This window comes from Mytilus galloprovincialis, chromosome 9 (genome assembly GCF_965363235.1).
Source record: "Mytilus galloprovincialis chromosome 9, xbMytGall1.hap1.1, whole genome shotgun sequence".
Taxonomy (NCBI): Eukaryota; Metazoa; Mollusca; class Bivalvia; order Mytilida; family Mytilidae; genus Mytilus; species Mytilus galloprovincialis.
This window is the reverse complement of record NC_134846.1, coordinates 73,706,703-73,850,881: the sequence shown is the minus strand read 5'-3', so window position 1 is coordinate 73,850,881 and position 144,179 is coordinate 73,706,703. Positions and strand designations below refer to the sequence as shown.

Sequence of the window (144,179 nt, the reverse complement as noted above, 5' to 3'; positions counted from 1 at the left end):
AATTCTTATACAAAGCTTTTCTTTTTTTGGCGTTTTCGAAATTTAATTATAAAATCCTACGACAAGAGAATACTCGTCGCTTTTCCTAGGTGTGTAGAATATCCTTTCAATCTGTTAAATTGAATTTTGTCGATGGATGTAAGTTAAGACATTCCAAAGTGATGCAGAATCAAAATTAAGTTTTAAGACTTCGTTTGGGTATGATATGTGTGTTCAATTGCAAATTTTTATTTAAACTACTTTATGAAAGATTGTATATGTTCTGAAATGCTTTTTGTATATTCTTTAAAAGTCCCTTTTGATAATATCCCATCCCTGGCTTGTAGTTATTCATTCCTGACTTTCACTTATTTTATTTGAGCGCACCTGGTGAAGATATATCAGGAAAGCTCTAAACGTACCCAATTAGTCAAAGATTGTTATATTTTAGATGAGTTTTGGTTTTTTGTGTCGTTGTGTTGTTGGGTTATTGAAGTTCCCTTCTTTTAAAATATTAAACCAATTTTGTTTCCGACAATTATGAATTATTTATTCAATAATTTAATTATGTCTAGATTATTACTTTGGAACTAGTAAACTATATCTTTTTTTTTATTCTGTCAATATAAATTGATGGTAACGATTTCAGTTTGACTGAATTTTTGTTCTTAGTACGTGATATCAATTTGATATAACGAATGTTCGTTGCATTGTTCTGTTTTCTTTTTTTGGTTTTATTTCAATCATCTGTTTATTGTATTGAAATCATTGACGTCTTTATTCCATGACTTCTTATTCTGTTCAAGTTTTCTAACTCTGAGTAAAAATATAAAAAAAAGAGCCATCAACGATACTTAGTAGACGTTGTTCTTCCGAATTCACGTGATGCTTTTGTCTTATGACATTCATACTTTAATTTATCATATCGATGAGGACCTTCGCCATGGTTTAATTTTAGTTCCTTCTTTAAGGTTTACTGGTGTTTGTCACCTCTAATAATAAATTACATGTACATTGTTATTTAACAAGGATATGACAGTTTGCAACATGAACATGTAAAATAGGTCAAAGGTGAATGGAAACAACAATTATGACGACAGAGGTGCAGCTTACTTCTCTCTTCATGATCATATCTGTTTCATAACTGAATAACTTTTTATGTGAAATACGAGCTTGTTATCATTCCTATGACTCGTTTTAGAATTGAAATCAGATTGCATCGCTGATAAAAAAAAAATCAGCTTATCTTAATCATAGATTCAATTTTAGTTTTTTTCTCAAAACTGAACAAAAATTTAGTCTTTATACTGTTCAAGTTTTATTGATAGTTTAATACTATTTTATAACTATTATCAGCGTAATGCTAATAAGAATTACTGCAAGACACCCTACATAAACTGTTTATTTATGTAATCTAATGATTGGGTGGAAAATCATTTTCCGGTAAAATAAAACCCAGTAGTCAGGTCAAAATAATGTTGATCGAAACTTCTTCGTACTTTCTTCTGTAATTACAAATTCATTTTTTGTATCATAATAATTAGCTGATAATTAATATGGATAGCCAAAATTGATTAATTACCCTTTTCATATGTTTTGTATGTAGTAAGAACAGGTATATTTACAAGAAAAAATAATTAAACACCTTGATGGAGAATTTTGATGCTTGATTTCATTTTGTTCAATATAATATGAATTTAGAGAATATGATTTTAATTCATCTAACCTTGTAGACATGGGATATAAAATCTAAATTTGAAACCACATGAAATTTTACTTTGGCTCGACAAAGGCATCAATATTCTGAACAATAAACTAGACGCATTCCTACAAGAAACAACGACACGTACTTATTTCTTAAATTATTGTGGCAACTACTAAAGTTGGGTGTAAATATATTTTTCATGACGGTTTTTTTCCGAGGTTATTTGTAACTTCAACCAAATCCGGGTTACAACCTAAAAAAGAGGACACAACAGAAACACTGAAGTGTAATAAAAACAAACGACAATGCAACATACATAGAAACGAACTATTAGATAACAACTGCCATATTCCTTACTTTGTACAGGACATTTTAAGAAAAAAAATGAGGGTTGAACCTGATTTTGTTGCTAGCCAAACCTCACACTTTATGGCAATGTTATATATACCACTAAACGACAACATTTATTTTCATGACTGGAATACAGTACAAAAAAACCAAGCCACCCAGGACAGTAATACATATGCTGAATAATAAAGTATATAAATAGTTATCAAAGGTACCAGGATTATTATTCTATGCGCCAGACGCGCGTTTCATCTACATAAGACTCATCAAAGACTCTCAGAGCAAAATAGTTATAAAGCCAAACAAGTATAAAGTTGACGATCATTGAAGACCCAAAATTCTAAAAAGTTGTGCTAAATACAGCTAAGGTAATCTATTCCTGGGATAAGAAAATCCTTATTTTTTCGAAATATTTAAAAAAAATATCTATTGAAGAAGGAAAAAAAAGAACTCTCGGTTAAAACAAAAATGGGGAAGTCCATAAAAAACTTTAAAAATCGAACTCCGCTAAACACTAAATATAATACCCCAATAGTTTTTATTAAAATAAAAGTGTCAATTTTACGAACACTGATCCTGACATTGATGGTCCTTAATCTATTCATTTATCCTGATGGCTTTACGTACACTTTTAATCTTAATTTTGCCTTTGTTTTTCTAAACTGTAATTAAACACTGTTTGTCATTCTTGTAGCGCTGTAACAAAGATATCTCTGCAGATGCACATAAATATTACAAAATTACCTTCTATTTGAAGGCTGACTTCGTGATTTCCAAAAAATGAAATGTAAAAAATCGGTATATTTAACTATTATTTAGTGTTATTATCATGTGAAGATGTTAGACGAAATGTTAATTAATGTATGTAATAACAATGATAATTGTAATGATTGTATGGTTCTGGTCCTGCCTGGAATTAAATGTATGTGATCTTTATAGAAGGAAGATAATAACATCTGTCTGAACTTTTTAAATGTTTCATTTTAATATATAAAAATGTTTTTCTGTTACAAATCATGATGTAATGTTTTATGTGTACATGTCATGCTACCCACCAAGGACCCTTAATTGGAATACTAAATATTCTCAATCTTAAATAGTCTTATTCTTATCTTTCAAGACAGTTTGTTTTGTAGAAAAGAGGGACGAAAGATCCCAGAGGGATAGTCAAACTAATAGATTAAAAATAAACTGACAATGCCTTGACTAAAAATAAAAAGACAAACATACAAATAATAGTACAGAAGACATAACATAGAAATCATAATAGGAAAGACCTAATAACGGAATACATTTGAATTTGAAAATTTAAAATTTACAGGTTAAAAAGAAAATAACTATTGACCCTGTTCAAAAATTCAGAAATTTTTCTCTTGCATGAACAAAGTTTCTTAAATGTTGAAAAGTTTCTCGTAGTTGTGGTTGACATGAAATGATATATGCCAATCAGACAGCTAAAGAATACACATCAATTCTTTAAAAAAAAACACAGTTTTCAACCCTAAACAAGTTTCTATGCTATCGGTCATGCGTCAAATCATTAAAGATCTAGAAGGGTCCGAATTGGGTGTTCAGAACAGAAAGTAAAGGACTAAAACTAAAGAATAATGGACAAAAATACCACACATTCGTATATCTATTAAGAATAAAGAATAGAGCAAAATAGGGGGATAATGGGCAGATAAAAAGTATAAAGAATAGAGATTAATATGCGAAATTCATAACAAAAAGAAAAGAAAAAGCTTGAAAAGTTTAAACATATTGAATGGAGACTCTCATCTAGACAAGCTATGAATATATAAAAGCAGAGAATAATTACATTCATAAAAAAAATGTCATCAACTAGGAATACTTAAATAAAACCAACAAATCAAATATTTCAAATGACAACCACAGGAGTTGTTAGTCAAACAAGAAATTTTGATAGCTCAACTTTGATTTTTGTTTTATCTCAATCAGAACAATAAAACAATGAATATAAAAAGATCCATGCTATAAATCAGCCTGGGAACAGCTTTTAATATCAAACATGAAAACAAAATAGATGCAACCGAAGTAGCAACAACAAACAGCCTGTGTTGAAAGCCGTACCTTGACCTATAATGGTTTACTTTTATAAATTGTTATTTGGATGGACAGTTGTCTCATTGGCACTCATATCACATCTTCCTATATCTATGTATGAAAGTACTTTACCATTTTGAAACTCAATATGTCGAACGCAAAACTGTGAACTCTTCACGATAATTTCAATCTCTGCATTTCCGAGAGGACCCTGTACATAACCGAAACGGAGATTGTAGAAATGTTTACCAATTACTTTACACAATATGAACAGGGAAAAATGTAGAGAAATACGAAAGCATGCTACAAACTGATAATAAGTTAACTATTATTCACTTATACAGTACCAACATATCTCACTCTCTAATAAACAAATGTTAAAATACACAACCTACCCGTTATCCTAAACTTCCTATGGTAAGCATCAGAAGTCGGCCAAAATTCTACACGTCTTTGTTGAAAAAAGAAACGGGATGGGTTGAATATAAACATTACTAAATAAAACCCACGCAACATTTTTTGTTGCGAAATGTGTTAGGATCCTTTGGGATTTCCTAACACTTAACAAATTAAAAACATATACTAGAGTATACCAAGATAATGATAATAATAGAAATAATAGAAATAATGATGACAATAATTTATAATTATAGTACAATTGTGGTGTCAAATATATATAACTTTTTTTCTCTAGTATAATTATGTACTCATGTGTTAGGTTCAGGCACTAGAAACGGAAAAATTATATTTTGGCAATTGCCTCCACACACATTTCTAACTATTCCCTAAACGAGAATTTTCCGTATAGCGGTTGTCGGTTTGCTTGTTTAAATTATAATCGTGTCGTTTATCCTGTTTCCTGGCTGATCTATGTATTTCTTCGTGAAAGTTATGTTTTATATACATTTTTTTTACTTGTATGGTTTGTCATGAATTTCAACAAGAAGGGTATACTTATCTAGAAATATATTTTATAGTAAAAATTGTGATTCAGTATGATCTATAATCTTCAAAATACAAATAAATATGAAAATTCCCGTAGTAAAAGGGACTTCTTTAAGAAAAAAACCTGTACAATTTGTACTAATAAAATCATAATTAATTATTATAACTTATTCTAAAATATGCCATAAAATTTTTCGACTTTGTCCTTCTTTACACAGTGAGTGTAACAGGGATGGGGTAATTGAAAATGTAATGGAAATTAAGTGTAATGCTTTACAATTTTCCATGCAATGAATGTAATGTGTAATTGAGCATTTTTTTTTTAATTACATGTAATGGTAATTCAATTAATTACATTGAAAGAAGCATGTAATGCTCAATTACTTTTGAATTACATTTCAATTACATATACTTTTATGGTGTTAAAGATAAGGATTTGTGTTTAATAATATAAATTGAAAAATTATATTTATTTTTCAAATATTGATATCACATACTTTTTTAATAAATGAAGTCTGTAACTTTATTCTGAAGTTTTTTTATATTATTAATCTGATCTACAGATTTTTTTCTGAATAGTCTTATAACTTTTTTTTTTAAATGTGAGAATCATGTATATGTGTTGTTCAGTTTTTATGAAAGATCTTTAACTAAATAGATTGATAAGTAATTCACAAAACAAAACAATATGTGAAAAAAAAAATCTATCTTAAACAGTTCATTTAGAATCACTGCACACAGTCATTTTGTCAAATTAGTATACACAAAAGGATTATACAAATAAAAATTAACAGCTGTAAAAACAAACAGCAATTAATCAGATTAAAATGTCCAGGAACATTGCCACTATTACTTGTCTTTTTTCTGATTAGCAAAATATTGCTAATATTTAGAAATTATATACATTGTTTGTAATAAAAATTATAATTCATTATTGTGACAAACACACTTTTTAATATTTTCAAATTAAAAAATTTTTTTTTTTTAATTTATTTATAATTTCTTTATTTATATTATGTTTACTTTAAATGAATTAATTTCGGAGATGTCAAAATACCCCTTAATGCATTGGCAAGTTAATAGGAACTGATTCCCTCTTCTATCAAAACATCTTCTGATTATGGAGTTTCCATGTTCTGATCAAGCAATATTTGCCACATTAGATCCTGTCGAAAGACTATGTAGAATTGCTGTCAAAGTGTTCAAGCCAGAGAGATGCAGACTAAATGATAACACATTAAAATTACTAATCATTATCAAATGCAACGCTTAAACTATGCTTACATGAATATTTTACACATGAATTCTATATGCATGTATAATATTGTTAAAAAATATTATGATGAAATGTAATGTGTAATTTAATTAATTACATTACAAAAACTGTGTAATGTGTAATTAGTGTAATTGATCATTTTTGCAATGTAATGTGTAATTTAATTAATTACATTCCAATGTAATTGACCCCAAGTCTGGAGTGTAAGCGCATATCAATAAGCTGTTAAAACAATTGAAGGTATTTCATAAGAAATAGTCATATTACTAACAACAACACAAAGTCTGTTTTGTTTACGTCTGGAACTCTGCAGGAAAATGAAATACTCTGGGTTGTTATTGATTATTCACAGAACTATTTGCTTAAAAAAAGAAATCAATTAGAAAAATCAACAATTAAGAAAAAATGCAAAAAAATGTGTTAGATTTAGAAATGTAAATTACCCTATTTAATTTGTGAAAATTAAAATTACAAAAATACTGAACTTCGAGGAAAATTCAAATTGCAAAGTCACTAATCAAATGGCAAAATCAAAAGCTCAAACACATCAAACGAATGGATAACAACTGTCATATTCCCGATTCCGTACAGGCATTTTCTTATGTAGAAAATGGTGGATTCAAACCAGGTTTTATAGCTAGCTTTACTTCTCATTTGTATGACAGTTGCAGCCAATTACATTATATTGACAACGATGTGTGAACAAAACAAACAGACATAATCGGTCGAAATATCAAAAATGCGGGTACGGCAGTCAAAATTGTGTTATAATCTTAATCACTATAAAAACAAACAAATATGTACAAAACTAAGAAAAACAAAAGACATATAGACTTAATCCTGCAGCACAAATGAAAGACAAGAATACAAAAATGTACCCTAGCACAATAACACAATGACGGGAAGTAAAGAGTCACGAATCGATTTTTTTTATTTAGTTACTAGCTTTTGATTTTGCTTTTTGGTTAGGGACTATTCATTTTGAATTTTCCACTGAGTTCAGTATTTTCGTGATTTTACTTTTTACGTTTCAGACAACATATCAATATTATTGCATTTTATTTCCATTTATATTTTTACCTATGAAGCTGCTTAAATTCGCATGGTGGTTGATTCGTGCATAACATGAAACGCTAACCCTGTTTTCGCAGCCAGTCTCTTTTCTTGGGGACTTAATACGATTCCCTAAGTTTTGATATGTTACTTTGTTTTTCTCTTTTTAATCGTTAATCAAGATTTGAACAACGGTAAACTACAATATTCTTAATCTACTTTACATGTAATTTACACGTAAGACAAAACACCACGTATATACAACAACTTATTGATAACTTATTGATAACTTATAATATTAAAAGTGAGAAAGGCTTGAATGAATTCAATATCGAAAATTTGAAATATCCTTCGCATCCTTATCGCACATGAAAATTACATTACTAGACAGAAAATTTCGATTTTACCTGCGTATGCTTACCATTTCTTTGTATCAATATTCGCAAAAACACCGACAAAGGAGTAGGGCAATAGTATAAGTGCAAATTGAAAAGACACCATGCATTATTCATTATGTGTCCATCTACACTACGGTACAAGGTGTTCAGAAAATTAAAAACAAATCACATTGAACAAAGTTACCATGGTCACAAACCATGAAACATTTCTTGATTTTCCTAATCTAACCTCAACTTTTAAGTTTGATCAAAATTAGCAAAGTATCCGAGAAACAATTTTATGCTTGGTGAGAATATGTCAATAGTTCTGATAAAGCTTCTCTTACATTATTGGTTGTTTTAGACTGTGCAGGATGCTTCCCAAATCTGCAGTTTTCTTTGTTTTCATTTACGACGGGTACATGCTTTGTGACGTCATAATATCAAAATTAGTATGTTATTTATTTTTGTGTCTTCAATATAACTATTTACACCACTGGATCGATGCCACTGCTGGTGGACGTTTCGTCCCCGAGGGTATCACCAGACCAGTAGTCAATACTTCGGTTTTGACATGAATATCAATAATGTGGTCATTTTGATAAATTTCCTCTTTACAACACTTTGGATTTATCGAAAAACTAAGGATTTTCTTATCCCAGACATAGATTAACTTAGCCGTATTTGGATAATTGTTTTGGAATTTTTGATCCTCAATGCTCTTCAACTTTGTACTTGTTTGGCTTTATAAATATATTTTGATATGAGCGTCACTGATGAGTCTTATGTAGACGAAACGCGAGTCTGGCGTTCTAAATTATAATCCTGGTACCTTTGATAAATAATTACGCATTTGCAAACATTATTCTATAATTAGAAATTTTTATTTGGCCAAATCAAATGCGCGGCATCACATTGAGTAACATTAAGTACCATTAATGGGGTCTTGTGTAGATATTCTTTAATTTGATCAAACCAATAACAGTAAAGTTCGTTGTTATCGCATCACTCGCACAGACATAACGAGGTTTTGCGCTGTATATATTTCATTTTTCCTAATTAAAGAGATTCAGGGTCTCTAGCGTTTTTCTATTGCACGAGTTGTTGTTTGCATCGTTCAGTTCAGTTCTGTGTAGACATGAATTATCATTTATATGGTCATGATAATAATTCAATTGGAAGTTATCAAAGGTACCAGGATTATAATTTAGTACGCCAGACGCGCGTTTCGTCTACATAAGACTCATCAGTGACACTTCAATTTTTCAAAATATTAAGGATTGTCTATCACAGAAATAGATGACATTAGCTGTTCGTTTTGGAATTTGGGATATCTAATGCTCTTCTTTATTTTTTATTTTTTTCAACCATGATTTTTTCACAATATCAGATTGTTAATAAGTCATATTTGAGTAATACACGCTTTTTGTTAACTGCTGTTTTATTGTACGTAAATTAAAGAATATTATGTAATAATAGACATATTAAATTTATGGGATGGTCGTACAAGTACAATGATAAGCAGATATTGAATTATAATGATATTAATACTAGAACGATAGTCCACCTACAAAAGTTCAATAACGTCATGTTGTATACGACATCTTGTAATCATATCCCATATGTTAGGATTTTTTACATTTAATTATATGTAAAGTTAGCTATAGATAAAATAAATAACTCCTTAATTACATCGAAGACGACGTGGTTAGTCACGAGGTGATGCAGGGAGGTTTTAGGAATATTAGTGGCAGCAACAGTTTATCGATGTTCAATTTTGAAAAATTAAAACAGTTTAACACCGTTTTCTTTACATCATTGAAATGGTCCTTCCCTAAACCAGTAGCTTCGTTAATGATCGTAAACGCAATATAAATGGGTTAAAATTGAGAACGTCCATTTTCGAAATGTTGTGCCAAAATGCAGATCTCGACTCTGAATTAATAGAAGTGTTTTAATACTTATTATACGCTTTTATCACTATTGATGTTTTGTTTTACCTGTCGTGTCTCCCTTGTATAGGTATACAATTAAATATTATCCAAAAATAACACGAGAACTGTTTTATCCAGAGAAAGTACATTTTGTCTAAAAACCTAACTATAAAACATTGAACCAAACTGGAGAGTCACGTTGCACGTTTGATATAATAAAAATTACTACAGGACCCATTCTTGGTATGATGATAACTGTGAAATACATAAGCAGGAAACAAACTCATCATAGAAACCAAGATTAAAACTTTGTACGCAAGTCGAGTGTTTCGTCTACAAGAGACTAACAAGTAACACTTGAATAAAAATGTATAATAAAAACAAATAAAGAACAAAGTTGAAAACTTGAAGGACCAGAAAATCTAAAAGGGATCTGCAATAAAGCTGAGCTCATATATTCGTAATCTATTTAAAAAAGTCAAAAAAGACAGGATCTCTAAGATTATCAAACTCACATCTAAAATTCAAATTATTCATGTTAATTAAATTTAAAGGAATTATTATAGCACTGAATTAAGCGTTTATTTACCAAGCTAGCACATGTCTTTCTTTTTAGCTTAAAATTCATGATCTGGTTATTTTTTCTCATAAAATTAAAGCTTTCTTGTGAAATAAATATATGGTTGTTTGTGACAAAAAATAAAAACTTAACATAGCTAAGAAACAACAGTTCAATTAATCTGCCCTCATATAATGGAATGTGATTTACGTAGAAATACGTATACAAAGTACATTTTTATATCAATTAATTTTCCACTATAAACACATACCTGTACATGACATTGGCAGTGGTGTTGAATTGTAGAACATGAGAGGTAAATTGCATATTATCTCAAAAGATTATATCAAGAATATAAGTATTACGATTCATATCCAGTAACAAGGTTGCAAATTTAGGTAACAATAGTCTACCGATGATTAAATAGTTATCAAAGGTACCAGGCTTATAATTTGATACGCCAGGCGCACGTTTCGTCTACATAAGACTCATCAGAAACGCGCAATCCAAAATAGTAAGAAAGCCAAACAAGTATAAAGGTGAAGAGCATTGAGGATAAAAAATTCCAAAAAGATTTGCCAAATATGGCTATGGTATTATTTGCCTGTGATAAGAAAATACTTAATATTTCGAATAATTCATATTTTTCAAACAGCTTAAAATTATTAAAACCATACAATTGATATTCATGTCAACACCGAAGTGGCGACTACTGGGCTGTCTACCAGCAGTGGCGTCGACCCAATGATGTAAATAGGTACCAGCGTTAAATTTTGATACGCCAGACGGTCGTTTCGTCTAGATTAAACTCATCAGTGACGCTCAGATCAAATGAGTTAGAAAGTTAAACAAACTTCCAAACCTATTGCAACTAAAATTTTCAATTACAAACAGGTTTTGCAGGATCTCAATACTGACGACTTAAAGTCTAAACCTCCTGATTGCACTTGTGCTAGTTCCCAATTCATATATAATCCGGCTGGCCACGTTATTACCGGTGACTTTAACATTGTTAATAACACTTCCCTACGAAATGTGTTACCTAAAGGTCCGAAATATCGTGAGCCTAAATCCATCAATTGATGGATTCAGTAGAATAATATGGCCGCCAATGGGCTAAGCGGTAGAAGGAAGACATAGACACTCTTTTGGAATGGATTAAGGCAGTGAGGTCGTTAATACAAATCAGAATTAAGAAACTCAATGCCCATGCCACGTCAATCTTTAAAGACTCAAATGTTGCGAAACACTATCCTACCTCAATGACAAATATGTTGTTGTCCCCACAGATAAAGCCCCAAACAACATCGTTTTTGTGTTTAAAACTCATTACATTAACTGCTTGATAAACGAATTAGATATTGACAATTCACTTGGAAACTCAACATATACTCTGACGACACTTACCAAAGAGGAAATCCTGGATAATCATAGGTCTGTTCTATGTTCCTTTGGAATTTCAACCAAAGATGAAGAACTGGATCTTCCATCACTGTATTGGATACCTAAACTACATAAGCTTAATACAAACATTTATGATAAAAGAGATGATTTTTCATTTCCTATAGTTAATTATCCATTGTTTAGATGGTGACATTCCCTTGAAAATGCCTGTACCAAGTCAGGAATATGACAGTTCTTGTCCATTCGTTTTTGATGTGTTTTGTTATTTGATTTTGCCATGTGATTATGGACTTCCCAAATAGATTTTCCTTTAAGTTTTCCTTGATGGGTGCATTTTACATAGACAAATAAAATCGTATAATATAATCAAAATGAGGATGTTAATTTGATGTATGCCTTTTTGTGCTTCTTCGTTACATTTGTTGTGTTTATAGTGATTAAGATGATAACACAATGTTGACTGCTGTACCCCTATTTTTGACATTTTTACCTATTGTGTCTGTTTGTTTTGTTCACGCATCGGTGACAATATAATGGAATTTGATGCGACTGTCATAAAAGTGAGAGGTTTAGCTAGCTATAAAACCAGGTTCAATCCACCATTTTCTACATTTGAAAATGCCTGTACCAAGTCAGGAATATGACAGTTCTTGTCCATTCGTTTTTGATGCGTTTTGTTATTTGATTTTGCCATGTGATTATGGACTTTCCGAATTGATTTTCCTCTGAGTTCAATATTTTTGTGATGTTACTTTTTTCAGTATTTTTGTGATTTTACTTTTTCTTTATTATTATGAGGCTGACTTCATACAGGAACTTCTTAGGAAGAAAGATAAGAAGTAAGCAGTATTCTTGGACTTTACTTTCCGCTATATAGATGATGTTCTTTCACTTATTAATTCAAAATTTGGTGACCTATCCCATTGAACTAGAGATAAATGATACTACAGTCAAGTCGGCCTTATATCTTGACTTAGATCTAGTTATTGACAAAGAGGATCGGTTGAAAGCAAAACTTTACGACAAAAGAGATAATTTCAGTTTTCCAATTGTGAACTTTCCATTTCTAAGTAGTAGCAAAATTCCAGCAGCACCTGCATACGGGGTATATATCTCCCAATTGATACGATATTCCCGTGCTTGCATTTCCTATCATGATTTTTCTTGATTGAGGGTTCTGCACACAAGGAAGCTATTAAACCAAGAGTTCCAAATGGTGAAGTTGAAATCATCACTTCGTAAATTTTACGAACGCCATCAGGACTTGGTTGACTCTTATGGAATCGTCGTAACTGCAATCCTCTTCCCTCTCATGAATGTGACCTACCGAATTAGGCTATTAACCGGACTTGTTATCACATAAGCAACACGACGGGTACCACATGTGGAGCAGGATCTGCCCACCCTTCCGGAGCACCTGAGATCACCCCTAGTTTTTGGTGGGGTTCGTGTTGCTTATTCTTTAGTTTTCTATGTTGTGTTATGTGTACTATTGTTCGTCTGTTTGTCGTTTTCATTTTCAACCAAGGTGTTGTCAGTTTATTTTCGATTTATGGGTTTGACTGTCCCTCTGGTATCTTTCGTCCCTCTTTCATTAATCGACTAAGAAGAAAGGCAACTTACAAAAACTGTCGGAATTGCACGAACTCTAAACGGAGCTATCCATGATGTATTGCCAGGATAAACACCAGCTTCTATGCATGAGTTACTGCGAAATACGTCCACACTCAGCAAATCACTGTCACAGTCGGAATAGGACACAGTTCGTAAAGTAAAATATTAGAAACTTATCTGGTACATAAATATTTAAGACTACGAAAACAGGTCACTTGCAAACTTAAGAGACAGACATATCGTATCGTTTAACCTATTCGCGAAACCATGGAAGATGATCCCTATCTTGACATAACATTAACCGGAAATAATGTCAGAATATCTAAATTAAGAATGTGAATCTTTGACTTTTTTAAAATGTAACAACTATTGTATCGGAACGTAAAGAAAGTGATTATTATGTTAAATGATACTGTAGAATTTGTCAAGTGAGCAAACTTCCGCACATCATTTCTTGGAAATTTAAGTTAAGTGTTTATAAACCTATCATACCGGCAAAAAATAAATCATAAATCTTTATAAAAATTTACGATTAAATTTTAGAATTTACGATTAAATTTTAGAATAATATGATGAATAAGATTTATGTCAGGAAAGTATTGTTCGGCATTTTATATGGTTATCTTTTTGTTTTTGTTATGATTTTCGATCATAACGCTACGTTTATGGAAAACATTGTTTTCATTATTTTGAGATCTCCAATATTCACTTTCTCCCAATTTTCATTCTGTTTATTGACAATTTCTTATATCTGATTATTGACTTAATAATATTATGAAATACCCAAACAAAACACAGTCAAACTAATAATAAAAGTGTTTAGAAGAAGTTTAGTTTATATATCATCTTAAATGTACACTAGCTGTCAAATTCTTATATTTGATTTATTACAATGTAAAACATTTATCCAAATGATAAAAAAAATAACCAATATACCGGACAAAGGTCGGTTATGTAGGTTCGTTTCGTGTGTATTTTAGTATATTCGCAATCTAGTTAACTGTCCAGTTGACCCCCGAAGACCTCCGATTGCATTATAATCGATATGAACATAAATATAGATATAAATAGATATCAGACTCGTGCATTTGGATTTTTCTATGTCTGCTTATTTTATATTGTAAATTAAAAAAATCTGTTAAATCGTCGTTTTTACCTGTATCAGAATGATTTTTTGTGGATCAAATCATTCAATTGAATGATTTACATTTGTTTCCCTTTCAATGATGACATTCTTTTCCTTTAAATTATTAAACACGCATAATGCATGCGATATCTATCTCTAGCTAAAGGGGTTAAATTAAAGTTCAAATGAATACGGATTTAATGAGGTCGAATTATTCACTTGCAAGTGAATAATTCGTCATCAATGTTTCTTAGTTAATTTTGACAAAATAGGACCATACTGGCTGCTAAAAGCTATATATCATTTCACCTTTTTCACTTTCATAAATGATCGAACAAAAATGAATAACAAATAAATCAAATTTTATATTTGTAATATATCTCGTAGCTAGTGCTCCTTTAAAATACCTGCAGGTATTTATATTGTTTTGTTTATTTGTTGTTTGTTTATTAACTGTCCGAGCTACCTCGTAGTGGCAAATTTTGTTGAACAGAGAACCACCAAACTTCAGCAGGAAATTAGGAATCCTTGTCAATTAAAATCGATATGGAATACAACTTGCAACGATTGTGTTTTAAAATCACATAACTCTGAATTGCCTTGATAGTAATAACTGTAGATAAACTACTTATAAAAAAGAAGATGTGGTATGATTGCCAATGAGACAACTGTCCACAAGAGACCAACATGATACAGGAATTAGCAACTATAGGTTACCGTACGGCCTTCAACAATGAGCAAAGCCCATACCGCACAGTCAGCTATCAAAGGTGTCGAAATGACAATGTAAAACAATTCAAACGAGAAAACTAACGGCCTTATTTATGTACAAAAAATGAACGAAAAACAAATATGTAACACATAAACAAACGACAACCACTGAATTACAAACTCCTGACTTGGGACCTCGCTTGGGACAGGCATATACATACATAATGTGGCGGGGTTAAACATGTTAGCGGGATCCCTACCCTTACCCTAACCCGGGACAGTGGTATAACAGTACAACATAAGAACGAACTATAAAAATCAGTTGAAAAAGGGTTGACTCATCAGATGGACAAAAATACAAGTGGACGTGGCCGGGTACTTGTACATCCCAACAACAAAAAGACATTAGACCATTCAGTGACTGTGTATTAGTCTTTGTTTAACATTAGTTAAAGAGTCACCTCGGATAAAAAAAGACACATGCTGATAAATAGTTGACGAAGGTACATGCAATAGTAATTCAGTGAACAATGTTCGATATTTTTAAAAGATTCCACCAACGTAAAGATGACTTCTAAAGACAAACCTCTAGACCAATACAAACAATGACAGACGCAAATAATTTGTTTAATAACATACTATATTTAATGATTGATACAGATAATAAAAAAGAGATGTGGTATATAGGTCAATGAGAAAGCTACCAAAAACAAATAAAAAAACAAAGATATGAACAGCCTTCTTGAAATAATGATAATCATTTTGAGCTTTATGACTACTTGCATTAAATAGTTATATAGGGTTAAATATTAAGATGCAATGGAGAATAACACGGCCTTTAGCAATTGCAATTATTTACTGAAAGAAAATTAAATACAAATATTTCGTCCATCAAAATGTCGAAAATAGTTTTATTCAAGTATACAAACAAAAGTATGGAACAATAAATATTTAAGTACAGACAAATTTTCATTAGTAAATAACCAAATAGATTTTGCCTCATTTGATATTAACATGATTAAGTATATCACAGATTTCCCGTGAAGGGACTGCACCAATTGCCGCAACTATTATTTGTTTATAAATTTTTCCATCAAATTCAAATGCTATGTTTTTGCCTTTGTGTTTTTAACTGTTATTTGAGACAAAATTATACTGTTTTCAACCCACTGGCTGTTATCTGTTCTGTTAAAATTTGAAATGTTGTTTACTGTTTTTATGAAAATGGGATTGATGTTATCTGTTACTAGACACTTTTTAGTGTTTTTGGACATTATTTGTCTCTGAGAACTGATCTTACATGTACCTGGTGTTTACAAGAATTTTAAGATTCACACTAATCACATTAAATTTGCTGTCCATTTGTTTCTTTATGGTGCTTGCTCAAAGGAGTAACATAAACAGCATGTATGTAACTGTCTTTGAGTATAGTAAATCCTTCATAAAATTTAGAATGGAAATGGGGAATGTGTCAAAGAAACAACACCCGACCAGAGAGTAGAATAGCCCAAAAGGGCTTATAAAATAAACGTGACAACAAACTCCGAAAGAAACATATAAATGAACCAAAATTAAACAAAAAAAAAACAAGACTAGAGCAGAAGTTCCAGACTTGGTACAGGTGCAACAAATGTGGCAGTGTTAAGCATGCTTTTTGAGATCTCAACCCTCGCTCTATACCTCTAACCAATATAGTTCATTTCTATCTATTTATAGTTTATCTCAAAGTTAACAGGAGTGGCCACTCCTCAACCAGCTAAATCCCTGGTCAGTCCCAAGATAAAAACAATTAACTGATGATATAGAAAGTTTGATAAGTTACATTGACCCAGAGCACCTGAATGGAGTTGTGAAAAATAAAATACCGTTTCAATTTGTAATTCGAAAAATAATTGAACAGTGTGGCCTGGTAGAAGAGGCCGAAAAATGAGGACTTAGTTCTCAATATGATGCCAAATTTGCTAGTTTAAAACTTCAGAAATGTAAAAAGTCAGCTATGAGTTCTAGGGACTTGGAGATGGAAGAGGCGTTAGCAGCTTCATCTTGTAACACCTTACAGGGTTCTGTGTGATTTATACCTTGGATTTAACTGACTCAGCTTTTAAATGATTGTGGGCAATTCTTTTCTAAACTAATTGTTTTTTGATTGAACCAATGAATATTTTGTTTACATTGTTTTTCAACAAAAATTCTTGTTCCTGATTCTCAATGAAAAAAAAAGTTTGTTTTGGAATAGGTCAAACTAGATGCGTCAAAGCGACACGAATGGCCCCGTCCCAAAAAGTTAAAAAATCTGCAATTTCAATATAAACACATATGGACACAAACATGATGGTAGTCTCACATATCAAAAATCAGTTCAAAATCTGGAGGGGAATAGATAACAAATCCGTATAACTGTGATTTTCAATAGAGTCCAAAGCCCGTTATTTCAGCGAAAATTAGAGGAGCGGAACAAAACTTAAGCTTGACCTATAACTCATCATGGTTAACTCACATACCAAAAATTAGCCCAATATCTGAAGGCTTTTAGAAAAAAGTCCGTATAACTGTGATTTTCAACAATTTGTCAAAGTCCAAAGCCCGTAGTTTCGGCAAAAACTAGTGGATCGGAACGAAACTTAACGTTGATCTGTGACTCATCATGGTTAACTTACATACCAAAAATCAGCCCAATATCTGAAGGCATTTAGACAAAAACTCCGTATGATGGTTTGTTGCAGAATGACGGCATTACGGAATTACGGAATTTCGGAAAGACAGAATTTCGGAATGACGGACAAGGGTAAAACTATATGGCACCAACAACTTCGTTGTGGGGCCATAAACAGAAAGAAAAGAAAACAGATAACTAATAAAAATCCTGTTTAAGAATAGGTTTATTAACTTTTCAAAATTTCCTCTTTTGAAAAATCATACCATGGTATATTAATTTGTACCATGGTATAGTAATTTGTACCATACCATCATACCATACCATGGTACTATTCATGCATACCATGGTATGATGGTATTCGTACCATACCATATCATACAATAACACATACCATACCATCGTACCATACCATGTTTTACAGTCTGCCATAAATAAAGCAATCCTATCCATAATATATCAAAACTGCAAAATAATCATACACGGCATCTAATCCCCACTCTGAAGGTGGAAAAACTTTCAGTTGCTGAATCTTCATATATAAATTTTCCCTGTCTTTTATCTAAAAACCTTTTTATTATTTTATTGAGGTGTCAACAGGTTAGTACCAAGAAATAGTTAATGAGTAATCGGATGTCTTTCGGGGGAAAACCCAACGAAACTTTGTGAAAATAAAATGTGCACTGCCTAAGGTCATTACAAGCATCCTGTTATGATTGTGAATTTGAGGTTGTTTTGTGTTGCACTAGACGCGATATTAAACAAGATGCATTTGATAAATTCAATGTCAAGAAAAAAATGGAGGGTTCAAGATTTTCGATTAATCTACAAGTAGTTTTTTTGAAACGTACCCTCTATCACCATTTCTCGGAAATTGTTTGTCGAGCATTTGGTTTGTGGTTTTAGATGACCTAGATATTATATATGAAAATGTTCGATCCGGTTTGTGTGAATCACGTTTTCAATGTTAATCCTGAAGCAAACAAAAGGAAAACAATAAAGAAATAACCAGTAGTTCTACTTATTTCTAGTATCAGAAAATTTTTAAAATTCTTATCAAAATCAAACCATTGTTGGTGCTGTAATGAAGTAAATTTTAAAGCTAGTCAGACATCGATTGCTTCGAGGATTGCTTATTTCATTTACAACAGTTTGTTTTTTATACCATCGTTTGTAAGACGTTTCAAAAATAAACATATGGATACGTTTAACTAGTAGTGAGATATATGGACCAATCATAAATCTAATAAATAAACCAACAATAGTATACCGCTGTTCAATAGTCAATATTAAATCGATTATTAAGCGAAAACAAATCTGGGTCACAAACCAAGTCTGAGGGGAACACAAAAACCCGACATATAGATTGAAATGCAGAACGTCGTTTATTTTCCATTATTTTGATTGATTGGTGATTGCTTAACGTCGCAAAAAATGAAATGTTCCAAGATAGATATCGTAGATTGGCATTTCGGTGGACGTAAATTCAAACAATACTTACATTTGTTTGTAAATCATGACAGTTGTCAAGCTTTCTGGCACTGTATCAATATTCCTACTTGCCTTATGAAAGAATTGGAATATAGTATTTAAAAACGTGTGGGAACTTTCTGCGATATCAATACACATCATTTTCTAAATTTCATATATTTACTTACACGAGCAAAAGATACCGAAAAATATAATCATAATTCTTGCTATCTGCTAAAAATGGATTTATTACCTTTTAACATAAGTTCACAAGTAAGACAGAGCCTGTAATTCAGGGTTATCGTTGATTGCTGTATACCATATTTGTTTTCGTTCTTTTTTTTTTGTTCATACATCGGGCTATTTGTTTTCTCGTTTGACTTGTTTAACCTTTGTAATTTCGGGGCCTGTTATTGCTGACTATATCGTTTTACTCATTTTTGAAAGCCGTACGATAAGTGTTTATTCCTTGTTATTTGGTGTCTTGTGGAGAGTTGTGTCATTGACAACCATACTGCATCTTTTTATTTAAAATAAATAGTAGTATTATCATAAATCTTATCAAACTTCAAACTGTATGCTAGTGTCTAAAATTAAGTGGCTATTCTACCTTTCTTTTTAATTAAAGGGCAAATAACATGTGACATGTTGGCAGTAGATGATTAAAATGATGTATAAACTCTTTGCAAGTCATACATTTTATCATCAGTTTAATTATTATATGTCTGGAACCCATAATTCTGCGATTTGGAGTGAGCACATGGATCCATGCAGCAAATCTGTGTCACATAATTAAGCCAGGTCATTTATTTCATATTGCGTGCATATCAATATCATCATGTGTGTACTTTAATTTTACGTAATGGTCAAAATAAAATATTTTTACCCCTGTGTATGTAAATAAATAAAAAATAACCGTGACAATAGAGTCATTTCAATTTCCGATAAAAAAAAATGATCAGTGAATGTAGTCATTTGAGATCATGCTATAATATAGTGACAACCTGTAAGTCATTATGAATCACAGTCCGGTTAACATGACCATTTCTATACATGGATTTAACACCTTTTAGATACAGACAATGACTCATGAATAGTAGCTATACATCGCATAGTCATTTCATATATCATTTCGATCGATCAAAAAGCTAATGCATGAAACTTGATCTTATATAACAAGTTCCGACAATATCACAGTTCAAAGTTCAAAGTCAGTTTGGATTTCACTTACACCGAAATGACCATGACTTCTATAATCATATCACATTACTTGCAGGTCAAAATAACTACGTCTATACTGTAAAACATTTTGTAAAATCACAAAAATACCGAATTCTTATGGAAATTCGAAACAGAAAGATTCTTTATAAACTGACAAAATCAAATGCTTAAACATATCAACGAATGGAAAACAACTGTCATATTCCTGACTTAGTAAAGGCATTTCTGTATGTTTAAACCATTGTGGTGACGTCAGTCTATTCATTTGCCGTGGATTCTTTTTCTAGAATCAACTCTTCCTAAATCCGCCGCTGAAATGAACTCACCATTGTATATTCTTTTGTTTCATTTGTTTGCCTAATTACATTAAGTTTGAATTGACCGATTTATTGATTTCTGTTCACTAATGGAATTGTTTTAAAAACTTACCTTTAATTTTTGTAATTTCTATATGCCTTCAATTGGAATCGAACTCGTCCATGAATTTTTTAATGTGATACTGACATCAACATATCGACGAAACCTCTGGGCCACTTGCTCTGGGCTACCAATCGGTTACCATTTAAATGTCTAATTTATACATATAAATGAATATATGATATACATCGGTACAACAGACACACAGAGCTTGTACCTTTATATATACATAATAGGCAAACGTGTAGTATCAATTGGTAGCCACGAGGTTTCATTGTTAAGATAAATGGTTTAAGGTACGGACTTATCTGTTTAGGCTCGAATCCCTGAATTCTCTTTGCTGTCCCTTTTCTCTAGTTTTCCAGTTTTTGTTCTTGTTTTGTATTTTATTGTGGATATTTTGTGTAATAAAAGAGAGCCTGGTTGTTTATTATCGAATTATTGTTGGCTATTCCACATGTTTGTAACAAAAATGACTACATTCTATTTGTCCATTTTTGTTTGTGAATTGATATAATATGACTTTATCTGTTTAACTACATTACTTTACAACTGTTAATTCGTAAATTTCTATGCTAGAAATTCGCGATGTTCCTAGAATTAGGCTTTTTGTTAGAAATCTCGGAAACATACTTATATGCACTATATATATGTTCTTTGTACGGTTGTTTTCCCTTTGACACATTCTCCATTTGCATTTTGAATTTTAATAGAAATAAGTTCGAATTTATCTTATTTTGTAATAACAGATAACTTTCATATGCCTTATAGTATGAAGATCTTTAAGGGTAGAAGTGTTGTGTTATAATATATTTGTATTTTTTAACCATTTGATTGTGATATTTAATTCATTGTAATGGATCGTTGGACACGATTACATGGTTATTTAAACTCACTTACAATACCTTCTAATTAAGAATAGGCGTTAATTTTTAAAAGGCATTAACACAATAGTTTAAGTTGTAGATACAATGGATAAGCGTTGATTCATGAAAAACAAACCATTCGCCCTCCGGGCTCATGGTTTCTTTTACAAGAATCAACGCTTATCCATTGTATCTATATCACAGAATATGGTGTTTATAGCTAGATAAACCTCTAACTTGTATGACAGTCGCATATAATTCCATTATATTGACAACAATTAGACATTATGTTACAGCAGTCATCATTATATTATAGTTTTAATCACTATAAAACAACAACTGTGTACAAATCACACCTTAACAACTACTTTTTACCTTCAAAATCAAAATGATAATATCACTTTTCATTTTTAGCCATGGCGTTGTCAGTTTATTTTCGATTTATGAGTTTGGCTGTCCCTCTGGTATCTTTTTTCCTTCTTTTTCAAGGGCATACGATTTTTACACAATTTAAATTATGACAAAAATGACCGTAATGTATGTCAATCCATTTTACTATTTATTCCATCTGTAAGATATCTTATAAAGTTTATATGATATTTTATAATTCTTTTTATATCTTATATATAAGATATCTTACATAGTTTGTGAGACATCTTATATAGTTTATGAGATATCTGATACACATTTCTATCCTTTATTAAATTGTTACCCATTTTCAATTCAAAGAGCAAATCCTCGTCTATGTTTTTAATGTTATGATTACTCACCGAAGATGAACTTTGGATACTCGGTAAGTCGTTGACAAACTGTGTCCTATGCCCTATTCCCATCGTGAAATAAGAGTGTGGACTCGCTTGAAAGGTACTGGATGCATAACACGATGCACGTAATATGTTGTTATTTTTCAGTACAAGAGTGCACACACTGAAATGTCTCGCCTTCTTTACTAATCATTGATATTATGTTGATAGTCCTAAGTATAAAGCTTTATTACAACTGTCACATAAACTTAACATTAACCAAGATAGCTTAACAAAGACCAATGAACCATGAAAATGAGGTCAAGGTCAGATGAACCATGCCAGGCAGAAATGTACAGCTAACAAAGCTTCCATACAACAAATATAGTTGACCTACTACTTATAGTTTAAGAAAAATAGACCAAAACACAAAAACTTAACACTGTGCAATGAACCGTGCAATTGAGGTCATGGTCAAATAAAACCTGCGGGACTGACATATAAATCATAATATATTCCTATACACCAAATATAGTTGACCGTTGGCATATAATATTAGATAAAAAGACCAAAACTTAAAAACTTAACTTTCATCACTGAACCATGAAAATGAGGTCAAGGTCAGATGACATCTGCCCGCTAGACATGTACACCTTACAATCATTCCATACAACAAATATAGTAAACCTATTGCATAAAGTATGAGAAAAACAGACCAAAACACAAAAACTTAACTATAACCACTGAACCATGAAAATGAGGTCAAGGTCAGATGACACCTGCCAGTTGGACATGTACACCTTCCAGTCCTTCCATACACCAAATATACTAGCCCTATTGCTTATAGTATCTGAGATATGGACTTGACCACCAAAACTTAACCTTGTTCACTGATCCATGAAATGAGGTCGAGGTCAAGTGAAAACTGTCTGACGGGCATGAGGACCTTGCAAGGTACGCACATACCAAATATAGTTATCCTATTACTTATAATAAGAGAGAATTCAACATTACAAAAATTCTGAACTTTTTTTTCAAGTGGTCACTGAACCATGAAAATGAGGTCAAGGACATTGGACATGTGACTGACGGAAACTTCGTAACATGAGGCATCTATATACAAAGTATGAAGCATCCAGGTCTTTCACCTTCTTAAATATAAACCTTTTAAGAAGTTAGCTAACGCCGCCGCCGTAGCCGCCGGATCACTATCCCTATGTCGAGCTTTCTGCAACAAAAGTTGCAGGCTCGACAATAAAACTGGTTTGATACAATTTTTAGTGGACAATTCGTCCCGAGTGAGTCATCAGCTTAGAATTGATCATTGTTTCGGTACTGACATGTACGAAATGTGTTAATTGTTATTTTTCAGTATAAAACTGGTTTGATACAAGTTTTAGTATGGGCCAGGTGAGCTAAAAATAAGATACAAAACTGACCAACAAAAAGTTTGAAGAAAGTCAGTCAAAACAACGAAAAACAAAACTCAATAAAACACACACCATTCAACAAAACACTACAGAGAAAAATAATGATTGAAAAAAATACCCCCAAAAAGTTGAGGATAAGCTAAGCATTCCAGAAGAGTAGGCAGTGAAACCAGTCGTATTGAAAATATTAATGGCGATTCAAAATGCGATGATAAGGTACAATTGGTGTTATATCCCGTGTATTATAAAAAAGAAGATGTGGTATGATTGCCAATGAGACAACTATCCATAAAAGACCAAAATAACACAGACATTAACAACTATAGGTCACCGTACGGCCTTCAACAATGAGCAAAGCCCATACCGCATAGTGAGCTATAAAAGGCCACGATAAGACAATGTAAAACAATTCAAACAAGAAAACAAATGACCTTATTTACGTAAAAAAATGAACGAAAAACAAATATGTAACACATAAACAAACAACAACCACTGAATTACAGGCTCCTGACTTGGGACAGGCACATACATAAATAATGTGGCGAGGTTAACATGTTAGCGGGATCCCAACCCTCCCCTCACCTGGGACAGTGGTATAACAGTACAACATAAGAACGAACTATAAAAATCAGTTGAAAAAAGGCTTAACTCATCAGATGGACAAAAATACAGTGGACGTGGCCCGGTAAGACGGAAGCTAAAGTAAGAAATGTTTTTAAATAAAATATCAAGAGGGAAATATTGTTGCTGACAGAGATTTTTCATACAAATGGACAGTTCACAATGGAAAAACTTTTAAAAATTAAATTTTCAACGGACCCTTTTGGTAAAGGTTTAGCTTCGATTGTTACTCCTACAGGTACTTTGTTTAGTGGTTTTATCATTACTTTTCAACTTCATACTTTATTCAGGCTGTTTAACTGTTCGGGTTTGGGTAGACGAAACGCGCGTTTATGATTTTATTATTTTCCATTTATTTAGAAAATAATTCCAATTCTGTTGTTGGCGTTTGCTTTTGTTGCACTTCAGTGGTCCTGTTGTTTCTTTGTTTACCTATTATAGTTGTTGTTTCCCTCGTTTTTGGTATATCGCCCGGATTTGTTTTCCTCTCAATCGATTTGACTTTTGAATACCGGTATACTACTGTTGCATTTACTTAAAAAATAAGATACAAAAAGAGCAAACCGTGTTAAAATTAGAAGAAAATCATATAAAACAACAAAAAAATCAAAAAAGGCATATACAAGGCATATATGTACCGATTATCAGGTTGTCTGCATGTTGATATCGTAAAATATCAGCTGCGAGACATAATATGAAGCTTTTTGTCGAGTAAGCGCAGCGAACGAGATCAAAAAGCCTTCATATTATGTCGAGCAGCTGATATTTTACAATATTAATATTCCGATAACCTGATAATCGATTTATCGGGCTGTTTTTGCGTCTTTTGGAAGTATTGTCTTAGTTTCACCAGCAACCGGAAGTTGACTTGATAAGTTCGGGTCAAACTTATCAACGTCGGTTCAAACATTATGACGTCGCTGATATGTCCGGGTCAAAGTTATTAAGGCCAGGTCAACGTATTTGACGTCACAAAGCCGTGATATGGAGTTTTATTAAGAGCTGAGCAGATTGATATAGACAGTTGGACGACCGATAAATATATATATAAGACTAAATTCATCTATATATATAAAAATTGGTTTGGAAGTTTGGTTGTTCCTGAGGGACGGACAAAAATTTGTCAAACAGAAAAATATAATCTTCACACTGTTGGGTGTTATTTTCAGAATTATATATATATATAAAGTATATATATTTATCTTACCTCCTATACATTTCTATGAATGTGATTGGTTAAAAGCGCAGCGCCCTCGTGGAGACCGTGTATATTTCATATTAGGTTAGTAGGGAGGCGGGGCTTATCTCATACACAGTTAGTAGTGGCGTTACGTTCCTTTATATACCATATAAGTTAGTAGGGAGGCGGGGTTTATTTCATACACGGTTAGTAGTGGTGTTACGTCCCATTATAAAAACAAAACGGTACTGAGAAAAAAATCCTAACACATTTAAACCTAACAAGTTGTTATTGTTGGTATCTGTTTTTGTATGATCAATGAAAGTATATGGTTTCTTAATGCTAATAGTATTGAAGACTTGCTCATTTTGATAGGTCACTAGTCTAAATTTCACAAATAATATTTATGATGTGGTATAAGTACCAATGAGAGAACTCTCCATCCCAGTCACAATGTTTAAAAAGTTAACAATTTTAAGTCAAAGTACGGCCTCCGACACGGAGTATTGGCTCACAACGAACAGCACGCTATAAAGGGCATCAAGACGACAAGTGTAAAACAATTCAAAAATTTGATGAGAATTTAACCATTAATCGTAACACATCTGGTATACATTAAATTCTTATATTTGAACTAACATCGGTAACTACTTTTATACTATTAATTGTTGACTTTTATAGCATATACTTTTTAATTTGAATGAAGTATTATTTTAAAATCATTATTTTTCGGCAGAGTCAACTACTAGTATATATCGCCCTTTGAAAAGAGTATCTGTAAATTCTCTATGTTGAAAGGTTAAATGCAGTCAACATCATATTAAAGATCATTTAGAAGCTTTTTGTTAAAGGGATAATTTAAAATGTCGAAAAGGTTAATCTTTTTACACTATAAGTTGTCATTTGTAAAGATTAAAAAAAAAGAACATTAATAAAGTTCTAACGCTCAAAATTACATAAACAGCAGGTCTTAAGAAGGAAAAGTGTTTTTCTAGTATGAAGATAAAATGAGCTCAAATTAAATAACATGGGTCTCAAAAAATTGCAAATCTAAAATTCTACTAGTAAAATTCACCATCAATTCTTTTAAGACATAAGACCAACAGATGAACTTAAAGCTAAGAACTTTAAAGTGTCAATAAAAATAATCTAAAAATGTTGTTTTGGGGCATTTTGTAAGTTAAAACATAGGTTATATGACATTGAAGATTAAAAGTTGTAGAGTGCCTTTTGATCAATTTATAAAGTATTTTCCAGCACAGAGCATTGAAAATGTACTTTTCAACATAAACAAATTCAAAAGACTTATTTTATTGAAATGTGGATTTTTTCTTCTGCGGTTGCAAAAATATATATTCACTTACTGACTAAAATTGTTAATAGACATTTGAAGGGGAATAAAATTTAAAAAATAAAAAAAAATGTTTTGTTATACATGTATAGATTAAAACTTTTCAAACTTTACTAACTGTTTCAAGCCAATTACTGATAAAAAAAAAATAAGTGAACTAACCTAAATTGTTGATTAACTACAGATAATTATTGGAAATTTGTCAAGTAAATTATATCCCTTACTTCAATACCTTTAGATATTCATATTTATATTTACATTTTTTTAAAGATCTTGTTAATTCTTAATTAATCATTTATCTTTCAGACATAATTTATAGAATCACTTTATGTAGTGTATATAAAAATAATGGGCAATACATAAATCTATCATCCTTATATATCAAACACCTAATATATATACATGTATTTGTGTATTCAATTATGAGGTCAAATATTTGTATATTGAGATATATATTGGTCTGTATAATTATGTAAGACTGAGTTTGATAAGTAATGTGGTCAATTTGATTGGCAGTTAAGGAGGTGGGGCATTGTAATTAAAGGACCTTGTCTCTGATTGTTTGGTGATAATAATAGTTGACAATCATACTAGTATTGTATCAATACTCAATTACTTAATCAAACTCATTAAAAAAAGTCTGCACATGCACATACCTTAATGACATACATTCTTGAATGAACTGCTCCAAAAATATACCCATTTTCTCAGTTGTATTATGTGCACATACATGAGAACTATATGGAACTATATTTCAGTGCAGTGAATACATTTAGTAGCTAACCTGTCGTGTTGTTAGGGAGGCCAGTGCCTTAAGAAAGATTTAGATCAAGTTCCAATCTTTCCAAAAAAAGGCACAGTAGCCTATATGTTTATTAATTAATTGAGAGACACTTTGTATCCAGGTACTGAAAAAGGCAAGGTTGGACCAGTTTTTTTTTTTTTTTTTGGGGGGGGGGGGGGTAGAAATTATACTCCCATAGAAATAATAATAAAAAATAATAATCAAAGATACCATCTTTACAATTTTCAATTTTTACTACGGACCCGCGTTTTCATCAGTGACACTAAAAAACACAAAAGTGCACACACTTAAATGTCTCGCCTTCTTTACTAATCATTGATATTATGTTGATAGTCCTAAGTATAAAGCTTTATTACAACTGCCACATACACTAAACATTAACCAAGATAGCTAAACAAAGACCAATGAACCATGAAAATGAGGTCAAGGTCAGATGAACCATGCCAGGCAGACATGTACAGCTAACAATGCTTCCATACAACAAATATAGTTGACCTATTACTTATAGTTTAAGAAAAACAGACCAAAACACAAAAATTTAACACTGTGCAATGAACCATGAAATTGAGGTCATGATCAAACAAAACCTGCAGGACTTTCATATAGATCATAAAATATTTCCATACACCAAATATAGTTGACCTTTGGCATATAATATTAGATAAAAAGACCAAAACTCAAAAACTTATCTTTGACCACTGAACCATGAAAATGAGGTCAAGGTCAGATGTCATCTGCCCGTTAGACATGTACACCTTACAATCATTCCATACAACAAATATAGTAGACTTTTTGCATAAAGTATGAGAAAAACAGACCAAAACACAAAAACTTAACTATAACCACTGAACCATGAAAATGAGGTCAAGGTCAGATGACACCTGCCAGTTGGACATGTACACCTTATAGTCCTTCCATACACCGAATATACTAGCCCTATTGCTTATAGTATCTGAGATATGGACTTGACCACCAAAACTTAACCTTGTTCACTGATACATGGAATGAGGTCGAGGTCAAGTGAAAACTGTCTGACGGGCATGAGGACCTTGCAAGGTACGCACATACCAAATATAGTTATCCTATTACTTGTAATAAGAGAGAATTCAACATTACAAAAATTCTGAACTTTTTTTTCAAGTGGTCACTGAACCATGAAAATAAGGTCAAGGACATTGTACATGTGACTGACAGAAAATTCGTAATATGAGGCATCTATATACAAAGTATGAAGCATCCAGGTCTTCCACCTTCTAAAATATAAAGCTTTTAACATCAATTCTCTGTAATATTAGACCAAATATGAAAAATTTTGGCCAGATAATTTTTTTTCGATTTCTTTTTTTAAAGTTGAAATGGTCCAAACTAACAGTCAAATTAAAAAACAAGAGTGCACACACTGAAATGTCTCGCCTTCTATACTAATCATTGATATTATGTTGATAGTCCTAAGTATAAAGCTAAGCTTTATTACAACTGTCACATAAACTTAACATTAACCAAGATAACTAAACAAAGACCAATGAACCTTGAAAATGAGGTCAAGGTCAGATGAACCAAGTCAGGCAGACATGTACAGCTAACAATGCTTCTATACAGCATATATAGTTGACCCATTACTTATAGTTTAAGAAAAATAGACCAAAACACAAAAACTTAACACTGTGCAATGAACCGTGAAAATGAGGTCACGGTCAAATAAAACCTGCACAACTGACATAAAGATCATAAATAAAGGCAACAGTAGTATACCGCTGTTCAAACTCATAAATACATGGACAAAAAACAAAATCGGGGTAACAAACTAAAACTGACGGAAACGCATAAATATAAGAGGAGAACAACGACACAACACTACAATGTAACTAACACACACAGAAACGGACCAAGCATCAGACAAAATCCCACGAGAATAACAAATATAACATCAAAACCAAATACATGAATTTGGGATAGACAAGTACCGTGACACGTCTTATCGCAATGTCAATTTACACTAAAAAAATAAGAGAAAAAAAAAACGACGCAACGTTAAATTTTAACACACACAGAAACGAACTATAATATAACAATGGCCATATTCCTGACTTGATACAGGACATTTTTAAAGGAAAATATTTCCATACACCAAATATAGTTGACCTATGGCATACAGTATTAGATAAAAAGACCGAAACTCAAAAACTTAACTTTGACCATTGAACCATGAAAATGATGTCAAGGTCACATGACATCTGCCCGCTAGACATGTACACCTTACAATCATTCCATACAACACATATAGTAGACCTATTGCATATAGTATGAGAAAAATAGACCAAAACACAAAAATTTAACTATAACCACTGAACCATGAAAATGAGGTCAAGGTCAGATGACACCTGCCAGTTGGACATGTACACCTTACAGTCCTTCCATACACCGAATATACTAGCCCTATTGCTTATAGTAGCTGAGATATGGACTTGACCACCAAAACTTAACCTTGTTCACTGATCCATGAAATGAGGTCGAGGTCATGTGAAAACTGTCTGACAGACATGAGGACCATGCAAGGTACGCACATATTAAATATAATTATCCTATTACTTATAATAAGAGAGAATTCAACATTACAAAAAAATTTGAACTTTTTTTCAAGTGGTCACTGAACCATGAAAATGAGGTCAAGGCCATTGGACATGTAACTGACGGAAACTTCGTAACATGAAGCATCTATATACAAAGTATGAAGCATCCAGGTCTTTCACCTTCTAAAATATAAAGCTTTTAAGAAGTGCCGGTTCACTATCCCTATGTCGAGCTTTCTGCAACAAAAGTTGCAGGCTCGACAAAAGTCAATAAAAAAAATCTGTATAGTCTGGTTGCCATGGAAACAACATGACATCATATGTAAATATTAGTATAGCAAGGAAAAATGGCTAACATCGTATTTTATGGTAAAAATGAGATAAAGCATAACATTTTTTGTTATTTTCATGGGTATAAGAGAAGAATTCAATCATTTAAACTGCTAACTGACAAATTTTTCGAATAAAAACAGTTTTTTGGTTCAAGAGGGGGTCCCCCTAACACACAAATCGGCATGATTTCCCCCAATTTTTGTCATTTTTTACATCTGATTTCACTGAAAACGCAGAAATCCTCACATAAAGGACTATAAAATATAAAATTATGGATGTTTTGTCAACAAAATGCTGCAAAAAAATTCTTGGGTAAATGTTGCAGAAAGTTGCCAAAAGATGAATACTTATCATTGTAATTTACCCTGAAATTCCCCTTTTTTTACGTTCTATTTGTAAATGTAAATAAATATTTTTCATATGAATATTTTCATGATAAAATAGTCTTTTCTTATGCCCGTGTCACACTGTCCCGATTTTTATATACGATGGACACCCGAATGCGAAAATTGTAAGTTCGTACGAAGTAGGGCCCGATCTCGTTAAAATACCCAAAAGGGACCGAAGCAAGTACGATGAATAACGAAGTCTATACGAGGGTGCCGAAAGTATATACGATAGCAAAAGATGGACATACGAAGGTTAACCGAAGACGGTATTTGAGCTTCATATCTCAGCCGAAGCCTACAAGATGGATCACGAAGGCTACACGATGGATTACGATGATGGCGCGATGGCCATACGATGTCTAAAAGACGTCGTGTTCAGCTTACGATGCATTTAAATTATATGCCGAAGGCATCACGCGTTTTAAATTGTTTGATCAATATTGAATATATATTATATTGTACATTTAATTTTTGGTTTAATCATAAGACGGAAGACCGTGGGTATTTCCAGTTACTGAATAATTTGGTTGATTTCTAAAAAAATAGTTTATGTATCAAATATACGTATTCAATTTACCATTTTCTGCATGTGTCATATACAAATATAGTGTCCTTATTTGTCCCCAATATGTTACATACGAGGGGATGCCACGCTCGGCATTGCCTTGTTTAAACTGTAAAATGTGTGCACTAGTCTGAATAATCACCCATAATTATGCCTATGTTTACTGATCTATCTTAAAGGTAAGGTATTGGGTTCGTTGATCCCTTTTATTCAAAAAGAGCTCTTTCCAGGAGAATATCATAATAATATAGACTAAAGGAAGGATGTGGGGAAAGCAACAAATGCGGCAAAATATGACGTATAGAAAACAAAATGTTTATGGAGTAAACATTCGTGGGACAACAACTCAGACGGTACATAAAAAATCAGAATGATGAAGAAAAAGTTGTGGTTTCCCTATAATATACGTGTACCTGCAGTGTTGGTATACGAGGCGCGTTTATGATTTTTATTATGTTATTTGATATGAAAAATTGACAAAAAATAATATTTTATTTGTAAAAGTAACTCCTGAGCCTGTAATACCTGCTCTTCTTGTTCCATTTGAATTAATAGAAACAACGCTGTCGCCTTTCTTGTTCTCATAGAATCATATGATATGAGGTCCATGTTTTGTGAACGTCTTTCTTAACTGTCGTATTAGACTGACCAGTGCATATCGCGCATGGCACTTTAAATGAATTTAAGCGCGAAAATTAACTTACATTTAGCTGGATTTATTGCCGTCGTAGTTCCATCTTGTCACCTTCGTACTTTTATTCGATGGCATCACGACGGGATTACGAGGTCTTCACGAAGTCGTGTTGCCATCGTAAGACCTTCGGTTAGCTTCGTGATTCATTCGTGTAGACATCGTAATGTCAAAACTGCCCGATGGAAACGATGGAAACACGAATGCAATACGATGTTCAAAGATGCATTCCCGGTGACATTACGATGGTGAGGATGGTGATACGAACTCAATACGAACCATAAACATCGGACGCACCTTCGGGGATTTTTTAACATGTTAACAAATTTAGAACCCTTCCCGAAGTTGTCCCCGAAGGCTAGAAAAAGTGGCCGATGGTTCTACGATGGTTAAAGATGACACTACGAATAGCCCGATCTGGATACGATCAGTCCCGATTTTGAAAATTTCCATAATCGTGTTGCCATCGGCGTAAAAATCGGGACAGTGTGACGCGGGCATTATGAAAAAAAACTATTTTTAGATGTATTGAGGGTAAATATATCAAATAACATATTCCAGCAATTGAAAATTTCATGCTCAAACTAATTTGGATGCAATTTCGAAAAATGAGTTATTTCCCCTTTTTGAAAATCTTCGTCCGTCGTCGTTAACTTTTACAAAAATCTTCTCCTCTGAAACTACCTGGCCAAACTAAACCAAACTTGGCAACAATCATTATTGGGGTATCTACTTTAAAAAAATGTGTCCGGTAACCCGGCCAACCAACCAAGATGGCCGCCAAAATAGAACATTGGGGTAAAATGCAGTTTTTGGCTCATAACACAAAAACCAAAGCAGAGCAAATTTGAAAAGGGGTAAAATTGTTTATCAGGTCAAGATCTATCTGCTCTGAAATTTTCAGATGAATCTGACAACCCGTTGTTGGGTTGATGCCCCTGAATTGGTAATTTTAAGGAAATTTGCTGTTTTTGGTTATTCTCTTGAATATTATTATAGATCGAGATAAACTGTAAACAGCAATAATGTTCAGCAAAGTAAGATTTACAAATAAGTCAACATGACCGAAATGGTCAGTTGACCTCTTTAGGAGTTATTGCCCTTTATAGTCAATTTTTAACATATTTTCGTAAATCTTAGTAATCTTTTACAAAAATCTCCTCCTCTGAAACTACTAGCCAAAATTAATCTAAACTTGGACACAATCATCTTTGGGGTATTTAGTTTAAAAATGTGTCCGGTGACACGGCCATTTAACTAAGATGACCGCCACGGCTAAAAATAGAACATAAAATGCAGATTTTGGCGTATAACTCAAAAACCAAAGCCTTTAGAGCAAATCTGGCATGGGATAACTTGTTTATCAGGTCAAGATCTATCTGTCTTGAAATTTTCAGATGAATCGGACAACCTGTTGTTGGGTTGATGCCCCTGAATTGGTAATTTTAAGGAAATTTTGCTGTTTTTGGTTATTATCTTGAATATTATTATAGATAGAGATAAACTGTAAACAGCAATAATGTTCAGCAAAGTAAGATTTACAAATAAGTCAAATGACCGAAATGGTCAGTTGACCCCTTTAGGAGTTATTGCCCTTTATAGTCAATTTTTAACATATTTTCGTAAATCTTAGTAATCTTTTACAAAAAGCTCTTCCTCTGAAACTACTAGCCAAAATTAATCTAAACTTGGACACAATCATCTTTCGGGTATTTAGTTTAAAAATGTGTCCGGTGACACGGCCATCTAACTAAGATGACCGCCACGGCTAAAAATAGAACATAAAATGCAGATTTTGGCGTATAACTCAAAAACCAAAGCCTTTAGAGCAAATCTGGCGTGGGATAATTTGTTTATCAGGTCAAGATCTATCTGTCTTGAAATTTTCAGATGAATCCGACAACCTGTTGATGGGTTGATGCCCCTGAATTGGTAATTTTAAGGAAATTTTGCTGTTTTTGGTTATTATCTTGAATATTATTATAGATAGAGATAAACTGTAAACAGCAATAATGTTCAGCAAAGTAAGATTTACAAATAAGTCAACATGACCGAAATGGTCAGTTGACCTCTTTAGGAGTTATTGCCCTTTATAGTCAATTTTTAACATATTTTCGTAAATCTTAGTAATCTTTTACAAAAATCTCCTCCTCTGAAACTACTAGCCAAAATTAATCTAAACTTGGACACAATCATCTTTGGGGTATTTAGTTTAAAAATGTGTCCGGTGACACGGCCATCTAACTAAGATGACCGCCACGGCTAAAAATAGAATATAAAATGCAGATTTTGGCGTATAACTCAAAAACCAAAGCCTTTAGAGCAAATCTGGCGTGGGATAATTTGTTTATCAGGTCAAGATCTATCTGTCTTGAAATTTTCAGATGAATCGGACAACTTGTTGTTGGGTTGATGCCCCTGAATTGGTAATTTTAAGGAAATTTTGCTGTTTTTGGTTATTATCTTGAATATTATTATAGATAGAGATAAACTGTAAACAGCAATAATGTTCAGCAAAGTAAGATTTACAAATAAGTCAACATGACCGAAATGGTCAGTTGACCCCTTTAGGAGTTATTGCCCTTTATAGTGAATTTTTAACATATTTTCGTAAATCTTAGTAATCTTTTACAAAAATCTCCTCCTCTGAAACTACTAGCCAAAATTAATCTAAACTTGGCCACAATCATCTTTGGGGTATTTAGTTTAAAAATTTGTAAGGGTTCCACGGAACCCAGTGTCTCGCCTACTTTTGCTGTTAATCGCAGACTCAACAAAAATGAGAAAAAACATCAATAAAAATTACCCTCTCGATACTGTCTTTTGATTAAAAGAAGCTCCCAAGTTTGGTAAAAAATCCAGGATAGTTTATGAATCTAATAAATGTTATATAAACTTTAACTGCAGACTGTATGTAATGTTAACTGGAAGAAAAATTAAGTCCATTTATAGGTAAAATACGGAAATAGTGAATTCTTTTTTTACAAAATTTACTTCTGAATAATATCTTATGATCATAAACAAGCTTCTGTCCAAGTTTGGTACAAATCAAGGATAGTTTATGAAAGTTATTAAAATTTTAAAAACTTTAACCACAGAGTGAATGTAATGTTTCCTCGCAGAAAAACTAAGTCCATTTATAAGTAAAATATGGAAAAGTGGAAATTTATTTTTACAAAATTTTCTTCTTGATACTATCTTATGATCATAAACAAGCTTCTGTCCAAGTTTGGTACAAATCAAGGATAGTTTATGAAAGTTATTAAAATTTTAAAAACTTTAACCACAGAGTGAATGTTATGTTTCCTCGCAGAAAAACTAAGTCCATTTATAAGTAAAAGACGGAAAAAATGGAATTTTATTTTTACAAAATTTACTTCTGGATACTATCTTATGATCATAAACAAGCTTCTGTCCAAGTTTGGTACAAATCAAGGATAGTTTATGAAAGTTATTAAAATTTTAAAAACTTTAACCACAGAGTGAATGTAATGTTTCCTCGCAGAAAAACTATGTCCATTTATAAGTAAAATACGGAAAAGTGGAAATTTATTTTTACAAAATTTTCTTCTTGATACTATCTTATGATCCTAAACAAGCTTCTGTCCAAGTTTGGTAGAAATTCAGTATAGTTTAAGAAAGTTATTAAAATTTCAAAAACTTTAACCACAGAGTGGTACACACCTATGACGGAATGTAGGATCGCTTTGTCTCGCTTTTTCGACTAAAGTCGAAGGCTCGACAAAAATGTGTCCGGTGACACGACCATCTAACTAAGATGACCGCCACGGCTAAAAATTGAACATAAAATGCAGATTTTGGCTTATAACTCAAAAACCAAAGCATTTAGAGCAAATCTGGCATGGGATAATTTATCAGGTCAAGATCTATCTGCCTTGAAATTTTCAGATGAATCCGACAACCCGTTGTTGGGTTGCTGCCCCTGAATTGGTAATTTCAAGGTAATTTTGCTGTTTTTGGTTATTATCTTGAATATTATTATAGATAGAGATAAACTGTAAACAGCAATAATGTACAGCAAAGTAAGACCTAAAACAAGTCAAAATGACCAAAATGGTCTATTGGCCCCCTAAGGAGTTACTGTCCTTTATAGTCAATTTTTAACAATTTTCATAAAATTTATATGTATACTTTATTATGTTTTGACCTCTTGTACACTTTTGTGTCTGAGGAAATAAAACATTTTGTCTTGTCTTGCCATCACCAAAACACAATTTTGTCATGAATCAATCTGCTTCCTTTGTTTAATATTCACAAAGACCAAGGTGAGCGACACAGGCTCTTTAGAAACTCTAGTTCTGAAACAATAGCATAACATCACAACATAGAAAAAGTGATACTTATTAAAATTAGCATCTGCCTAAAGTACACTTCATTCCAAAATTACGGTTTTTCAACAAAGATGTAGTATTTTGTCCTCTAACCTTTACTTTCAATTGAATCGAAGAAAAAAAATTACCAAGTTATATGTTCAGTTTTGATTCAAAAGAGTTTCTACTTAATTACTCAAAGTAAACCCTGTAAAATAAATTGATTCTCAAAATCCCCAATTTTTAACATAAAAGCCAAATTTTCCATAAATATAATGAACCTAGTGATGAACCCATTTTGTTTATCTCTGTATTTAAAGAAAATCATTTGTAGTATCCATCCCAAAATTCTTTGATTTTAGTGCCTATTTCTAAATTTTTTGTGCAAAAAAAAAAAATTATGTCACTACCCCCCCCCCCCCCCCCCCCCCTCTTTTTTAAAGGTTTGCATTATTTTTTTTTTTATTGCCAACCATAGGTCAGTCATTTGAACAAACATATTCAACAAACACCAACATAAATATAACATGTTAGTTGGTTTATATGGTGGAAATTGTCTGGTATGATAGCAAACAAATAAAATATTGACCTACATGAACAGTTTACACCCCTAATATGACTCAATTTGAATTATCCGCCATTGATTTAAAATATGTTTACCCAGAGATATTTTTTCATTAATGATTAGCTAAATACCTAATCTTTAAGTGTAGTGAGTCATGTTTTGGCTATATTTCTGCAAAAAAAATATTTTAGGGACCAATTTGTTCGATTTTGACTCTTTTTGCTTAAGATCCACAGTACCTAAAATAGCTATTACCTCTGACATTCTATACTGTATTTCACCGTATATGATGTACTTTAATAAATATATCTTTATAAAGCATATTCTGTTGTTCATTTAATGGTAAACTATTAAAAGCTATCTGACATAATAAATGAGCTGTTCATATTTGAAATTTTGTCATTTTGAGGTAAATTTTTCCTTGGTTGCTAAGGAAAATTATGTTCCTTAGCAACCGACAATAAGGACTGGGATGATTAAGATTTTAATGTGATTTTTATGAATAATGCAACTAACTTTGATGTTAGAGGTAGTTTTTCTATCACATTATTTTTGTATGTGGCCAGCTGTTGGTTGATGCATACAGAGAATTGATGTTAAGAAGTTAGCTAACGCCGCCGCCGCCGCCACCGTCGGATAACTATCCCTATGTCGAGCTTTCTGCAACAAAAGTTGTAGGGTCGACAAAAATAGTGGGTCTTTTCACCACCACATTCCCCAAAAACCACCAACAACCACTAAGAAAAAACTGTGATATTATACAATAAAACGATAAAACAAATTAAATTATGTATAATTTTATCAATTTTTAGATTTATATGGGCATCATTTTTATGTGAAAATCGATAATCAATATAAGGAAAAACGTCTCCGGAGTCATCACTTTCCGGATTACATTGCTGTGTTATTAAAATAATAAAATTCAAACTTATTCATAAGTAATCAATTCAAGTATCCTCGATCTCTGTTCACGGTTACCGTAGTTGTGTAGCCAAATCAAATACGAAGTTACATACAGTTAAAACAAACGAAAATTCCAAAATTTTGGCGCAAACGAGGTTAACGCAATCTATACTTGGGGTAATTTTTAGTGTTTAAAATAATTTAACGTTTTATAAACTGCAAATTTACAGAAAAATTAACAGATCAATGATATTTGATCATATTTTAGGTCAACAAATATTCTGATCACTGAGTTTGTGCTACCCTGGGAGGTCAACCGTCAGCCAGTATTGGTATCGACTAATTGGTTGTTAACACTCACCAAAGATACCAGACTTACATTTTTTTTCGTCTACATTACTTAGCAATGACGTAGTTCGAGCATTGAAAACCGTGTCATACAAGCAGATACATAGAATACATTATTATACATTATATGTCTGATAAAAAGGTTAATGATATGTCAAGATAGGGATTTATCAGTGACACTCTATAAAGGAATATATATAGTGTGTCTAATTTTATGAGTGCAGGTAAATGTTCTCTTGAAAACAAAAAAAATTGACTGAAAACTTGGAAGTTGACTAAATATTGATAAAGCTATTAAGGCCTTCTTGTGCCTTCAAATGACCAGTCTTTTACAGGTGTGCATTCTTCAAAAATTTATCTAGTTACAAAATAAGAAATGTTGTAGCCCAAACTAATGCCTTCAAGATTTTGCTTTATTTTAAACAATATAAAGATTTTATTGGATTATGTCTGTCGAACACACCTGAGTAGACATCACTGGACACAGAAGATTAGATATAAAAAAAACAATACATATTTAACAAGTCAATATAAAAAATAAATACTGACATATTTTGTTGAATTCATTTTCTCAAAGTAGTAAATTTAGAAAAATGTTGGACTGAATGTTATATTCCTGAATAAGTACGGATTATTTCCAAATAAAAAACAAGTGGATTAAACTGTGTCACCCTTAAACTATGCATATTTGGGTTTAGTATTTAAGTGGAAATGTTTCTATACAAAAAATTACATCAAAGTTCAGTACAATGAAGCCCCTCAAACAAGAGTTGACATATTCATATCTTCATAACAACATCAGATGTGGCTGTGTATTTATACATCCTGGACTCATACGGGTCCTGGACTCATATGGGTGCTGTCCTCATTTATAGCCAAACTTTGGTGGATAGTTGACTCATTGGTAATCATATCATCAAAGGCAGATTAGCGCTGTGTCAGAGGGACAGGCATATCTTTCAATCCTGTGTCAGAGGGACAGGCATATCTTTCAATCCTGCTTAACACTAAATATAGCTTACCTTTTACCAATTATAAAAGCTTTATATTGAACAATTATCCATGACGATGATTTCAAGTAACTCTTGATAAATGCTCTTATCCCATTTGAAGTGTGAAAATGAGGTTGAAATCAGTTGCCTGTCTGATGTCTCAGATTACATAGACTCCAAATTCTTATTTACAAAAGTGAAAATCTGAACTTTCAACAGATATAAATATTCTTTTATTTTTGCCTTCAGTGATTTTAATTAAAGTTAAAACAAACAGGATATCACTGTAGCTCAAATGAATGTGACAAGGTTACTTTTCTTTCTGCAATCATGTCTGATAGATCTATATCTCAATACCAATCGCCAACTAAAGGTAAACAAAATGCCTAGAACAATTCAACAATTTTTAATTTCCTTTGTAATTGTATTATGGTCAACACAATAACTTGAATTATCTTTAGCACTTGTACATATTCTAATTGATCAGTTTAATAAGACAGATATGATCAAGATCATCCCCAGTTTTCTGGTTCTTCAAACATCTTCACATCACCATCACCTCCAGTTACTGTAAAAAAAGTTATGAAAGGCAATGAATACCATGAAAATTACACTAAATTAAATGAATACTACTGTCATACAAGTTAGCGGATTAGCTAGCTTTAAAACCAGGTTTTATCCACTATTTTCCACACAAGAAAATGCACATACCAAGTCAGTAATATGACAGTTGTTATCCATTTGTTTTATGTGTTTGAGCTTTTGATTTTGCCATTTGACTACAGACTTTCCTTATTGATTATTCCAAGTAGTTCTTGTGATTTTACTTTTTGCTGGTTAAAAGCAATATTTTCCTTCTGTAAGGTGTCATGCCTCATTTCAAATAATATGTTAGTTTGGCTTATTTTGTAATATTTAACACAACTTTTTAAAAGTTTGTTTAGTTTAGTTACTGAAAATAAAACTAGTAGACTATTGATAACTCTGAAATTACAAAAGATTATGTTTAACTTATCTTATAACAGCAAAGCTATAACATCTGTCTTAAAAGTAAGTTATTTAAGTTTGCAAGAATTACATATAGACATCATTCCACACTTGATGCCCCCTACAAAGTATACATAAGAGCATATTAATTTTAGTGTGCAAGACAGTGTTCACAAGATGTTAAAGATCTGTCTTTTATGCTATTATGTGTTAGCTTGTGCACCATAAAAAAAAAACATATGTGAAATCATTAAGTTTTATTGGTTTCAAATTGTAAACAACTATTAATCATAAAAAAAAATTAGCTAAAGATGCATACCTTTATTCTTATTTGTGTTAGGTTTTCCATTTTTAGCAGATTTTTTCAAAGCATCAGCATAAGAAGGGATTTCGGGAGCTATGATCTCTGATAAAGAAGGAGTGATGGATCTGGACACAAAGGGTGGAGCACTGAAAAAGAAAAAAAAAAGAAAAAAGTCAATGATTATTACAATATATATGCTTTGTAATTGATTCCTGGAAAAAAATCCTGGTAAGACAAAAACCAGATAACTTTATGTCTTAGCTGGTAAAAAACAGATAACTTTACAATCTCAGATAAGACAAAGACCAGAAAACTTTACAATTTTGTCTGTTGAAACGAAGACCAGAAAACTTTATAGTGGCTGGCAAGACAAAGACCAGTTACTTAACAATCTTGGCTAGTAAGAATAAGACCAGATAAATTTACATGGCTGGTAAAACAACGACCAGAAAACTTTATAGTGACTGGTAAGACGAAGACCAGTAACTTAACAATCTAGGCTGGTAAAACAAAGTCCAGTTAACTAAACAATCTTGGCTGGTAAAACATAGACCAGATAACTTTACAATCTTGTCTGGTAAAACAAAGACCAGATAACTTAACAAGTTAACTTTGCTGTGGCTGATAAGACAAAGATCAGATAACTTTACAATCTTGGCTGGTAAGACAAAGACCAGATAACTTTACAATCTTGTCCGGTAAAACAAAACCCAGATAACTTTACAATCTTGTCTGGTAAAACAAAGACCAGATATATATACTATCTCACCCTAGGTTAGTCAAACACCTGATAAATTTAAGTACATAATTGGCTGGTAGGTCAAAAACTAGAAAAATGTACATTCTTGGTTGGTAAGACGAAGACCACATAACTTTAAATTCTTCACTGATAAGACAAAGATCAGATAACCCTACAGTATTTGCTGATAAGACAAAGATCAAATAACCCTACAGTATTTGCTGATAAGACAAAGATCAAATAACCCTTCATTATTGGCTGATATAAAGACAAACGCCACATAACTTTACTAGCTTTGCTTGTCAGATTATAACTAGATAACTTTAGACAAAACCAAATATCTTAATATTCTTGACTGGTAAGACAGAGATCAGATAGCTTTACATTATTGGTTTAAAAGAAAAAGATCAGGTAAATTTACATTATTTACTGGTGAGACAGAAACCAGAAAAGTTCACATTCTTGCATGGTAAGAGAAAGACCAGATAACTTTACATTATTGTCAGGTAAGACTTAGGACCAGATAACTTAACATTATTGGCAGGTAAGACTTAGGACCAGATAACTTTACATTATTGGCAGGTAAGTCTAAATAAAGGCATCAGTAGTATACCGCTGTTCAAAACTCGTAAATCTATGGACAAACAAAAAAAAAAAAAAAAAAAAAAATCGGGGTAACAAACTTAAACTGAGGGAAACGCATTAAATATAAGAGGAGATTAACGACATAACATTAAAATGTAACACACACAGCAACGGACTAAGCATTAGACAAAATCCGATGAGAATAACAAATATAACATCAAAACCAAATACATGAATTTGGGATAGAAAAGTACCGTGACACGTCTTATAGTAATGTGAATTCACACTGAAATATAGGTGAAAACAAACGACATAACGGAAACACTACGTAAAAATGTTACACACACAGAAACGAACTATGATATAACAATGGTCATTTTCCTGACTTGGTACAGGACATTTTTAAAGAAAAAAATGGTGGGTTGAACCTGGTTTTGTGGCATGCTAAACCTCGCACTTTAATGGCAATGTTAAATATAACATTAAAATGACAACATAATATTACAGGACTACAATACAAATAAATAGGAGAACGTATTAGGCAAAGAAACACATGAATAATAGATAACAAAAGGCATCAGGTTTAAAATTCAATACGTCAACAACGCGCCTCGTCCCCACAAGACTACCAGTGACGCCCAGATATAAAATTTCGAAAGTAAAAAAAAAGGTACAAAGCTGTACAGCACTGAGGATTAAAAGAATGTAAAGTTATATGGTCTTTAAAACCAGACAAAATTACAATCTCAGCTTGATAAGACAAAGATCAGATAACTTTACAATCTTGACTGATAAGAATAAGACCAGATAACTTTAGTCTTGACTTGTAAGACAAAATAAAATTACCTTTACAATATAAGCTGATAAGACAAAGATCGGATAACTCAACTTTCTCGGCTGATAAAACAACGATCAGATACTTTTACGACTTTGACTGATAAGACAAAGACCAGATAACTCAACATTCTTGGCTGGTAAGAAAAAGACCAGATAACTTAACATTCTTGGCTGATAAGACAAAGACCAGATAACTTTACATTCTCGGCTGATAAGACAAAGACCAGATCACTTTACATTCTCGGCTGGTAAGACAAAGACCAGATAACTTTACGACTTTGGCTGATAAGACAGAGACCAGATAACTTTACAATATTGGCTGATAAGACAAAGACCAGATAACATTACAATCTTGGCTGGTAAGACAAAGACCAGATAACTTTACATTCTTGGCTGATAAGACAAAGACCAGATAACATTACAATCTTGGCTGATAAGAATAAGACCAGATAACTTTACATTCTTGACTTGTAAGACAAAATAAAATTACCTTTACAATATGAGCTGATAAGACAAAGATCAGATATCTCAACTTTCTCGGCTGATAAAACAACGATCAGATACTTTTACGACTTTGGCTGATAAGACAAAGACAAGATAACTTAACATTCTTGGCTGGTAAGAAAAAGACCAGATAACTTAACATTCTTGGCTGATAAGACAAAGACCAGATAACTTTACATTCTCGGCTGATAAGACAAAGACCAGATAACTTTACGATATTGGCTGATAAGACAAAGACAAGATAATATTACAATCTTGGCTGGTAAGACAAAGACCAGATAACTTTACATTCTTGACTGGTAAGACAAAAACCAGATAAATTTACATTCTTCACTGGTAAGACAAAGACCAGATAACTTTACATTCTCGGCTGGTAAGACAAAGACCAGATAACTTTACGACTTTGGCTGATAAGACAGAGACCAGATAACTTTACAATATTGGCTGATAAGACAAAGACCAGATAACATTACAATCTTGGCTGGTAAGACAAAAACCAGATAACTTTACATTCTCGGCTGATAAGACAAAGACCAGATCACTTTACATTCTCGGCTGGTAAGACAAAGACCAGATAACTTTACGACTTTGGCTGATAAGACAGAGACCAGATAACTTTACATTCTTGACTGGTAAGACAAAAACCAGATAACTTTACATTCTCGGCTGATAAGACAAAGACCAGATCACTTTACATTCTCGGCTGGTAAGACAAAGACCAGATAACTTTACGACTTTGGCTGATAAGACAGAGACCAGATAACTTTACAATATTGGCTGATAAGACAAAGACCAGATAACATTACAATCTTGGCTGGTAAGACAAAGACCAGATAACTTTACATTCTTGGCTGATAAGACAAAGACCAGATAACATTACAATCTTGGCTGATAAGAATAAGACCAGATAACTTTACATTCTTGACTTGTAAGACAAAATAAAATTACCTTTACAATATGAGCTGATAAGACAAAGATCAGATATCTCAACTTTCTCGGCTGATAAAACAACGATCAGATACTTTTACGACTTTGGCTGATAAGACAAAGACAAGATAACTTAACATTCTTGGCTGGTAAGAAAAAGACCAGATAACTTAACATTCTTGGCTGATAAGACAAAGACCAGATAACTTTACATTCTCGGCTGATAAGACAAAGACCAGATAACTTTACGATATTGGCTGATAAGACAAAGACCAGATAATATTACAATCTTGGCTGGTAAGACAAAGACCAGATAACTTTACATTCTTGACTGGTAAGACAAAAACCAGATAAATTTACATTCTTCACTGGTAAGACAAAGACCAGATAACTTTACATTCTCGGCTGATAAGATAAAGATCAGATAACTTTACATTCTTGGCTGATAAGACAAAGACCAGATAAGTTTACATTCTCGGCTGGTAAGATTGATTGATTGTTGGTTGCTTAACGTCCAGTGGCAAATATTTCATGCATATTCAGGACGAGAACAAGTTCACAATAAATACAATAAGTAGGTTGATACGATAGAGGCCATCCAGGATGATGGTCGGGGAAATTTGGACTACCACTGGAAAATGAGGGTATTTTGGATAGGGACAGAAATTTTGCCTTGCAACAGGCCACCTACGGACCCCTCAAAAGAGTTGTTGCAAGGGTTCTTAACGTGCAAAGAGCGTGGCACTCTCTTGACACGAGGCATCGGATTTAAAGTCCCCCTTCTGACCGGACGTGACTGCGAACTTGATACATCCCGCACAGCAAAACGGACGCCCTACTTCGGCAAGCGTTTTACTGCCGGTCGGGAGAAGACCAAGTGACCATATTTCTATACCCCAGTCACCCTTTTGGGTCGGCTGGTAAGACAAAGACCAGATAACTTTACAACTTTGGCTGATAAGACAAAAACCAGATAACTTTACGATATTGGCTGATAAGACAAAGGCCAGATAACATTACAATCTTGGCTGGTAAAACAAAGACCAGATAATTTTACATTCTTGACTGGTAAGAATAAGACCAGATAACATTACAATCTCGGCCGATAAGACAAAGACCAGATAACTTTACATTCTTGCCTGATAAGACAAAGACCAGATAACTTTACATTCTTGGCTGATAAGACAAAGACCAGATAACTTTCCATTCTCGGCTGATAAGACAAAGACCAGATAACTTTACATTCATGACTGATAAGAAAAAGACCAGATAACTTTACATTTTTGACTGGTAAGACAAAGACCAGATAACTTTACATTCTTGGCTGGTAAGACAAAGACCAGATAACTTTACATTCTTGGCTGATAAGACAAAGACCAGATAACTTTACATTCTTGACTGGTAAGACAAAGACCATATAACTTTACATTCTTGACTGGTAAGACAAAGACCAGATAACTTTACATTCTCGGCTGATAAGACAAAGATCAGATAACTTTACATTTTCGGCTGATAAGACAAAGATCAGATAACTTTACATTATAAGCTGGTACAACAAAGACCAGATAACTTAACATTTTTGGCTGATAAAACAAATATCAGATAACTTTGCATTCTGGGCTGGAAAGACAAAGACCAGATAACTTTACATTCTTGACTGGTAAGAATAAGACCAGATATTTTTACAATCTCGGACGGTAAGACAAAGACCAGATAACATTACATTCTCGGCTGATAAGACAAAGATCAGATAACATTACAATCTTGGCTGGTAAGACAAAGACCAGATAACTTTACATTCTTGGCTGATAAGACAAAAACCAGATAACTTTACATTTTTGGCTGATAAGACAAAGACCAGATAACTTTACATTCTCGGCTGGTAAGACAAAGACCAGATAACTTTACATTCTCGGCTGGTAAGACAAAGACCAGATAACTTTAAGACTTTAACTAATAAGACAAAGACCAGATAACTTTACGATATTGGCTGATAAGACAAAGACCAGATAACATAACAATCTTGGCTGATAAAAATAAGACCAGATAACTTTACATTCTTGACCTTTACAATATGAGCTGATAAGACAAAGATCAGAAAACTCAACTTTCTCGGCTGATAAAACAACGATCAGATACTTTTACGACTTTGGCTGATAAGACAGACAAGATAACTTAACATTCTTGGCTGGTAAGAAAAAGACCGGATAACTTAACATTCTTGGCTGATAAGACAAAGACCAGATAACTTTACATTCTCGGCTGATAAGACAAAGACCAGATAACTTTACGATATTGGCTGATAAGACAAAGACCAGATAACATTACATTCTCGGCTGATAAGACAAAGATCAGATAACATTACAATCTTGGCTGGTAAGACAAAGACCAGATAACTTTACATTCTTGGCTGATAAGACAAAGACCAGATAACTTTACATTCTTGACTGGTAAGACAAAAACCAGATAACTATACATTCTCGGCTGATAAGACAAAGAACAGATAACTTTACATTCTCGGCTGGTAAGACAAAGACCAGATAACTTTACATTCTCGGCTGGTACGACAAAGACCAGATAACTTTAAGACTTTGGCTAATAAGACAAAGACCAGATAACTTTACGATATTGGTTGATAAGACAAAGACCAGATAACATAACAATCTTGATAAGAATAACCCCAGATAACTTTACATTCTTGACCGTTACAATATCAGCTGATAAGACAAAGATCAGAAAACTCAACTTTCTCGGCTAATAAAACAACGATCAGATACTTTTACGACTTTGGTTGATAAGACAAAGACAAGATAACTTAACATTCTTGGCTGATAAGACAAAGACCAGATAACTTTACATTCTCGGCTGATAAGACAAAGACCAGATAACTTTACGATATTGGCTGATAAGACAAAGACCAGATAACATTACAATCTTGGCTGGTAAGAAAAAGACCAGATAACTTAACATTCTTGGCTGATAAGACAAAGACCAGATAACTTTACATTCTCGGCTGATAAGACAAAGACCAGATAACTTTAAGATATTGGCTGATAAGACAAAGACCAGATAACATTACATTCTCGGCTGATAAGACAAAGATCAGATAACATTACAATCTTGGCTGGTAAGACAGACCAGATAACTTTACATTCTTGGCTGATAAGACAAAGACCAGATAACTTAACATTCTTGGCTGATAAGACAAAGACCAGATAACTTTACATTCTTGGCTGATAAGACAAAGACCAGATAACTTAACATTCTTGGCTGATAAGACAAAGACCAGATAACTTTACATTCTCGGCTGGTACGACAAAGACCAGATAACTTTAAGACTTTGGCTAATAAGACAAAGACCAGATAACTTTACGATATTGGTTGATAAGACAAAGACCAGATAACATAACAATCTTGATAAGAATAACCCCAGATAACTTTACATTCTTGACCGTTACAATATCAGCTGATAAGACAAAGATCAGAAAACTCAACTTTCTCGGCTAATAAAACAACGATCAGATACTTTTACGACTTTGGTTGATAAGACAAAGACAAGATAACTTAACATTCTTGGCTGATAAGACAAAGACCAGATAACTTTACATTCTCGGCTGATAAGACAAAGACCAGATAACTTTACGATATTGGCTGATAAGACAAAGACCAGATAACATTACAATCTTGGCTGGTAAGAAAAAGACCAGATAACTTAACATTCTTGGCTGATAAGACAAAGACCAGATAACTTTACATTCTCGGCTGATAAGACAAAGACCAGATAACTTTAAGATATTGGCTGATAAGACAAAGACCAGATAACATTACATTCTCGGCTGATAAGACAAAGATCAGATAACATTACAATCTTGGCTGGTAAGACAGACCAGATAACTTTACATTCTTGGCTGATAAGACAAAGACCAGATAACTTAACATTCTTGGCTGATAAGACAAAGACCAGATAACTTTACATTCTTGGCTGATAAGACAAAGACCAGATAACTTAACATTCTTGGCTGATAAGACAAAGACCAGATAACTTTACATTCTCGGCTGATAAGACAAAGACCAGATAACTTTACGATATTGGCTGATAAGACATAGACCAGATAACATTACATTCTCGGCTGAAAAGACAAAGATCAGATAACATTACAATCTTGGTTGGTAAGACAAACCCAGATAACTTTACATTGTTGGCTGATAAGACAAAGACCAGATAACTTTAGTCTTGGCTGGTAAGACAAAGACCAGATAACTTAACATTCTTGGCTGATAAGACAAAGACCAGATAACTTTACATTCTCGGCTGATAAGACAAAGACCAGATAACTTTACGATATTGGCTGATAAGACAAAGACCAGATAACATTACAATCTTGGCTGGTAAGAAAAAGACCAGATAACTTAACATTCTTGGCTGATAAGACAAAGACCAGATAACTTTACATTCTCGGCTGATAAGACAAAGACCAGATAACTTTAAGATATTGGCTGATAAGACAAAGACCAGATAACATTACATTCTCGGCTGATAAGACAAAGATCAGATAACATTACAATCTTGGCTGGTAAGACAGACCAGATAACTTTACATTCTTGGCTGATAAGACAAAGACCAGATAACTTAACATTCTTGGCTGATAAGACAAAGACCAGATAACTTTACATTCTTGGCTGATAAGACAAAGACCAGATAACTTAACATTCTTGGCTGATAAGACAAAGACCAGATAACTTTACATTCTCGGCTGATAAGACAAAGACCAGATAACTTTACGATATTGGCTGATAAGACATAGACCAGATAACATTACATTCTCGGCTGAAAAGACAAAGATCAGATAACATTACAATCTTGGTTGGTAAGACAAACCCAGATAACTTTACATTGTTGGCTGATAAGACAAAGACCAGATAACTTTAGTCTTGGCTGGTAAGACAAAGACCAGATAACTTTACATTCTTGGCTGATAAGACAAAGACCAGATAACTTTATATTCTTGACTGGTTAGACAAAAACAAGATAACTTTACATTCTTGACTGGTAAGACAAATACCAGATAACTTTACATTCTGGGCTGATAAGACAAAGACCAGATAACTTTACATTCTCGGTTGGTAAGATTTATTGATTGATTGTTGGTTGCTTAACGTCCAGTGGCAAATATTTCATGCATATTCAGAACGAGAACAAGTTCACAATAAATACAATAAGTAGGTTGATACGATAGAGGCCATCCAGGATGATGGTCGGGGAAATTTGGACTACCACTGGAAAATGAGGGTATTTTGGATAGGGACAGAAATTTTGCCTTGCAACAGGCCACCTACGGACCCCTCAAAAGAGTTCTTGCAAGGGTTCTTAACGTGCAAAGAGCGTGGCACTCTCTTTACAGGAGGCATCGGATTTAACGTCCCCCTTCTGACCGGACGTGACTGCGAACTTGATACATCTCGCACAGACAAACGGACGCCCCACTTCGGCAAGCGTTTTACTGTCGGTCGGGAGAAGACCAAGTGACCATATTTCTATACCCCAGTCACCCTTGTGGGTATGCTGGTAAGACAAAGACCAGATAACTTTACGACTTTGGCTGATAAGACAAAAACCAGATCACTTTACGATATTGGCTGATAAGACAAAGACCAGATAACATTACAATCTTGGCTGGTAAGACAAAGACCAGATAACTTTAGGGAGCTACCATTTGATTTTTATGGGGGGGCTAGGATGAAATTTGAAAAAAATAGGCAGGACAGGAGTTTTGAGTAAAAAAAAAGGCAGGATGAGACACTTGCAAAAAAAAAAAGTCAGGACGACAATTTAGGTAAAAAAAAAGTCAGGATAAACTAAAAAAAAAAGGCAGGACCGAACAGAGTGAAAAATAAAAAGGCAGGACAGAGATTACAGCTAAAAAAAAATGCAGGACAAAATTTTTCATCCTAGCCCCCCCCCCATAAAAATCAAATGGTAGCTCCCTTACATTCTTGACTGGTAAGAATAAGACCAGATAACATTACAATATCGGCTGATAAGACAAAGACCAGATAACTTTACATTCTTGACTGATAAGACAAAGACCAGATAACTTTAGTCTTGGCTGATAAGACAAAGACCAGATAACTTTACATTCTCGGCTGATAAGACAAAGACCAGATAACTTTACATTCTCGGCTGATAAGACAAAGACCAGATAACATTACATTCTTGGCTGATAAGACAAAGACCAGATAACTTTACATTCTCGGCTGATAAGACAAAGACCAGATAACTTTACATTCTTGGCTGATAAGAAAAAGACCAGATAACTTTACATTTTTGACTGGTAAGACAAAGACCAGATAACTTTACATTCTTAGCTAGTAAGACAAAGACCAGATAACTTTACATTCTTGGCTGATAAGACAAAGACCAGATAACTTTACATTCTTGGCTGATAAGAAAAAGACCAGATAACTTTACATTTTTGACTGGTAAGACAAAGACCAGATAACTTTACATTCTTAGCTAGTAAGACAAAGACCAGATAACTTTACATTCTTGGCTGATAAGACAAAGATCAGATAACTTTACATTCTTGACTGGTAAGACAAAGATCAGATAACTTTACATTATAAGCTGGTACAACAAAGACCAGATAACTTAACATTTTTGGCTGATAAAACAAATATCAGATAACTTTGCATTCTGGGCTGGAAAGACAAAGACCAGATAACTTTACATTCTTGGCTGGTAAGACAAAGACCAGATAACTTTACATTATTGGCTGGTACAACAAAGACCTGATAACCTAACATTCTGGGCTGATAAAACAAATATCAGATAACTTTGCATTCTGGGCTGGAAAGACAAAGACCAGATAACTTTACATTCTTGACTTGTAAGACAAAGACCAGATAACTTTACATTATTGGCTGGTACAACAAAGACCAGATAACTTAACATTCTTGGCTGATAAAACAAATATCAGATAACTTTGCATATTGGGCTTGAAAGACAAAGACCAGATAACTTTACATTCTTGACTGGTAAGAATAAGACAAGATAACTTTACATTCTAGGCTGATAAGACAAAGACCAGATAACTTTACATTCTTGACTGGTAAGACAAAGACTAGATAACTTTACATTATTGGCTGGTACAACAAAGGCCAGATAACTTAACATTCTTGGCAGATAAAACAAATATCAGATAACTTTGCATTCTGGGCTGGAGAGACAAAGACCAGTAACTTGACATTCTTGACTGGTAAGAATAAGACCAGATAACTTTACATTCTAGGCTGATAAGACAAAGACCAGATAACTTTACATTCTTGACTGGTAAGAATAAGACCAGATAACTTTACATTCTCGGCTGATAAGACAAAGACCAGATAACATTACAATCTTGGACGGTAAGACAAAGACCAGATAATTTCCATTCTTGGCTGATAAGACAAAGATCAGATGACTTTCCATTCTTGGCTGGTAAGACAAAGACCAAATAACTTAACATTCTTGGCTGGTAAAACAAATATCAGATAACTTTACATTCTTGGCTGGTAAAATAAAGATCAGATAACTTAATAATCTTTGCTGGTTAGACAAAGACTATAAAACTTTCATCTTGGCTTGTTAAACAAATACCAAATATCTTTACTTTTGAATTAATAAAAAAATATTTGGTTAGGTCTTTTACCAAGTTTCCAAAAGTGCAAACAGATAAAAGGAATATGCATGATACAAATATGTCATTTAAAAAGTACTTTTAAATACATTTAACAGCATTATAAACAATTAACATTTAGAGTTTTAAAGTGCAGATGATGTGAAAAAACAAGTCAAAATGTATAAATAAATACTCGTACTGAAAAGACCCACAACAGGAAAAGCGTAATTGCTCTGTGTATATTTATAGTACAACTGACGTAATTTTATCAAATAAGCTGCAGGAAATAAGTCAACATACTAAAATTAAGATTTATTTTTAACACTGTCCAAAGATTTTAATTTGTAAACTTAAGGATTTGAATCTGTATTTACAAATTTTGTTGGTAACATTTTGAATGCAAGTCTAAAACAGACTACATCACTTAAGATTTTTTTTTTCTGTTGCAAATATTTTAGATGACTTGTTTTGAACATGAACAGATTTAAAATAATATTGGTATATATCCATTAACAAAGGCAACAGTAGTATACCGCTGTTCAAAATTCATAAATCGATAGAGAAAAAAAAAGTCCGGGTTTCAAACTAAAACTGAGGGAAACGTATCAAATATAAGAGAACAACGACACAACACCGAAATGTAACACACACAGAAATGAACTATAATGTAACAATGGCCATTTTCCTGACTTGGTACAGGGCATTTTATGTAACTAGAGGCTCTCAAGAGCCGGTATCGCTCACCTGACTCTACTTGGGTTTTTGAAATCATATACATAAAAGATAAAATTTGGCTACAAAGTTAGAAAACTTGGTAAACACCTCTAAAAGAAGAAATTTGAATGTATTCCCCATAGGGTCCTATGTTAAACTAAGTCCTGCCACTGGTGGCCATCTTGGATGTTTGATGGATGACAAAGAAACAACACTTGGTCAGCAACTCATTAGGAACATTCATGCTATGTTTTGTTTCATTCCATTCAATGGTTCTCTAAAAGAAGTCATTTGTATGTACTTCCCATAGGGTCCTATGTTAAACTAAGTCCCCTGCTGGCGGCTATCTTGGATGATGGATCGGCTACAAAGTAACAACACTTAGTCAGCACCTCATAAGGAATATTCATGCCATGTTTGGTTTCATTCGATTCAGTGGTTCTCTAAAAGAAGTCATTTGTAGGCATTTCCCATAGGGTCCTATGTTAAACTAAGTCCCCCGCTGACGGCCATCTTGGATAATGGATCGCCTACAAAGTAACAACACTTGGTCAGCACCTCATAAGGAATATTCATGCCATGTAGGGTTTCATTCCATTCATTGGTTCTCTAATAGAAGTCATTTGTATGCATTTCCCATAGGGTCCTATGTTAAACTATGTCCCCAGCTGGTGGCCATCTTGGATGATGGATCGGCTACAAAGTAACAACACTTGGTTGGCACTTCATAAGGAACATTCATGCCATGTTTGCTTTCATTCCATTCATGAGTTCTCTTAAAGAAGTCACTTGTATGCATTCCCATAGTGTCCTATGTTAAACGAAGTCCCCTGCTGGTGGCCATCTTGGATGATGGATCGGCTACAAAGTAACAACACTTGGTCAGCACCTCATAAGGAACATTCGTGCCATGTTTGGTTTCATTCCATTTAGTGGTTCTCTAAAAGAAGTCATTTGTATGCATTTCCCATGGGTTCAATGTTAAACTAAGTTCCCCGCTGGCAGCCATCTTGGATGAAGGATCTACTACAAAGTAACAACACTTGGTCAGCACCTCATAAGGAGCATTCATGACATGTTTGGTTTCATTCCATTTAGTGGTTCTCTAAAAGAAGTCATTTGTATGCATTTCCCATAGGTTCAATGTTAAACTAAGTTCCCTGATGGCGGCCATCTTGGATGATGGTTCGGCTACAAAGTAACAACACTTGGTCAGCACCTCATAAGGAACATTCATGCCTTGTTTGGTTTCATTCCATTCAGTGGTTCTCTAGAAGAAGTTCAAAATGTAAAATGTTTACGACGACAACGACAGACGACGACAGACGCCAAGTGATGAGAAAAGCTCTCTTGGCCCTTCGGGCCAGGGGAGCTAAAAATGGTTGGTTGAACCTGGTTTTGTGGCATGCCAAATGTCCCGCTTTAATGGCAGTGTTAATTATAACATTAAAATGACAACATTACACAACAGGGTTACAATAAATAAACAGATAAATGGGAGAAAATATAGGACAGAGAAACAAACGAATAATTGCCATTAAAAGGTAACAGGTTAAAAAACATTTTCATACGCCAGACAGAACTATGCTCAGATGTAAAAAGTTTGAAAGCCATAACAACTACAAAGTTGAAGATCGCCGAGGACCAAAAGTTCCAAAAAGTTGTGAAGCCAGGGTTATCCGCCTGGAACAAAAACATCATTATTATCAAGAATAATGCGTCTCTGGTGTATTAAATTACAAGCCTGGTACATAGATTTTTCATTATAACTGAGAACCTCTGTTTTGTGCTCATTAAATAAGTGTTGTGTTAAGCACTTTCACAACATTTTGGGAATCATTCCTATTCTTCATATCATTGTGAAATTTACAAATACTTTGAAGAACAATCTTCTTTTTCATGTGCCCTATAAATTAAAGTGTTTTACATTGGTATGTAGAAAGATGCATCCTTGCAGAAGGATGTGTAAAATGTTGGAGGAATCCCTGGGAAAAACCCAAATTATTGCTGTGCAGTTGCAGCCTGCTTAGAAATTTTAAGATTGCTATCATTTATCTGTTCATTCTATTTCTTTTTAATATGCTTCCTCTAACATATGTGTTTATTGACCTCTGGGCAGCTCCTTGCTTGTTACCCTTTCATTATCATAGCAGAAGGACATTTTGTGTACAAACACATTTTTTTTCATTCTGTTTTTTCCTTACATGTCTGTCCTGTAACTTATATATTTGATTGCTTTGTTTGACTCCCTTCATTATAAAAGAAGAAAAATGGTGTGCATAATAGTTATTGAAAAACTGGTCATTATAGTGATATATGGACTGCCCAAAGTACAGTGGAATTGACTAAGATAGCAATAATGACTGAGTCGTATGGTGGTACATGTATCACAATAATGACCAGTTCTTCAATAACTATTATGTTATTTCATGGCAGAACCATGTCTTTCAAAATTCTCATAAACTCAAATGGTTAAAAAAAACTCAGTTATTGTGCAATCTTTATAGGAAAGAGTGGAGACCAGTCATAATGATAACTAATAGTAACTTCCATTCATTTAAGTGCAATTTTTTAGTATATGAAAACAAAATAAAGATTTCTATAATTCTATAATTAATGCAACATATGGTAAACAATTCAACAACTTCAATATAAAATTGAAAACAGGAAAAATGTTTTATTAAAGGACATCTCTCTAAACAGAGAAACCCCACCCCGCTGGTCATTAACATGGAAAAGTCTGTTAACGACTGTATTTCTGGTGTTTTCTTAGACTGTTGAAAACTGAAAGAAAATATTACTGAAGAATAAAGAATGTCATGTGGCCCCCTGTTATCAAATCAGCGACCAATTTAGGAATGACCGTAATATTTTTTCTGTCTATGAAGAAGTAACATAAAAAATTTGGTGCACACTGAATAACACGAGTAGCGGGTTATTTAACAGTGTGCACCACATTTTTTATGTTATTTAGAATAGACAGAAAAAATATTAGTCATTTCTTAATTTAATTCTAAATTCCATTTTAAACCGTAGAAAACCATGAAAAAACGTTGATGACGTCACGGTCACATGACTAAATTATGTCTATGGGCTCATAACAAAATAACGTCAGCCAATCAGAAGACGTGTTACATCCAAAATTAAATTATTATGAAATAACATATGATTGTTTATCCTATTTCTAAAAGATATGACTTTCCTGTAACTTATGTTTGTAATTGCCCTCTTGGCAACTCCTTGTTTGAACATATTATCATGGACAAAGAAAAAAAAAATATTCTGATGGAATGCTTTCAGTAATGAGATATTTCTGATAAATCTTCTTTCGTTTACTCTAAATATTGAAAAAAACAATCACATTGTTTCTGAGACATGATAAACATTTGAATGGTGTCAAAAAAAATCAACAAAATTCATTTTGAGATGTCTATCATAATTTTTTTTTAGAAGATTGCATTGTGAAGCAAATACAAAATTTTACAAATTTGCGGCAATAAAATAATAATAAACCAAATGTGTACCTTAGCTGTAGGTGATTGTGCAATAATATATCAGTTTAATTGCATGTACTAGAATTACCAGTTAAATATTAGATATCTTAACAGTGACATATATTGATTTTGCATTAGATTAGTTCAGGAAATGGATGTACTTTAAAATTATCATGTAACACGGACTATGGTTAAAACCTATTTACATGGAACATTGTATAAAACTATCTAAAGTTGATTTTTCAGCAATGATAAAAATATTTTTTTAGATGGGCATTTCAAGATATCATTTTCTTTTTTGTTCCGCATGAGTTAATATCTTTGGTGCACATGTACTCGATGTCTGGAAGTATAAACTTTAAAGTAAACATGAATAACAAAATTTTCAGTACTTTGCAGTATGATTTTAGATTTTTAAACATTTGGAATGCATTTTCAGAGTCATTATTTCAAAAATTACATATCAACATCCAGAATTGTCTGGAAACCAAATGTGGACAACAACAATGTAATACAAGCATATAACTGCAAAAATATTATGGTCGTATAAAAACTGAACATGAACAAAGCAGAAACTAAATTAAGGAACAAGGCAAGGTATAAACAAGAATTAATCCAATTAGAATGAACATATCATTGCAATAGAACACAAAATAATGTCACACCTGACAACTCTTTTGACTAGGTTAGCTAGAAATGGTGTCTTCAACCTATGCCAACATTTGGAAAATATATATTCAACTTATGCCAACATTTGGAAAATATACTTTCAACTTATGCCAACATTTGGAAAATATATATTCAACCTATGCCAACATATTTTCATACAATTTTATACCTAAATTTCAAAATGTTGGCATAGGTTGAATGAACAGCTAGAAATATATTTCTTTGATCTTATTCAAAAAGAGTATTTTCGTACCATTAATTTCTTTTAAAACCTTGAAGTTATTCAGCTAATCATTTAAATTAACATATTCCTATTAAAGAAAACTATAAAATGTCTGAAATTAAACAACTTTTATCTAAATGAAGAAAATAGTAACATTTGATTGCACTTTTCACAGGTAATCTGTTGATTGTTACATAATTTTCTCATATTGTATCAGTTTAAAACTAGTGTCACTGTGAGGAAGAAAATATCTATCTTAAGACTGGGTGTGTATGCACATTTATATTTACAGATGCATTGTTCACTTGGCTAAAACTGAAAATAATTAATGTTATCATAAAATTGTTAAGTCACAAGTAATAGCTTGATACCCATACAAAACTTTTCTTATATTTAAGAAAAGAAATAACATATGAGAATTTCATATAAGTTACAAATTTCCATTTCATTAACTGTAAGAAACAGTATATAAATTTTGAAATATCTACATTATGCTTCCTTAAGACAAGGAAAAGTTGAACAAAATTTATCACTTTATCTTTTTCTATTCTGCACTTTATGGGAAAATGTCAGGGGTAAAATTTTAAGACCTCCTATCATGTAAACAACATTTTAAACTATCTCTAATGACTTTTCAAAGCTCATTAAGCATGTAGATTTAAGATTTGGTCTTCATGTTGCATGTTTAAAATGATATCAAATTGTTACTTTTAAATCAGTTTATCAACTTAATGACATACTCCAAAAGGACAGTAAAACCTCTTTTTCCAAACTTCTTTGTAATAGTAAATGTAGAGCGAGTTACATATGTTATCTCATCAAATTAAAAGAAATGACATATTTAAAGCAAGAGATAAAAATAACTGCTTATTATGGAAACAGATATCAGATGCATTATCAAGGATACTTCATTGTATTAAGTCCTTTTAATTTTAGAACATCACTCTATTCCTACTTACTGAGACCTTGAACCACAAAAGCAATGAGGATCTTCCTCTTTAAAAGAGAAATAACCAACCTAAGTGTATGTGATAAGAAATAACAATGTTGATAGAAAATATAATTGGAAATCCCACTTATCTAAATATTGGGGGTCAATTTATAGCTACCATGTCCTTGACCTTTGATCAAGTGACATTGAAAAAAGAAACCACTTATCTGCTTAAATGAAAATGACTTACAGACTAGAGAAGAGAGTTATAAGAATGATTGATGGATGAATGGATTAATAAAAAACTGTATGCTATGTTTTACGGGTGCCACATGTGGAGCAGGATCTGCTTACCCTTCCGGAGCACCTGAGATCACCCCTTGTTTTTTTGGGGGGTTCATGTTGTTTATTCTTTAGTTTTCTATGTTGTGTCATGTGGGCTGTTTTTTGTTTGTCTTTTTTCATTTTTAGCCATGGCGTTGTCAGTTTGTTTTAGATTTACGAGTTTGACTGTCTTTTGGTATCTTTCGTACCTCTTTTAGCAAGGGGTATACAAACAACTTTTCATGTAAGAAAGTGAGAATTTATCACTAAGGGTTTCTTTAATCTGTTAAATTCTTAACTTTTAACTATGTGACAACAAAATCCACAAGTTATTGTCTGGAAACTATTAAATGCTATTTTGAACCCCTTTTTAGGCCCTTAATTCCTAAACTATAACCCCCAAAATCAATCCCAATTTTCCTTTTGTGGTTTCAAACCTTGTGCTTAAATTTCATAGAGATCCATTCACTTAAACTAAAGTTATTGTCCAGAAACTAAGTGTCTTTGGACGTCGTGGATGAAGATGACATATCAATATATGACTGCAAAAAATAAAAAACTGACATAATGTATAATTTCTGTCTAAAGACTTGGGGAATGAACCAGTTTAAAAAAATTTTTACTCAAACTCTGAACTGAGAATACAAGATTTTTTTCATAATGAAACACTTCACACATCACTTAAACTTCTTAACTAAATTTCACATGCCCCTATTAATTTCTCTAGTCATAAGCAACATTTCTGAGGCTTAATTTAAATTTTGCAAATTCACTCTCTATAACATTGTCTAGTAATACACTAAACTACATTCTTTTTAAACTGAGCTTATCATGAACTTGAATTGTAGATGCTGATAGTGCTACCAAAAGAAATGTGATTTTGTCTACTCTTTTGTGGCTCACATGATTACCCCCCCCCCTCCCCCCTCAAATAATAAAATCAGCAAAACAAACCAAACAAAAAACAACAAAAGTACACAAAAATTAAACAATCAGCTTTTCTATATAACTATTACTATTTACTTCATCACTCTATTGCCAGCAAAATCAATGAAAAACTTCTTTTTAATAATATCAAAAATTCTGTCAATTCATCACCTTTTAACTGAAAAAAGTAGAGTTAAGATCTAAAAATAATCAAAAAATGATACAAGGTTACACAAAATAAGGTAACTATGACAGCTGCACATTTAAATAAAATTCAATGTGTACCTGTATTCTTGCTTTTTTTGTGTTTTTTTTAACAGTAATTATTTACTTGAAGCATGAACTTATGGAGTGTTACAGTTTAATTAAATATATTCAAACAGAATGTAAAACTGTCTTTCAATGGTAAGGGGGAAAACTCTGAGATACTTAAGTTCTGAAAAGTTAGTTAATTAATATATAATCATATGCATGTTTTTTTTAAATCAAAGCAATTTCAATGCACATTACACTTTAAAAAAAAAAGAAAAAATAAGAAGGCCATTTTTTGGCCTTTAAACTCATCATTTATATTTGAATATGTGCTTCTGATCATGTTGATGTATTATAAAACCGTTAAAGATGATGCTGTGACATTTTTGTAATTTTGCATAAAAATTCTAAGTAAAATGGGTATTTTAAGTCATACAACTCAGTTTTCAAATCATAAGGAAAGTATAACTGACATTTCTGCACTCAAGTTATTTGGTTTTTTTCTGCACTAAAGTTTTTTGATTTTTTTCTGCACTTAATGATTAAGTTTTTGCTTAAACTTTATCAATATATTCATATATGAAAACAAATTACATAATTTTGAAAGAGGAAGTTGTATTGAAATCTGAGGAAACAAGGAAACTTTTCTCATATTTTCACACCTATTTATTTGTACATTCAACAAAGATGTATTTCTGGTTGATTAGTTTGTCCATTCATATAATTCAGGAAGCACGTTTGTCTGTGTTATGGAATTCACATTTCATAATTTTTTTCAATAAGATTTCTGGAACTGCAAATTTTAAAAATTTTGACTTCATTCAATAAGTTTTCCATCCTTGATTAAATTGTTATCCTATATTGAACTAAGTGAACTTGATGGTCTTTACCTAGAACAAGTCAAACAAATAATTTACAAATTTGTTTTATGTACGTTATGGTTAATTAAACATATAAATATATGTACTATGCAATAGCATATTGTAGAATATAAAACATACAATAATTATATAGAAGGAACAGAAAATATATAAGCATACTAAAATAGCATACTAAAATCTAAGCAAGGAATTAAGCATACGTAAATAATAAATTGCTATATTATAACTCAAGAACACTCAAATTTACCTTTCACTAGAACTTTCTCTGAAATTAGATTTATACAATACATGTATGAGTGAAAAACCATGAACATATCTTATACATATATATTTGCCTTCCTCACTGAGGACAGGTTCCTTTTAAGTTGTAACTACTCAAATTTCATTATATAGTTTTTGTACTTAGTTAAGAATATGTCATTCTTTTACTGTAGTTTATGGTTTTTTTCTGAAGGACTGAAGTTCTTAGCTGATGACATTAGATAAATCTTGAGAGATTAAAACATCCAGTTATAAATAAAGAACTAATTCCAAACTGAAAGCTGATCTGTTTTGAATAAATGAAAAACTGATCGTGCATAAAAAGTACTAATTCAGTCCTTATAATAGTGATTTAAGCAACTGTTAATACTTTGTGTACCAGAAAGTGATCAGAAATCACTGAAGTCTTGGAGCTGTTTCTTTATACATTCACAATTTACTTATTTGTATATTGTTTATTACACTCAAATCTTTCTTCATCACCCCATAAAACCAAAATATTTAAATATTTACGCCTTCAAAATAATCACAGAGACTTTCTCAAACAGGTCTTACTTAATTTGTCAAGTGTAATTTCTGGGTAAGTAAAAAGTCAAAATGTGCAATCATTTGGGAATAAAAATGTTGATATGCAATCCTAAAGATGTACGTGTCATCTTCATCCAGTTTTATACGACCCCAGAGGTCGAACCCTGAACATTTGGGGCAAGTATGGACACAACATTTAAGCTTGATACAGCTCTGAATTTGAATTGTGATTAAATAGTTGACACAACATAGGTTTCTGACACAGAACGAATGTGGTCTAAGAACTTAAACTTAAAAATTTTAAATTGGACATTTACCTATTATGGTCCAATATCCAAAATCTAAATAAATGGGTTAGATTCAGCATATCATTGAACCCCAAGAATTCAATTTTTGATGAAATCAAATAGTGTTCAATTTGAGACCCTTTAGACCTCTAGAATGTGGACCAATTTGATAACCTGGCACAAATATTAACAAGAGGCTCTCAAGAGCCTGAATCGCTCACCTTAATTCTTTTGGTTAAATCTCTCATCAATGATTATTTTGGCTTTTCAATTTATTTAAATGTTTTTTGGATCGTCCTATTTTCTTCAAAAGCCAAAAAAAAATAATCATTTTCTCCTATGTTCTATTTTAGCCATAGGAGCTATGTTTCTTGACATACAAGGAAATAAAATAAAAATTTATACTAGATACTCTGAAACTCATTTAGCCTAAGTTTGGCTGAAATTGATACAGCAGTTTCAAAGGAGAAGATTTTTTTAAAGTATGTCAACATGATGAACAAATTGTGAAAAAAGTCTTTAAAGGGCAATAACTCCTTAAGGGGTCAATTGACAATTTTGGTCAAATTGACTTAATTGAAGATCTTACTTTGCTGAACATTATTGCTGTTTACAGTTTATTTCAAAAACAGCAAAATTTCCTTAAAATTATCAATTCAGGGGCAGCAACCCAACAACAGGTTGTCTGATTCATCTGAAAATTTCAGGACAGATAGATCTTGACCTGATAAACAATATTACCCAACGTCAGATTTGCTCTAAATGCTTTGGTTTTTGAGTTATAAGCCAAAAACTGCATTTGACCCCTATGTTCTATTTTTAGTAATGACGACCATGTTTGTTGATAGATCATAACTTCGGATACAATTTACAAACTAGATACCCTAAGGAACATTCAGTTAAAGTTTGGAAGTATTTGGCCCAGTAGTTTCAGAAGAGAAGATTTTTGTAAAAGATTACTAAGATTTACGAAAAATGGTTAAAAATTGACTATAAAGGGCAATAACTCCTAAAGGGGTCAACTGACCATTTCCGTCATGTTGACTTATTTGTAAATCTTACTTTGGTGAACATTATTGCTGTTTACAGTTTATCTCTATCTATAATAATATTCAAGATAATAACCAAAAACAGCAAAATTTCTTTAAAATTACCAATTCAGGGGCAGTAACCCAACAACAGGTTGTCTGATTCATCTGAAAATTTCAGGGCAGATAGATCTTGACCTGATAAACAATATTATCCCATGTCAGATTTGCTCTAAATGCTTTGGTTTTTGAGTTATAAGCCAAAAACTGCATTTGACCCCTATGTTCTATTTTTAGCAATGGTGACCATGTTTGTTGATAGATCACAACTTCAGATACAATTTACAAACTAGATACCCTAAGGAACATTCAGTTAAAGTTTGGAAGTATTTGGCCCAGTAGTTTCAGAAGAGAAGATTTTTGTAAAAGATTACTAAGATTTACGAAAAATGGTTAAAAATTGACTATAAAGGGCAATAACTCCTAAAGGGGTCAACTGACCATTTCCGTCATGTTGACTTATTTGTAAATCTTACTTTGCTGAACATTATTCCTGTTTACAGTTTATCTCTATCTATAATAATATTCAAGATAATAACCAAAAACAGCAAAATTTCCTTAAAATTACCAATTCAGGGGCAGCAACCCAACAACAGGTTGTCTGATTCATCTGAAAATTTCAGGGCAGATAGATCTTGACCTGATAAACAATATTACCCCATGTCAGATTTGCTCTAAATGCTTTGGTTTTTGAGTTATAAGCCAAAAACTGCATTTGACCCCTATGTTCTATTTTTAGCAATGGCGACCATGTTTGTTGATAGATCAAAACTTCGGACACAATTTATAAATTAGATACCCTAAGGAACATTCAGTTAAAGTTTGAAAGTATTTGGCCCAGTAGTTTCAGAGGAGAAGATTCTTGAAATAGTTTACGACGACAGACGACAGACGACAGACGACGACGGACGCCAAGTGATGGCATAAGCTCACTTGTCCCTTCGGGACAGGTGAGCTAAAAAATCTAAATACATGGTTAGATTCAGCATATTGAAGAAACCCACATATTCAAATTTTGTTGAAATCAAACAAAGTTTAATTTTGGACCCTGATTCGGACCTTTTTTTTTTACCCCTAATTCCTAAACTATTGGGACCAAAACTCCCAAAATCAATCCCAACCTTCCTTTTGTGGTCATAAACCTTATATTAAAATTTCAAAGATTTCTGTTTACTTATACTAAAGTTATTGTGCGAAAACCAAGAAAAATTTGTAAGGGTTCCGTGGAACCCAGTGTCTTGCCTACTTTTTGCTGTTTATCGCAGACTCAACAAAAATGAGGAAAAACATCAATAAAAGTTTCCCTCTTGATATGTCTTTTGATTGAAAGAAGCTTCCAAGTTTGGTAAAAATCCAGGATAGTTTATGAATCTAATAAATGTTTTATAAACTTTAACTGCAGACTGTATGTAATGTTAACTGGAAGAAAAACTAAGTCAATTTATAAGTAAAATATGGAAAAGTGGAAATTTATTTTTACAAATTTTCTGCTTGATACTATCTTATGATCATAAACAAGCTTCTGTCCAAGTTTGGTACAAATCAAGGATAGTTTATGAAAGTTATTAAAATTTAAAAAAACTTTAACCACAGAGTGAATGTAATGTTTCCTCGCAGAAAAATTAAGCCCATTTATAAGTATAATACAGAAAAAATGGAAATTTATTTTTACACTTCTGGATACTTTCTTATGATCATAAACAAGCTTCTGTCCAAGTTTGGTAGAAATCCAGTATAGTTTAAGAAAGTTATTAAAATTTCAAAAACTTTAACCACATAGTGAATATTTGTGGACGCCACCGCCGCCGCCGACGGAATGTAGGATTGCTTAGTCTCGCTTTTTTGACATATGTCGAAGCTCGACAAAAATGCTTATTTCGGCCCTTTTTGGCCACTAATTCGTAAACTGTTGGGACCAAAACTCCCAAAATCAATCCCAACCTTCCTTTTATAGTCATAAACCTTGTGTTTAAATTTCATAGATTTCTATTTACTTAAACTAAAGTTAAAGTGCGAAAACCAAATGTCTTCGGACGACTATGCCAACGTCATACCAATATACGACCAAAATATTTTCAATTTTTGCGGTTGTATAAAAACTAGAATGCGTATGCTGAAATGTTTTATCAACACTTTAAATCATTATTGAATTTACATTGCATATACAATTATAACAGAAACTAATCATTCTCGATGATCCATGAAAATAAGGTCAGATAAACTCTAACAGATGAACAAGTACACCTTACAATCATTCAATACAACTATTCCTATCATATCACTGAAATAGATCCCAAAATCATTGTCCAAAGAACTATGAAAATGAGGTCAAGGTGAGAGGAACACTGTCTGACAGACAATTTCACTTATACAATCATTCATTACAAATATTTCTTTCATATCACTAGAACAGATCATAAAATTATTGCCCAAAGAACTATGAAAATGAGGTCAAGGTGAGAGGAACACTCTGTCTGACAGACAATTTCAGTTATACAATCATTCGTTACAAATATTTCTTTCATATCACTAGAACAGATCATAAAATTATTGCCCAAAGAACTATGAAAATGAGGTCAAGGTGAGAGGAACACTGTCTGACAGACAATTTCACTTATACAATCATTCATTACAAATATTTCTTTCATATCACTAGAACAGATCATAAAATTATTGCCCAAAGAACCATGAAAATGAGGTCAGGGTGAGAGGAACCCTCTGTCTGACAGACAATTTCAGTTATACAATCATTCGTTACAAATATTTCTTTCATATCACTAGAACAGATCATAAAATTATTGCCCAAAGAACTATGAAAATGAGGTCAAGGTGAGAGGAACACTGTCTGACAGACAATTTCACTTATACAATCATTCATTACAAATATTTCTTTCATATCACTAGAACAGATCATAAAATTATTGCCCAAAGAACCATGAAAATGAGGTCAGGGTGAGAGGAACCCTCTGTCTGACAGACAATTTCACTTATACAATCAATCAAAACAACAAATAGGTTAAGCTATTATGGATAGTATCTGAAAAAGTATCTAATGAACACCTTGGTTTGTATACCCAATAAAGTAGACATATTACTAAAATAACATGTTAATCAACTTTACTGTAGTTGACAATGAAAATGAGGTCCCAGAAAACAGAATTTAACTTCAGAACATAAGGATCTGTATACAATAAATAAAGCATGCAGTTCTTCTTCCTTCTGAAATATAAAGCTGTATATAAAGAGCTGACACCACTTCCACCATGCAGGATTATTGCAGGACTAATATTTCCAAATCTCCTATCTTTTTCATTCATTGCAGATAAGACAGTATTTCCTGCATTATGTATTATATTACTAAATTCAGAACACCATTCTTTCTCAATCACTGGCGGAATAAATTGATGATCTAAATATTTATTTTAAATTCATGTTTCAACAGTTGAAAAAAAACTGATCACAATTGGATAAATAACTTACTCAACATTAAGTGATTTTTGTTTCTTGGATGGAGGTAGACAATCAGGAGCTGACATTGGTCTTTTTCTAACATTGGTAGTAATCACTGTTTTGTGATCATTGTAGCCTCTGATTTGGTATACTGTATTGTCTTTACACAGTGTTTTCATCACTGAAAAATGTATTTAAATTTTCAAGAAAATAAATAAATGCATTTCTATTTTAATAAATTATTTTTCTGTTTCTACATATTCAAAACAAAGAGCAAATATTATTTTTCAAGGTTAAACATAATGAACCAAATCCAATCTCCCAGATATTTCAAAAAGAACTATTTTAATTAAATTGATTATAATTAATATAAGACTGAATATGCAAGTCCTTAGATATTTGCAGTTTTGTTGTTGACAAATGGTAAATGGGTTTTTTACTATTGAATTATGAGAATCGTTTTAATATGTTCAACTAATATAAACCAATGTCATATAGATTAGACATTTATTTACAGAAGTTAACTACAGATTAATATTTTTAGAATGCACAATGTTCTTTTTCCAAAACATATTAAATATAGACAAATTCAGACATTGATAATCATTCTCATTGCAAATATTTGAAATAAATTTGTTACCAAAATCACATGTACTGTAAGACTGAATATGCAAGTCCTTAGATATTTGCATTTTTGTTGTTGACAAAATGGCATTTATTCTTTCGTAACTATTAACACATCAGCAACCTATTCTTGAATCTGACTTTAAGTCATTAAAGTTTTTAACCATGATATGCAATATTATTTTTTAGTTCTTTTTGAAATATCTTGGAGATTGGATTTTCCTTTCCAACAGATATTCTTCATATACATAATAAACTCTCAAATATGCTTCTAAATGTAAATAACGACAAATCTGCTTTCCTCATATCTCATTATTCTTGTAAAACTAATGTTCTGTAAAAGTTTTTTTTTCTTTACTTCAGCCCTTTTAAAGTCCTGATATTACATCTGCCTATAAATTGTCCAAAACTTACCATTTTTAGCTTCTTCTTTTCTGTATAATGAAACATATGCTGATGTGTCATTTAACCAAGAGATTTGGATATTACCTGAAAGACACAATCAAGTATATTTTGAAAAAAACAGCAATTGCCTAAACCAGATTACTGAAGGTCAAATACATTTTCAGTGATTATCTATTTCAGAAAAACCCTGAGGATCATAGTGCACCCAGGTCTAAAAAAGGTGTAAAAATAATTATCTATGATGACATTGACTGACAATTAACAATGACTGAAGGTCAAATCTCTCTTTGGAAATGAGAAATGCCAATGTTAATTCAACTGCATACCAAAATATCATTGTTTTACCATTAGTGGGTTTATCTTAAACTTAACTAATTATAAACATTTATATGAGTCCTGGAACTGCATTCCATATATCATTGAATATCGTTGACCTATTAATTGTAATTTCCCTTAAACTGACCTCATCACAAATGTATGTATTGTGGACCCTGCCACCAGAAACAGCTTACATAAGTCTCACTTATTCAACATCATTCAGGCAAGAAAAAAACACAGACAGTAATTAAATTACTTTTAATGTCAGGCCATAGTTATTTTATTTTTAGTTTTACGAATCCGCCGACCCTAACTTTTGCCGAATTGGAAAAAAAATAAAATTGGAAAACGACAATTTTTTTAAAAATTTTTTTCCGCCCGCCGCGGTGCTTTGTTGTAAAAATAAAATAATTTGGTTTTTAGTTGTATTTTTCGATCCGACTCTGCACAGCGCTTGAAAGAATAGGAATTTACGCTTAGCGATCGATGTTAGAAAGGACTTGAATGTTTTTGGCCACCATGGTGCGGTGGTTCCGTATATAGTTGGTTTTGAATTTGAACTTGCGGTAATCAAAAACAAAGTAAAAGGGGAGTCTGATACATTTATTGGCCAAATGTGTATCAAGACAAAGTCATTGTCAGGGAATCCTTTTCCTGTGAAAGTCTGATGGAGGTGACTTATTATCATTTATGCAGGTATGTATTTTTAAATTAGAATTTCATCAAGATGAAAAGCAATTCTTAAATATGAAAGTATGCAACATTTGTGTGTTGGTGAAATGCATGAAACCAATATTTTATGGCTGTAATTTTGTAGTAGTTTCTATCTGAGATTTTTTTCTTATATGTGAAAAAAACATATTAGTAGTGAATACTGCAATAGCAAACAGTCCACTCTGACTGAATCTTAGTTACTTAGGATAGTCTGTCCAACCTTGCCCCAGGATAACATTTGAATTGTCTCCTAGAGGAGGGAATCAAAACCCTCATACACAAACATGATTGGAGTCTCAAATAATTTTGGACTCTAAATTGTATTTTTCAGTTTAAAACAAAATTCCTATTTATATATATTAAAAATGTACAAGGCAGAAAAAGTGGTATGATATGATTGAATCACTGGCATGAATGAAACAATTTCTGAGATTTTTTTCATCTTTTATTTTAAATAGGTATCACACAGGTTTTCAATGATGTTTGCTTTTTTTGCGGGGACTTTGAAGACATTGCAAACAATCCTGAAATAGTTCAGCTGAAGGAAGACTTCAGTATTGTTCGGCCCATATACAAAGGATGCATTGGAAGAAAATGAAACCTGCGACCAGGAATGCCAAAAAAGTTAAAAAGTCCAAAAATGAACATTGAACTGTCGTTGTCTGACATGTCTGTTGTATTGTAAAAAAAATTAAAAAAAGTATTTATACTTGAATTAAAATTTGTTTTAATTCCAGATAAAGTACATAGATACTGACATATTAAAGAGTATTAAATCAATCCATGGTCACAGCACAAGCGCATGTCATCATTTGTGAAGTTCTGCAGTTTGTTTTTGGAATGTGTTTTGTTTTGGAAGTTTTTTTTTTTCTTCCTCCTACCCATTCTTATCTTAATAGGTGTCCTTAAAACGAAATAAATAAAAAAAAAAGAAACTCTTGAATTTTTTTTATTTTTTTTTCGTCCTCCTACCCATTGGTTTTGTAAGAAAATTTCGTAAAACTAAAAATATAATAACTATGGCCTCACTTTATTTCAATTCATGATCATGAACCACAAAGAAAGTATAAGATGACAGAGATACTACTTACCAAATGGAGAAAACAGCTGATTAAGATCTTCATTTTTCCATTCCTTAGGAAAACTGACATTAAATACATGCTCTCGTTTAAGTTTTACTGTAAAATAAATTTATGTACAGTATAATAGTAGAAAGGAATGCTACCCAAATTCATACCCTGTCTGAGTTTTATGGTTATAAGCATTTTGTATAAGTTCCATAACATTTGATTGATGCTAACTTAGTTAAAAAATGAAAATACAAAATTCAGCAATTTTTCAATTAGTAAAGGGGATTAGTAAATTCAAGCTTGATCTGTGTTTTGTGGTTATTAGCATTGAGTATAACATTTTGGGGAGGCAAACCAAATGTAGAGAACAGGAATAATTACAGACGTACAGGAGGATGATGGTAAAATTAATGCCCATTCCACTATGGTGGGGACATATTCACCTGATATTCAAGGGTTTCAGTTGTAAGATATCACTGTGTTTGCAATATGAGTTAATTTTTTTTTTATTACAAATAGATTGTATATTGCATGCCATTTTTTAGGCTAGTTTAAAATTTGACTGAGAAAAGAAAGACAATTCTAGGAACAGTTGTAGGCATAAAATCCAAAACCAATGTTAATAATGGAAAAGACATCCATACCAATTGACCAATAATCCTGTCTAATATGATAGCTTTCAGATTCACATTTAAGTTGTGTCTACTCATTATTGAAATGTCAGCCCACTCATTTTGTGACTTATGGCTATGTTTATGATTATTGTTATTTTACAATACTTACAGTCAGGACCCATAAGGTCAATATATGGAGCGTCAGACATTCTCATTAAAAACAATCTGTAAGCAAATAATAAATAAGTATGTGTTATATGATATTTTCCAAAAATTCAAAGTTTTGTAATAGGAAATTTATAAAAATGACCATATAATTGATATTTATGTCAACACTGACAGTGCTGACTACTGGGTTGGTGATACCCTCAGGGAGGAATCGCCCACAAGCAGTGACATCAACTCAGTGGTGTATCAGGATAATAATTTAATAATAATCATAACATTCCATAAACTTGACTGTTCTTGAGTCAGATTTATTTCATTAATTTTTAAATTACACTTTAGTTCTATTTAAGGATGTACTTAGGTGATCTAAGGTCAAATTAAATAAATCAAGAATTCAAAATTGATACTTTAAGCTGGAAGAGTATAAGTTAAGGATCAAAATAAGCTAACAATATTGATAGGTCATTGAGCTCCTTTTTCGAGATATTTGATTTATAAAATATGGTGGGAAAAGGCTGACTCTGACTTTTACCTTATATTTGCATTGGTATTATTTGGGTCTCATACTTGGTACATCCTTAATACAAAAATTTAGATACATACATCAGTATAAAATTTTGTAAATATATTTGCGTACAATTAATATTATTGTGTGTATAGATATAGGAAGATTGGTATGAGTGCCAATGAGACACCTCTCCATCCAAATAAAAATTTATAAAAGTAAACCATTATAGGTCAATGTACGCCTTCAACACGGAGACTTAGCTCACAAGGAACATCAAGCTATAAAGGGCACCAAAATTACTAGTGTAAAACAATTCAACCGGGAAAACCAATTTTACTACTTACTTATTTACATATGGATCTAACAATGATGAAGTTGGAGAAACTCTACCAGATGTATCTTTCTGTAGAGTACCTGAAAATATAAAAATGAAGTGTAGGTAAGTGTGGAATTGTTTAAAATCCAAAGGAGGTAAAGAGAACAGCACTTGTCGAGCTATGTCAACCCTTTAAAAAAATCAAATCTGTTTAATTTTTGAAAATATAATCAAACTTTGAAGACTAGAAATATAAAGAAACATCACCATTAATTATGCAAATGCAATTTTTTTCGTACACCTTTTGATATTTTGAAGTGAACCATATTTTGATTCTAATCTTGTTAATTATGTTAGTCATACAAAAAAGAATAAAATAATTTTACTTAAAATCAAACAATACTGTTTCATTTTTCCATCACTTTAAATGATCATGGAAAAGGTAAAGAACAAAATTTGTATATGCTATTTTAATTATACATTCAAAATAAAATATTTCTAGAGTTGTCAGCCTCTTTCACATCCTGAATTTCAATTGTCACTTGTTAGGATTTCTTATTGCATCAGTGTTGTCTTATCTTTCATAATGTAAGGGCTATTCGAGAAAAAAATGTAGGGGGGTTGGAAGGCAGTTTTTGTCAGCACCCGCCACCCAGACAATTGTAATTGAGAATTATAGTGCATGATAGTGTGAAAAGTTGCTCTGATACCCATCACCCATGTATTATTAATATAATGTGCCTTCCAACCCCCCCCCCCCCCCCCCCCCCCCCCCCCCCCCCCCCCCCCCCCCCGCCTACATTTTTTTTTTGGAATAGCCCTAAATTGAACAGTCAACTCACACAGGAAATATCACTTTGTATATACAGAGAGTTATGTTTTGATTTAATGCATTAATTTTTGTTTTAGTTTCCTTTGTCCCTAATTTTTTTTTAAAAAGGTGAAAAATTTATCGCTAAAATGTATGAAAGTGTAAGGAATAACATTCAATGAAATCTGTATTTAAGACAAATGGTATTTCTTTCAGACTAATAAATATTCTAAGCTGTAAAAGACTGAATACTTTGAACATAGTTATCTCCTAAGTTTGCATTTTAAGAAAACTTCATCACTAATATTCTAGAATATATTCAGTTTTCCATATCTTGATTTCTTTGTTTGGGTTTCCTGTTGACAAACTCCTTGTCAAGATATTGACTAATTTCTGATTGTTTTTCCATCTCAGTTGTACTCAAAAGTGGAACAAGGAATCTTCTTAATGAAAACCTTTTTAGACAGATGTACTCATAAACAACAGGAGGGATTTAGGAAAAGAACATAAAAAAGTCAGAATTTTTATTTTCAGAGCAAACTCTGAAGAAACCACAGATGGCATTTCAAAGAGAAAATTAATAGAAACAGACGGCAAGCTATCGTCATAAAAATAATTGAGTAACAAGAATGTGTTCAAAGTACACTGATGCCCCACTCGCACTATCCTTTTCCATGTTCCATGGACCGTGAAATTGGTTAATAATCTAATTTGGCATTAAAATTAGAAAGATTATCATATAGGGAACATATGTACTAAGTTTCAAGTTGATTGGACTTCAATTTCATCAAAAACTACCTTGACCAAAAACTTTCACCTGAAACTCCCACTTTCATTTTCTATGTTCAGTAAACCGTGAAATTGGGGTCAAAAGTCTAATTTGGCTTTTACCATTAGAAAGATCATATCATAAGCAACAAGTGTACTAAGTTTCAAGTTGATTGGACTTCAGCTTCATCAAAAACTACCTTGACCAAAAACTTTAACCTGAACGGATGCACAGACGAACAGACGGACGAACGGACAAACGAACAGAGCCACAGACCAGAAAACATAATGCCCACTACTATTGTAGGTGGGGCATAAAAATGTCCTTACCCAGATAGTTAGTCATACTTATATAGCACAGTCCTGTTAGATAAGCATCAAAACCTGCCTCATGATGTTGGTCTGGTGTGTTATAGCTTCCAAAACCCTCAGCTAAATCTGAAATGTTTCAAAAAATAAATGTAAATTAGCAATACAGTAAAATTCAAAGCTTCAAGAAAATTACATATTTCTTTAAATGAACCATTATTGTTGTTGTTTTTTATAGTCTTCCTTTCAAAATAAATGGGGAAGGTGTCCATGGGACACAGATGATGCCCCTGATTACATATCATAAAGAGTTATAAAGGGGACATCACTAAAGAGCAGTACAAGTAATGCTACCCAAATTTGTACTTGATCTGGAATTTGTGCAATAAGTATTGTGTATAAGTTTCATAACGTTTGGTTGAGGCAAACTTAAGTAACAGAACTGAAATGAAAGATGCAGCAATTTTTCCATTTGTAAACCAGGATAACTCTGGAACAATTAAAGTGACACTACCAAATTTCAAACTTGATCTGTATTTTGTGATAATTAGCATTGCATATAAGCTTAAGTTTCATAACATTTATTTGAGGCAAACTCAAAGTAAGAGAACAAAAACCAACTTCTGGATGTACGTAAGATGGACTAAAAAACGTACATACAGACGCACCAGGATAAAACATAATGCAACCTCCACTACGACATATAAAAAGATCTTTTTTGGGACATCAAGATTGGACCTTTATTTCTATGAAAATTCAGTTATACAAATATAGGGACTTGGGAATTAATTATTTTTTTTGATATTCAGGATTCAGCAGTTATTTTTTCCAGGAATTTGGGTGCTCACCTCTATAAATACCACCCCTAAGATTCAATTATTAAGATATTCATGCGAATTTCATGGTCAACAATGATTATTTACGTACCAACCTCAGGCTTACAAAATGGAGGAAATTCTAAAAACTTCTGCAAATCACCTAATGCAGTACTTGGAATTTTTTCCTGAAACACAATTTAGAGGTTAAAATTATCATCATGAAATGTTTATTCAAAACTAGTGACATAAGTCTGACAAGAATTTATGATAGATTTTAAAAGAAAACAACCACATAATTTTTGTATCTATGTATACTTCATAAAAATGCAAAAAACTCATTTTGGTCCTGATACCTCCATAAGCCTGAAAATCTCATGGCTGGTCACATATATGAAATCACTTATTCCTATTTACCAACAATATCAATAAATTGATCTGACAAATATCTAGAATAGCTAGACGTTCATTTAAAGAATTGAAACCAGAGCAGTGTAAAAATTTGTTAATTACTTTGATAATTTAGACCATAGAGTTTCTATAGAAATTCAATTTTTCCTTAAAATTCTGTTTTATGTATAAGTTGCTTTCAAATAAGATATAATTTCTCAATCTCTAGTTTGTGAGATTTAAAATATGGCTCTAAAGTTAATGTAATCCATCAATTCATGACAAATGATTTGTTTCACACATACTTCAAAAAGAATTAGTAACACCGTAAATAGATCTGCCTGTTAAAACAGTTGGTATACAAAATTTTGTTTTACTCTACTGTATATTTACTAACCTTAAAGGGGTTCATGCTCCCCATCAGTTTTGTATCAATGATTCTATATAAAAAGAAACAATATAAATAATTTGTAGGCACAGAACCTATCTTAACACAAATAAGCATATAAATAATACAATATTTTCATTCATCCTTTTTTCCTGTTTTTTAAAAGCCACAACTGATTTTCAATTCCTCTTTTTTTTAATATTTAATTCAACAACTTTCAGCTTTTAAAAATAATAAAATCAAATATTAAAATAAACTATTTGTTATTAATATTCTTCACAATCTTTATCCCTCTAAATAGCAATTGACTAAACTAGAGTATAGTGATTGTAGCTATAGCCACCACAGAGGTCCCACTTGTGTAAACAAGTCATACATGATAGGGTTGTTAGATTTCAATATAGCTTAAATCAATGGAGGGCAAAGAATTCTGATGCACCACAAAAACCTAAACCAAAATGGCTTTTTATCGCTAAAACAATTTTTGTACAGATGTACAGCAATGCCAAAGATAAACTAGGGTTTTGTTCATCATTTTTTATGTTTGGTTTCTTCTTTGTAACCAAATATATTATGACTTTTTTCTATGCATTCAAAAACTCCAGTTTAATTTAACTCAAAAATATATTGTTTCTTCTTTTCCTGTGACTTTTGTTCCTAGGGATTTTGTGACTTTTTTTTCCTGTGACTTTTTTCCCGTTTACTTTTCAGTAGCTGTAGTCAAAATTTAAGCAAACTTACTTTAACCAAAAATGTGGTTTAAAAGCAGAAACAACTTTTTCTACAGTTGAACAATTTTTGACCTTGACCTTGACTGTAAGGTTTTTTTCTTCTTGTTTGAGGCATAATTTCTTAAAAAAATTACATTTAATGTGCACACATATATTCAATGCCATTTTAGTCTAGTTTGAAGAGAAAGAATGAATCCATTGCTGCTTGGGAAATTTTCTCAAAAGCATATTGTTTGAACTTTACTGCATCATTTTTTAAATTTATTTTTGTACAAATTAAACAAAAGATATTTCAAATTAAAATATAAATATGGCTCCATTATTCATTATACAAACCTAGGGAAAGCACAGTGGGTCATTGCTTTAAAATCATCATAACTCTAAAACAACAAAATAATAAAATACAAATGTATAATAATTTTAAATGAGAGATATACCAATCAAAATTTCAGAAGTAAACAGTAACAATGTTATTTATCATCTGTATCTTCCTGGATAAATTATGTACGAAAACAAGAATGTGTCCATAGTACAAATGCCCCACCCACACTATCCTTTTCTATGTCCAATGGACTGTGAAATTGGGTAAAAAAAATTAATATTCATTTGAAATATCATATCATAGGGAACATGTGTACTAAGTTTCAAGTTGATTGGTCTTCAACTTCATCAAAAACTACCTTGACCAAAAACTTTAACATGACTCAGAACAGATGGACGAACAGACAAACAAATTAACGAACTGACAAACCCAGAATGAACAGATGCACAGACCGAAAAATATAATGACTCTAAGTGGGGCATAAAAGTGGACTATTAACAAATGGCATGAAAATGGACTACATGTATTAACAAATGTGTCATTTTCATTCAATCTTTTCCTAATACTGGTCTCTATCAAATTTCGAAATTCCATGTTATAATTTTCTGACAAACATTAATACTTATTGTCCAATACTGATATTATGAGCTGAAAAGAAATGAAATGAAAGGTGAACAATAAAATCATGATTATGATTCTTAATATATGTGGAGAGGGTATATGAATTCAAGTATCTCATAAACTTAAAAAGATAAGGCTTGTATGATTTTTTTAATTTTAGTATGTTTATATGTAAAGTATGGCATCCATTTTCACTGAACTAGTACACCAGTGGCGGATCCAGAAATTTTCATAAGTGGGGGCCCACTGACTGACCGAAGAGGGGGCCCACTCCAATCCAGCTTCAGTGATTCACTATATAAGCAACCAATTTTTTTCCCAAAAAAGGGGGGGGGGCCCAGGCGCCCCCCCCCCCCCCCCCCGTAAATCCGCCTCTGTACACATTTTTGTTTAGAGGCCAGCTGAAGCATGCCTATGGGTGCAGGATTTTCTTGCTGTGTTGAAGACCCATAGGTGGCCTTTTGCTGTTTTCTGCTCTCTAGTTGGGTTGCTGTCTCTTTGGCACATTCCCCATTTTCATTCTCAATTTAATCTATAAATCTAAGTTCTTAAATTTTAAGGCCCTAAAATATAAAACAATTTGTTTTTCAAATAATTACTTTTTCTTATCAATTTTTGGTAAAAATCAGTCTGACTGATTATTAGTACACTCATAGATTTTATGATAAACTTACATCTGGTAATGGGTAACAAAATTGATGTAATATATGGATGATATCTAACAACATATTATGTCCAAGTAACAGCTTGCCCTGTAATAAATAATGTCATAAAATAAAACACTTTTTGAAATAAAAAACAAAGTAAAATCAATTTAAATTTTCAGCCAATTACATTGCATTTACATTCCCTAGTCTCTAACTTTTATTCATGTAAGAGTTCATACAACTTTGACATATTCCTCAACTAATTATGTCCAAGGTATTTTTTACATTAACATTTTTGTAAAATGCATTAATAACATTGACTCCTTTTATTCAAAAATTAATTCTTTTCCTCTCTCTGTCTCAAAAAGAAGGACTCCTCTGAGTGCAGGAGTTTCTCACTGCATTGAAAACCCATTGGTGGCCTTGGGCAGTTATTTGCGATTTGGTCGGGTTGTTGTCTCTTTGACACATTTCCCATTTCCATTCTCAATTTTACCTTAAGTAAAACTTTTAACATGCTAATTCTCAAAGTAATATTTCACAGGAAAACATGTCACACTAATAAGACACATTATTCTTGCTGACTATAAATTGGACTAAATATATTTGATAGTAGACTTACACTTTGAGAAATCATTTTTATAACTTGTGTAAATCCTACAGCATCATCGATTTCAGCCTGTAAAAATAAGAATATTCAAAGTTATTGCTTATTTCACTTTGGTTTTTTTACACTTCTTGACAAACAAATTTCCATAGCTGAATTTTGATAGCTACATGTACATCTCCTATGTTGTCAGTTGAACAACATTTTGGCATTTTGCAGACTTTTGTTAAAATTAACAGTCTCCAGATATATTTTGAATGTTAAAATGACTAAAACCTCAATGAACATACAGGTTTTACAACATGACCCACACATTTAATAATGGGGGCATAAATATAGCACCCTGTATAAATTTTAAAATGACACTTTTAACAGATATATATAGTAATGATGTCATGTTTTTCTTACAATTTCTTTAGCTTGTTTCTCTTTTTCTTTCTTCTTTAATTCATCTTCACTCTTAACTCTTGTTACTACAATAAATCTTTCTTTTTTCTCTCCTGTTGTTGTTTCCAAGTGAACACCTGAAAATCTGAAACAACATGAAACATTTAAAAATATGAAAACATAAAAATTCATCAAATTGGCTTTTTTTATAGAAATTATTAAGAAACTAAAGTTGCAACTCCCTTAGGCAAAGATGAAATTTGCTCTTCCCTTTTCATCCATTTTGATCATAAGCTTCTCTTGTATTCAAATAGTCATACATTCTAGGTGTTTAAACTTTTGGGTTTTAACACTTAAGCTAAGTAAAGGTAACACAACAAGTGAAACTGAGAGCTACTGCTCACTGATGATACCCCCGCCGCAAGTGGATAATATTAAAAGTGTAAAAATATGCAAGTGTTTGGTAAACAGGAAGTTGTCGAGTGATGAATCTGAAAACGCATCACACGGTATAGCTGACTTATATAAATCCTGAAACCAAATTTCAGAAATCCTTGTATTGTAGTTCCTGAGAAAAATGTGACGAAAATTTTCAACTTGGCTATCATGTGTAAAATCATACAAGTGTTCGGTAAACAGGAAGTTGTCGAGTGATGAATCTGAAAACGCATCACACGGTATAGCTGACTTAGATAAACCCTGAAACCAAATTTCAGAAATCCTTGTATTGTAGTTCCTGAGAAAAATGTGACAAAAAATATTCATGGGACGGACGGACTGACTGACGGACTGACGGACTGAAGGAAGGACGGACTGACGGAAGGACAGACAGAGGTAAAACAGTATACCCCCCTTTTTTAAAGCGGGGGTATAAAAAGTGCTTCAAATACATTTAAAAGTGTTATTTCTGTTGACATGTTCTTTCTTGTAGTCTAGTTCTTCACTGAGATTTAAAACACTTATAAGCCATGTGAAATGAAAGTGATATTTACTTTTGTCTAATAGTTTGGTAAAGTAACTTTCTCTGAAAACCATTACTGGGTGGTAAATTCAACGTGGCTTTTGCTGGATCATCCATAAAATTCTGTATCAACTCACTGGAACAAAAGAAAAATAATTCATCTATGATAAATTATATCATTATTACATCATAGTGTTCAAAAGAGAATTTCAAAACATTAATAGCTATAGACATTAGGCAGCTGAACAAGTGAACTACAGAATAAATTCTGAAAGCCTTTTCAGTCCATGGCACTATCATTAAATAGTTAATCAACTCTAGAAATGTCATAGTGATTATTTACTAAACAATGGTTAGCAGTCAGGCTATCATTTTGAAAACAGTATTACCATCAATAGTAAATTTGTTTATATATGTCCCATATATCATGGAAAAGCTGTGTAAAGTTTGCAATTATGTATGAGATGTTTTTCTTATTTGGTCATAAAAATTCTGAAAATTTTAACACCACATGGTTCTCTATTAGGAGATATATATTAATTTTTGAATCAAAGATACATTGTGATTTACTTTAAAACACTGTTATCCGAAACATTGTGAATCTTATAACAAATAAATCCATGCATGGCAATAAAAAAAAGTTGATAATCTATTAAAACTGTGAAGAATAAGGGTCCCTCTGCTTGTTTAATAATGAAAATATGACTGCCAATAACAATACACATCGTTGAAAAGGAATTTCCCTACTATTTTTGTTTTTAGCACTGTCAGGCCATTTAAATTTTTTATAAACAGTGTGCACATTACTCGATACAATATATTTGTTTGCAAATAACAATGCTTTACATATAAAACCAACCAATTCTGGCTAATGAATGCTTTCTGTTCATCTGGTATATGTATAGGACCTTTAGTTACTCCAGCCTGTTCATCTGTACCGGGAGTAGTGAAGGCTGGAGATGAAAACAATGAAACCTCTCCGTGTTTCTGTGCTAGAACCTCTCTTAATTTTCCCTCCTGTTCTGGTGTCAGATATGATATACCTAGGACAAATACGACAAATAAATAACATTTATCCTTAGCTTTCTCATTTACAAGAAATCGATAACAATTTAAAAAATACTTCGCATTCATTTATGTTCTGGAGTACCAATATTAAGTGGATTGAGAAATAAACTGTTATCACAGAAATATGTCTCGCTTTTTTGTAATTTCGATAATGCAAATGTTGAAATTGAAATAGCAACACTTTAAGATGCAAGTTTTGCAAAGTTAATGAACCATGACTGAAGGTACACGGCTAAAAAATCTCCATGGAAATAAGATGCGCCAATGCTAATACAACTGCATACCAAATACCATTAACACATCATAAGTACTACTTAGTAAGTTCCTTTTAAACAAACTAAAACATGTAAACTAAGCAAAATTTCAAACTCAACTTAAACCATAACTGAGGGGGCTGGTCAAATAATCTCCATGGAAATGAGATGTGCTAATGCTAATACAAGTGCATACCAACTATCATTCACTCACCACTAGCAGTTCCTCATAAACTAACCTAATCACAAAATAATACATTAAAACTAAGCAAAAATTTCAAAGTAAATAGACCATGACTCACAGGGCGGGGCTAAATAATCTCCATGGAAATGAAATATACCAATGCTTATGCAACTGCATACCAATTATACTTTACTTACCACTAGAGGTTCCCCATAAACTGACTTAATCACAAACTAATACATGAAAAATAAGAAAAATTTCAAAGTCATTAGACCATAACTGAGGGAGCAGGGCCAAATAATCTCAATGGTAATGAGGTGTGCCAATACTAATACAACTGCATACCAAATATCTTTGACTTACCACTAGTGGTTCACCCAAAACTAATACATTGTTGACACCGCTGCCCCCACTGGAAACAGCATACCTATGTCTCGCTTTTTGACTCCGTCAAGCGAGACAAAAATTGCATATTAGCTGATATTATCCTGTAGTAGTCTAAAATCGTTCATCTTATCAGTTCGTTAGGTATTTGTGTTTGAACTTAACACACGGGGAAACTCCGCATTGACGTCACTACGCTACTTCCGGCGTAGAAAAACAATGTAGAATACGTTTTTTCTGCACTTTTGAATAAAAAAACATTTCTGAAGGTAAGTTTTCATTGTTGTTCTCAATTATTGCTAAAAAATGCCAAATTTCTAATGCCCGTTTCAATCCCGACTTCCGAATGTCTAAAAACATTCTAGAACTTCACAAAATCCCACTTCCGGCCTCCATTGCTTTGTGTACATTCCATTCAGCGTCATCAATCTTGTGGCAGGCAATACAGGTCAAGCAAATCGTATTTTTAGGAATTTTAAAATGACATGCTCCTTACGTCTTTCGCGATTTTCCCGCGAAAAAAGCCCAACCAAAATGAAAGGAAAACTAATTGAAAAAACGATGCCCATGCCATAATTTTGTACAGGAATATAGAGTAGGTTAATGAAAAATAATTTACATTTAATTTTTCATAGAATTTTCTTTTTATTCATTATAAAAAGATCGATATTCTGACCATCATGACTGTAGATAAATATTCATACAGAATTCCATTGATGTCAAAAGGGATGGCAATAAAAGAGTTTTCCTGTTGAATAAAACCCAAAATTATTGCAAACTATTTTGAAGCAATATCCCACAAAGAAATAACGTAATTGCCGTAGACTGGAAAACCCCCTAATTGACAGTAGAGCAATTTGATTGGGTAGAACGAATTGACATCACGTGATTTTGACGCCATTGAAATTTAAATGTAAACAAACAAGGTCAGAAGGTTCAGTATGGGACAGCATCGTACATTTAGTTACTGACAAATAATTATGAGTTACCAAGCTTGACAATGCATGGTAATAAAAAATGAAAGCTAAGTGTACAGAAAAAATAAGAAAAAAATAGCCTTAGGATAACGACTTATCATTACACCTGGATAGATTAAATGGTTTTGATAAGGTCTGCTTACAAGCCTATATAAAATTTGTACTTTGTTGAACATTTAAGTTTGTGGTTTACATATACCTATGAATTTGATGATAATTGGTATCCCATGAATATCAAGAGGAGAACATGTTGATGTTATATGAACATGAACCCTGTTACATAGTACTTAACACTCGTTTGTATATTGGGGCCAGCTGAGGCCCACATCTGCCTGCAGGATTTTCTTGCTGCATTGTAGACCTTTTGGTGGCCTTTGACTGTTATCTGCTCTTTGGTCAGGTTGTTGTCTCTTTGACATATTGCCCATTTCCATCCTCAATTTTACCCTAAGTAAGATTTTAACATGCTAATTCACAAAGTAATATTTCACAGGAAAACATGTCACACTACAAAGACAAATTATTCTTGCTCCAGGCCAACAATACTTTGCTATCACTCCTAAATACTAGTTTTTTTGCAGAAAAGCTAAAATACCAATTTTCAAGTCAAAATCTCAACATCCTGCAATCAAGAGCAGCTGGCTTTCATGTGAGTACCAAGACTTTTTTTACCCAGATGACATTCATCAAACTAATAGTAAGGAATAGAAATGAATCCACTTTAAGTTCTAAAAAACTTTAGATTTAAAGTTATAATATATGGTACATACCTTCTAGAAAGACTTTATTGAAGTTAAAACCTTGTGATGCTAAGAAATCTATACTAGATGCCTACAACAAGAAAACTTTCTTGGTATTAACTGTGACTTGACTACAAAGATTGCAGTCCTGTTTTGCAATCAGATATCCTTTTGTTTACCAACTTGCAGATCATAATTGATCACTTGTTAAAGTGTCTATAAACTGTTAAAAACAAAAACCTTCCTATCAAAAACGATACTACTTCATAGGATTATACAAGGTAGTTTTTATGGATCAACATGTTTCAGGTCCTGCACAGTGAAAAAAAGTCAAATCTATTAAAAACACCTCATAATTCTATAAAGAATCTTTGTTTTATCACATCAAAAAAATTTATATTACACAAAAGTTTCATTCTACCTCTGGTTATAGACGGTGTAAAAAATGCACTGATGAAGTTAAACTAACAGATATTTCAGTAGATCAATACCAAATTTTCAGTTATTTAGAAAAGAAAATTTATCCATAAATTATTTTTTATGCAGATCTTTAATAACACTTGTTATTAACTACTTTGTTATTTATCTCACTAACTTAAATGAAACACAAACTATTTGTTATAACTACTGCTGAAAATACTTTTTCTTTTTCTCAGAAGTATTCTAAGTACTATTTATATTAAATACATAGTTAAATTGCTATTATAGATAGGTTGTTGATATACAACATACTTGGCATAAGAATCTGAGGTCTGGAGCCGCTCTAGAGTGTGGTCGAGGAAATACATAGAAATTAAATGGTCTGGCTTCATACCTACAACATAAAGGAATAACATTATACATTCTATTTTTTCTAATAAAAATATCACATTTTGCATTAACCTAAATAAATGACCTTTCTTGTCATGCTAGTAGTTTCAGTGTTTCCCCAGAAAATTTAATATGCAGCCTATAAAGACTCTCCCTATTTTCTACAGTCATACTTTTGAATCAATATCCTTTTGCATCCTCATAATCCTGCCCTAGAAGGTTATGAGTACGATTAACAAAATAGATATTATCTATTGGCCATTGACATAAAGATCCATTTTTCTCTTGTGTTTTTGACTACATTTCTTTTTTTGTAATTCTGTACAAGATATATTATATTGATTACCTTTCTGTTTTCTTGTTGAACTGAAAAGTACAAATGCCGACTTGGAACATCAGGAAATCACTACAACTCTGAAATATCATAATATAAATTTTAATCATTATTTTAAAAATTTATAAATGATTATTCCTACTTTAAAATCTTAAGAAAATCAATTAAAAAAAATGTTTTTTTAAAATTGAAATTGAAATGTATAGAATTATTTTACTATCTACAATTCACAATGTGACAGAATATAGCTCAGATTTAGAGTGAGGATGAAAGAAGTTTATAGGTAAAAGAGGCGTGTCCTTGTCATTTTGGTCTCTTGTGGACAGTTGTCTCATTCACAATCAGACCACATCTTCTTTTTTATATGTACCTTGGTGGTTGTTAGTTTTCATTAACATTTTACTGAAAAATTTCTTTCAACAGTCTGTTTTGATTTTTCTACACATGCTTTTAGGTTGTGTATCATCATGATCATGTGTATGAATCTTGACAAGAATATCATTTGGAAAGATAATCAATTTTATTTACCTTTAATAGGTCACATGGTGTATCATGTTTATGTAGACAAGAATATCATGTAAGTTACAGTAATTACTTTTCTTATAAATCATTTTGGCATGAATATATTTCTACCTTTTTGACTTTACCATATCTCTCTTCATGTGTATCAAAGGGTGCAATATGACTGTGGTTTGCTGCATCCAAACCTTTTTTAAAATAGAAAATGTTAATCAATACTGGTCATAACTATTCCTTGGTTTTTAGAGATAATTCTAAATGAATTTCTTTTTTCACATTTGTCTAGGTGATTTTTACATAAACAATGTCTAGGTGAACACATATCATACCAACAAGTTTGAGGACCCGAAAACCTTAATTCTGACTGTTTCCTTTTGATTTAAAATTTGTTATAAAAAAAAACCACTTTAGCGAAGCATATGACTTTCATGAACTATTTATGAACTCATCATGTTTATTTAAAGTTAATTAAATTTTGACATCATATATTTTTTTGTTCATAAACATAATTATTGATAATATAAACATAAACAAGCAAACTGAATTTACTGAAATGCACAAGAAAACTATTTTTGCTTTGATTATGTATTTACCTGAAAATTCGCCATCTATTGCAATGAAACAACATTCTTTTATTGCTTTACCAACATCTGGCAAAATTTCTCTAAAATCTGAAAGAGAAACACCAAAAGTAGAGTTTATATGAATTAAATTTTAGGTTATGAGGATATTTCCAAAATAATTAATAAATTTATGTATCTCTTAAAAAATTCAAAGGTTCGAAAGGCTTGAGAATTAATATCTCAGAAATTATATATGTACTTATGTATTCCTGCCCCAGCCCAACCACAATAATTTAATGACTAGAGGTTTCCTTAAATTCTCAATAGCCTTCCTGGATCTCATCAGTCAAATACTACCTGCTGCAGAACTTAACTTTTTTGGATTCAAGATGTTTTGGCCATGGAGCAATTTTGGCCTTGGTTTATTTAGCCTTTGTCGTTTCGGCCATGTACCACTTCGGCTATAATAATCATTGGACTAATAATTAGTACACAATGTTATTATCTTTTAAAGTTGCAATTGTTCAAGTTTCAAAAATATATAAAGTACCGTAAAGTAATCTTTATTTAAAGTCAGGTTACATATATACATAATAACAAGGAACATCAGCTCTTAAGAGCTCTTTAACCAACTGAAAAGAAGTCCAAATAGTCCATGTAGTCCCAAGCTGAGCACAATCTTAATAAAATAAGAAGATAGATTTGGGGACAATTCTCCATAAGAGACCACTGAGATGACATAGGAGTTAAAAACTATTTTTCACTGTTTCGCTGTCAACAATAGTCAATACTCAAAACCCATACAGAGTAGTCAGCTATAAAAGGCCCCGGACATATATGACATATCCATACTGAGTATTACTCTGCATTACTTAGGATAATAGTCTGAGATTACTCTGACGTCCAACAGCTGTTTTGCCAGACAAGCTGGGGCCGTGGGCAAAACAGCCGTTGGAGTCAGAGTAATCTTGGACTATAAGGAAAAACGATATCACATTCAAAGAAATATATATTTTTGGTTCCAAATTATGATAGAACATTGAGGAAAAAGGCATTATTGACAGAAACGACCAAGGCCGAACTGGTTAATGGCCGAAACGACACAAGGCCGAATGTTTCATGGCCGAAACGTCTTAAAAAATCAATTGAAAAAAAAAATTGTAGTCGACAGAAAAATGATTACAGTAACACGATATTTCACATAATTGTCAGACAATAACAATAAATATTATCTGCTGACAAAACAACATTTAATCTTTTTACTACATGGTTCGGCAGGGATATTCTTAGATTACTTGGTCTTATAATTATGAAATATGGATTTGAAAAGCCCTCTCACTTTTTCTTGTGACTTCCATTTTGTCGCTTATAACATGTAGAAAATTGATCAAACCTCTAATATAAGTTCTAGAAACAATTATATAATGAAATTTAAATAAAAAAAATTGCTGTAAATTATTTGTCTGATAAATGATTTTTATTAATTATTGAATGTAATTTCGTATCATAATTTTAAATGCTACAAGCGGCTGCTTTATACTTTCGGTTTGTTTGGAAACAGAAAACAACAACACACTTATCAAGAATTGAGAAAATAACCAACAACAAGAGTTTATACCCTAATACATATTGAGTAAACATCTTTATGAAATTATTTGAGCATGAAAAGTTGTTATGGTTTAACTGAGACTAGTATAATAACATATTGATAAAAAGTACCAACTCAGACTAACAGACTAAGTTGCAAGATGCTTTGCTAGAGGTTTATCAGAATAGCAGATCAAATTTATATGGTAGTCATGCGGTATCTGTGCCTAAACCATATCTGCAGGCAGCTGTGACACAACTAATTCCATTGCTTCTCTCTTTTTTTTTTTAACATTACTTTTAATGAATATTACATCATATTTGATTGATATTTGTTTTAATTCAAGTTTATATGAAAAAAGAAGATGTGGTATGATTGCCAATGAGACAACTCTCCAAAAGAGACCAAAATAACACAGAAATTAACAACTATATGTCACTGTGCAGCCTTCAACAATGAGCAAAGCCCATACTGCATAGTCAGCTATAAAAGGCCCTGAAATGACATGTAAAACAATTCAAACAAGAAAACTAACAAAAAATGAATGAAATACAAATATGTAACACATAAACAAATAACAACCACTGAATTACAGGCTCCTGACTTGGGACAGTTACATGCATACATGATGCTGGTTAAACATGTTAGCAGGATCCTAACCTGGGACAGTGGTATAACAGTACAACATAAGAACGAACTTTAAAAATCAGTTGAAAAAGGTTAAACTCGCAATTAACTGACAGCTAGATCAAAGCATCTAACAACTAATAAAAAGTAATATGTACAATGTGTTTTGTAGAAACTATAAATGTAGAAAACTCAAAAGGAAAAGTGATTAACTATAGACTTGAAAATTACATAGCAATTAAAAATGACTGAATCTGTTCAAAGTTTTGATTTTTCTACCCTGTATACCACATTGCCTCACATTCTCATTAAGAAAAAATTCACACACCTAATTAAATGGGCATTCAAAAAATCAGAATGTGAATATATATGTTCAAACTCTTTTAGGTCATTTTTTAGTAGCAATAAACAAAAAAACTATGTTAATTGGACATGCTTTGATACTATATATGCCCTTGAATTTTTACTAGATAACATTTTTGTTTGCTTTGGGGATTCCGTATATCGTCAGATTATCGGAATTCCAATGGGGACTAACTGTGCACCACTTATTGCGGACCTGTTTTTGTATTGTTATGAGTTACAATTTATGACAAAAATAAGCAAAGACCCATCGAAACAACATCTGATAAACAAATTTAATAATACTTTTAGATATTTGGATGATATTTTGGCTCTCAATAATGACGACTTCAGTATGTATATTAATGAAATTTATCCTGTTGAACTTACTTTAAATAAAGCTAATACTAACAATGACCACTGCCCTTTTCTCAATCTTGATATCTATATCACTAATGGAAAGCTGAATACTAAAATTTATGATAAAAGGGATGATTTTTCATTTCCTATCGTTAATTATCCGTTTTTAGATGGTGACGTTCCGTTGTCACCATCTTACGGTGTTTATATATCTCAACTTGTACGATTCGCTCGTGTATGTAACAATGTTTTAGATTTTAACGAGAGAAATTTATGTATTACTGAAACATTATTACACCAGGGTTTTCGATATCACAAACTAGTCAAAACATTTACTAAATTTTATCATCGGTATAAAGACATCATTCGTAAATATAGCTCAACATGCAGACTTCTAATACGTTCAGGTATTTCACATCCAATTTTTTATGGAAATATTCTTTATAAAGCACAAAGGTGTCAGTATTCACCTCAGAAACTTACAAAACCTTTGAATAGACTTATTAAGAAGGGATATAATTACGATACTGTTGTCAAGTCATTAAAGATTGCATATTTTGGCGTTAATATTGAGTCACTGATAAGGTCTTTGCATCGGAACTAAACACATTTATTCTAAAAACAGTTGTTGGCATGACACGGGTTATATTCTTCTCATATATGTTATGATGGTATGATACTAAACCCCTAACGGGAAGGATTGTGCCTGATGTTCATATGATGAAATCATAATCTTTCAGTCAGTTTAATTGAAGTCTGGAGCTGGCATGTCAGTTAACTGCTAGTAGTCTGTTGTTATTTATGTATTATTGTCATTTTGTTTATTTTCTTTGGTTACATCTTCTGACATCAGACTCGGACTTCTCTTGAACTGAATTTTAATGTGCGTATTGTTATGCGTTTACTTTTCTACATTGGTTAGAGGTATAGGGGGAGGGTTGAGATCTCACAAACATGTTTAACCCCGCCGCATTTTTGCGCCTGTCCCAAGTCAGGAGCCTCTGGCCTTTGTTAGTCTTGTATTATTTTAATTTTAGTTTCTTGTGTACAATTTGGAAATTAGTATGGCGTTCATTATCACTGGACTAGTATATATTTGTTCAGGGACCAGCTGAAGGACGCCTCCGGGTGCGGGAATTTCTCGCTACATTGAAGACCTGTTGGTGACCCTCTGCTGTTGTTTTTTATTTGGTCGGGTTGTTGTCTCTTTGACACATTCCCCATTTCCATTCTCAATTTTATCTTAATTACTTTCATATGAATAATTAAATTGATTTACAAATGGTATGTTTGAAAATACATCTATATATATGATAATTTCGATGACAGATGTGGAGTTCAAACCTGATTGGATTGTACGTATATTTTTTATTACACTGCACTAATTACTTATACAAACAACCTTTCACTAGTCATTTATAAGCTAAACTGCTCTACCAATTGATCAGTTTGTAGACCTGGTTAGGAAATGAATTCAAACTGCAATTTGGTAAAATATTAAAGCAATAGACTCCTTTCGAGTTTGCCCCTCACCAGAAAAAACTTGTCAACTATGCATGCAAAGACACAATGAACAGATCTGAGAGTAAGAGAGTAAGTCTACATGACCAAAATTGTCAGTTGACCCCTTAAGGAGTTATTGCCCCTTATAGTAAATTTTTCTAAAATTTTTGTTATCTTTTAAAAAATCTTCTCCTCTGAAACTACTCAAACAAATTTAACCAAACTTGGCCACCATCATCATAAGGGTATCTAGTTTAAAAAATGTGTCCGATGACCCTGCCTACCAACCAAGATGTCCGACATTGCTAAAAATAGTGTATAGGGGTAAATTGCAGCTTTTAGCTAATATCTCTGAAACCAAAGCATTAAGAGCAAATTGACACAATGAAATTGTTCATTAGGTCCATATCTAACTGTCCTGAAATTTTCAGACAAATCAGGCAACCCGTTGTTGGGTTGCTGCCCCTGTTTTGGTAATTTTAAGAAAATTTTGCAGTTTTTTATCTTGCTTGACTGAGTCAAAAAGTGAGACAAAGGTATGCTGTTTCTGGCGGCTGCAGCGATGGCGGTGGCATCAACAATGTAGTTTGTGATTAGGTCTAGTTTATGGTGAACCACTAGTGGTAAGTCAAAGATATTTGGTATGCAGTTGTATAAGTGTTGGCACATCTCATTACCATGGAGATTATTTGACCCCGCCCCCTCAGTTATGGTCTATTGACTTTGAAACTTTTGCTTAGTTTTCATGTATTAGTTTGAGATTAGGTCAGTTTATGGGGAACCACTAGTGGTAACTTAATGATATTAGTATGCAGTTGTATAAGCATTGGCATATCTCATTTCCACGGATATTATTTGGCCCTGCCCCCTCATTCATGGTCTATTGACTTTGAAATATTTGCTTAGTTTTAATGTATTAGTTTGTGATTAGGTTAGTTTATGGGGAACCACTAGTGGTAGGTTAATGATATTGGTATGCAGTTGTATAAGTATTGGCATACCTCATTTCCATGGAGACTATTTGGCCCCGCCTCCTCAGTCATGGTCTATTGACTTTGAAAATTTTGCTTAGTTTTCATGTATTAGTTTGTGATTAGGTCAGTTTATGTGGAATCAGTAGTGGCAGCTAGATCAATGATATTTGGTATGCAGTTGTATTAGTATTGGCACATCTCATTACCATGGAGATTTTTTTGTTCTTCAATCAATAACTCTTTGACAAATGCTTTTAAAGTTGCCTCGTGTTTCAACTAATACTGGATAAGTCCTGAATGTAACCTTTATAGCTTGTTTCATTCTTATCTAACTATAGTGGAATGTAATTCAGCATACTTTAAGTTTGGGATGTCTAACAAAGACTGGTCCTGAAATTTCCAGATGAAAAAGACAGGCAAAAAATTCAGCATTGGACAAGCTGAATAAGGAACTATTTAAACAGCATTACAATAACTTGCATGATCTGAAAATTTGTCCATATGATATATGTGAAGGAAAAACAATTGAGAATTCCACAATTAAGAAAATTGCAGCAGATCTGTTAAAAAGTAATGATAAATTCATCTGAAATAGTAATTTATTTATATCACTGAAATTTAATGTCATGAATGTGAAAGGTAATTCCATCATTATGAAATCAGTAATTAAGATAATAACAGACAAAAAAAAATAACAGACTTTGGAAAAAAGGGAGAGGGCTTTAAAAAATTGTCCTGTCTCCAAGCTCCTGTGCATTTTGACACCTTTTCTGAAATTCTCCAGACAAAATCTTTTACAAAAATTCACTCTACAATATATAGTTTACATAATTTCAACCAAGCTCTAAATGCCCACGATTTCGCGGGTGTGTTCTAGTAAAATTTAATTGTATAGAATATTATTATTCTAACAAATGTACACCAAATGTAACACCATGTATATCTATGCATATGAGGTCAGAGGAACAACATGTTTGTATCATGCTGTGGGATTTTTATTTGAATTGTTCCACATAATGTTATCCTGGTGCTTTTTATAGCTTACTATCAAAATTGTAATAGGTTGAAATAAGCTTACTGTTAAAGGCTGTAATGAGCTTTAGTTATTTACACCCTTGTCCTTAATGCATTGGTGGATATTTTTCTCATTTAGCATTCACTACACACCACATCTACTGTTCATATTATTTTTTTTTTAAATTTCAGAACCAGAAACAAAAGGTTGAAGGTAATGTCTGTGATGAGAACTGTTGAAAGAGACCTTCAAGGCCAAAGTGAGGATGGAAATGAGGACATGGACGATGATAGTGAAGTTAGCTGTGGTGTTTGTTATGATATTTTGATATATCCAACAACATTACGATGTGGTCACAATTTTTGCCGTCCATGCTTGGCACAATGGTTTTCTACCTCAAAGAAAAAGGAATGTCCTATCTGTAGACAAAAGTACACGGATAAACCAGAAATCAACAATCTTGTTAGGTGTGTATTGAAAAACAAAGGAAATTTATTGTAGCTTTTAATTGTTATCTAAATGGTGGGCCTTGCATGCATGGGTCCCTTCAATTTTTTTTTTAGAAATTTTTTCCTGAAAGCTTTTTCCTGAGATGGAGGTTCAAATCTAATGTTTCAAAAAATAATTAAAAAAATCTGACTTTCTCCTCTTTTATTATTATTTTTGAATGTAAAATAGTTGCAGTTCATGTTTTAAAATGAGGTTACTGTGATTCGTTAATGTTTGCAGAGATTCAGTTTCCGTGGATTTGGTTTGTGGACATCTAATTTAAGTGCTACATTATAGTGTAAATTTTTTACATGCTTGTATGAAAACTACAGTATGTCAAAATCAATAAATTAGATATCCACAAAAATTCGATATTTTCTCTATAGATCCATGAAAAATTGAAACCTAGGAAAAAAATTAATCAACAGTATGATTTACTAACTTAATTTGGTTTTCATACTGTAAGTTACCAACTATTTAAGATTTCATCAATGTGGAAACTGATTTTAAGAAATTGATAACATAATTGGAAAAAGATGATTCAACAAATCTGTAATAGTTAATAGACATGACTTTTTATATGTAAACTAGTGAGGGGTTCAAAATAACTTATCTTATTGAGAAGCTAGAAAACCTGAAAGCTTCTGACCTGGAATACAGATGTCTTTTTTTATGATGTTTCTGTTTGTCATATATACATTGTCTTTGATCACACTCCCATGGTTCAGTGATAGCTTAGAAAAACTGTATATTATTTTGTTCAGCCTGTCTTATGCTTAATGATTGATAGACTAGCTAATTTTACTGTAAATGGTATCCTTGCATCTTAAAGGTGACCGTGTCTGTCAGACAAAGTCAACCCCTTGACCCCATTTCATTGATCAGTGATCATGGTTATAGTGAAGTCATCTGAGATTCTGACCTTGACTTCTTTTAGATGCTTCATTGGTCAAAGTTAAGATTTTGTGGTTTGTTCCGTTTTCTGAGATATACTATAAGTAAAAGGTTAAATACATGTATATATGGTAAATGGATAGGTTGTAAAGTATACATATATGTTTGGCATTGGTGTCTGACCCTAACTTCATATTCATAGTTCATTTTCAGTGTTAAGTTTCCATGGTAAGATTTGTTTCCCATATATATACTCTCAGCAACTGATAAAAAAAAGTTGTGTATTGAATGATTGTGTGGTGTACATGTCGGTCTGACATAGTTCAATTTACCATGACATCATCCATATGGCTTATATGTCAACTTTAAATTTTCTTGGTTAGGTCTCTTTGCCAGATATTTTAAGCAATAATGAATCTACATATATGTATCTGGCACAGTTCATCTGAATTTGCCCTCATCTACATTTAATCATTGATAATATTTAGTTAATATAATGCTTGTAATGCAATCTTTATCAGTCCCTTTTTCCATCCAACTATCCTTCCTTAAATCCTTACGTTTTACCCTGTGTGTGTCCAAAAGATAAGTCTACAGTATTGATATTGGGGTCAATAGGTCAAAATACAAGTTCAAGGTCGCTGTTAAATAATATAGTATATTTTTCAGTAAAACATGATTTCCTGGTGGTAGCAAATTCCCTTGCCTGATTCAAATGAAAAGATAATAGGTCCCTATTTAGGCAAAGAAATTTAAAAGCTTTTTTCCATTGAATTCTTCAGGAAAATAATGTCTTATAAATGCCTAAAGATTTGAAGTATTAACTTCTGTTATAAGGTATAATGGCAAACAAGGTCTATGCCCTGTATTTCACATTTCATATAAGACTGATTAAATAGTTTAAGATACCTTGTAAAAGAGGTCAACATCTACTATTACTACAATAGAAAGAAAGAATCAGGATTTTAAAACAAAATTTCATGCATATTTGTTGACAAAGTTTAAATTGAACATATAATGTATGATGAAGAGGCATACAATTATGACATTGTCATTTTCAGAACATTGACGGAAAAAGCTTTCAAAGAAAAAATAGAGGAGAGAAAATCTACTATTATGACATCAGAAATGAAAAAACTGGTGGAGGAATATGACAAAGCTATGACAGTCTCTGTACCATCTAACGCAATCAATTTTAACTGGGAAAGAAACAGGAACAGAAATGGTGCAGATTTTTGTTCTGGGATACTTTTCATGTTAGGAATAATTACTGTGAGTAAATAAAAGGGTAGCAGATTAAAAGTCACATTAAAAAGGTTTATAATTTATAATAGATATAAGAAGATGTGGTGTGAGTGCTAATGAGACAACTCTCCATCCAAGTCACAATTTATCAAATAAACCATTATAGGTCAAAGGACAGTCTTCAACACAGAGCCATGGATCACATTGTACAGCACGCTAAAAAGGGCCCCAAAAATGATAAGTGTAAAACCATTCAACTCGGAAAACCAAGTTATATAAAAACAAGAAACGAGAAACACTTATAAACCACATAAACAGAAAATTTATATGACAGAACTTTCTTGGTATTCCTAATTATTGAAAGAATTTTATACACATAAGTAGTATCCCTAAAACGACAAAGCTATTTTTCATTTACCAGTAGATATTATTAAAACCAGTTTTTTTCAAAAGTGATTATTTTCGAAGGGTTAAATATTTCGCGGTGGTGTCTTGTTATGGCCTTAATTTGTTTGGACTTGTTTGTTTGCTTTTTGGCCTTGAATGTTTGTCCGTAATATTTTATTAACTGTGCATTTGCATTCAGGTATCGCAGATCAAATTTATTCGTTCATAGTGTGTTAATTTACGTTTTTTGATTGAGTTAAGCCTTCCAATTGATATTTTTTCGTGTGGTTTTCTATGTTGTGATGTTATCCTATTGTTTCAGAAAAAGGGAGAAGGTTTGGTACCATTATAACGTTTAATCCCACTGAAAATGTTTGCACCTGTCATTAGTCAGGAATCTGATGTACAGTAGTTGTTGTTTGTTTATGTAATTTATACGTGTTTCTCGTTTCTTGTTTTTTATATAAATTAGACCGTTGGTTTTCCCCGTTTGAATGGTTTTACACTAGTAATTTTTGTACGGTCACTCACTCACAGTGAGCCAAGGCTCCGTGTTGAAGTCCGTACATTGACCTATGATGGTTTACTTTTATAAATTGTTATTTGGATGGAGAGTTGTCTCATTGCCATTGGCACTCACACCACATCTTCCTATATCTAATATCTACTGAACATCAGATTCCTTCTATAAGCAGTTATAGATTATTAGCAGTTCCCAAACAAATATAGCTTGCAATGTATTTTACTGGTAATTTTAATAACTTAAGGGTTACAGTTCATAGAATTAGAGGTTTGCCTAGGAATCACCCATCAGCCTAATTTACTGCTTCAATCATTTTCCAAACCAGTAAAAAAATGAAATTATGTCTTTGGCTTAAGTATTTTAGGTTTCAAACTTTCTCTAAAAACATAATGAAAAACAAGTGACCTACTGTAAATTCTGAAATTAGTGTATGCATTTATTATTGTGATTTTTGAAGAGAGAACACAAATGCGAGATTAATTATTGCGATATCATGTCATGAAAATCTACAAATAGATGTGTGTATCAGATATCATAATGCCTTTTCTAATTATTATGATACTATCCCAGTCACATTATGTGTTAATAAAAACCTTGCAATAATTTCAGAATTGACAGTAATATGTATTATCAAAATAATAGCTAACAAAAATTGTTTACTCTTATAACTGGTTACTGCCTTGTTACTAATATTTGCAATGTTAAAGTTTAGGAGTAGGTCAGTCAAAGGGGAATCTAAGAAAATATTTGGTATGCAGTTGTTTTACCATTGGCCCATCTCATTTCCATGCAGAATATAAGGTCTTGCCTACTTTGTCATTGTGCATTTTGCATAGTTGACTTTTAAGGGCAGCTCCTTATAAGATGTCTATGGTATTTTGGTAATTTAGGTAGGCTGTAGTATGCATTGTCATGTCTCATTCCATTGAGTTTTTTTGGAGCTGCTCCCAAACTGTATAAAAAGTATACATATTTTGTAGATAATATACTTGGTATGGTACTGGAGAAACACTGATGATGATTTACTGACAAAGAAGCATGTCAGACACTGGACAGTAGAGGATGTTAACGCATGGTTATCAAGTATGCCATGGACAGAATCATACAGGGAGAATTTCACCAATAAGTCAATAGGTATGTTGGTCAAAGTATTTATCTTAGTTTTAATAAGAATGGAAACAAAATTGGGAGAGTGCTAAAAAAGTAGCTTGTTGTTTAGTAACAATAATTAAAAGAAATTATGAAGGAAGAGTGCTTAGTGCTGTAGTGCTTTACAGCAACCTGTTATGAAGATTTTTAGTTATTATGATGGTTTAATGGTAACCACTTGACTTGTCATTTGGACCAATATATATTTGGTAGGTGTTAATAACTTTTTGCAAATGTCATCGAAGTCAATTCCACACTTTCACCTAAGATAAAAGTAATACTGTTCATATTAGCTGGTGATTTTCAAATGACATTTTAATACCTCATTTTATATTTTATATTTTTATATTCTAATGGTCAGGTTAAGTTTTCAGAATGAGGTCTGTACCAAGGTAATTTCATATGATACGTTAACAATATATAATATTTTGATTTGTTACAAAAAGTATACTATATATCCATCTGACATGCTCCAATGGTTATAGTGAGGTTATTTTTTTAGGTTGACCCATGCTAATTAGTAACAATAGTTGATAGGTCTACAATATTGATGTATGGTTCACATACCATTGTAGGTCAAAAAGACAAAAAGAATTCACACAGTACAATCACATACAGGAATTTCAAAAAATTAGATCAAAATGAATTTCTAATAGACCTACAAAGTACACCTTTTTATTAAATTGAATTTGAAGACACTCCTTCTGTTTGTCTCCAATTGTTTTATGATATGTTGAACAAAGTTTTAGATAAACATGCTCCTGTTGTTGAAAAGAGAGTTAAAAAGGATAGGCAACCTGATTGGTATAATAGTGGTATTATATATGCTAGGAACATGAGGGATAACTATAATGCACTTGTATTGTGGAGTGAATACCGATATAGATTTTGAAGAAATAAAGCTAAACAAATAATAGAGAATTCAAAAAAAGAACTATTATAAAAACATGGTAAAAGACTCTAATGACACAAAATCTTTATGGAAATGCCTTCATAGCCTGAACCCCCCACATGGGTTAGCTGCAGATGAGAACAATACAACAACAAATGATAAAAAAATCTATAGCAGATACTTTTAATAACTTTTTTACTTCCTGTGCTGAAGAACTAAGAGAGCAAATGGACATTACATCTGTTGACAAGGCAGATTTCAATAATCTTAGAACATTCATTAAAAATCAATTAAAACAACAAAGACATGAGACATTTACCATACCACCAATAAAGATAGATGAGCTATTTGATGAGTTAAATAAACTTGATGTAAATAAATCATCAGGAACTGATAATATTGGACCCCAAATCCTTAAATAATTGCCCCATATATTGCCTCTCCTCTCACGTATTATACAGTCTTCACGCTGAGTGGCAGCCCTGGCAGCCCAGGCTAGTAGAATTGCTCTGGGGCCTGTAAAAATCATATCTATAGGCCAACAGAATCTAACTAAAAAAATTTAAAAATTGAGCTCCGGGCCTGTAGATTTAATACTTCATCGTGAAGACTGCGTATATATTCAACAGAATTATAGATACTGGTATCTATCCTTCATTACTGAAAAATGCTAAGGTAACATCAGTTTAAAAAGATGGTGATAAGATTTAAGCAACAAAATTATAGACCAATTTCTGTACTTCCATCTCTATCAAAAGTATTAGAAAGGCATGTCTCAAAAAACTTGTACAAGTACTTGTCTAAATTTAAACTTTTACATCCTACACAATCAGGTTTTAGGCCACATCATTCTTGTCAAACTGCATTTATTGATATCATTGACAAACGGCTGCAAGAAATGAATGATGGTAATCTAAACTAAAGCAATACTGTTGGACCTTTAAAAAGCATATTACAGTGGGTATATTCTGTCTCTCATCGAATATTGCTGTATTGTTTGGGGAGAATGTAAAAATGAAGGGATAGTAAGAATATTAAAACTTAAAAAGAGCAACAAGATTAATTCTTGATGCAGACCCATTATCCCCATCAGCCCCCTTATTTAAGAAAACTTGGATGGATGACAGTTGAAAACAGAATCAAATACCACAAATATTTATTGTTATTTAAATGTATGCGGAAAGAAGCACCGCAGTACCTTTTTCAAAAGTTTCAACTTATATCTGTTTATAATCCTTATGCTTTAAGGGGTGTTACTCAAGGTGGTTTGATAGTTCCAAAGCCTGAACAGTTTAAAAAATCTTTTGCTTATTCTGGATCAGTTTTATGGAACGGACTACCATATGAAATGCGTAGTCCAAAACTCAGTCTGAAATGATTGCAACTATTACTCTTTTTTTTAGAATGTATGATTTTAATGATTTGTATGTTATATCTTTTTACTACATGCAATCTGTAAATGTGTTTATATCTTTTAATCATGGTACATGTACATTGAACTATTATGTTTATACAATTGTGTTTGCTTTTTTCTCTTATTACAAATGTATTATATTTTTTTTACTTGTATTGTATATGAGGGCCTCAGGGAAGATTAGTAATTGTAACTAACTGTGTTTACCCTCTTTAAATACAGAAATGTGAAAACATTTTATTTAAGAAAGCTCAATATGGACATAAGTCAATAATTGCATAAATACAACAAAGAATAACATTTAAACAATCTCATGATCACTACAATCAATATTATGTCTGTCAAATGTCAAATGTCCTTGACCAGAATATGTTTTGATTATGAATCCTGTTCCACAATGACTCATCAATATTGAGCAACAATGTTTAGTGTGTACAGGTAGATTGGTTATGAGAAGTACATGAATATATACTCCTCTAACAAATATCATTATGGTCTTACTGGCATGTTTACCATTCAGTAGTCAGGTTATGTTTTCCTGATAGAGTTTGTTCCCAGCAACAAAACCTATTACGGTAGTCAATATTTTTTTTACATATAAAGTTTTAAGAATGGTGTTTGTTCCATGACAAAACATTCTGTATACGGTACTAATTAACATGCACATCAGTTTTGGTCATTACCTTTTTAATAATTCAAAAATTGCAGTAGGAGAGACATTGTCTTGTGTTCTTTAATGTTAATTTTCAGTGATTCCAATGGTAAGTTCTCATGATGGATATGATCTATTTTTATTTAAGATGGTCGACTGCTACTAGCATTAGATGACGAAGGGATGACATCTGTATTGAATGTATCTGTACCATTACACAAGGCAGCAATTTTAGCAGCTATAGATAGTCTGAGAGAAACTGGAATGAAACACCCTTCAGATTTATGGGAATATAAGGTAAGGAATGATACACTCATCACTGAATAATTTCAGTCAAGATTTTACCCATTAAAATCATTGAAAAACATAAACTGTACAACTTTCAATCTTTTTATTCCAATGAAAAATTAGTTTTGATGAAAATCAAACATCAGGTGATGAGGAAGTATTCATTTTATCTTCTCATAATTCTCATATAGAAAAAATATGTTGGACTTTCTTTTTTGGTAAAGATTGCATAAAATACAGTGCTGACTAGATATCTACATCTTCCAAGGTCTATTACTTCTTTTGAGATACACAAAATATAGTGCATTGATCATAACATTCTATACACCCCATCCATGGTCAATGAAATAAATACTCAGATATTCAAGTAACAAAATGATGTCATACTTGTCACAAAAATAACTAAACTTTTGCAAGGCACAGGTATAAAAATATCAATGATGTCATTGTTAAAGTCATCTTTGAAAAATTGAGTTGTCTTCCTTTATCCAGAATTGTATTTGAAACAACATGTATAAATGTTATCTAAAAATACTACCATCACTAATATTTTTAACAATAAAAATCGTGGTTACCCTTCTATTGATAAGTGTCATGCCAAAAAATGACTTACATGTCCCCGTCTTTCCACCAACAATACGGTAAGGTCCACGTTTAATGGTCGCACATTTTCTTTAAATTTTGAAACTGATATAACTTGAAAAACAAAACAGTCTTATTTATTTACTCGCATGAAACAAACCAGGATGTGGTATTCAGTACGTAGGTGAAACTGGACGATATTTATCTAAACGCACTCAAGAACATTTTTATCGTTTTAAAAGACCCAATAAATTCAAAAGTATCATTTATCAACACCTTAAGAAGCACAATCATCCTATTAAATATTTAGCAGTTCAACCTTTAGAAGTAGTAAATAAACAGCCTGGTGAATCTCACTCAAAGTTTGTACGATCACGGAAAATAATTGAATTAAATTGGATTAAAAAATTACATACAGTCTACCCTCTTGGTCTTAATGATAATATCATGGGAATTGGTAATATATCAAGAACCGATTCCGTTAACATTTTGGATATGTTTTCTAAACCTATTCGTAAAAACCGTTCTCACGGTCGTAGAAAAAATCGCAATCAAAGAAAATTTCGGACCAATCATACCAATATTTCGGACTTAATTTCTATTTCAAAAAACAACGGCAGACATTATCTGTTAACAAAACTCTGTTCATTACCGGTTAATAGGTTAAATAAAATTTTAGAGGATTGCAACACAATTTCATATAGCAGTCCCAAGTATGAAATAGTTAAAATTATTATGACATATTGTTATTCTAAACTATTTCCCAAAATTGATCGCCCTGAAGATCATAAAAAACATTTTATTAAAATAAAGTATGTCAATAAAAGTTTTGATTTTGTAAATATTGCCGGTATATTTAACGACCATTCTGTTAAAGAACAAATTCCTGGATATTTTGACAATACTGAGTTCCCTCTTATTTGTTATATTTACAAGAAATCTACCCGGAAATTTGTGTTTAATTATAACCAATTGTGTAAAGTTGTTAATATCAGTGAAAATACACCTACTTCATGTAATTGTAGTAATTCCCAATACATTTATAGACCCATTTCCCATGTTATAACAGGAGATCTTAACATCGTTCAAGACCGAGAGTTAAAATCATTCCTCAGTAAAGGACCTAAATATCGTCCACCGTCAATCATTAATTGGAATGAGTGTCGTAATATCATCCACGACTCACTCCGTACTTACTGTATGAAATGGATAAAACGGGAAAAAGCTGACAAAAAATCTTTGGACTCTTTTTTTTAATTCAGTAATGAACATAGTTGATATACGTATTCAACATTTTAAAGAACATTTTACTATTAACAGTAACCACAATAAACCTATTTCTCGTATCAAACATAAACTAAATGAACTAGCCAAGGAATTTGTTTTTGTCCCAGCCGATAAAGCTGCTAATAATATTATTATTGTTTTACTTAAATTTTACATGAGGTTCTGAAAAAAGAAATTACCAATTCACCAACATTCCAACTGACTCCATTTTCAGAAAATGACATCTGTAACAAACATAAACTTTTAGCTACCGCTTTACAAGCAGAACCAAATACAATGAAAGTCCCAACTATGTATTGGCTTCCGAAGCTACACAAAACACCTTACAAATATAGATTTATTTCATCTTCAAGCAATTGTTCCACTACTAAATTGTCTATTCTCCTTACCAGTACACTTGGTACAATAAAAAATCTGATAATAAATTGTTCAAATTAGGCCTTTGAAAATAGTGGTATTAATGACTTTTGGAGTGTTAAGAACTCGTTGGAAGTACTTGATAAATTGCATGCTTATATTGGTGATTTTGAATCTGTTCAAAGTTTTGATTTTTCTACCCTGTATACCACATTGCCTTACAATCTCATTAAGAAAAAATTCACACACCTAATTAAATGGGCATTTAAAAAGTCAGAATGTAAATATATATGTTCAAACTCTTTTAGGTCATTTTTTAGTTGCAATAAACAAAAAAACTATGTCAATTGGACATGCTTTGATACTATATATGCCCTTGAATTTTTACTAGATAACATTTTTGTTCGCTTTGGAGATTCCGTTTATCGTCAGGTTATCGGAATTCCAATGGGGACTTACTGTGCACCACTTATTGCGGACCTGTGTTTGTATTGCTATGAGTTCAAATTTATGACAAAAATCAGCAAAGACCCATGGAAACAACATCTCATAAACAAATTTAATAATACTTTTAGATATTTGGATGATATTTTGGCTCTCAATAATGACGACTTCAGTATGTATACTAAAGAAATTTATCCTGTTGAACTTACTTTAAATAAAGCTAATACTAACAATGGCCACTGCCCTTTCCTCGATCTTGATATCTATATCACTAACGGAAAGCTTAATACTAAAATTTATGATAAAAGAGATGATTTTTCATTTCCTATCGTTAATTATCCATTTTTAGATGGTGACGTTCCGTTGTCACCATCTTACGGTGTTTATATATCTCAACTTGTACGATTCGCTCATGTATGTAACAATGTTTTAGATTTTAACGAGAGAAATTTATGTATTACTGAAAAATTATTACACCAGGGTTTTCGATATCACAAACTAGTCAAAACATTTACTAAATTTTATCATCGGTATAAGGACATCATTCGTAAATACAGCTCAACATACAGACTTCTTATACGTTCAGGTATTTCACATCCAATTTTTTATGGAAATATTCTGTATAAAGCACAAAAATGTCAGTATTCACCTCATAAATTAACAAAACCTTTAAATAGACTAATTAAGAAGGGATATAGTTACGATACTGTTGTCAGGTCATTAAAGATTGCATATTTTGGCGTTAATATTGATTCACTTATAGGGTCTTTGCATCGAAACTAAACACATTTATTCAAAAACCAGTTATTGGCATGACACGGGTTATGTTCTTCTCATATATGTTATGATGGTATGATACTAAACCCCTAACAGGAAGAATTGTACCTGATATTCATATGATGAAATCATAATCTTTCAATCAGTTTAATTGAAGTCTGGAGCTGGCATGTCAGTTAACTGCTAGTAGTCTGTTGTTATTTATGTATTACATGTATTGTCATTTTGTTTATTTTCTTTGGTTACATTTTCTGACATCAGACTCGGACTTCTCTTGAACTGAATTTTAAATGTGCGTATTGTTATGCGTTTACTTTTCTACATGGGCTAGAGGTATAGGGGGAGGGTTGAGATCTCATAAACATGTTTAACCCTGCAGCATTTTTGCGCCTGTCCCAAGTCAGGTGCCTCTGGCCTTTGTTAGTCTTGTATTATTTAAATTTTAGTTTCTTGTGTACATTTTAGAAATTAGTATGGCGTTCATTATCATTGAACTAGTATATATTTGTTTAGGGGCCAGCTGAGGGACGCCTCCGTGTGCGGGAATTTCTTGCTACATTGAAGACCTGTTGGTGACCTTTTGCTGTTGTTTTTTCTATGGTCGGGTTGTTGTCTCTTTGACACATTCCCCATTTCCATTCTCAATTTAATTGATTTTACTTTCCAATGATAAATTAAAGCCAATCTTTAACCTTCTTCCATGCTTACAAGCACTTTGAATATTTCATAACAATTCTACAATTACATTTGTATCATTATATCATTATGTTATGCAAACAAGTAATTATTCGGCAAAAATATGTATTTGTATTTCAGTCAATAAACCCTGGATATGCACTGTTTCTATTATATGGAATCAAGGATTACCCAAGACTGACAATTCTGTATTTTTACTGGTATGATTACTACAACATGTTCCTACCATTTGTACACTTTACCTGTCCTGCAGAGGAGTATGTCACTAACCTTAATATGGTAAGTACATTTTAATTCTGTCATGTTCTTACCATTTGTACACTTAACAGCAGTAGAGTATGTTACTAATTTCTCATGTTGCTATACAATTTGTGCAATCTCCCACAGCATACCACATGATCATTTTTCATGTCGCACAGAAATTACATTTACATTCTGTCGTGTTCTATACCATTTGATCCTTTTACATGTCTCGTAGAATTTACAGATTGATTTTGTTATGTTCCTATACCATTTTATACCATTTGTACACTTTACATGTCCCACAGAAATTACAGTTTCATTCTGTCTTGTTCTTTAAGCATTTGTACACTGCAATTGTCCTACAGAACAGCAAAGCATATCTGTATAGCAATTTACAATTTAATTTTGTCATGTTCGTACCATTTGTTCACTGTAAGTGTCTGACAGAAATGTATGTATCTGACCTAGATACAATAAGTTACAGACAATTTTGTGTGTATGTTAGATAAATCAAGATACCATGTCCTCAATATGAATTTGGTAAGTGATACATGTACATCATTTAATTTTAAGTGAAGGGGTGTTTTATATATGTGTACTGGATTTGTATATTAAACATTACACCATCATCTAGTAAAAAGCAGGTCCAGTAATTGCTCAAGTTCATCTGTTTGTCTGAAAAAATGTCCTCATAGTTTTTTGGCTTCTATCAAAGGGAATGATTTAATATTTGGTCTGCAGCTTGATAATGTTGTTGTAGCTAGCTAGAAATTTATATACGACTGCAAAAATTGAAATTTTTTTGGTCATATATCGGTATCACGTCATTGTTGTTGTCGTTGTCAGCGTGGTCCGAAAAGACAGTTGGTTTCCAGATAATAACTTTAGTATAAGTAAATAGAAATCAATAAAATTTTATCACAATGTTATCACAATTGATTTTGGGGGATATGGTCTCAACCTTTTTGGAATTAGGGGCCCAAGTAAGCATTTTTGTAGTTTCCAGTCAATAACTTGTATTTAAGTGTATAAATCTCTCTGAAATTATACCACAAGTTTCCATACTACAAAGGAATGGTTATGGGGGGTTATAACTCAAATCATTTAGCAATTTGGGGCAAAAAAGAGGGAAAACAAGGGTTTTTCTGGTCAAAGGACAATTTAGACAATTTGAAAGCAGTGTAAGGGAGGTAATCCAATTCCATTTAAAGAATACTGTTACATATATAAGTCTGAAAATTACACCACAGTGTTAGAGTAAGATTTTCTACTGACAATTTTTTGTTCGTCACCTCATCGGGATTCGAACTCTCACCTTTGATACACTACAGCACCAATCGCTTAGCCTCATGTCCAGCGCTCTAGACCACTCAACCGCATCCGCTATATAAAAAATATAACTTCAATAGTCGTAGTGTTACCTTGTCACGGAAGGCTAATTTAGAGATAGACATGAGACACGCGTGTGTAGATGTTATATTATTAATAAATATTTGTATTAACCATGTATCTCTATCACTCTGAGATCCAGTGGGCATATATATTGTATGGTTTGTCACTTGGTTAGACTTGTTTGTATATATATATATTCACGAGTTTATCTGAAATTGAGGGTAAATTATATGGCCTTCCAAATACCATTTTGATCCCTAACATCACTGAAGAGACATATATTGTCGAAATCTAGATCTGGTGTACAAAAAAAATATTGACACCTTGTGTTTGTGGCATAACATCTTGGCCACAAATTTATTGTTTTCTGTTTAGTATTAAATTTATATTAAGATCCATTTTGTTACATCTCGTGATCAATTTTATTTGGCAATCGCCAATGGCAGTCAGCAGGGTTTAAGAACATCAGTTGTTCGACCTGTTAGTCAAATGCGTTTTGTTTAAATAAACTTTTTCACCTTTTTGGTCTTTTGGAAAATGTTGTTTGTGCTGTATTTAGACCCTTCTACAAGGAAATTTGTTTTACATGCACACGTAGAAAAATTGCTGTTTTTATCCAACGCAATCATAGGTTTGAAAGTAGTTTTCAATTTAGACTCGTTTATATTTTTTCGTTTGGGCTTGTATCATATTTTCCCTCCTGTTTATATGATACGTTCATCCTATATTGACTCTTAAAATTCAAGAGTCTATCTGAAATTGAGGGTAAATTATATGGCCTTCCAAATACCATTTCGATCCCTAACATCACTGAAGAGACATATATTGTCGAAATCTAGATCTGGTGTACAAAAAAAATATTGACACCTTGTGCTTGTGGCATAACATCTTGGCCACAAATTTATCGTTTTCTGTTTAGTATTAAATTTATATTAAGATCCATTTTGTTACATCTCGTGATCAATTTTATTTGGCAATCGCCAATGGCAGTCAGCAGGGTTAAAGAACATCAGTTGTTCGACCTGTTAGTCAAATGCGTTTTGTTAAAATATACTTTTTCACCTTTTTGGAAAATGTTGTTTGTGCTGTATTTAGACCCTTTTACAACGAAATTTGTTTTACATGCATACGTATAAAAATTGCGGTTTTTATCCAACGCAATCATAGGTTTGAACGTATTTTTTAATTTAGACTCGTCTATATACTGGTATATGTAATTTCCTTTTTTCTGCTAACAGTTTTACGGCTGTTATAATTTCAGTCAAAATTGAGTATAGCTCAATTGATGAAGACTCACAGAATTAAAATCAGATATATCATAGGTTGAGTATAGAAATATTTTTCCAAATTACTGGTATTCATTAGACTATACCGTAATTGTTTTTGAAAATTCAGGTGATGTCATCATTTTACAATCTTCTATCTAAAAAAGCTGTCTACCAGTACTTATGTTGCACATTCACAATTGGTGTTGATAAATTAACTACACATACCCCTCTATATGTATCCACCCTACTTTTGTTGTAGTTCCACACCCTCAGCCCAGATATCAGTTGAGTCTGACTGAATTCTATTGATAAAGTGTGATTCTGTCCCTCTGTAAATGGTATCATCCACATGTGTTCATCTGACATTGTTAAATTGTTATTGTCTATCACTCTGAAAAAGGAAAGAGATATAATTTAATAAAATCTTTAAATACCGGTTTATTTTTTATAATAATAAAATTCAAAAAAATTGTTATACATGTATTAGCAATACAGAGATTATCATATGACTTATTAAATATCACATCCACATCTACATCGTACCACTATCCATCAGCAGATTGATGACTAAACGTAAAAAGATTGTTGATATGGTGTATGATATTGAAAAACCCATACCATATACAAAGACAATAACTGTTTAGTGTCTGTAAATATCAGCTGTATTTATACTAGGCTAAGAAACAGGTGTAATGTGAGCTTTCAGCAAGCTACTAGTCCTGTTTTGAGCTTGTACAAATACAGCTGATATCAAAAGAAACTCAATAGATATTGTCTTTATCCTGCAAATGATTTTATACACTGTTTTTGCATTGAAAGACATCGTTCCACTATCCATCTGCACATTGATGACTAAACGTAAAAATTGAGTATAGCTCAATTGATGAAGACTCACAGAATTAAAGTCAGATATATCATAGGTTGAGTATAGAAATGAAAAACATGTACATTGACCCCACTTTTTTAAATGACATTTGGTTTGATTACACATTTATACACATTTTTATAAAAAAAAAAATCACTGATGATTTAAAAAAAATTAAGATAAATATACAGCAAAAATGCCTTGTTAACCCATGAAATCATGAAACTGATACAAAGAAATTATTTCCAAAGAATTGTTACACAAATTTAGAGAATACATATGTAAAAAAGGTGTTCCAATTGTTTTTACAAAATGCACTTGTGTTTATCTTTTGAAACAAAAAGTTAAGTTATGTCTATCCAAAGGATAGAATCGTCCAAGGCACTGACTTTCAAGGAAAAATCTAGATCCCAAACCAATTTATCTCTAAAAGAAACACATGAAGGTACATTTTTTTTTTATTTACAGATTCATATCAAAACAAAAGAATTATTGTGTTATTTTCAAATTTGAATGGCAACACTTCAACCTATAAACTAAGCAAACATGTGCAGGATTTTCTTGCTGTATTAAAGACCCATAGATTGCCTTTGTTATCTGCTCTTTGGTCAAACTGTTGTCTCTTTGAAATATTCCCCATTTCCATTTCAATTTTATTGACTGAAGAGGCAGGACCAAAAATTCCCTCTACAAATAGTTGGGCCCATCATATTCCTTTAGTTATATAAAATATCAGATGCAGTTTGTAGGTGTCTGATAATTTGAAAAGGCTTACATTTTACAAGTAATATGAAGTTATTATGGCTTACATTTTACAATTAAGTAATATATAGTAATTATAATCAGCACTGGTGAAATTAAAAATATTGAAAATTAAAAGTATCTGTAAACAGCAAGTTGTTGTCTGACAGACCACAAAAAGTGCACACATGTAATGCATGTTACAAAGTACTCATTAATGAAAAGCTTCTATCCTTATACTAGTAATTCTGTTCAGTTAAGCATCTGGAAAAAGTGATACCAATAGGACAAGGGGATTGCAATGTGAACAACAATCCTAGGTAATGTGTTATATGGATCAATCTCTCATTCTTTTTACATATATATTTTCATTTTTAAAAATATTAACGTACAAGACAGCATGATCCAACACTAACTCTTTAAAACAAACTTAATAATTGCTACATCATGATAATTTCAAATATGGTAGAATATTACTGCCAAAAGGCATCTTAAATTCATTCAAATCAATCATTTTTTAAAAGGTGTTCCCAAGAAGATAAGGTGTGTAGATTCCTTTTGACAAAATCCATGTATAAAGTTTTCGTCAAAAATTTATTGTCAATGAATTGTTCTGTTTTTAAAACTATTTAACTGATTAGATCATTCAATAACTGCATGACTTACATTATACTTTATAACAAAATGACCATGACCTTTGAAATAAAATAAACAAATTGGTTAACCTTCGAACAAGGAAATAAAAACAAATGCAATTATTTGATGTTTTAAAGTTAGACATATGAAACCTAAATTGAGAGCTATTGTTAAGTAATAATGGCATTATTCAAATCTCTTCAAATGGGACAGGTTCCAACACTTTGTCAGTTATGTGAAGAATCAAATGAGATAAAATGGAAATGTTTACAATGTGAGTTTCTTTTGTGCACAAAATGTCAGAAACTTCATAGAAAGGTGAAATCTTCTGACCATCATACAATCATAGACATCAAAGACATTGCTTTATACCAGCAGCAAGCAAAAGAGGCTCAATTTTCCAGCAATTTCATATGTGCTATTCACAAAGGACAAAATTGCTGCTTATTTTGCCTTACTTGTGAAGAAGTTGTATGTCCACTATGCATAGCAAAAACTCACAATGAACACAAAATGACTGAATTAAGTGAAGGAAACAAACTTATTATTGATTCTATGAAAACAAAGAAATCTGGTTTTGAAAAGAAGTTAAAGGAAATAGCTGAAGTGTTAACTACACTAGAATCAATAAGGTCTTCAGAAGGGTCAAAGTATGAAAAGGAGAAATTGAAGATAATAAATCAAGAGAAAGTTTTAAAGGTTGAAATTGAAATGCTGACCAAAAAAGTTTTAAATGAACTAGGACAGAAACAAAATGAACTTGTGAAATCAGTAAAAGACGAAGAGAATAGATTTCAGAGAATTTTCAAAGACATAGAAATTAGAAATAAGAAGATGAATGAAGCATTAGGTTCTGGCAATGTCCATGAATTGCTTAGAACATACAAGGAAGAAAAAAAAAATACTAAACCAGAACAAACAAATCAAATTGTCACTCATTTTCAAAGATTGCCAGTGTATGTTCCAGGATCTATAACAAATTTAGAGTCCTTTTATGGCCAGTTAATGCAAACCAGGGATGATTATGAAGAGAAAAAAATTGAAGTAATAAAACAGTACAAAACTCAGTTGGACATAATTGAAAATATTGTTTGCTGTGAAGATGGGTCTATATGGATACACCAGCATGACAGGGTCATATATCAGACAAAAATATCAAATGGATTATTGCACATCATTAAAACTGTTCAGCAGGCTTCCTTCAATATGGCAGCACTTTCCTCTGGAGATTTACTACTATCTACATGGGAATCTTACCTTGCCATTCTCTCTCACAAAACTGGATGTGTTACAATTACTAAATACAGCATAGAACCACTGCAAACTGTTGCTGTCCATGTGACTAAAGAAAAAAGAATCATAGTGGGGGCAAAAGAACGAGGTGAGACTTTTCCAGTCAATGGTCCTAGGGTGATTATTGTGATGAATTCAAAAGGAGAAAGAAAAAACCAATATCAATTTGACAAGAAAGGAAACAAGCTTTTTACAGTTCCATTTAGAATAACCACTGACTTCAATGATAACATTTATATAATTGATCATTTACGAGAGAAAGACTGGAGTGGAAGAATAGTTGCCTTAGATCACAAAGGTGGAGTGAGGTGGATATATACTGGCCATTCAGAGATCAACAAAGAACAATTGTTTCAACCTAGAAATTTTGTCACTACAAAATTAAACAATATTTTAGTTACAGACCAAGACCACCATACAAATCACATACTTAACAATGAAGGAGAATGCATACATTACATACATACCACAGGGCTTGAAATTCATTTTCCAAATGCTATAAACATTGACAATAGAGATTTTCTGTATATAGGATGTAAAAGATACAGTGACAAAAAAGGAACAACAGATGCTCCAATATATGTTACTAAATTTACTGGATTCTGAAAAAGAATTTAATAAATACTTTTGGCAACTGAAAGCAGCTTATAAATTTGAATACACATAAAATTGATGATTCTTTAATCTTAATGGTTATCATTTCATCACTGTTGTAAGATCCTTGTCTATTCTCCTTATTGATTCTTACACTGATTTTGATTTTTGATTAGTCTAAATAAGTTGCTATACAGTTATAAAAATAAGAGGGTGTGGTATGATTGCCTATGAAACAACTCTCCACCTGAGACTTAATGACGTATAAGTTAACAAGTATAAGTCACCATACAGTCTTCAGCATTGAGATATACCAGTACCTTTACTACTTAGCAAGTATAAAAAGACCTCAAAGGTTAAATGTAATACAATTCAATGGAGAAAAGTAACTTAGTTTGATTACCTCCCTTACATTAATTGAAAATTATGTAATAAAAAAGTTGACTCTGTGTCAGAAACCTATGCTGTGTCAACTATTTAATTACAATCCAAATTCAGAGCTGTATCAAGCTTGAATATTGTGTTCATACTTGCCCCAACTGTTCAGGGTTCGACCTCTGTTCGGCCCTGTAGCATCTGGCTACATCAGAAATGCAGCCAGTTCTAGATGGTCTATTGTTTGAAATTTTACTTCACACATTGAATCCGGGGGGTTACTGACTATCCATTTGCGTATAACTTAGCCGACAGCACTTTCCAAATCATACCCTGTTCTAACAAGAAGTTATTGAAAAACATACCCTGTTCTAGACACGCTCAGAAAATGTATATCCTGTTCTAGACACGCTCAGAGCCAGAAAATATGCACCAGGAATGATCCTGTTCTAGACCGTATAAAATAGATGCTGTTTTAGACCCGATTGTAGACTGTATCTTAAACAGTTAAATAAGCGATCCTTTTCTAGACAAATGCTTTGTTTAAGAAATGATTCTTTACAAAACTGTTCATCAAACTTTTCCTAGCTTGTACTGAAGGGAATAATTTTAATTTTTGTCTGCAATTTGATTATGATCAGTTTTAACATTAGTTACATTAAAGCCACTTCCTGTTTCCCATTTTGAAATTTTAAAACATTCATTGTACAAGAAATGTTTTGTTATAATATTTTTGTCTTTGATGATAGGGAATAAGTTATGCAGAATTCATGTACCCCTAATAGATTGCCTTTATTTCTGACCTTTTATTGTTGTTTTTTTGATTTAACATTAGTGTTTTCATACATTGATTAACCAATTAACCGTCTGTATATTAATTATTAAGTTCAATGCAAATCTTTGTTGTTATTTTTTTCAATGGTAAGATTTTTGTTTGAAATTTTCCATGAACATATAATTCATCAGTCAGTTTCACAGTTTTAGTTTGAGTCATTGCCCTTAGTGCTATGCTCCATCTTACCTTAGGAAAGTACCAAAAATATATTGTTGAATCATATTACACTAGCTATTAAATTTAAGGTGGTACCTAACACTACAGGGAGATAACTCTGTAAAGTCAGCTAAACGTTTTAATTACGTTGTGTTGTAAAAGGAACATTAAGCTTCTCAATGATCAAAATAGGTGTTTGTCAAACTGCTATATAACCAGTGTAATTTTTCTGACAAAACGGTTGGTTAAAAGTTTTTGAAATTTTTATATTTTTGTTAAAGGGTAAAAGTAAATACTTTGACAAAATTTTATGAAAATTAAACGGGCCAAATTAATTTTAGTGAAAGTGTTGGGTACCACCTTAAATTTTGAGTATGAAATTTTATTTTGCTAGCTAAATAACTAATAAAATCACAAAAACATGTTGTTTAAAAAACATACAGGCCGACTGACTTCTTATTTATTCAATAGTATGAATAATAATTCAGAATGTTTTATACTAGCTGTTTAATGTCTTGCAGCATAAAAAAAAAAATCTCACTTATAAAACCCAAATGGATATCTTGATACTATTTCAGGGTTTTATAAAAATAATCACAACAATGTTTATATCCCTTGCATAAAGCAAATATAGATGTTTCATTTAACTGCTATATGCATTCATTTCCTTTTATATATTAAATATTTCTCACATTTGTTTTCTACCATGACTCAAGTTGTAATGTACTTTTGTTGTCTATTTTAGTCGCTTTCTCTTGGGGCATTTCTAACTGTTCATTTCTTAGTGTAAATGATATGAAATAGGCTCATTTATTTGACATCTTTTGAAAATCTTTAAATTACAAGATGATTATAAGTAAATCATGCAAGATTCTAGAATAATCAGTTCATATTCAATATTTACTGTGGGAAATAAATTTGACAAAAACCTTGTGTAATTCTTTAGAAATAAATTGCAATGTTTATTTGATGGATTTGGAAAGTCTTAGATGATATTAAACATGAATAAATCACATGTATAAAAGTGCAGTTATAATGTTCTTTTCTCTAAGGTTGTTTTAGTACTGTTACATGTATTTGTCAGACACTGCTAATATGATTTTTTTCTCTGCCTTAACCATTGTGAACTTTTAAAATAACAATTTCAGAGAATTTTTTGCCGGTTGGATGTACTTCAAATCCTGTTTAGTGCTAAGATTTTGTTTAATCATCAATTTTTCAAAAATAATTTCTCTTTCCTGCAATTGTTAGAACTAATTGGAACAAAGTCTGAAAGGATTTGATGATTATAATCTACTTTAGTAGTGGGGGCTATGTTGAAATCACCTTTTTTCTTCAATGAAAGACGAACACAATTTTTTGGTATCACGTTCATCTTCTTTGAAATCACTGAACAAATTGCAATTAAACTTGTGTGGAATGATAATAAGGGTATAAAAATATGAAGTTAGTGTATTTTGTTCCTGCCAATTTACAACATGGTTAATTCACAAGAAATAAAACAAGAGGATTTAAACAACAAGTATTTGTCTTATATCTTATGAAGCATATTAGGTAAAAAAAATTTTGTAGTCTTTTAGAAAAACTGTAGACAAAGGTTGTAAAAAAAAAAGGAATAAAGATTCTAGAAATATGCCAATGTGACTGGTCATTATTGATAAAAAAAAAATGAAATTGAGGTTTGCAAGTATGTACATGAGGCTTTGATATTATATTGTAAGTTTGGGGCCATATGATGTCAAGTACAGAGTGATTCAGGGAGTTATGTCCTTGGACTTTTTTATATGCTTAATGATATTTCCGATTTTAAAATGTTGTAACTTATGACTAACCAGAGGTCATGTTTCATATTGTCAATTTTTACTTTTACTGTCCAGGAGTAATGTCCTTGGTTGATTAGAAAGAGACACTCCGTGTTGCTTCCATTAGCAAAAGATTATTAAACTTTAAGCAATGATTTCCAACTTTTTTACTCCTGTTTACAGAACATATTATAGTATACTATTGTCCTATCATTGGTCTGTTCATTATCAAAATGATGGAAAATAACTCAAAAATGCTTTAACCAGTTCACATTAAACTTTGGTGAATTGTTTATATTTATTATTGGCATGGGCTCCCTTTCAATTTTTATAAATTGTAGATTTTATGTTTCCAAGTTATGGGGTTTTATTTTTAAAAAAAGATGGGGTTTCCAGTTTTGGGACTATTCTCCAAAAGTGATATGAGCAGTTTTCACAAAACTTTGGTGACTGGTTTATATCTATCAAAATAAATTCAGTTTATTTTTTTTTTATAAATTCCTTATATGACATTGATGAATCATGAAATTTTATTCTTTGTAATTTTATTCTTTGAATAGTGAAGGGTGTATCATTCTCTCATGATGCAGCTCTTTATTTAATGTTATTATGCATGACAAAATGTAGGAACAATTAGATTAAGATTTTCAATATTGATGTTCAGGAGTTATTGCCCTTCATTGCTTAACAATGACACTTAAAGATGTAATAAAATCCCTGTTGGCTGTCATTTTGACAGCCTCTTGTATTTGATTATGACATTTTGTTAAATAAATTGGAAGTTATCAAAGAAATGATTTTGACAATTTTTTATTTAAAAACATTTTATTGGGATAAATTACTGATGCAATGTATAGGTTAAGTAATAATTTATATTTCAATCAGAATAAAATGTTATCAATTATTTTGTTAAGTGATAAACTTCACTAATGATGTATTAAAGCATCAAAAGATAAAGCATTGATGAATTAGAGAACCTTTTCTACATTCAGCATGCTGTGTTACTGCTTGGTTATAGTTGATAATATATTACCATCATTTTTATCAGGGTATATAATCTTTGTTTATATCGTACAACATCTGTTAACACATCTAATTAGTTAAGAGATTAAAGGTCAGAGCTGGTAGTGAAAAAAAAGTTCATAATATAAAGTATACTTTTCTATTATATATATATTTGTAACTTTTAGAGTAAAAAAGTAATTTTTAAAACAATGGGTGTAATTGCTCTGCTGACAATTTGAATCACCTAGGTTTAGGTCATGTAACCTCTTGGACACAGGTTACAGCCAGTTTCATCATTCATTGATGTATAGCAGATTATTATCTAATGGAGCAATAGTTGGCTTATTGTAGTGGTTAAGAATTGTACCTCTTTTTCTATATTAGGTAAAACTTATAAGTTATAGTTATCCTTCGAAAGAGCATTTGCCTTTTACCTTTTTGATTCTGTTATAACACACTTTCACATAAATTCCTAACCTTTGTCAATCCTAAACAATTACTTTAAGAAGATGTTTTATTTCCATTCAATGGTACTATAAAGGACAAATGTAATCAAAAGGTGATAAATTTGCTCTTTCTGCTAGCTCTCAATTGTGGATGAAAATTTATATCCCTCCTAAGGGAGACAATTAAACAATGTATCTCTACTTTAAGGGTCAATTACAGTTGAACAAATCTAGATTGATATGGTTGCTTTTGTTTTTCATGGTACTGGTCAGAGAGTTGTTCTTATGAAGAAGATGTAGATTATTTGCTATAAAATTGGATGGTTAAATCTTCATCTAATACCCAGATTAGGAGGTTGAATTCAGGATAATGGCACACATAAAAAAATAGAACGTCAAAAAACTACTCTCTGACCAGTATATGTAAAATGATGTTGTAAGAAGTTGTATTAATTATTTTCCTTTTGAAATAAATGATTAAAAAATGGTACAATTCCTTTCTTTAATGAAGTAAGTCATATTGGAATCATATTTTCTGCTGGTCTTAAAGCAAACAACAATCAATCATATTTGAATTTCACTTTTATAGCTATATTTAAAGATTGCAGATATAAGATCAGTGTGATACTAAAAACTGGTGCATTTTAAGGTAGCCTTCAAACTCTTTATTAAAATGTCAGTGTAGCAACATGCTTCAAGATTGTCAGTTTTATCTATGTATTTTTACATGTTAATTGATTAAAAGTTTGTGATGATGATAATGTATATTTTCTTTTCATTTGGGAAAGATTACTGCAGGGTGGTTCTTGATAAAATTGTTTATGTTGAATTAAAACACACATCTACAATAAGTTCATTTCAGTTCAGAAGTTTAGGGAATGTAAATAAAAATAGTAGATCGGTTGTATTGTTGTATAAATATCTGGCAATCTTGTAGTTCTTGCACTTTTCCAATAAAACTTCAATTTTTGGTACTGAAATGTTTAACAGTTAATTTTCAAAAGCAGATTTAACTCCATATAATTTTAAATTGTCAAAAAGAACTTTACACCAATTTTAATACTTCTAAAGGCTTCATACCTTGTGTATTGTCATTTATGGTTTTAAGGTGTACATGTCTGTCTGCCAGGTTTCATCTTTCCTTGACCTTATTTTTATGGTTCATTGGTAAATGTTTTGTTTCAGTAGTGTGGTTCTTCTAAGACACTTTAAGCACTAGGTCAACTATATTTGGTGTATTGAATGTTTGTATGGTGTAAATTTATGTCTTGCAGGGTTCAACTGACCTTGACCTCATTTTCATGGTTCATTGGTAAATGTTGATTTTCCTAGCTTGCTTTATCTAACCTTGAACTCAATCATTGTTGTGGATCATTTATAATAATATTGAAGTTAAACTTTGTCTTTCAGACTATCAACATTAAATCAATCATGTTCAGTAAAGCAGGGGAGACATTTCAGCTTGTATGCTCTTGTTGAATAAGCTCTGGCATTATCTATACAATGTCATCACCAGGATTTCTTCACAATCAAATGAAATCTGTATTACCCAGGTTTCCAAAATGGGACCATGTATATGTATAGTGCTTTATTAGTTTGCCACCAGTTAAAGCTGCAACTGTTCGATATTATTGACACATTACCAATTTATCAAAATGTTACGAAGTGCATAAAGAAAATTTGAAGAGAAAATCATTTAATCCAAAAAAGCAAGTTAGTTATAATCTATTAGATTAAGTCAGCTAAGGAGCTGTCCTTAAGCTATGAAATTTCCAAATGGAGAAATTGTAAATAGCAATTTAGGAATTCAACACAAGAATCTTTGAATCCAGTCAAGTCTAAATGTTTTAATTTGTTTCATTTACATGATGAAATTGAAAAAAAATCAACTGTTTGTGTTCTAAATTGTTTTTTTTCAAGAAGTTGTGTTTTGAATTGAAAAAAGATATTAAAAACACATTCCTTACCAAATGTATTTCTATCTTTTGCTTAGAACAAAACAAAAACAGATACATTTGCATTGAGGTATTTCAATTGAAATTCAAATATCTCTGTATGGATTTCTATTTTATGCAGACAGAATGAAAACTGAAAGTGAACATTAAGATAGGGAAGAATAAAATCTGCAGCAGTTGAATCAAGAAATATTTTAGGTTGTACAAAATTTTCGGATTTTTCAAAACTGTTATGGCACATCAATTCTGTAAATTTCCAATGGTTCTGTATGCCATTGGAAATTGACTATCATGAAGCGTAATCAGTTTTATATAAGAGTTCTGTTATACAAATTAATCAAGTTAATGAAGTAAGTAGTTTTACTTACAAAAAAGAATCTCTATAAAGAATAACCTCTTAGATTTTATCATTATTTTGTAGCTTATGAAAAGGACAAAGTGCATTTTGTAAGAGATGACGAGAAAGTTTTAATGAATTTTATTTATCCTAAAGGAGATTTATCAGTAACAAATAATTACATTTAATCTTTTTTGGTCAATCATTATTGACTCAGATCTCTATTTCAGTCCTATGGGGAGAATTTGTGAATTTAATATGACAATTATCTGACAGAGTGTATTAGTCCATTGGTATTCATACATCAAAAGCCATTAGCGAATTAACTGTCCAAATTAACTCACCCATCTTCATGCCTAATATGTAATTGTTATAGCATAAATATGCCAAGATGTTGAAATAATAAAACAAAATGATGCCTAAACTTTTTTTCTCCATAATTGAATAACAGTTAATGTGAGATAGGGATTATATTTTACGTTTGTTCCAAGCTTTATATTTAAATTTATTAAAAACAATGTTCCAGAATCAACCTTTTTATTTGTTTTTTGTCTTCCTTAATAAGCATAAAATGCCATTAGCCTGACAACAATCACATAATCAGTACTTAATATATTGAAAACTTTACTTGTACTTTACATATAATTTGTATTTTCATGAACTTTGTTATGTTATTAGCACTAAAATTTCAGGTTGAAGATATTTCATTTTCCTTCAATTTAACCGCATCAGTCTCAGGATCCATGTCTTTCCAGGGCCTCATAGTCCAAGTGGTCTAAGTAGTTCCACTACTGTAATCACTAGCCAGTCAACACTGAGGTAATGAGTTCGAACCCCCTCGTATGGGTGTACTCAATTCCAATCTTATTTGAAGAGGATTATCAGTTTTCCTATCGAAGGTCGTAGCATTCTGACTTCCTCCACTTATAAAAACTGACCACCACGAAATAGCCCAAAAGTGGCACTTAAAGTGGTGTTAAAACATCAGCAATCAATCAGTCATATGTCTTTCCAGTTGTTATATATTTGGATGTGTTGATAAAGTTACATACACTATGGCTCAATCTTTTGAAATTTATGAAATTTTAAGATTATGTTAGTCTATTACAAAAAGGTTAAGTTAAAAAGGTCGAACAACTTCAACTCAAGAGTAAAGCAAATTATTGTAAAAGACAAAAAGATTTTTATGCCCCTCAGTCGTGGAGGGGGCATTAAATGTTACCCTTCTCTGTCTGTATGTAGGTCCCAAAGTTTTTCACAATGAAACTAACTTTTACTTCTTTAAAACTGCTTTAAATGATATAAAAAATTTATAGAGCAAACTTATGGACAAGGTCAACTTCGTACTTGTAGATTCCTTATGTTTAAACAAAAACAGAGCTTTTAAAGGTTACAGAATTTAGATTTTTCTAAGTTGAAAGAAAATCAATATGATCAGCTTAGAATTGGAAATGATCATAAACCTAATAATCATGTCATTTGTCATTCTGTAACGGTACCATAGTTAATACCAGTAATACATTCTTACGTTCATTCTGTAGCAGTACCAAAGTTAATACCAGTAATACCTTCTTACGTTCATTCTGTATCAGTACCATAGTTAATACCAGTAATACATTCTTACGTTCATTCTGTAACGGTACCATAGTTAATACCAGTAATACTTTCTTACGTTCATTCTGTAACGGTACCATAGTTAATACCAGTAATACATTCTTACGTTCATTCTGTAGCAGTACCAAAGTTAATACCAGTAATACGTTCTTACGTTAATTCTGTAGCAGTACCATAGTTAATACCAGTAATACCTTCTTACGTTCATTCTGTAGCAGTACCAAAGTTAATACCAGTAATACATTCTTACGTTCATTCTGTATCAGTACCAAAGTTAATACCATTAATATGTTCTTATGTTCATTCTGTAGCAGTACCAAAGTTAATACCAGTAATACCTTCTTACGTTCATTCTGTAGCAGTACCAAAGTTAATACCAGTAATACCTTCTTACGTTCATTCTGTAGCAGTACCAAAGTTAATACCAGTAATACATTCTTACGTTCATTCTGTAGCAGTACCAAAGTTAATACCAGTAATACGTTCTTACGTTCATTCTGTAGCAGTACCAAAGTTAATACCAGTAATAGGTTCTTACGTTCATTCTGTAGCAGTACCAAAGTTAATACCAGTAATACTTTCTTACGTTCATTCTGTAGCAGTACCAAAGTTAATACCAGTAATAGGTTCTTACGTTCATTCTGTAGCAGTACCAAAGTTAATACCAATAATACCTTCTTACGTTCATTCTGTAGCAGTACCAAAGTTAATACCAGTAATACATTCTTACATTCATTCTGTAGCAGTACCAAAGTTAATACCAGTAATACATTCTTACGTTCATTCTGTATCAGTACCAAAGTTAATACCATTAATATGTTCTTACGTTCATTCTGTAGCCGTACCAAAGTTAATACCAGTAATACATTCGCGTTCATTCTGCAGCAGTACCAAAGTTAATACCATTAATATGTTCTTACGTTCATTCTGTAGCAGTACCAAAGTTAATACCAGTAATACATTCTTACGTTCATTCTGTAGCAGTACCAAAGTTGATACCAGTAATACGTTCTTGCGTTCATCCTGTAGCAGTACCAAAGTTAATACCAGTAATACATTCTTACATTCATTCTGTAGCAGTACCAAAGTTAATACCAGTAATGCGTTCTTACGTTCATTCTGTAGCAGTACCAAAGTTAATACCAGTAATACCTTCTTACGTTCATTCTGTAGCAGTACCAAAGTAAATACCAGTAATGCGTTCTTACGTTCATTCTGTAGCAGTACCAAAGTAAATACCAGTAATGCGTTCTTACATTCATTCTGTAGCAGTACCAAAGTAAATACCAGTAATACATTCTTACGTTCATTCTGTAGCAGTACCAAAGTAAATACCAGTAATACATTCTTACGTTCATTCTGTAGCAGTACCAAAGTGTACTTTTTATACTTTACACCTACTATGGATTCATTTATTTTCGTTGGTATCAATTTTTGTGGATTGCTGAAAATACGTGGATATTTGATTTTGTGGTTTTGCCAATTTCTGTATACAAAGCCTGGTATTGAAAATATATTATTCGTTGAAACCCACGAAAATTGGTATCCAATGAATAATAATGAATCCACAGTACATTGAGATGATAACATGTGAAGGATTTATAACTGCTCTGTTTTGTACTTATTAAACATATGTCCTAAATCAACATGTAAGCTTACAGGGTGATAGTTGCATGGAAAATACACCCTGCCACAAGACAGGTAAAGTCTTGTGCTTCACACAGCTGGCAATCTGATTTAGCTGTTCCAACACTCAGGGATATACCACCATGATACATGTACCACAAAATGATCCAAAATAGCCACAAAGTTTAATTTAAAAAAAAAAAAGAAATAAAAGTTGAATGCAAACGGCTGTGATCAGCGTTATATGTATCAAGTGAGTAAAGGTCTACACTCAAAAACCTGGAATTTATTTTGTTGTTGTTCAAAAAGCAAGCTTTCAATGTTTTGATACTACTTCTGTTTTGGAAAGAAGATATTATGAGAAGATGATCTATCATTCTTAAAATATGATTTCATAGAATTATTTGATCAGAAATGATGGATTATTTGTACAGATTACGTGTAACAATTGCATGTAACACTGACAATAATTATCTTCTATCAGATATAACTTCTAAATATGGCAAATGAGGTTCTCATATTGAACAGCTAGAAATGCATTTAGTTTTCTACAATTATCTTTTATTACTGACTGTGAATAATGACCAAGTATATCAGTCTGTGTTAGATTTATGTGTATGTTTGTTTCAATTTTAAGTCAATTGTGTCTAATGCCTGTGCTGTATATTTACACAGTTTTGTCTGCTGGGTCCCAATTATTATCACATTGAAGTGTTACCTATATTGTCTGTTTGGGTAACTCTACCAATATAATGAAACTATAAGCAAATGTCATATAAGTCATATTCGTGAATACGGTCTTAAGAAATGATGATAGTCCGTCAGAAGGGAAGGATAAATGGCTGACCCGTGTTAAGAGAGAACCATATCTCTTGCACGTAAAAGACGCCCTTGTAGATTTCGAAAAGGTGTAGGCTAATGCCGCTTCAAGGCAGCATCGCACCTCCAGAGTGGAAAGGGATTAATATATATTGCAATAACTTGTTTTCCAATCCACTATAAATAAATATGTTTAAACTAAGTGGGAGGTAAAGCTATGTTTAAACCAAGTTTAACCCTCCATTTTTATTTGCCTGTATCAAGTCAGATATACAGCATTTGTTTCCCACTTGTTTCCTTTGTCTATAAAGTCTTATGTTTGATTCTGTCAGTGTTTATGGACTTCTCCTTCTATTTACATTGGAGTCCAGTATTTTGTCAGTGTTTATGGACTTCTCCTTCTATTTACCTTGGAGTCCAGTATTTTGTCAGTGTTTATGGACTTCTCCTTCTATTTATCTTGGAGTCTAGTATTTTGTCAGTTTATATGGACTTCTCCTTCTATTTACCTTGGAGTCCAGTATTCTGTCAGTGTTTATGGACTTCTCCTTCTATTTACATTGGAGTCCAGTATTTTGTCAGTGTTTATGGACTTCTCCTTCTATCTACATTGGAGTCCAGTATTTTGTCAGTGTTTATGGACTTCTCCTTCTATTTACATTGGAGTCCAGTATTTTGTCAGTGTTTATGGACTTCTCCTTCTATCTACATTGGAGTCCAGTATTTTGTCAGTGTTTATGGACTTCTCCTTCTATTTACATTGGAGTCCAGTATTTTGTCAGTGTTTATGGACTTCTCCTTCTATTTACATTGGAGTCCAGTATTTTGTCAGTGTTTATGGACTTCTCCTTCTATCTACATTGGAGTCCAGTATTTTGTCAGTGTTTATGGACTTCTCCTTCTATTTACCTTGGAGTCCAGTATTTTTGTTATATTTTTTTTTTATCGTGGTGAGTGTGTTGAAAGTGTAAAATAACCTTTTTAGGCTTACAGTATATAACTTATAACCTAAAGTTAATATACCAACATAGTTTTATGATATCATCTAAAAGAGTTCCTGTTGCATCACGGTTCATAATAGTGTTGTAATTGAGTTTTATATGAAGTCATTTTTACTATCCTTCAGAGATATTGCTAATTAGATAATGCAGTGTTTTTTGTAATTCAGTGAGTTTTCCATTTTGGCTTTTACATCCTATCATTGGCGATATTTGTTGTGATAATATAAGTTTGTTGACAGATTGGTAATACTATGAGGGAATATTAGATTTACTTTCTTAACATCCATAGAGGGATGTAGTGATGTATTCATAATGAATAGATGGAGACAAGTTAAAAAGTAATCTAACTTCATCTTTATCTCACTCTCCCTCAAGACTTTGTTAATTCAATTCTGATTGTGTACCGCAGCGATTCACTTTCCCTCAATATAACATTAACCAAGTGAAAACAATTAACTATTAAGACTTTTGTTTGCTATCAGAAATAAGTTGTTTCCCTGCTAGTTACATAAGGATGGAGCATGTTAATCATATTAATTGGTATGGAGATATCATTATTGCATAATTGAACTTAATTGTACTTAATTTTATATTTGTTTTGCAGATTAAAAATCAGTAATTAGAAGGTTATACATGTATAACCATAAACAGTTTTATTACTTACTGATTCAACTCTCTTCAAGCTTAGACTGTCACATGCAGTTAACAATATAAATATACTCTGTTTCTCTAGACATGTAATCATGTATTTGTTAGGCTTCATACAAAATATATCTTAATACTGTAAGATGTAATACATAAACAAACATGAATCTGTAAAAATGTCAGATAACCTTACACTAACGTGGATATTTGTTTTCTTAACAGTCAATAGTCAAACTTTTAGTTAATGATCAGGTTAGGTTTTTTCTCTCACTTATAAACCCAATATAATGTTGTGTTTACATGCACCTATTCCTTAAGTTAGAGGTCAATAAACCATTTGAAAGGTCTCTCAGAGCACAATTCATTTAGCTCTTCCACAATAATATTCCCTTCACCTGATTTTACGTGATCTGAATGGCAATGATATCTCACATGGAAATACTATTGAACTTTCTAATGTTCAAAGCTGACCATATTTCAATACGGTACCAAAGAGCAAATATTGCAGATATCTTGTCCACCTGTCTGTTTGTCCACTTATTTTCCCACCCAATTTTTTTAGAACTTAATTAATAACTGATTGATTTCATATGTGGTCAGCAGCTTAACTGTGATGTTTTTTTAGATCTGTGCGGTACCTCTTTACTGTTTGCCAATAGTTTAGTTTTTGATATGTTACGAATGAATTTTAATAACTTTGTCAACTATTTCTCCAATACTGGTGTAAACAATACTTCCTGTTTTCCCATACTACGAATTTGTGTGTGGGTATGCTTATCTCTTCAATGTATTTATTCTTGTTTACAATAAATGAAGATATGCTTTGCTTTGATGATTTTGTTATTTTTGTAAATCAAGACATAACAAACTTTCAAACTAATTAGTATTTCAGGTTTAAATTCTGTACAAAAGTGTTAGTAAACAAGACTTTCAAACACCATCTCAAAATAGTTATGTAATTACTGGGTAAACAAACCATCTAATACTTTAATAATTTGAAAGATACTTGAGTGCAAATATTTTTAATCTGGTTTAATTACCTGTATTTGCCAGAAGAGTGCAGTATTAGATGTTATGTAAATATTACAGCAGTCTTGATGTCTGTTTGGACAATAGTTAACACTTCAACCTCTACCTCATTTGTACTGATAACATTGTACCTCCTCCTGTGAAAGTTTTAACATAGCTTATCACCAGTCAGGTGTTCAACAGGAGTGATTAAGGTTAAAAACCGCAGTATACTTAATGAATTATCAAGTCACAATAACCAGAGAGTCAGCTTCATGTTCAGCAAAAGTGGTTAAGGTTGAGAACCTAAGTATACTTAATGAATTATCAAGTCACAATAACCCTAATGTAAGGTTCATTCATTCAAACTATAGTATGCTTCAATAAAGCCAAACTGAAGAAAGCTCCCTAAGCGTCACTCATTCATTGAAATGTTATGCTTCATCAGGTAAAGGTCATCTATGGATATATCCCTCATAGAATTTCACCACTGGAACCAAGGTCAAATTTCTATAGTGCATAGTACTTGAATGCTGGTGCATTTTCCAGATAAATAGTTCCATGTGAACTTGGCAATAACTTAAAAGAGGTGATTTTAGTACAAACAATGTTTTGATCACATTGTCATGATAATAATAGCTATGTAACTAATATCATCATAACATCTACTTGTTTTTGTTATTTTGTAGACATTGTTCATGAATCATTGTTAAGAGCAAAGGTATTGATTTATAGAATTAACTTTTGTATAAAACAGATATTTAGTCATAATAAAATTCTTATGATCTAAACTTGAACCTTGTCAATGAAGGACTTATGACATATTAATGATGGGATTGAGTAGATTAGGTATCCTGCTCTTAAGTCTAGTCACATTTTTCAAATTAGGAAAATTGTACATTCTCAGTCTTTTTGTGCCAAAAAAACATACACAGCCAGATCATCATAACTTATTAATATAGACCTGTACAAGTGAATGATAACATTTGACTTGTATAGATTTTACAGTGCTCATGCACGATTATTTTACCTTTAAGAATAATATTGTCATCAACACTTGTATGTCGTAGTATCAATTTTATCATTCAGATTAGGCAACTGTTAAAAACAATCTGCAAAGAATGGCAGAAATATGTATATTCGCAGCTGTTTAAGCTTTATTGTATATTTCAGTATGAACCACTATCCACCAACCAAAAGATCGAATTTTTCACCAAGTTAGTTTTTCTACCATACTTCTTAGTTGCTCAGTTTGCCTGGGAGTTTCTAAGTGTACATTACTGGACGTCAAGATTTATATTGGTCAATTGTTTAGCTCTGACAGTAATAGAGGCTGCAAATGTCAGATGGCTGATGTCTGGAGGATGGAGGTAAGCTGAAATATAACCTCTATTAAATGAATATACATATACAGTGTATAATAATTAAGGAATATGATCTTTGATAAGAAAATTCGATTATTAAAAATGACAAAATTACCTTTTTCACATGGATATAAATAGAATATCAATCAATGATATACAATGAGATTAACATTAAATTTGCAAGACACAGTATTTGTTTGTTTTCCTTGTCATTTATTAGCATCATGAGCTGTCTGTGTGATTATAGATAATGTCAGAATAAGTTCAATCCAGGGTATCAAACTATCAATAGAACTAATGGTTACTGTAAATTGTTGAAATTGTGTTTAAAAGATTAATTTTGCTTCCAAAAAAGTATCAGCAGTATTGGTTCATTTATTTAAACAATTATTGAATATATTGATTGATTGATTGATTGGTTGGTTGGTGTTTAACACCACTTTCAACACTATTGTGTTATTTCATGGTGGTCAGTTTTTAATGAGTGCTTGATTAGAGGAACTTTAGTACCGCACACTATATGTGAAAGTTCTAGATCTGTTTTTTATATGTATTTTCCTACAATCTTACAGAGAATACTGAATAATAATAAGATTTACAGTACTGAAATTAACAGTTATTATATCACTCAGAACTTTTTATACGACCGCAAAAATTGAAAATTTTTTGGTCGTATATTGGTATGACGTTGGCGTTGTCTGCGTCGTCGTCGTTGTCTGACTACTTTTAGTTTTCGCACTCTAACTTTAGTAAAAGTGAATAGAAATCTATGAAATTTTAACACAAGGTTTATGACCACAAAAGGAAGGTTGGGATTGATTTTGGGAGTTTTGGTCCCAAAATTTTAGGAATTAGGGGCCAAAAAGGGCCCAAATAAGCATTTTCTTGGTTTTCGCACTATAACTTTAGTTTAAGTAAATAGAAATCTATAAAATTTTGACACAAGGTTTATGACCACAAAAGGAAGGTTGGGATTGATTTTGGGAGTTTTGGTTCCAACAGTTTAGGAATTAGGGGCCACAAAAGGTCCCAAATAAGCATTATTCTTGGTTTTCGCACCATAACTTTAGTATAAGTTAATAGAAATCAACGAAATTTAAACGCAAGGTTTATTACCATAAAAGGAAGGTTGGGATTGATTTTGGGAGTTTTGGTCCCAACAGTTTAGGAATAAGGGGCCCAAAGGGTCCAAAATTAAACTTTGTTTGATTTCATCAAAAATTGAATAATTGGAGTTATTTGATATGCCGAATCTAACTGTGTATGAAGATTCCTAATTTTTGTTCCCGTTTTCAAATTGGTCTACATTAAGGTCCAAAGGGTCCAAAATTAAACTTAGTTTGATTTTAACAAAAATTGAATCCTTTGGGTTCTTTGATATGCTGAATCTAAAAATGTACTTAGATTTTTGATTATTGGCCCAGTTTTCAAGTTGGTCCAAATCGGGGTCCAAATTAAACTTTGTTTGATTTCATCAAAAATTGATTAATTGGGGTTCTGTTATATGCCAAATCTAACTGTGTATGTAGATTCTTAATTTTTGGTCCTGTTTTCAAATTGGTCTACATTAAAGTCCAAAGGGTCCAAAATTAAACTAATTTATTGTAACAAAAATTGAATTTTTGGGGTTCTTTGATATGCTGAATCTAAACATGTACTTAGATTTTTGATTATGAGCCCAGTTTTAAAGTTGGTCCAAATCAGGATCCATAATTATTATATTAAGTATTGTGCAATAGCAAGACATTTTCAATTGCACAGTATTGCGCAATAGCAAGAAATCTTCAATTAGCAAGTATTTTCAATTGCACAGTATTGCACAATAGCAAGAAATATCTAATTGCACAATATTGTGCAATAGCAAGAAATTTTCGAAAATTGGAGTTATCTTTCTTTGTCCAGAATAGTAGTTGAATCAACTTAAATCATTGTTTTATACAATATACAATGTATATTCACTTTTACTACCAACTGATAAATTAAAACAATCTTTCAGTGATAACAAGCACCTTTTTTACATTTTAATATTTTATGATGTATTTAAATGAATAGTTATTGTAGCAAACTCCATTAGAAATTTGAATTGAGATCAGTTTTGGAATAAGAGAAAGGGGGATGTGAAAAAAAAAATTGGGGGGGGGGGGGGTTAAATTTTTCTCATTTCAGATTTCATAAATAAAAAAAAAATTTCTTCAAACATTTATTTGAGAGGATTAATATTCAACAGCATAGTGTATTGCTCAAAGGCAAAACAAAACATTTAAGTTCATTAGACCACATTCATTCTGTGTCAGAAACCTATGCTGTGTCAACTATTTAATCACAATCCAAATTTAGAGCTGAATCCAGCTTGAATGTTGTGTCCATACTTGCCCCAACCGTTCAGGGTTCAATTCTGCGGTCGTATAAAGCTGCGCCCTGCGGAGCATCTGGTTGGAATTTTGGGTCATCAATGCTCTTCAACTTTGTACTTATTTAGCTTTCTAACTATTTTGATATGATTGTCACTGATGAGTCTTATGTAGACAACACGCACATCTGGTGTATTAAATTATAACTATAATCATAATGTAGTTTGCATCTGCCTTTCTTATTATTTTAAGAAAACATTTCTTAATTAATATATACATATTCTATTCTTTATTTACTTTAAACAATACAGTTTATCAGTATAATATGCATAAATGGACCATCATCCAAGCATCCATAGGATGTGATGGATGATGGACATTCTGTAAGGAAGCCGAAGGCTTCGCCGGTTAAAGATGAATATCTTATTCTACAGGCTAGTAACGACCTTGTTTTACAGTTGAGTGATTTTAAATCATAATCACCTGTACAAATCCACTCATGCGTGCATATATAAACCCGTGCACACCTGTATTCTGTCTCATTTTAAAGTATCCCGAAAAAGGATGTGAGCGGAAAAACTCATTTAATTGTATATAAAATGGGTGGGCCATAAATCAAGGGCGGGTCTTTAACCCGCGAAGCCTTCGGCTTCCTTACAGAATGTCCATCATCCATCACATCCTATGGATGCTTGGATGATGGTCCATTCTATTACAGAAGCCTACAGCTTCTTGGTTAAAGATGAATTTTTAAAGCAAAAAGAATCAATTAAATGAGATAAAAATGGCCACAAATATAAGATTTGAAACATCCACATTTAATGCTGTCATAAAATATTTCAATAATACAAAACTTTCTATAATTGTCTTTATCATAATCACTAAAATGAAAGTTCATCTTTCCATCAACATTATCAAATTCTTCACATTTCCATCATGACACAAAGTCCATAAAGTTCATTCATATATCCAACACAACACTATCCTGGAAAAATCGACAGCTCTGGTCAATCCACAATGTTACCGGTTTCTGTAAAGAATGGAACTCCTGTAAAATATTATTTAGGTTGTCATTAAACAGACAAAACAGCATTAATATATTTCTTTTTACATGTCTTAACACCTCTTTTAGCTTCAACCTCTCTTAGATAAAATTTCTTAAATGTTTTTGCAGATTTCCAATTTGCTGTTTTCATAATTGTATCTAGAGTGATACCAGCACTAAAAGCTGCAGATGTAGAGGCGCCTCTGAAAGAATGCGCCTGAAATTTTGTAACATCAATACCAGATGAAGTCAAGACAATTTTTAACCATCGAGCTAAAGTTGAGGTTGATATTTTACGCCATGTTCTAAAAGACACCAGGAGATAATCATCCTTGCGCAATTTTTTGGTAGCCTTCAAATAATATTTTAATGTGTATACTGGGCAAAGTTCTTTTTTCTTGTATGCATCCAGAGTTATGTTCTGGTTAATCCTACCAATTCTGTCTGTTTTTTGTAAACAGTTCATAGTAAAAACGACAGTTTTACTAGATGTTTCCATGTAATTCATATTCAAATTTGTCAATGTTTGAGCTCTTTGAGCAGTAGTTAAAGCTAATAAGGTTACAATTTTTAAAGTTAACATCTTGAGACTTAAACTTTCCAGTGGAAATAAAGTTTCTAAATAACGAACAACTTTACCAACATCCCATGTGATGGAATATTTAGGCAAAGGTGGTCTTGCATTAAAAATTCCTTTCATAAATCTGGAAATGAGATTACTATTGATTACTGTATTACAGCCAATTGATGCCAGAGTCTGGCCAATAGAACATTTATTCATATTAATGCAACTATAAGATTTGCCATCATCATAGAGTCTAGCGAGAAAATTTAATACTTGTACTTCATTTGGTGAAGTGGTATTGATTTTTTGTGTATTACACCAAAAATACCATTTCCGCCAACTATATTCATATTGTCGCGAGGTAGAGACTCTCCATGACTGAGTGATGATGTTTCTAGCTGATTTTGAAATTCCCTTCTTTTGGAGGGAATGCCTGATACTACACAGGCGACTAGGAATAACTTTCTCATGTTTAGCGGGTGCTTTTGATTGTTGTGTACAAGTCTTAAAAGATCTTGACAAAAAGGGAGAATAACAGGATAATCGACCAAACAATTCAATAACCTTGGAAACCAAGGTTGGGATGGCCATGTTGGAACTATCATTAAAACCATTCTCACCTGTTCCTCTTCTACCTTGTTCAAAATTCTTGCTATGATACTGAAACGAGGAAAAACATATGGTAAATAATTTTTCCAAGAAAAAGAAAAAGCATCAGAAGCCATAGCATCTGGATCTGGAAACCATGAGACATATTTACTTAACTGTTTATTAAGTCTAGAAGCAAATAAATCAATATTTGGTTGAAAGAAATGCCCACAAATATTTCTAAATATATTTTCTTTCAACTTCCATTCAGAAGAATCACTAAAATTTCTTGACAATTGATCAAGAGTAATATTATCTTTCCCTGCAATATGGACTGCTGTAATAAAATTGTTTTTATCAGCAGCCCAGAACCATATTTCTCTTACTACTTCCAACAGTGCTACAACACTACCTCCCATGTTATTTATATATTGAACTGCTGTAGAGCTATCAGATTTAATGCAAATATGAGAATTTGAAATGTTTTTTCCTAATGAAAAAAATGCATATTTTATAGCTAAAAGTTCTAATATATTAATGTGTGAAATGCTTTCAGATTTCATCCATCTTCCTTGAGTCTTATTTTTTCCATAAAACGGCTCCCCATCCAATTTTAGAAGCGTCAGTTTCAATATACTCAGTAGGAGTACCAAAGCTTATACTTTTCCCTTCATTCCTATCTACATTTTTAATCCACCATAAAATTTCATTTCTTGAATTCTCGGAGAGACTCATGATACCATCATAATTGTCATTGTTTTTGCTCAGAGCTAAAGTTTTCTCAATATCTAAATATCTATGAAAAATTGGTGCTAATAAAACTGCACATGAAGCTGAAGTAAATAAACCTATTAAAGAACTTACTTCCCTGATAACAGGATTATATAAACTATAGATTTTGTTTGCACTTTTCAAAATCTTTTGTATTTTTTCTTCTGTCAGAAACACTTTAAATTGCACAGAATCAATCAAATATCCTAGAAAAATTATTCTCTGTGTTGGAATGAATACTGATTTTTCTTTATTTACTAAGAACCCTAGAGAGTGTAACAGATTTCTCAACATGACAGTATTTTCATAACAAATGTTCTCATAGGGACTATGTAATAATGAATCATCTATGTAGAAAAAAGACCCTACTCCTTGGTTCCTTATATGAGAAAAAACTACTTTCATAAGTTTTGTAAAAATTCTAGGTGCACTTGCTAACCCAAAACAAAGACAAGTAAATTCATAAATCTGATCTTTCCAAACAAATTTCAAATATTTTCTACATTTTTTGTTCATTGAAATTGAAAAATATGCATCGCATAAATCTATTGATGTAAAATAATCATTCTTGCTAATATTCAAAAGGACAGACTGTAAATTTTCCTGTTTGAAATGAAAATATTTCACATACTGATTCAGACCTTTCAAATTTATTACAGGCCTATATTTCCCATTCTTCTTCTGAACAAGAAAAATATTTGATATAAATTCATCTTTCTCAGGGTTTGAAATTTGTATTGCACTTTTTGACAATAAAATTTGAATTTCATTATCAATTAGTTCTATTTCAGTTTTGTCAAAATTCATAAATTTTGGCATAAAAAATTGAACCGGTTTATTCTCAAATTCAATTTCATAACCGTTTTGAACTAGATTAAGAATCCAAGGATCGTATGATATTTTTTCCCAATTATGTAAACCAAAACGAATAGACCCAGCTATAAAAGTGGGAGATAGATTATTTACCTCTAATATCTCCTGCCTCTTTGGTTTCTGTAACCAGCTCTCCCTCTGTAGCGGGAGTTTCTCATGCCTCTTTGGCCATAATTGTTGTTTTGGTATCTTCCTCGGCCCCTGTTTATACCTGGGGGGCAACCATAGCTGCAACCCCCTTGTCTCCAGTTTTTTGAAGTAGCTGTATTTACAACTCCCTTCATCTTCTGGGCATCATTAATATCTTTTACTTTCTTGGACACATCATCTCCGAACAAATATTCGGTAACGTCTAAATGTCTTGTACACAGTTGATGGTACTTCTGATCCATATTGTTTTTCAGTGTCATGCGTCTAACATATGATATTTCAAAAAATGCTGCACAAAGCATTGACAGGGCATTATTAATGTTGACCCTCATTTTAGCCACCGTTTTTACTGCATCTGGTTTCGTCAGTGCTTCTGCAGTACGTATTACTGGTACAATGCCAAAACCCAGGATCCTTTGTATGGTCTGAAAGGACAGATCATCACTTCTGGCTTGGCGATTCAATAGATGCCAAATCTCAGGATTAACTTTAGGAGGTGCCAACGACTTGCTATTTGAAGGAACTTTATAATCCTTAGCTATTTCTGTAATAACAGACTTACGATTTGTCACAGCGTTTACAAGAGCAGCGATACTCTTATGTGTTTCATCACCAAACTTGTCATCATCTTCAAAAATTTTTGGTATAGCATAAGCGAACTCTTCCTCGCTGTTTTCCTCTGACTCAACCTCATCATCTGCATTGTTTCCAAAAATGTCATATTGACTAAAATCAACTTCACCTTCACCTTCGTCTTCTTCCGGTGCAGCCGGGTGTTCCGGTGCACTCGCTAATTCATATCTGTCGGCATTACTATTTTACCTGTCTAACAAAAGTTCTAGTTTAGAATAAATTCTTCTGAATTCATCTTCTCTTTCTTTATCTTTATCTGAAGGTGTTACATTGTTTCCCCGTTTTACGGGAGCTTTTCCCTTCTTGTTCTTGCCGGGTCCCTTACCCGGGCCTCTTTCATTGTTTTGTTTACTTGCGGTAGTTTTCTTTAATTTCTTAACAGTTTCTGGGGGGACCACGACCGACTTTAATTGTCTCTTTTTGGGTGGTGGTGAAAAGTGTACTGACTCATCAGCCACTGCAGAAAACCCAGAGAAACTAGCTTCGTCACCCGACGCTAGAATGGACATAATGTCCGCCGCCACTTGGCTGGATTGGGAAAGACCCGAGTCGGAGTCTTCCGTACTAGACATTATAAAGTATAGACACGAGTCGTGTCTGCTGATTCAGCAATTTTATTTTTACTTTACTTTACTCGTTCTAGCCTTAGAATAAAATGAGGCAGAATACAGGTGTGCACGGGTTTATATATGCACGCATGAGTGGATTTGTACAGGTGATTATGATTTAAAATCACTCAACTGTAAAACAAGGTCGTTACTAGCCTGTAGAATAAGATATTCATCTTTAACCAAGAAGCTGTAGGCTTCTGTAATAGAATATACAGTTTACAAGTTGTATAGCATTAACATACACATAAATAACAAACGTATAAATATAAATGTAATCTATTTAAGATCTTAATATACATATAAATGTAATCTATTTAAGATCTTAATATACATATAAATGTAATCTATTTAATTTCTTAAAATGAATTTTTGATAGTCACCTTTTTGTATGCCAGAGTTTATCAAATCTATCTAAACAGCTTTACTTTTACTTGACCTTTCAAGAATAACCAGGGAAAATATGTAGGCTTAACCAATATACATTTGCTGCATACCTTTTCAATATTTATTATTCTAGGGAAATGATTTCAATTAGTTTACTGTCTTGAGGGGAGTCTTCTATATTCAGAAAAAAATGATCTGCCACAAATGTTTTGATGAGCTTAATAAAATGTCAATTTCTTCTGTCAGTTTTCTGAAATGTTTCACTTCAACTGCAACACTGATATATGTTACTGGGTAAAATTGTTGAACTTTAATACAAGTGAAAAAACGTCAATGGAAATATGTTTATTGACAATAAAATACAGAAGTATTGATGTACAATGTTTTTATTGCCTTTAGCATATTTTTGTATGTGACTGGATGACATTTGTAGTTGTTATATCAGCATTGCCTGTGTTGACGAATTTTAGACTTTGTGATAAGGTCACAGAAACAAGGCATTTCCCTATGTTAACAGTTTGTTAAAAGATAGATTGTGTTCTTTTAAATTTTTATGTCTTGTTCCTGAGCACATAAAACTTTCATATTGATTGCATATACTCATCTTGGAAATCAGGTGGTAAATTGGGAATGAATAAATACTGACATTTACTTCTTGATATTTTACCCCTGTATTTTCATCCATCCATCAGCTGTTTTTCTTCCTTTGTCTGTCTGCACAATGAGTAACTGACTTGTACACATGATTTTTACAGATTTCAAGTTAGAATGATTCATTGAAGAATATATTTCAACAAAAACTGATTAACTGGTTTTATTTTGCTTTTATTGTTTTAGAAAAGAAGTACAAATTGTTGAACTATTAATATTTTTCCCAATGTTGCCATATACCTCTAAGTCTCCTGTTTTGCTTTAAATTCATGCGATTAAACTTCAAAACAAACATATTTAATGTAGCATTCATACTTGAATAGGTATTGGTGAAGTATTTCAAGTTGGCCTAAAATTTGTATTTGTATTTTCACATTTGTTTGCCCCTTAGACTTTTGTTGTTAGGTCAATAATTATATTTGATTACCCTTGTGCATCCTTCATTTAGTCTGATATAGCAGTTTTCCTTTCCTATGGTGCTTATTTTCAATATGTAGGGTAGTTATAAGTAATATATTGAGCATGTAATTTTTTATTGGATGTCATATATTTGACAGAATAGTTGCCTTTTAGACTTAGGAAACTAATATATGTATATATATAAATTGATAGAAATATATTTGTCTAGCCTTTGTTCTTATCCAAAAACGGTTGCTTCAAGTCTCAGTATGTAATGTTGTAAAGTTTTACAGATAAAGATTGTTGTCTGTTTATTGTTTATTGGATTGGACTTATATTTACACAGTTTATGACCTTTATTTTATTGTGCTCACAGTTATTGCTCTGATTATAATAGGAAGGTCAACACTGGCAAGTTACAAATAACTAGTTCCTGATTTTTGTTTGATTTATAATTCATATTTTTCCTGCTACAGGCAGAGTACATTATGTTATACCCAATTATTGAAAACAATATGGTGATCCTCATTTTATTGTTGATTAGCATTGTCATGAAAAATAAATTTTATATTTTCTTCCTTATTTGTAACTCTTTTTTATTTTACAGGGACACTATGCAAATGTTGAAAAGTCATGGTAAAGGAGTCCTGACAATGGTACTTTGTATAATAGTGTGGCCAATTGTTCCTAATTGGATCTGTGATTTTTTCTTCTATGTAGCCTTGTACTTCTCACCATATTCAAACCTTGAAAAATTGTACAAAATCATGAAAGGCTGAAACTGTGATATTTCCATGTTATGTTAGACCTAGTGCTTCATTAGACCATACCAAAATAATAAGCTGTTCTTTAAACTCAATTACTCCTAAAAATTATTAGAAAAATAAAGATAAATTTTTTTAAACTATGGGTCATTTGGAAGAAGTCAATAGTCAAACTAAAAAAAAAAATCATTTACACTTTGCTGATAAGAAATATAATAGTTGATACTGATATAATACTTCTCTTAAAATATTTATTGTTTATCTTTTTAATGCAAATAATACTTATACAATTGTTTATTTTCTCTAAAACATAATTTGGTTGGAAGATATATGAGTTGCCATTTTTTAAGAATTGTATTTTCCAAACAATCAATCAATGTAAAATGATTTTATGCACATTTATTTTTTTTTACATAGAAAATTTTAAGAACACAAAATGATTTGGTACGGCCTGTTGGTTATTTTTTCTTTTGTTATTGTTTTTTTTCTCTTTTTATATGTTTATCATTATGAGATTATGCAAGCAAATAGAAGGGATAAATGCATCAATGAAACTTCTTATATTTCCTCCAATGTTTATTTATACCAATGTTATATTCCAATTAATCAAATGCAATTGTAAATGTGATTTATATTAACTGCCATGCTTAATAATCTCAAAGTAGAATAGTATGTTCAGATATCAAAAGAAATGTAAAGTGTTTATTTACTCATTTATTTATTTTTGTTGTTAAAAATATTTTATCTATTAACTAATAACAATGATAGGCTGTGTTTCAAGCAGTGATGATATGTTGGTAGTGAATTATTATATAGGAAAGATATATATTGCTTTGAGAATCAGAAACAAAACTTATTTTTTCAGTGATAACTTGTCTATTACATAATGAGTATTATAGCCTCTTCAACTCCTTAGTCAAAGTTGACCCAATATGACTTATGCTATTACTTGTAGGTCTCTTTTGGTCATATAGCTCCTAACATTTGGATGCATGAGAATTTGTAAAGTGTTATTATCTTTTACTAACAATTGGATGCTATAAATGCTGGTAGACTGGTATACCAAGAAGGTATTCAGTGTTTTGTACTGAAATGATTTACAAATTTCTATTCTAATTTTCTTTGGTAATATAAGATGTTATAAGGAAACTAAGGTTAAAACTCCCAAAGACAAATTTGACTACAGAGGAATTAGCTAATTTTAGGTCGCTATTTGTCATATAGATCTCCATGTTTTTACCTATTTACATATTCCATGCTTTCAAATGCTAAGCTTCAAACATTCTGTAAAGCCAGCAAAGCTCTTTGAATGCACAAAATTTATAAAAATAATTTTCAATCTGTTGAAAAATATAAATAAAATTGTCACTGAAAATATAACAGATTTGACAGCCATGACACAATCAGTTTAGAATAGGTATGTTTCAGTGCAACCTGGATATTTTATAGTTTCTTGGACCAAACCAATGTATAGAAAGAATGTGACCTTTAATGTTGTTCTACTTAGTGTAATGGCATAACTTGAAATACAATAGCTGATAGATTTACAATTAATTCTGTAATTTTAATTATAAATACAAAATGTTACCCACTGCCATTGTATACCCCTGGTAGCATACTTGTATCTTGTACAGGAGGTTAAAATGCCTGTTGGGTCAAACAGAATTTTTTATTGGTATTTGCTGCTTCTTTGCCAAGCACATATGAATTAGGAGAGCAATAACTATTCAACTTTTGGTATTTAAGATTCCATGTTGCAGAGTGATGACTTATAAATCATACGCAGCACATCAGTTTAGTACAAGGCAGGGTATGTTGAATGACATTGATATGTTTTTATCCTTAATATTCATATAATATTTTCCACTGGTTTGCTTAGGAGCTCTAATAAATCAAATTTAAAAGAAAGTAGCCCTATTCTTTGGTAGAAATAGTTATAGTACTCATTATGACTTTTTTGGAAGATAATTCTTATATTGATACTGGTAAACTAAAAGGACAGCTGCAGTCTCATTTATTTATAAATGTGAATCATTCATAGACATGTATCATTGGTGGGAGACATGACCATACATCTGTAATATTTCATTTAGTCTTCATTATGGTAAAATCCATTATGCTTTATTTAAATAATTTGCAATAATTTCATACTACAAGTTAAATTTTATATTTGACCAGTTTTACATTAATAAGTCCATGCATGTTGCAACCAAAATCATTTAACCAGTTAGGTATTGAAAGCATTATTTCATAGGTGATATACCTGGTACCTTGATTCAAGTGAATTCTACAACCTAAAGGGCACATTTCAACTGCTGTCCTCTATTCAATGAGACTCCTTACAAGAATCTTTTTAAGCATGTATGGTTAAAGATATAATGTATTATGTTTTGATGATAAACAGTTAATCTATAAATGGATTGTCGCAACAATAAAAATGACACAAAAAATAATGAATTTTAGATGCACTTATTACTGAATAAGATATTTTGTTTAAAAATTACTGACCAAACCTGAAAATTGCTTATAAATTAAACAATGATACAAATTCATGGTTGCCATCACTGACAAAATACAGGCAAATGACAAGTAAACTAGTTTCCCTAATAAGAATTTGTACCAGTTTTAGAAATGAAAATTTGCTCAGAATGATGATCTAATGTAAAGAGTCACATATCACTGTTGAATTTACAAATTTTGAAAAAAAATTATTATGCCAAGACTATTTTCTGCACAAAATACACTTTAATCCCCTTAACTCCCAGGATTGAATACTAAAAGTAATTGAATGTATGTCGCTTTCTCAGGTGTTGAAAAAAATATCAGGGATGTTTTAGAATCAAACTACATTTTCTTTTTATATATTTTTTGTGTGTGCTATATGAATGCATTTTTTCTATCTCTTTGGCATTTATATTCATCATTAACTCCCTTTTCAAGAAATGCATCTTCCTTGTTGTTGATACGCCATTGGATGACAGGTAAACACAGCTAGACAAAGACAGATAAAAAGTCAATTCTGAGATAACAGTTTGTATGATATCTGATAAATATCCCTGGAAATCAGATATATGCATTCTTAACTTGAGGTGGGGTGGATGGCATGAATTGTTTGATTTAAAACTGAACATTTAAAACATGTATTGGCTAGAGGTATATGGGAAGGGTCGAGATCTCACAAACATGTTTAACCCCGCCGCATTTTTGCGCCTGTCCCAAGTCAGGAGCCTCTGGCCTTTGTTAGTCTTGTATTATTTTAACTTTTAGGTTCTTGTGTACAATTTGGAGTTTAATATGGCATTCATTATCACTGAACTAGTATATATTTGTTTAGGGGCCAGCTGAAGGACGCCTCCCGGTGCGGGAATTTCTCGTTGCATTGAAGACCTGTTGGTGATCTTCTGCTGTTGTCTGCCCTATGGTCCGGTTGTTGTCTCTTTGGCACATTCCCCATTTCCATTCTCAATTTTATTAGTAGTCTCCAACCTTGTTATCTTGCTTCAGTGATTTGATAAAGTGCATTCATATTCTTATGACTAGTTTATCTGTACAGTTTCTTTAAGTGTAAATTCAACTATATTTGGTCTATATTTGATGTGTAGGGTCTCCATCTTTTCTCTATTTAATCATTTAAATATGTTAATTTATGATTTTGACATGGATCACCTAGCCCTGACATTATTTATATGATACATTGAGTATGGTGATGTGTATAACTTTAATGTATTTATTAAATGAAAGTCTGAATATCTGTAATATGTTCTATAATTGCGATGATGCTTGTAGTTTGACATTCAACCTATTTTAACCATGCAGGTGAGATGTATGTTTCTATGTGTGTTATGTTGTTTGTGATCCCTGTTTAAAGTAAAAATTTAAATCTTAAGTTATAATATGGGTTTAAGGTACCTGCTTTTTTGTTTTGTTTTTCATGAAAAAAAGTATTGAGCTGAGACATAATTGTGTATGATTTGGTACATGAAACTATTATTATTATTATTATTATTATTATTTTATAAAACAATAGCTATTCAACGATATGTTCTCTATTTTGAAAATAAATAAATATTTATTGGAGAAAATTTATAAGAAAAGAGAGGCTTCCTATAACCTTCAAATGCATGAAAGGTGTGTGGCAAATAGATAAAGATATACATTCAGTTTAAAAAAAAAACTAAACATTGTTTTTTTGTAAAGCAAAACATAATTTTCTATTGCCGAAGGTCTTTGACTTCTTCTGAAAAAAAATCTTGAAAAAGTATTTGTCATTTCCTTGTTTACTAGCTTTTCAAATCTCTTTTTCAAATGTGGTAACTTATTTAACATTCGTTTTATTCATCTTATAAAAAAGCCAATGATAGTGATCCGTCATCACCTGATATGTATCAGAATTGCACTTCTACAAAAAATTAATTATCCTGATACAAATGGCAGCACAACTGACCTGCAAGATCATAATTGTGATATCAATTTTGTAACAAGGGAGACTGTTATACCTAGTAATCCTTTGGCAGTTCCTTTGGTTCAAATTATTTTGGCACCCTTTGAGTTTCTTTTTTTGTGTGGCTTAAATATGTATTGATTTTTAAGCATAACTTGACTATTTACACTTGTTCATTTCTATTATATTTTTGTTATAAATTTGTGGTTTATATAACATATATTCCATCAAATATTTTGTTTGTCATGACAAAGATATAAAACCAAAATATATAAATCTGAAAATAAATTTGTTTTTGATCTTTTATTATTTATTTAGATTTGCATATGTTTTTGATGTAAGAATTCAATATATGGAAGTACAAATATATTCTTCTATGAAAAAAATAGATTTGTGTATATATACAATTTGTTTACAGATTGCCAAAACCCTTGTTTTTTTCAAGATTCAAGATTCAAAGTTTTATTTAGAGTCGATATTCAATAAACTACATAAAAACAAGCTCAAGTGAGCTTTTGAAATCGACTTTTAACATAACAAAGTACAATACACACACACAATACAATACACACATACAAAAGTCATGAAAACAGCTCAATTTTAAAAATAATGCATAGTATTGAATAGTAAGATACCATAAATGACATATATAAGTTAAAAGCATAGTACACTTTAAACATAGTACAAGTTAATAATAAGATTGCACAAATCATATAGTCACACAAAAAGTAAAAGTAAAATAAAACAGGCATAAACACTATATGCATGCTATTGCACTGCACTGGCATGAGCTGTTACTTGGATCCCATGTTTGTACCAATTTTTTTGAATTGGTCAAAAGATGTTTCCATGCGACAATGGTTCGGTAGCTCATTCCAGATTTGTGCAGCATTATAGCGAAACGAGCTTAAGCCATATTTAGTAGTTTGAACTCTTGGGAGTACTGCTGTTTCCTGTGATCTTAAATCATACTTGTTAATTTTTATATCAATAAATCATGAAGGTAGCTCTGACTTTTTTTGTGAATCATTTTAAATATTTTTATTGCAATTGTTTTTATTCTTCTTATTTTTAAAGATAGTAATTTTTCTAGCAGTTTTTCGTAAGGGCTATCATAATCTTCATAAATGAATCTTAGAGCTCTTTCTTTTATTTCCTACTTAAAAGAACGTTTTTCACTACAGTAGTGCCAAATTACTGGACAATAGTTAAAATTCGAAAGAATTAATGAGTACTATGCTGTTAACTTACCTAGCCTGTTTAAATATTTACCCATACGTTTTAGAATGTTTAATTGTCTTGATGCCTTTTTACATATTTCAGATATATGATTGTTAAAGTTTAAGTCCGAATCTATAGTTATTCAAAGAAGTTTAACATTTTCTTCACGAGAAATTCTGTTTCCATTTTTGAAAATTAAATATCAAACTTTGTTTATTTTGGTTTTTTTTTCAATGGCTATAGCCTGGAATTTGTCAGAGTTAGCCTTCATTATATTAATAGAAAACCAGTTTATTAGATTTAAACTATGAGTTTCTAAACTTTCAACAACTTTATCTATATTATGATCACAATATGATACAGTTTTGTCATCAGCATAATTATAAATGATGCCTTTTTGTACAAAATGAAATATGTCCTTTATGAAGACATTAAAAAGAACTGGACCAAGAATTGACCCTTGTGGTACACCTTTAAACATACGATCCCATTTCACTATAAGAAGAACTTCCAATTTTAATGCGTTGTTTTCTGTTTTCTAAATAGCTTTTTAATAATTCTGAGAATTTTGAGACAGACTGTATGCTTCCAATTTAAGTAAAAGTAAATCGTGCGGTAGACAATCAAATGCTTTAGATAGATCCATCAAAATTGCAGCAATAAATTTGTTCTCGTCCAGAGCTTTTTTCCAGTATTCTATTATTTCAATAAGTGCAGTTTGGCAACCAAAACCTGACCTAAATGCCGAAAGAAAAGGATGAAAATGTTTATTTAAGAATTCCATTAGTTGGTCACGTATAGCTCTTTCATAAATTTTGGAAATACATGGTAACACACTTACAGGTCTATAGTTTTCTTTAACAAGAGAGTTATTCTTTTTTTAAAGTTGTGAAACCTGAACAGCTTTAAGATTATCAGGAAAAATTGAGCTTTCAATTGATTTATTAACTAAAATTTTAAAAGGATTTGATATTACTGGCTGTGCCAATTTTATAATTTTTGGTGAAATATTGTCATATCCAGTGGCTTTTCTTATCTTTAACTTATTTATTTGTTTACTCACAAACTCTTCTGTTGCAGGTTTAAAATTCAACTCATTATAATCATTTTTATTTTTTGCAATTTTTATTATACTTGTGTGATTTCTGTCTATTTTAATGTTTTATCTCCTATATCTTTAGCCACATTTATGGAAAATCTATTGAAAATTTCTAATACCTCTTTAGAATCACTGAGAATTTTATCATTTTCATATAAAATTATGTTATTGTTTGATTTACTGTTTTTATTTTATAAAAATGGTTTAGTGGTGGAATGAAATGTTGTTGATTTTGGACCACCAGTTTTTCCAGATCTATAACAGTGATATAAGACAACTACTTTTACATCAATACTAGGTATTTCATTATACAATTAGTAGTCCAAAATTCAAATATAGAAACATATTCAACAGGGGACCAAGCAAAACAAAAATTTCTGTTTTATTTTATTTAATTTATTGGTTTCTTATGGCCCCGCAACAAAGTTGTCGGTGCCATATAGTTTTACCCTTGTCCGAAATTCCGCAATTCCGTAATTCCGTCATTCCGTCATTCCGCCATTCCGCAACAAACCATTATACGGAGTTTTTTTCTAAAAGCCTTCACAAATTGGGCTGATTTTTGGTATGTGAGTTAACCATGATGAGTTACAGATCACATTTAAGTTTCGTTCCGCTCCACTAATTTTTGTCGAAATTAATGGCTTTGGACTTTGATAATTTGTTGAAAATCACAGTTATATGGAAGTTTTTTTCTAAACGCCTTCAGATATTGGGCTGATTTTTGTTATGTGAGTTAACCATGATGAGTTGCAAATCTAGTTTCGTTCCGCTCCGCTAATTTTTGCTGAAATATCGGGCTTTGGACTTTGATAAATTATTGAAAATCACAGTTATACAGATTTTTTTCTCTACGCCTACAGGTTTTGAGCTGATTTTTGATATGTGAGACTACCATCAAGTTTGTGTCCACATGTATTATTGAAATAGCAGATTTTTCAACTTTTTGGGACGGGGCCATTCGTGTCGCTTTGACACATCTAGTTTTTTAATGTTTTGTCAAATGAACATTAAGTCTCCATATTCTTGTTTCCTTCTTATGGTCATAGAGAAGATCCGATGTCAAATTCAGAAAAGATGTTAAAGATGTTAAAGACAGTATTTCTAATGGGCCATGCGAATTATTGTTGTCACTAGGGGTACATGGTTGTAAACGTTTTGAAAAAATATTTTCCTCTGAAACCAACAGGCAAATTTCTAAACATGGACTGAATAATTTTTTTATGGAAGCTAGTATGCTTAGGTGTTCCTATTCATCTACCAAAAAAAAAGCCTCCATGGCCAAAGGAAAACAAAATTATTCAATTATTCAATTGTCTTTTAATATCTCAATCATTATAAAAGATACAAAAAATCTGAGAGTGCAACACTATTCCGAATATCAAGAAAGTTTCTACTTCTCATTTGCAACAACATTATCATGTTTACCTTTTCAAAGATATTGCCCTTCCTGGTTTCTATGATGAGTTCATTTACATGGCAACTTTTGACAAATTATTGTGTTTTTGCGTTTTATCTAAAATGCTATAATATATATTTAGACACCGAAAACAGCAAATATTATCAACCAGCCTTCAAAATTGACAATATGACTAGAACCATTGGGTGACACTTTATTTGAGTTATTTCACATGCATTACTTTTTTTACAATGATTGTTCGTGTTTTTTTTTGCCTATTATCGCGAAACTTATAAAGAAGAAAAAAAAAAAGAAAGACCAAAATCTAAGAACTATTCCCTGGCTTATTACAATCCTTAGATTCATGATGAAAATATTTCTGCACTTTTTTTTTTGAAACCTCGTGTATTTAAGCTCTTTAATTTTAGTTCGTATCAGTGATCAGTTTGTATATCATTTGTCAAATGTATAAGCTCTATATATCTTTTGATTTGTTGGGTTCATGGTTGTATATTTGACGTATAACTTTTTTGATTCATATTAAACTCTTTTTTTCGTGACCCTTTCTAATCACCTATGCTGGATATTGGTCATAGACATTATAGTGACCTGATTGTCGGTCAGTATTTGCAAACCATTAATTTGTTATTATAGGTCATACATAAAATTAATCATTTACCTCGCAAAATTAAAATAAAAATTTAATTAGTTTAGCTTTGACAATATTTGAACAAATGATTATCACAACAATACACCACTTATTGTCCATTATTTGCGTTGAGCGCTACACATATACAATAAATCGTTTTTGGTCTCAATATTTTTGAGTGCATTTTCCATTCTAGCACGGGCTATTTCGTTTCTGAAAGATTTCTGATTATTCCTGTCTCTTGTCTCATCGAATTCAATTATCTCTTTTTATGAAGTTATTATTTGATTGAATGATCAGATTATGTTCGGAAAGCTAAAAAAAAAAAAGAATGTATTTTGTTGACAATTCTGCAACATTGCATTAATTATAGAACAAAGCCTGCTTTTCACTTCTATTTAGTGTTTGTCGGCGTGTTATAAATAATTTCATAAGACAGCTATGTCGTTTGTATGAATAAAGTCTATAGGTTGTTCATTCCCGTTTGATTTGTAAAAAGATGTAGTACTTCCAAAGTGTAGATAAGCAATATCCATGCTAAAGTACATGTAAAACAAGGTATCGACAAATGTCTTGTAAACGTATTTAACGAATCATAAAGATATTACGAGTGTTTGCACTCGATAAAATTTGTTAAGGAGGAA

General features: G+C 31.9%; 3 protein-coding genes and 1 long non-coding RNA gene across 5 annotated transcripts; 2 read left to right on the top strand and 2 right to left on the bottom strand.

Annotated features, from left to right (window-relative positions):
• Positions 1-39,929: 39,929 nt before the first annotated feature.
• Positions 39,930-85,800, bottom strand: LOC143045904 (poly(A)-specific ribonuclease PARN-like). Of its 2 annotated transcripts, XM_076218732.1 has the most exons (23): positions 85,776-85,800; positions 84,467-84,544; positions 83,988-84,061; positions 83,367-83,434; positions 82,943-83,024; positions 82,241-82,301; positions 79,463-79,646; positions 78,635-78,739; positions 77,664-77,787; positions 77,271-77,327; positions 76,676-76,753; positions 75,395-75,438; positions 74,337-74,379; positions 73,662-73,737; positions 72,756-72,863; positions 70,875-70,944; positions 70,024-70,079; positions 69,262-69,348; positions 67,148-67,222; positions 66,140-66,290; positions 60,743-60,760; positions 40,846-40,976; positions 39,930-40,107 (listed from the first exon to the last, which is right to left on the bottom strand). In XM_076218732.1, exons 1-23 carry the CDS (start codon positions 85,792-85,794, stop codon positions 40,052-40,054), a joined length of 1,845 nt encoding a protein of 614 aa, XP_076074847.1. In that variant the 5' UTR covers positions 85,795-85,800; the 3' UTR covers positions 39,930-40,051. The 2 variants fall into 2 exon arrangements, with proteins under 2 accessions (XP_076074847.1, XP_076074848.1); XM_076218733.1 differs by lacking the exon at positions 60,743-60,760.
• A 155-nt stretch (positions 85,801-85,955) lies between these two features.
• On the top strand, positions 85,956-139,466 carry LOC143045902 (bifunctional apoptosis regulator-like). Its single transcript, XM_076218730.1, has 8 exons — positions 85,956-86,069; positions 91,037-91,312; positions 93,290-93,500; positions 95,364-95,517; positions 98,639-98,787; positions 103,042-103,200; positions 124,751-124,947; positions 134,570-139,466. Exons 2-8 carry the CDS (start codon positions 91,062-91,064, stop codon positions 134,739-134,741), a joined length of 1,293 nt encoding a protein of 430 aa, XP_076074845.1. The 5' UTR covers positions 85,956-86,069; positions 91,037-91,061; the 3' UTR covers positions 134,742-139,466.
• LOC143045901 (uncharacterized) lies at positions 108,137-109,999 on the top strand. The gene has a single exon (XM_076218729.1). The coding sequence runs from the start codon at positions 108,247-108,249 to the stop codon at positions 109,963-109,965; it is 1,719 nt and encodes a 572-aa protein (XP_076074844.1). The 5' UTR covers positions 108,137-108,246; the 3' UTR covers positions 109,966-109,999.
• LOC143045903 (uncharacterized) lies at positions 127,707-132,694 on the bottom strand. Its single transcript, XR_012969040.1, has 3 exons — positions 131,228-132,694; positions 129,523-129,562; positions 127,707-128,340 (listed from the first exon to the last, which is right to left on the bottom strand). It is a non-coding gene; the product is annotated as an uncharacterized LOC143045903 (long non-coding RNA).
• Positions 139,467-144,179: the final 4,713 nt, after the last annotated feature.

Bases quoted from the DNA above. Each gene is read 5' to 3' on its own strand.
- LOC143045904 (XM_076218732.1), bottom strand. The intron at 70,945-72,755 runs GTAAGGACATTT...TTATATTTTCAG, and splicing joins AAGTATGACTAACTATCTGG to GTACTCTACAGAAAGATACA. The intron at 66,291-67,147 runs GTAAGTTTTGGA...TACATTTTTCAG, and splicing joins AAAAGAAGAAGCTAAAAATG to TGATGAAAACACTGTGTAAA.
- LOC143045902 (XM_076218730.1), top strand. From the start codon at position 91,062: ATGTCTGTGATGAGAACTGTTGAAAGAGACCTTCAAGGCCAAAGTGAG. The intron at 91,313-93,289 runs GTGTGTATTGAA...TGTCATTTTCAG, and splicing joins GAAATCAACAATCTTGTTAG to AACATTGACGGAAAAAGCTT. The intron at 98,788-103,041 runs GTAAGGAATGAT...TTTGTATTTCAG, and splicing joins CAGATTTATGGGAATATAAG to TCAATAAACCCTGGATATGC.
- LOC143045901 (XM_076218729.1), top strand. From the start codon at position 108,247: ATGGCATTATTCAAATCTCTTCAAATGGGACAGGTTCCAACACTTTGT.